General features: G+C 48.6%; 3 protein-coding genes and 1 long non-coding RNA gene across 4 annotated transcripts in view; 2 read left to right on the top strand and 2 right to left on the bottom strand.

Annotated features, from left to right (window-relative positions):
* The first annotated feature begins 1,231 nt into the window (after window positions 1–1,231).
* LOC144145121 (T-box transcription factor TBX1-like) lies at window positions 1,232–74,680 on the top strand. The gene is made up of 8 exons (XM_077676624.1): window positions 1,232–1,713; window positions 18,061–18,376; window positions 40,106–40,222; window positions 40,843–40,999; window positions 43,408–43,560; window positions 49,853–49,920; window positions 53,221–53,363; window positions 72,614–74,680. The coding sequence occupies exons 1-8, from the start codon at window positions 1,494–1,496 to the stop codon at window positions 72,988–72,990; spliced, it is 1,551 nt and encodes a 516-aa protein (XP_077532750.1). The 5' UTR covers window positions 1,232–1,493; the 3' UTR covers window positions 72,991–74,680.
* Window positions 74,681–84,026: 9,346 nt separating this feature from the next.
* Window positions 84,027–86,873, bottom strand: LOC144146233 (phospholipid-transporting ATPase ABCA3-like). The gene is made up of 3 exons (XM_077678198.1): window positions 86,869–86,873; window positions 85,367–85,589; window positions 84,027–84,473 (listed from the first exon to the last, which is right to left on the bottom strand). Exons 1-3 carry the CDS (start codon window positions 86,871–86,873, stop codon window positions 84,186–84,188), a joined length of 516 nt encoding a protein of 171 aa, XP_077534324.1. The 3' UTR covers window positions 84,027–84,185.
* Window positions 86,874–88,666: 1,793 nt separating this feature from the next.
* Window positions 88,667–89,389, top strand: LOC144146234 (uncharacterized). Its single transcript, XR_013317676.1, has 2 exons — window positions 88,667–88,914; window positions 89,236–89,389. It is a non-coding gene; the product is annotated as an uncharacterized LOC144146234 (long non-coding RNA).
* A 7,136-nt stretch (window positions 89,390–96,525) lies between these two features.
* The window catches only part of LOC144146235 (phospholipid-transporting ATPase ABCA3-like), a 51,895-nt gene continuing 4,241 nt past the window's right edge, over window positions 96,526–144,179 (bottom strand). The window contains exons 3-19 of the mRNA XM_077678199.1: window positions 140,490–140,596; window positions 137,146–137,271; window positions 133,716–133,962; window positions 130,396–130,760; window positions 128,581–128,712; window positions 127,141–127,587; window positions 122,357–122,606; window positions 121,659–121,908; window positions 119,829–119,902; window positions 113,662–113,883; window positions 111,574–111,915; window positions 109,993–110,118; window positions 104,945–105,232; window positions 103,479–103,741; window positions 98,832–99,077; window positions 96,917–97,104; window positions 96,526–96,852 (exon numbers count right to left, since the gene is read on the bottom strand). Of these exons, the coding sequence (XP_077534325.1) occupies window positions 96,672–96,852; window positions 96,917–97,104; window positions 98,832–99,077; window positions 103,479–103,741; window positions 104,945–105,232; window positions 109,993–110,118; window positions 111,574–111,915; window positions 113,662–113,883; window positions 119,829–119,902; window positions 121,659–121,908; window positions 122,357–122,606; window positions 127,141–127,587; window positions 128,581–128,712; window positions 130,396–130,760; window positions 133,716–133,962; window positions 137,146–137,271; window positions 140,490–140,596 (3,854 nt within the window). The 3' untranslated portion in view covers window positions 96,526–96,671. The remainder of the gene's footprint in view (window positions 96,853–96,916; window positions 97,105–98,831; window positions 99,078–103,478; window positions 103,742–104,944; window positions 105,233–109,992; window positions 110,119–111,573; window positions 111,916–113,661; window positions 113,884–119,828; window positions 119,903–121,658; window positions 121,909–122,356; window positions 122,607–127,140; window positions 127,588–128,580; window positions 128,713–130,395; window positions 130,761–133,715; window positions 133,963–137,145; window positions 137,272–140,489; window positions 140,597–144,179) is intronic.

Raw genomic sequence — 144,179 nt, forward strand, 5'->3', positions numbered from 1 at the left:
GTGGTTCGTGGCCCATTTGATGACCTTTGTGGTAGTGGTGCCCGGAACATTAGGCGCTGTAAAATGGATAGGAAGGTCAGTAATGTGACCCTGCATGGTTAAAAATTGACAAGCGGATTTTTTGTTTTCTTTAATGTTGCTGTTGTAGGTATCATCATCATCCTACTTAGGTCACCGCAGGACGAATGCCTTTCCCATTGACCTCCAAGTGCTCCTCTCCTGCTCTTCTCGAGGTCACCTGTAGTTTCCCCCGAATTTCTTTATTTCATTCCTCCATCCGGTTGATGGCCTCTCCCTTCTTATAGACCCATCTCTTGGTATCCACTCTGTTACCCTTCTCGTCCACAGTTTGTCGGTTCGTCTGACTACATGGCCAGCCCAAGTCCATTTCTTTTTCTTTACTTGAAATATGATATCATCTACTATAGCTTGTTCTCTGATCCAGGAAGCTCGTTTCCTGTTCCTAAACGTTGCTCCTGTCATTATTCGTTCCATGGCCCGTCAAGCCGATGTAAGTTTGTTTCTAGTTGCTTAGTGAGGTACCAAATTTTAGCTCCGTATGTCATAACAAGCAGCATGCACTGGTTGTAAATTTTTCTCTTAGGTGACAGAGGTACCTTACTTTTCATTATTCCAGAGGGCTTGCCGAGTGATCCCCAACAGATAGCTATTCTGCGCCGGATTTCTCTCTTGTGGTTTGTGTTAATCATATGTCGAAGGTAGTTTTACTTCAAGCGTTTCTTTTCTTAACCTGAAGAGGACGTTTTTGGTGTGCTTATTTTTTAGATTTATTCATATTTATTTTTGGTCCCACGGCCGTGCTTTCTGATTGCAGTTCCTCAAGCTTTGCCTGCATGAGTTCTGCACTCTCAGCAAGACTATGTCGTGTGCAGAACTCAAATAGCTCGAGTATACCCCGTTTATCCTTAATCATGTGTTCGCCTGCCGGTAAAAAGTTCGCAACTTGACTTTCGAGCATAATTTAAAATCCAAGAGAGGCAGACATATTAGCAACACACTAGCTTTAAGTCGCCACACGTCGTATATGAGCGCGTTACTGCGGCGGCACTCCGCTTACTGGCCGTCATAGAATCATCACGACAGCATCCCTGCCTCCTTTGCTGTTACCAGAAGTTGAAACAAGGATCAATGCAGAACGAGGCCCAAGAAGAGCACTCACTCTCGGCACCACGCACCAGTTCGAGCCTCGAGCTGGCATGTCTCCAACGCGCGAAGCCCCTCCCCCGCGGCTACTTCTAGCCCGCCCGAAGGCACGGCGTTGAAAGGGGGTGCACTGTAGAGCCGAGGGTGCTTCGCGCCACGGAAGGGTGGCTCCGGGCGCCCGGGTGGAGCGGGGCGGACCGCTCGGGGGCGCCACCCGCGTCGGGGAGCACCAGTGCCCGAGCCCGCGGTCGGTTCCCCTCTGCGGTGGGCGTGCCGCGAGGGCGCGGCCGCGGGGCCCTGTCGACACCTCGGCGAGCAGGCGCCAGACAATGGAACTTGTCGACACGGGACGGTCATCGCACACGTTCAGCATCGCGGCGCTCATGGCGAACGAGCCGCCCGTCGAGGCCTACCTGCAGCCGGGATCGCACCGCAGCGTCCACGCCGGAGGAACTGCCGCGTACCAGGCGGCCGGAGACTGCTGCCTGGCGACCGACTGGGCAAGCACGCCCAGCTATGTCGCCAGCACGCCGGTGAAAGACATGGAAGGTGAGAGGTCCCCCCGTCCCCGGCTGATTGCCCCCCTTTTTTTGTCGCTCTGTGCGAGCGTGCGTGTGTGTCTGTGTGTGCCAGCCCGCTAGTTAGTACGAGATGTTGCGCGGTGCTTCTTGTCGTCGCCGTTGCTTGCGATGAAAGTCGCGCGGGTCTCGAGTCGCCCGGCTCGAGGGCGGTTTAGCAGCGGACCACGAAGGACGTGTCTCTCCGCGCTGATTTGGCGCATGTAACTGCATCCGATTGCTCAAGTTCTTGCGACACGATTCTGAACGCACCTTTTGTTTTTGGCATGATGTGTGTCGTAGCATTTTGTGGGTTTATCATAGAAGTTTCACTCAATCGAATAATCCAAACAGTACTGAGGAAAATCTGTGGAACGTGCGATATTCGAATTTATTTTTAAGGTTTTATGCCGCACGCGCAAGAGCCGAACGGGTGGTGCAGTTATCGGCTTGTTTGTCATAGCGCACAAGCCTCGTCTTTTGCTTAAGCATGAACAATGGCATTCAAACCAAAGAAAAAAAAATGATGTTATAAGGGCGGTAACTCGAGCGTTGAATCCACACGTGTATAAAAGAAACAAGATTGTGGAAACGTTGGTTCAAGTGCACGAAATTTATACGAGGTAAATAAACCCGAGTTTCGCCGCCTGTACTCTACGATTTTTTTTTTTTTTTTTGTAATCTCTGGAATAACCCACCACCCAAAACGACTGCCTTTTCAGCGCTGCGAAAGGCCTTAAATAGACCGACCGAGTCTGCTTTTTGGTGTATATTTCGACAGTTAAAGGTGTGTCTTGTCGAAAGCCGCAAAGTTTCCGGGAACACGTGAAATGCAAAAAAAAAAAAAGCCAAATTCTTTTCATTTTCCAGCAGCAATTTATCCGCCAGAGTAAAAGCGAAACTTTGGATCATCCGCAGCAACTTGAAGTCGTCTGCATAGCCTTAATTCAATGATGCATTGCACCGTAGTTTGAGGATTAACGCCCCAGAGGGCTCCAGAATGCCGCTAAGACACGCACAGATTTCACAGCAGGAATTAATGTGCGCGACCAGATGGGGCCATCAGTTGTGTTCTCCATCTCCATCTGTTCTCCAAAAGCCTGCGTCAGGGTTGTGCTACGCGCCGTGATGATTTCTGGCTAAGGATGTTAAGCTGTAGCCTTGTTATGCCTGTGCTGCACGGTAACTTTCAATTGACAATTGGACTTTCGCCCACAACAGAGTCCTATGTATTTCCGATGGGGCACTCGATAGACCGTTGGTTCAACGGCCTTCGAAACAGCCATGTAGCCCAGGCATAAGTCTGCTGAGTAGTCTATTGAAAAGCGAAGCCTTGAAGCCTTTATAGCAACCTCCTTAAGACAGAATGTAAGTATACAAAGTTGATGTCAAGTTTGATTACAAGAATTATTGATACGGCCAACAACATGAAATGAATGATGTTTGAAGAAGCAACCTTTACTCGAATCGGCACACTGTATTTCAGGGCGGGATAGTGTGTCATAACTTTGCAACCGATAGGCAGCCCCCAGAGTTGCATTGGGAAAATAATATTGGACAGATTTTCATGGGTTGGTTTTCTTAGCTATTTTTTAAAACCGTAGCACGTATGCTCTATAATACACCAGAATGACGCAAGTATATCTATATTACGGCATCATCGTCGTCAGCTTTGTCAAAGAATGCCGAAAGCTCGGCGATGATTGTCTACGTACATCGCAATGCATCATGCTTATGATTCGCCGGTTTGCGCTTGATGAAGAGGCCGGATGACTCCGCCTCCTTAGCAGTGATAACGGTACTAAGGGTTATAATAGGTGGGGAGATCGAAAGGGTATACCTATAGCGTCACGATCTGGACAAGGGTCCCAATAGGGCGTACGCAGATAGGAATGTATTTAGCGTGTGTTTGCGCATGTAGCCCTCCGCGCATAACCTATCATCACGTTCTATACGTCTCTTACCACCTGCTTCTAACAGGGCATTAGCCCCGACTTTTTCAAAGACATATCTGCTGCGCTATCTGAAAGCAATGCTTGACAACATCATTTCTTTACATTGTTAGGATTTCAACTTTTAAGTTTTGTTACGGATTTTGAACCCGTTTGTTCGCAGCACACGCACAGAGGAAAGGGGAAAGGGCAAGGAGCTCTATTAGCACGCTCGAAGAAGAATCGCTGAGTCATTCTCTCTCGTGAGAGAGAATGACTCAGCGATGTCCCAACCCGACAGCTGTGCTCACGTTATTGTGTCTCGGTCCTGTGGTGGCCACCACATTTGGTGAAATGAGGGAGAAAATAAATTGCACTAATGATTATTTTGCAGCGCAAGCTTAGAGGCAGAAAAATGAGGGCCGTTATATTCACAAACATGTTATACACTCCCACGCGTCTAACAAACCACAGAGACGCACTCGCTCGCCCGGCACATGAGTCAGCAATGCTGCTTATGGCCCAGCGATGGCCAAGACGGCATGGACAGTTACGATACTTCATTTGCTCTAACGATTTGCTCTACCAGCTACACGTAGCCTAAATACCTATGTGTTGCCTTTTCTGTATCTAGCTTTTTTGCATAGCTGGTGTGTTGTGCAAAAAGCCGGCGTTAAAAGATGTGCTACACGAGGAAACATAAACGTGCATGAGGTGCAGGGAAGTCACATTTTCGCTTTGGCAGCAGGGGTTGGTAAAATGAGAAATAACTGGGGAGAGAGAGATTTGGGGACGGCTTTGCGGACTTCTAAAATGTCATCGCGGAACCCCTGAGGTCCGCAGCCTTAGAGTGTAGCGTGTATGTGGTCTAAGATATGATCGACCAAATAGCACGAAGCACCTGCATCGTAAATGCTAAGGCTACATCCGGAAATAATTTTCAAGGGCAGGGAAAGGCCCGCAGTGGTTTAGGCACAAAATTCCATTCGAGATACCTAACCCGTTTTAAAATTCTTATGCGTGCGTTGACATGTTCAGCCCGAATGTTAAAGATAAAACTTGTGAGTTGTAAGTGTCAGAACTCATCCAATGGTTTCTAAAGCGGAGATTAGGAACCACGGTAGAACTCGTTAGGTTTTGGATGTACACGTACGTTTACAAGCGTTCGTCTCGGTTGGTACAATTTGCTTCACCTCAAAACATCGCTTTACTTTTGATCAACGCGCAAAAGTAGGCTGTTGCCAAATGGGTCTATAGGATCGTTTAGATGCAGTAAAACAAAATTGCACCAGGAGAGAGAGAGAGAGAGAGAGAGAGAGAGAGAGAGAGAGAGAGAGAGAGAGAGAGAGAGAGAGAGAGAGAGAGAGAGTCAAGTGAGTAGAGAGAGAGAGAGAGACAGAGAGTCAAGTGAGCAGAGAGAGAGAGAGAGAGAGTCAAGTGAGCAGAGAGCCTTCGCTCTGGATGCCAGGAGCTGCTGGACGTCCAGACGGTCGCTGGTCACCAGGTTCTCCCACAGCTCAGGTGTGGGAAGAGGGGATCGGAGAGGTGGAACTTTGGGATTGCACCCAGACTGTATTATAATATGAGCTAGAGTTCCGGGTTGTGAACAAAACTGGCATACAGCAGAGTATTGAGTTGGAAACATATGAGGCAGGCGAACTGGGTGAGGAAAGGTATTGGTTTGTAGTCTGCGGAGCAGCGATTCTTCTTCCTTGGATAGCGCAGGGTGAGGGGGAGGGAAGTGTCTGACGGAGGTCGTTTCCGTCGCAGCTTGGCTACATCACTTATTTAATTACTTGCGGAAGTAAGGTTGTTACATAGTGCGAAGTTGTAACAAGCAACTTCGAACAAGTTACGTCGTTACGTTTGCACTACACTCTAATCCTGGTAACCCATAATGTAACTTCTAAACGGAAGTAACCTATAAAATAAAGGTTACAATTTATCCATTTTTATGTTTTCTTTATCCCAGTCCATTCTAAGGGTTACAAGCGTGAAGTTAAAAGCGGTTTATAGGTTACATTATTGATTTATAGGTTACATCAACAAAATCTCACATGTAACCTTTACGTTGTAACCTATAAAACGCCCTGTAACGTATAAGAGATGCTCGTCGCGCCTTCTCTCCAGGCGGCCGTTCATTTCTCCGTTGCATGACGGGATATAGAGAAATGGCGGCGCCCGCAGGCTCGGTGGCCGCGTTTTCGCGCCACTCGAGCCTTTTTACCGCTGTGATACGCCTACGATGAAGCGAGGATTGCTGTTACAAGACTTATTTGTCGGCGTGAGTCGCGGAGGCTGCGGCGAGCCCATTTGTGACTGGCAGCGCTACACGGCTCGTTCTTCTACAACCAGCATCAAGTTCGCATGTTGGACCAATGCCCCGGCGCAAGTGAAAGCGAACTCGGTGAGTATATTCCCGTAACGGTTTCCGTGTTTTCATTGGATGTATCTTTTCGCTGAGGGCTTTTCAATTTGAAATTGCAGCATTCGAGAGGTATTTTCGTTACCAGACTGGTTACTTCGCTGGACGTTTTCTGTTGTCCGCGACGGCAGTTGAATGAAATCACGGGCTTGCGTTCGTTGCGTCAGACTATAGCGGACAATCCGGAAAGCCCGTACATTATAACAGAAAACGGCGCTCGTGACCTACTTTCTGCTCTGTTTGCGCGCCTTCGTCCTATGTTGAGCGTTTTGTTTACGTTGTTGGTTGCATCGGGCGCACTTGACGAGTTATTGGCTCATGTAATTGTCAGGTTGCTCTGTTTGAATTATTGATTTTTTTCCCATTAAAGTCTTATATTATCGCGCTATTGTCTGGGTATTATCATTTTGTTTCAGCCGTCGGGAAATGTTTATTTTTCTCGCTGCATATATTCGGAATGGTGTCTAGTTTATTGGTCTTGTAGTAATATATCCGGATAAACACAACGTGTGCGCTGCAGAAAAGTAGTCCACTAAATGCTGCCCGAAATTTCTAAACTCCCTTTTGTCCAGCACAAGCCTCTTTTTTTGTGAAAGTTTGCCCTACGGCACAATAAAAATTTTCATATGTACAACACTTTATTTTTGTATTTCTTTTCCTTGAGTGGGTAAATTGGTGTTAGTCATTTTGAGACAGCGGGCCATATTCACCATGTTAAGTGGATTTATTATTCTCATTCGCGCAAATCAGTCGTTTATTTATTCGCGTGGTATTTCAGGGCAAATGGTTGTCTCGCGCGATCGTAGTGTAGTGCAGTAAAGCGACTTTACAGAATGGTGGTATGTATGAGCCAGCATGCAGGCTGCTTGATTGTTGTTGTTTTTTGATGACGTAGAAATTGTGACGAATTACACAGAGACAGGTGCAGGTGTAAAAATGGGTGCTGCACCCTCATCGGTTCCTGGCTTTTCGAAAAGTGTGGTTGCATCTGGCTACCTATGCTATGACTTATCAGCACTACGGCTTTTCTGGCAAGCAGTGTTCCTTGAGCTGACAACCAGGACTGCCCTGCGTATGACACAAGTTGAAATGAAGTCTGATTTCAGTGGAAACAACGGTATGAAAATAGAATAACTAAACACATTCATTCAAATAATCTTTGTAAAGATGGCACACAAGCCTGCACAGACAAAAGTATGATTCACTTGTAAAAATGCGAGGCCTTTCTTCAAGTATTATGATGTTATATTTCGTATCTTATTTTGCCTCATGTTTAGTGACTCTTTCTATCAGTTCTTTAATACATGAACTTTAATACATGAACAAGAAGCAATCTTTTTCGAAAATAGCTCTGTAAGAAATCTCCAGTTGTTAGTGAGTGCTTGTGCTGTGTTCTTTTCTTCGTCTTGCCAAGTTTGAGGTGTTCTTTCAATATGAATGTATACCAACTGCCCAGCTCTAAAGCCTATTATTTAACCCAAATAACCCTTCGAATCATTACAGGTACAGACCTCCTGGGAATGCCACTTGAAGATCGGTGGCCGGCGTGTGGCCGGCAATTTTTTCAAAGGACGAACAAAAGGCATCCGACGCAAAATTTTAGACGGCGCAATGGACAGCATGGTCGCACATGTCTTCCACTAACGCGATGTTTGTTTACCACGCGGGAAAGGCGCCTTCGCGGCGTCGCCACAGCGGCGCCGGCGAAAGCGCGCCTGGCGCGCAACATGACACCTTCCAGGTGTGTGACCTTGGATGGCGGTAGATGTAACTTATATAAAGGTATACATGCTGAAAGCTGCAAAGTAACCCATATGTGAGTAACCCTTACATGTATACGTATATAAAGGTTACGAAGATATAGGTTACATTTGTACCTTATAAATTATAGGTTACAAAAATTCGAAAATGTATACCTCTATTAAGGGTTACCCAGCTTAGAGTGTAGTGAGAAAAAAAAAATCACCACCCCATCCTGTAACAATTGCAACTTCGTACAAGTTACGTCGTTACGTTCGCACTAGTGAAAAAAAATAACATCTCTTCCTAAAAAAAGTTAAGAGAAGTACGAAAGCTCAAAGTGCGTCCAACCTAATATACGTCCTATCAATCTTCAGGCCTTCAAAGACCGTAATTTCAAACGGAGGAGAAACCCATGCGACTTTTTTCCCGCACTAAGTAAACGCATCTATACGAACGGTGTAAATGTATACCGATACGTCGTTTATAAGATAAAGGTATAGTATTGTACTGCTTCTTCATGATCAATGCGTCTATTGTCTTATCTAGAACCGTCCCTTTTTCGCGATTTTCAAGTAACTGTTTTGACACAACGAACGCCCCGTTTCCTGCACGAGCCATGTGTCCAGAGATCTTATCAGAGCTTCTCGGTCGACCAACCGGTCTATAGGGAAATGCATTAGTTTTTTGACAGGGCACCATCGGTCCCAATAAGAAAGCTTTCGCTTCAAAAATTGCGTATGACGAGCTATACGGATAAACGACCCACGGACAGTTTGTTGGAGGCATGGAGGAAAAAAAAGCTTAGGAGAGGCCCCCAGCTATCCCCGCGCATTGGCAAAAGTGTGGAGGAAGTCACGTGTTTTCGGCGGCCATTGGAAGTCGCGTTAGCAACGGCGTCCTAGCAACAGCCCGCCCGCCGTTCGCCAGTCATGGAGGAAAGGCAGCGCCTGCCTTGTCGTCCGATTGCGAAGATTGCTGCTTCGCTTTGCTGCGCTGTGGTCTTGCGGAACTCGAAAAGGATGCTGCGAGTTGCGACAGCTGCGCCGATGTGAATATGTCATTTAATTTCTACTTGCAAGTGCACCTTGTACCGCGTCAAGATTTTGCTCCGGCCGCGATCACGACGCGCCTATTGAAGTGCAGATATCGTGAACGCGCCGTCCCGTCGTACGCGCGGACACCCGTCAGGTAGATTTTCGGGAAGTGATACACGGTGTGCAGTACGTAGGCGACTTGCAACCGAACGATTCGCAACTCAATTTTTTGGTTATCGCCGCTGCAATATATAGTTTGCTAGGCCGGCAATGCGCGGCAGTGCTTTTGCAACTGTTACAAGGTAGATTCCCAGTTGATATAATTCCATCGTCCTATTACCTTAGTAGGTGTCCGTCTGTTGACTGGAAGAGTGCTGGATCTGGAATCTGGATCTTTTTGTGGTCTCGCTCTGGATTTCGCTTTTCAACGCTTCATACTGCGAGGTTAGTGTATGAACGTTTTCAATTGATATCACCTTGAATTTATTGACACTGAGACAAGTTGAAACTTGGCGAAAAAAAGTTTATTGACGCCACCCACCCTCTCATTTTTTTTTTTTACTCAATAAAACGTTTTGCCTCCTCCTCCTCCTCCTCCTTCGCAAAAAAATTCTATCGAAGGCACGCGAACAACGGTAAAAACATTCCACAATTTTTTAGCGTGAAATCTGCATGAAGTACTGCTTACCTATATATATAGAACGGCCGTTTAATTGACTAGTCATCTCTGGGATTGCCAGGGAAACTGCAACGCAAACTTGGGCACTTTCCAGTCCGGTAGCCGCACGGCGTTCGCCCACTGTTTGCGGCGTTCTCCATCGCTTGGGAACCTATAAACGGCGGCGATTGCAAACAAAGGATGAATTCACACCAATGCACAGCAATACTTGTCAGCGGAATGATGCACTAACCGGTGGAAAGTGACGCCCAATTCCTTGGGTACCGATCGCGACTTGCAGCCTGGCACCGAGCATTGCGGCATTGTTAGAGCGAGCCGCTTCGCAAACCTGCTGCGGCCACACTGAAGACGTGTAACAGTGTAACCGCGCGTTTAGGTTCACGGTCACGCGCTGCAAAACGGCCTTCTACCTGCCTATCAGCTGATTTCCGCCGGCTCGGCGCTGGCAGATGCAGACGACAAGAGAGGCGATACAGGACGGAGGAGGCGGAGAAGGTGCACCGAGAGAGAGAGGCAAAAAGAGTCCGCCAATGGCATGGAGGGCCAATGGTCCGCCATTCGACTTACAGAAATGGCGTTTCCGGCTGCGCTGGGTGTGACGTCAGGGCCTCTCCTAAGCTTTTCTTTCCTCCATGGTTGGAGGAAAATGGACCTTTTTCCAGTAGCGTAGCCCTCTTGCGGCGGACGCCGAAATCACACTTGGGGGATTATACAAGAACACGCCGCCTTTCTTTCCGCCTGCCCTGCACAGCTGAGGCAGCCGTCTCAGGCGCCACGCATGGTTTTGGTGGCATAAAAAAGTTTTCCATCGCAGCCGTAGCGCCTACCTACCGCTTTTAGGGCTCAGAAAACAGAGCAGCACTTAGATGGCTCGGCGTTCTCCCACTGGCTAATCCAATATGGCGTCGTTTTGTTTACGTTTTGCCCCCCAAGAATGGCGGATCGGTCGCTTGTAGCGAGAGTAGCGCATGCGCAGAGCGCTACTGGAAAAAGGTCCATTAGGAACTTGGGCACGCGCACTTATCATGTTCACAATTTCAGTGCATTGTTTTAGTTTTGTGATTATTTGCTGAAAAGTTCTTGACAGCTCCGCGACGTTTTTCTGGACATGTAGTTGAGGCTGAAGGGGAAATTTTGTTTTGTCATGTCAGGAGTTTGCGCCATCTGGTCCTAGAGAGATGAAGGCCATCAGGAAGGGAAGAAAATATAGCTGCTAATTCAAATAATTTCTTCAAAGTTACCCTGGAAAATTAGTACCGGAGTTAAAATCTTGCTTTCTCAAAACATCGCTTGTAGAAAATGGTTTTGTTAGGTTATTGAGAAGAGAATTCAATGCTCAATGTCTAAAAAATTTTCGACGACAAAAAACCACCTGAAACAGGGACACCCAACCCGCTTCAGCCCGTGTCGTGGGAGCCCGACGCTTGTTGCTTTCTTTGCGTTGAGAAATTTTTACGTATATTCACCGCTGCTGTTCTTGACAGCAAAAACAAGCAAAAAAATTTGTGGCGCGGAGGTCACGGCAACGGTTGGGATGCGTTAGCACAAAAAACCCTGTTCAAATTAAGTACTTGGGGCAGGCGCGGCACGATTCTCACTTGCTTGCGATTTTCTGAATTAATATAAAAAAAAATAGCTGATAGCTGATAAATAATGTTACTGTTTATCAGTGCAGACAAACATCCAGACAAAACCTATCGCATCTTTACACTTGTTTCTTTACAGTTTTGATAGAGGTCGGTTGCTTTGCATTAGGTATGGAAGGCTTTCAGCAGTACCCACCCCATCATTGATTTTTGGGCACACTTGAAAGGTAGAATGCATTTTTCCGAACTGATGTCGGAACTGCATGCTCAACGAATAATCCGCACTCGACCACGAGGTCTCGATGTTATCAACGTACAGTCCTTGTCGAAATTTTCTAGGACAAGTCGAAAGTGCGCCGGCTGCACAAAATTCAATGTACAAGCTTACGTCCCGAGCAAGGCTGAAACATTTTATGACGGAAATTTAGAGAAAACACTTTTCTTTCTTACTGTCAAAATATTTTTGCCACATTTAAAGTTAAAGCTTATTCTTTTAATTCTTTGTGGTTGAGAAGGCTTAGCATTGGCCTGGAAAATTTCGACAAAGGGCGTACAAGTGCTAGGTTTATTACGCAAATTGTACTGCCGTAACAAAGGTTCGGCGTTGGAAGAATAATTCCTCATGGTTTGAAAATTGTGATTAAAATTTTAAACAAAAATTAGGAGCCATTATACTCTGTGGATGTGGATTACCAGCGAAGCTGTATGAAATACGCATCACAGGCATGGTTAGAGAACGTACGCGTATTTATTTCACCCATCATTTTGTAATGGTAGTGACTATGTCTTTGTGATTACTTGATAAAACTTGGAAGGAGTAGAGTTTTATCTCAGCCGGCACTCATGGGGCTGTCCGTATCTCTCCCATTGAAGTCCATGCATTGACAGCAGAGGGGAATTCTACAACATTTGCAACTTTTTTGTGGACTGCCTAAGTATGAAAAGTCAATGAAACTTGCAGTAATGATGTAGTCGTCTTATGGCTACTAATTTTAATGTAACCTTGTGAGGAAATTTAAAACAGGAGTTACAGAAATTTTCTTCTACAAACATACTCCTCCCGTAGATGGTCATCTATTGACAGCAGGCGGGTATTCTACAGCATTTACAATTTAACTGTGATCTAATTATGACAGATAAATGAAACAATGATAGAGTCGTCCTAGCGGTAAATTTTAACATGGTTTTTATGGCGGAAAGTGTTTATAAAAAGACAGCTACAGCCGTGTTCTTCTGAGCATTAGCGATAAAGTTGGCTTTGCCGCACGACGTATTTTTTGATGCAGAGCTGTATACCTTCACTCTAAAACGGCAGACAAACTGGTCTTTGCTAGACAGAAGTGATTGCTGGACCGGTTGGACCAGCTGCCAACAAAGGAGAACTCGGAAAAGGTCTCGTACCAACTCACGGCGCATATCACGGCGCATATTGTTTGAAGCGTGGCGCATCATTAAAAGCCGGTGAAAAGTGTGTAAGCACGGTATCTATTAGTTTGTGAAAAAAAGAAATAGGATTATCTGGATGCTAACTTGCCACGTGCGTAATAACAAAATGCACCACTTGACCTTGTCATTTTTCTTTGTGCTTTGAGCATGTTCACGCATGCGCCCGTCCTGTGTATCTTTTGATGTGTGTAGTAAAAATTTCAGTTGGATGTCTAGCGCTAGTCCTGTGTAGTCTCTACTTTTGTCCCGTCTTTACCGCTCTACGTAACCATGTTTCACAGTTCGAACCAACTAGCCCACATTTACGCGTTGACATGTGGGAGAGGGAGTGTATTGGGACAATAATCGATAAGACATTGCTACATAGTTTTGCTGCATGCCCGCGCAAAGGACTGGCCAGAAATGAATAGCATTTTTTTATCGGCCGGCCGCGTAACTGTGAAATTTTGAACCTTTGCTGCCCTGTTACATGGGAGTCCTATCAGTGGCGGACTCTTCCTCAGAGAGCCGTTTCCTCCACCAGCGACCAAGCCAGACAGCAAGCTAGATAACTTGCTGGCTCGCCTGTCTTGCGTTTGCTGAGTGGAAAATTCACTAAGCTCGGCAGCATTCCAATTTGTTGTACTAACAAAAGAAAATACATGACAGCCATGCAGTGACGCGTAAAAATGACGGCGCTACAGTCGAAAAAGAGAGAATAAAAAGCAATGCATGGATGTTCACGTTCCCTAGCAAAGTAAATAGTGACCGGCAGGATACAGCTTACAAGGAGTTATAGCTTACAGTATTGCGTTGGGATAAAGCGGCTCGCCTTGTGATTGGTTTGGTGATACACTATCTTCTTTTGATGGCTCAGGTTGGCGACCACACCAAAATCATTTCCGGCTTCGCCAGATTATTACACATGTTTATATATCCTCTGTTAGTGACAGGGCGCTTACGCTCTGCGATCTTAAAGAAATCCTTTTTTCAAAGTTCTTGCGTCATTTCTCTGAAGTTATACTATTTTCTATAAGCTTCTATGTTTGACTAGGACAAAAACAGCAAGACTTTTAAAAAACAACAACAGTAGGATAAAGAACAGCAGAAGAAAATGTGAGCGATCAAATGACCGTTTTGTGTGTTTCTCACATCGCAAAACAGGTCGCATATCGGAGTCCATGGTTATAAGCATGGACCATTCCGAAATGAGAACGTATATCTAGGCAGGAGTTTCCTATACAAAATTATGAAAATGAAACACATCTCGTTTGCAAAGTATGTCAGCGCGAGAAATACAGGAACATATAATCAAAGAAATTATGAGCATATGAAGAAAAAAAAATAAATCGGATAAAACTGCAGTGACCAGAAAAACTCGGAAACTTTCCGAGTTTTTTGAAGATCGGCGAAAGATCTGTCCTCAGATGTCAACGACGAAGTGAACGGAAGAAGAAGTGAACGAAATGAAACTGAGAGAAGGGAAGCAATGATTTCATTTCGTCTCACCCGTCTCTACGAAGTAACTCTGGTTATTTTTAATGTTTTACTTCCATATTTACCATTTTAGTACTTAACTAAATAGCCGCCGCTTACAAGCCCTGAAAAATCCCCCCCCCCCCTTCCCAATCTGAGAGTACGAAGGACTTCATTAAGATGACGAATAATATATGAGCAACCTTCTTGCGAAGCGTTTTGCGAATTCTTGACAAAGCAATGAAGAGCTTGCTTGGTTGGTGAGCGGCTTCAGACGTTCCCAAGAAAATTATCCTAGGGAAGAATTCGAAAAGAGCTGCTAATGGTGCCAAGAGGACTCACCTGCTCTCCATGTATACTTCTAAAGTTCTTAAAGCCCTGTTGCATATTTTGAATGCCTTTTCCACCAAAAGTGCAGTCGCGCCGTGCTTGAAAGTCAATTTAAATAAAGTTTTCATTAGAACGCCGCATCAAATTGAGTTTCAATTCAATATGAGCCAAATGAAAACTTATCACCCCAATATTGCTCAAATTCACGGCATGATTCGGCTCATCAAGTGTGGCCATAAACTTCCCCTAGCTGACATGTGAAATGTATCACTTAAAAGCTTTCACAACGTTGCAATTAGGTCCGGTAACAAACTTTCGCTTCTTTCTCAAATTCGCGGTAGATGTATCTGGCTCATTTCGAAAAAAAAATCGATTGCCCTCCCCGGAAATCATTCGGGCAGCTTTGAGTCCGGAAGCATGCGGGGGAACAGTGTGCGAAGTAATGATTGTGCGGCAGATGTTTACCCTCCCTCTTTCTTTCTTTCTCCCTTTCCCCTCTCTCTCTTTCTGTATTTTTAGAGAGGGATGATCAAACCTTGCCTTATTGCCCCATCTTTTCTTTGGCTACGTTTCCCCAACCGGCGGTATACCCAGTCATGGGCACGTTACCGAAAAAAAAGTAACAGTGTTACAGTTACCTAGCCCCAAAAAAATAACTCCGAAGTTTCCAAAAGTAACTAGTTACAGTTACAGTTACTATAAAAGAGTAACGTCGTTACTTTTCCGTTACTGTAAGAAACTAATTATTAGATAACAAGACTTAGCTTATTTAATAGAAACGTACGAAGGCATGGGGGCTCAGGCAGCGGTTGCACTGCTCTGTGTCGACAGAAATGGCTGCCAAACGTTCAGAAAAAGTACGAACGCGGAGGCCGAACTGGTACTATACCAAGCTTGAGGACAAAACAGACGAAACAATGTCAACTAAATTTATTTTCACCTACATTGTTGTTGCTTGACCGCCTTGCATAGTAAGAGGAAAGGGGGATGGAGGTGGTGGATCGCCGGAAGGCCCTTTGGAGGAAAAGGCTAACGGATGCGGGAGTACATACAGGTGTTTTTGAAAGATACTAAAAAAAAAGCGCTGCGTTAGCTTTTTATTTCGTGCTTGTCTTCGGAGACGGAGACCAATTTGAGCTATTGCCGAAGCGACGTTTGTCCGAAGGCCCTCGGAGTCGTTCTCCCACCCCAAATCCCAGCCACCCCCACCCCCGAGTGTGCCAAGGTTATTTCAAAAGGTAATAGAAACTGAGCTGTACACTTTACTGTTTTTTTTTCTCCTGCACCCCCCCCCCCCCCCCCCCTCCTACAAAGGCGATTTTTGTCGCCTCGACCGGGAAACACTGTTCTCCCAATCCCAGCCTTTTACAGCAACCACGTCCCCGATCCCACAGCCCGCTCCCTTCGTTTGCTTTGAGGCGTAGGCCGAACGAAGCTCGCCCAAGTATTCTTTGCGCCCAACATTCAGAAACAGACGTAGCTACAGTATTCGTTTCTGCTCCAGCTCTGCAAACGAAGTCGCGAGGCTTTCCAAGAATATTTCCTCGTGCTGCGGCAGTGTGGTCAGGCGTCTGCCGGCCAATATGCTGGGTGGTGTGTTGGGGCCGTCGTATGTGTGAAGGGGCGCGGAATTCATTGCTTCCTCGACCTCGTTCGGGCACTGTTGACAGTTCGACGAAGCCTCTAGACCAGGGGTTCCAAGCACGTGGTCCCAAACACGGCCAGGGGTCTGAAAAGCGCACAATGGTCGCAAGCAACTGCGACTTGTGAATCGAACACTCACTCTACAGTGCGTACAGGGCTGGACGAGCGCGGGGACGCCGAGAGACTCCCCGCGGCGTTTTATGACCCTGCAAACGGGGCTGCACGTCGCTAATGAGAAAGCGATGCCCTGACCGGAGTTTTTCAGGCTTCCGCGAAAGTGCACTACGTACATTGTGCGGTGTTGGTGGATGCTTTTCTTTTTTTTTCTGTTCGCCTTTGTGCCTAAAGCAATGTTCAGACTACCGACGTGACAGCCATATCGTGCGCTATAGACGTAAACAAACGGCGTTTCACGCAGTTCGGATGGCTGAGACGTCAAATGAGGTCATTATTTAAAGATCTTCCGACAGTTGCGACAACAGTCTGAACTCGGCCTAACACTTTTACTGCGCTCCAAAATGGTGCAGCCACGCATCGTACTGGTTCTGGTGTCTGGTTCTGGTGTCAACATGCGTCCACGTGCGCTTAGGCACGTGTCGCAGCGTTAATTATGGCCTGGGTGAGAGATACATCGACCTGCTCAGGGCCCTTAGCTGACCGCATGGGACACCACGCGCACGTGCACGCCCAAACATTTCTAGTCCAGCTGTTTTTCACCCATGCGAACGGAGTGAGCTGGCATACATGAAGTAAGCGAAGGCTCTGCAGAAGAAAGTTCGAAAAAGTGGAAAGCGCGAACTGTACATCGGCCGTTAACGTGTTACTGTTGGATAATTTTTTATAAAAATGAAGTAACTGTAACGGTTTTTCTTGTTACAGTTACTCCATAAAAAAGTAGCAGTGTTACAGTTACAAGTTAATGAAAAAAGTAACTAGTTACAGGTAACGAGTTACTAGTAACTAGTTACCGCCTAAGACTGTATACCCCTCGAGGAGCCGTGATATCATCCCTGCTTTTTAATTGGGCCCGTTACTGTCCTGATTATGGCGCCCTCACCACCTACTCACACTCCATGCAGGAATTTTCTAAATACCCCCTTCCTCCCCTTACCCCTTGCGAGCTACGTTAGGGGGCGTAGGGCAGCTCCGACCCAGAGGTTCGGTCCTTCCTGATCGGGTGGACTCCAAACGTCGGCGTCAGGCTTACACCGCGGCCACCTACCATCCTAACCGAACTCAGCTTAAACAATTTTTAAAGCGAAGCTTTCTATGCCTCACTGATGGCGTTCGATGTCGCTACATAACGCACTACAGGAAAGTCAACTTTACAAAACGTGTTTCACGAAACGATGACGATTATGATGATGATGATGATGATGATGATGATGATGATTATAAACGAAGGCACATCAAGCGCCACAAGAAAAAAAAATTCCCCCGCATTTCCCCGAGGGGGAGAATGTGAAAGTGCGAATGCACGGTTGTCGGCCCGTTTGCGGCGCTTGCGCTCGGCCCCCGCAGCCCACCGCCTCGCCGCCTTCTCTTCCATCTCTTCCATCGGGTTTGTAGTATCACGTGTACACCACGCAGTTATCAAGCCGCTATAACGCCGCTGAGTCGCCAACGCACGCCGCTGACGACGTAGTTTGAATGCGTTAAAGATATAAGGCGCGTCACTAACGCTGATATCACGTCGCGTCCGTGGCTTGGTCGGTAGAGCGTCGCGCTGCGGCCGCAAAGTCCGCGGATCGAAACCTGGCGCCGGATGCTGTTTCTTTATAGAGGAGCACTGCGGACGCCGACGCCGCCGCCGACGCCGGCGGTGGATGGCTTGGGGTCGCTTATAAAGTGCATTCGCACTTAAAAAACGCTTCCCGTGGCCGGAATCTAACCTGGGTCCCTTGTGTTATGAAGCCGGCGTCTGTCTGAACGCGCCATTTTCACATTGTTGCGGCACTTCGGCTCATGTTGCATGGGAGAGAGCTTCGCGCTTTAGCAATCGTTCTCGTAAGAAAGGGGCTTTGGTTGTTTTTTTCTCCCCCTCTCTCTCCCACGGGGGTGCTCAGCGTGCCTGCTGACGACCATCAAAGACCGACCGAGCTTGGCCGAAGCGTACCGAAGCTCGACCGAGTTCGCGGACAGCGGATGCAAGGAGGGCCGCGTCGGCTCGCCGTGCCTGGAAGGCGCCTCGTCGGGCGGCGGCCAGTGCTGCTCCGACTCGCAGGACGGCTCCTCGCCGCTACGGTCGCCCGGCTCAACCGACGAGGAGCACAAGCCGCTGCACCCGAAGCTGGCCGGCGTCAGCGCCTCGCTCGAGATGAAGGCCCTTTGGGACGAGTTCAACGCTCTTGGCACCGAGATGATCGTCACCAAGGCCGGAAGGTGAGCACCAAGAACAACTGGGGGGTGCTGGGTTAATCGGTGACCGCTAGAAAGCGCAAAGGCTCATGGGTACGTCGTCTGCTACCGCCACTTCCGGTTCGAGATTTCTCCTTACCTCTCGCACGCCGGCGGCTTTCACACGCGTGTGTGCGTGTTGCTTATTTGTCACAGAGTGCGTATCTTTCAGAGAAGCCCCTACTGGATTAATCGTTGGTGTTCATTGAATGCGCGATGCATGAGCGTTTTTTTTTTCGCTGGAAACACATAAACAACACGCACACACGCGCGTGAAAGCCGCCGTCGTACGGGAGGCCATGGAAAGCTCTTGAACCGGAACTGGCGGGGCTCCGCGGGAGCAGAAAATGTACACATGAGGCTTCGAGCATTTTACCGGTCACCTATTGTGGCTCTCAGAACTTGGAGTGCTGTAATGGCGGCTACCAGTTGGACTTGTTTACAGCGCAGGACAACAAGGACGAAAACACCAGCGCTGACTTACAACCGAAGCCAGCGCTCGCGTTGTTTCGTTCCACCTTCCCGTCCTTGCTGTTCTGCAAACATCTGTCATGCAACGGCGGTGTTTTTTGATTGTCTGGTGGTGTTGAGGATATTTGCAACGCTCGGAGAAACAGATATGCGCACATATAGGTGGATAGCTAGATATATTGAAAAACATGAAGTGGAGATATTGAATTTAAATACAGATCGGTTGAACTCCTCCGTACTGCACCACAGCGCACTGCTGTGGCTTTATGGTTGGCTTAAAAAAAAACACGTTTAGCTCTTTATTTTTTATAACACGTCTAGCTTTATAACGTGAGCTTTATAATTCGTCTTCTCTGCATTACGTCAGCCCATTTTAGGCTAATGAAAAAATCCCGGGCCATCTCCACTAATGTGAAACCTGGGAAGGGGCAAAGCATGCAGTGAACGAATGTATTCAAAGATGGTCAGTCTCTCGTTGCCACATGGCGGGCGCTGATTGGGCGCCAGAGAAACTCTGGCTGGAGGACCAATATGCGCACTTGATGAGGCGGGGGCGTCTTCTCTTGCGCTGAACCGGGTTTAAGCAATTAAATGAGCGACAGACTGGCCGGCCGTCAGATGTCTTCGTGTCACACGCCACAGCATGCTAGGAAGAATGCTTTACAGGAGAAAACATGGCGTTTGAACGGAATTTAACAAATTTCTGTTATAAATGCAAATAGCTCTTGATTATTCCTGTATTTTAAATTAGTTTAAATCGTGTTAGTTTATTTTGAACCGGTTTTATGCATTATACACTTGTTTTTGACCATCGTTTGGCAACAGATCAAAAGAGGGTTATCACGGCTGCTACCGTTTGTAGCTATAAACTTTAAAAAAGAAACTAACAAAAAATATGCACCCCTCCGTCTAACGATGGCGATGGTTGAACGCGGAGCTTTCTCGTGGCGGATTCTATGATAGGCCAATCCCACACTGCCAGTATGTGCTATTCTGGGGCGGTATTCCCGAGTTTTGTCCCTTTTGCGTCCCTTTCAAAAGTGTCCCTTTTGGCGAGCCCTGATTGGCTAAAAGCAAACAAACGGAAGTGACGTAACGCAAGCGCGGCAAACCTACTGCCAACGCCCACTGCTTAACCGGAAGTACGTCACGATGAAAGGGACTCGAAAGGGACGTTTTCAAAAGGGACAGTTACGAGAATACCGCCCCTGGAAGTACGCGTCGCTTTTCAAGAATGCCCGCAGCAACTCTCGCGTGTGTACTCCGTAGGCCTAACGCTTGGCTTTCGGCTGCACGGCGCGAATCGGTACCTGCTGCTTGGCGTTCGCTTCGACCATGTCGAAATGGAGCAGTCGGATAGACGCCGGCACCTTAATGAGAGGAAACCAGGTTCGATTTCGGCCACGGGATGCGTTTTCTTCTTTCGCTTCACCCACGATCATTCATCATCATCGTCAGAGAAGGTTGGCTTTCCTGCAGGGCGTATTGGCGCACAACGACATCAGTGGGGACGCTATAGCTTCGCTTTAATAATCCTTGCGTACAGAAGCAACGCATTACGAACGGGGTACAGCTAGTGACCCCCACCCCCGTTCACCACCATCTAGGGTAAGCCACAAGAAGTCAAGCCGCAGGCCAGGTGGATGAGAATTGATTGATTGATTGTCGTTATTCAATAAAGAGGCTCTTAGCCCAAAGGTGGGAATGGGCTATAGGAAGGTGCTGGTCGGGTGGCACGTCCTCGAGCTTTCAGTCATGGATGCCATCTTGGGAGGTCTGGGTCACCTCAAACTGCTCCTCACTTGCAAATTACAGATCTCTCTCTCTCTCTCTCTCTCTCTCTCTCTCTCTCTCTCTCTCTCTCTCTCTCTCTCTCTCTCTCTCTCTCTCTCTCTCTCTCTCTCTCTCTCTCTCTCTCTCTCTCCAAAGAGATCGTTTGCTAGCGCATAGCGGCTAATTTTCCCGCGCAAAGTTATTTGCTGCGGACAAATCGAAGGTGAACATTTAATGGCGATCGAGAAATAACACGTTTCCACGCGCTCCAAAGAACGCATGGGATGCAGCGTTTTAGCTTCCTTTGTATTTTCTCGTGAAACTATATTAGGGCTTTTAAACTGCGAGAATGGATATCATTTTCGCCTTTCCCGCACCAATGGGCTCGCCTTCTTTTAAAGCGGATATTTCTATGCCTCACTAGGCCCGTCCATTATTACTCCCAAAACGCACTCCAAAAAAGCCAACTCACACAATGGGTTTCCACAAAGGCACATCAATCGCCTGCCGCAAGGAAAAAAAAAGGAACGCTTCACGCGTGGTAGGAATCGAACCTGGGTCCCTCGCGTTCTGATGCCGACGTCTGCCCGATTGCGCCATTCGGACATAGTCGAAGTGTTTGGATCTTCACTGTGACTCGGGTAACAGGTTGCGTGGGAGAAAGCTTCCCGTTTTCACGATCTTTCCCATAAGAATGTGACTTAGATTTTATTCTACAACGACCACGTGACCCCCTACATGGCTGCGTCAAAGCCGGCTGCAGATTAGAACAACAAAACAACAGCTCGTTAACCCGCAATTCTCGTGGTAAAACCCCTCGTTGCACTTCTCATCGCTCTGTTTTATCACGCGTTGCTATCCTTATTGAATTCGTCACCTGTCGCTAATTCTCATATCTGTGAAAGTCTAACGCCTACTAGTGCTCCTACTCTCATCACATTTCTCGTCGAACTCGTGGTCACACTCGTCATCATTTTATACAACCACTTTCCTATCATACGTCTCGTAAGTTTTCTTTGTGGCATCTCTCGTCGTACTCCTCGTCACAACCATCGTCGAAATCCTTGTCACTCACACTCTTCGTAAAGTTCAATCGTCACATCATAACCAGCTTCACTGACAAATAATCTGACACCCACTGCGGTGGCTCAGTGGCTAAGGCGTTGTGTTGCTGATTCCAAGGACGCGGGTTCGATTCCCGGCCGCGGCGGCCGCTTTGCTGATGGAGGCGAAAAACGAAAACGCCAGCGTGTTCGAGATTTCGAGGCCCGTTAATGATCCCCAGGTCGTCAAAATTAATCTGGAGCCCTCCACTACGGCGCGCCTCATCGCCTGTGTTGCGTCGGCGCGTTAAACACCACACTCACTCAATCAATCAATCAATCAATCAATCAATCAATCAATCAATCAATCAATCAATCAATCAATCAATCAATCAATCAATCAATCAATCAATCAATCAATCAATCAATCATGAATAAATAAATAAATATATAAATCAATAAATCATCAATCAATCAATCAATAATCTGACACGCCTGCTCAAACGTATGGTTATTTCTTACAGCTCTGTCTCACTTGCACGCGCTCCTTATTGTCATTGTTATGACAGCACGAAGAACACTTATCGTCAGTGTCATGACAGCACGGGGAAAGCACGGTGAGACGCCACACTAGTGGCTAAGGCCTAAACTAAGGTGTAGGGAACAGAGTTGTGGGCTATATCCTCAATGGAGGTGCTGTCAGAGTTAAGGTTCGCTGCGACGTAACACTTCGCTGCTGACTTGACCACGTGGCGAACCTCCGGAGGCAGTAAGCTCGCACACTCTAAACGTACTGTGAAATGAAAGTTCACTCAGTATTCATTGTCCATTGCATGCTTTGCTCAGAAAGGCAGACAGTCAGTGACGGGTACAAATGAACGTACTCAAACCACCTTCCTCACCCCGCCCTTCTTTTCTTCCTTTCGCTTTTCACTTTGTGCGGAAAAAATTGCATAAACTTCCAAATGGGAATCGCACTCACTACTATACACAAATGCAATGCTTGGAGAAGATATGCGGTTGCGAGGCGCCGGAGCCACGTAGTTCGGGAAGGTCGCGAAGATGTGGGGAAGAAGGATGACGACGACGACGACGACGACGACGACGACGATGATGATGATGATGATGGTGGTGGTGGTGGTGGTGGTGGTGGTGGTGGTGGTGGTGGTGGTGGTGGTGCCCTCAAAGGTTTAGGCGCGTACTCACACAAGGGGGGATTGGGCAGGGCTAAATTGGTTGTTCAAATTCTTGAGGACCTCAAAATACTAATTTATTTCCGGAAAGAGTCCGTAAAAGGGAAATGCGATGACCAAGGCGATCTTGTGCGGATTTATGCCGCAGTCTTCTTCCTTTTTTTCAAGGGGGGGGGGGGGGGGTGGGGGGGGATTGGCTTCACGGACCCCAGGCATGGTTTCGTGAAACGCCCGCGGACCCCCATTTTGAAAACCACTGTTTCAAAGCACTGTACTCGCAGTCCTTTTAAAATCGGCTTCACTACTGCACACTAATGAATTGCCGGAATTAAATTTGTTCACGGGGCACTATCAGCCGTCTTGTATGAATATATGAAGGCCCTAGCAGTTCGTATTAATAACATCTTCGTATGCGGCGGATGCCTCACACATGACGCGTTACAGCTGGTCAGACGGGCTCGCTCGTTGAGACCACCGTACAAAGGTTTGCGCCTTTCAAAACAAAAGACTGCCCGAAGGGAGCATCACGCGACGGGCAAACGTGCGCGCGCTCCCGTGCGTGCGTGCCGCGCTTGGGAAACTCGGCTGTTGCAGCCAGGGAGTCAATGTCACAAGCCTCGGGCAACAGCGTATACGCAGCGTGCTCGTCATGCGCTGACAGCAGCCGTAAACCATGGGCCCTGTTTTTAGCGAGGAATTTGTCAGCACTCCAGTTGTGAAAGGTATTTGCGGAACTCACAGCGTGCGCTCTGCAGCTCTCCTTCCTCCGGCTCCGTTCTCTTGTGACGCATTTCCACCGGCACGCTCGGAAGGACGGACGGACGCTCGCAGTGCAGGCAGTGACACCTTATAGCGGGTGCCCGGAGGCCTTTCGTACCCGAGCTAAATTAGTGTGGGCAGTAAGCGCTTTCGTTTGAAATCCCGATATTCGTGCGTGGTGCATGAAAGAGCACCGAATGATTCTTGAACAAATCCAAAGTTGTAAAATTTCAGCAAAGGCATTAAGAGCCGAATGCTCGCGTGCCTGGTTGTTTGAATAAATTCATCGTTGTTCACAATCCAATCCACCGTCCACAGCAGACGGCACGAAAAAGCCTTGCGGAGCGCCGTGAGGACACGTGACTGCACGTGAGGAGACGGAAAGCGCCGATTTAGGGGTAGTAGTGGCGTGAAGGGAACGGGACTGCGTTTATATAATACTAAATGAAATTAAATGATCAGAAATGCCCCCATGCCCTCCGCACAGATGATTACCCATAGAAACTGTAACGCGTGTTCGGTGTTAGCCCGTGTGTTCATTCACGTCCATCGAGCGGCCGTGGTTCATTAAAGCCTGCTCATGTGCCCGGGCTGCCGCATCGGCACGGCGTAGACAAGCTCGTTCCAGTTACCGCTCGCGGTGTCGCTCATCGTAAGCTGCCCCTCCTCTGGAGTGCATATGACGCGTGGGCTGCCCTTTTCGAAGTAACGTACGGCCGGTTTCTACGTCGACGCTACTCTGCACCCGCACCGCTCCCGCCTCTGCCTGCCGTTATCGCTTCAGCTGTATATATATATATATAAAAGAAAAGTTCGAACAAGGTAGCGACCACGATTGTTGCCAACGCTTCGGCACAGAGACTTGCCTTCGTCAGGGCAAACCATCGCCTGCTGGACTGCCAATTTTGAAGTAAGGTACGGCGTAGCAACCGGCCGTACGTTACTTCGAGCCGGACATTCATCATCATCATCAGCCTATCTACGCCCACTGCAGGGCAAAGGCCTCTCTCATTATTCTCCAATTACCTCGGTCCTGTGCCAACTGTGACCAATTTATCCCCGCAAACTTCTTGATCTCATCTACCCATCTAACTTTCTGCCGCCCCCTGCAACGCTTGCCTTCTCTAGGGATCCACTCTGTTACCCTTAATGACCAGCGGTTATCTTGCCTCCGCATTACACGCCCTGCCCACGTCCATTTCTTCTTAATTTCTACTAATATGTCTTTAACACCAGTTTGCTCCCTGACCCACTCCGCTCTCTTCTTGTCCCTTAATGTTACACCTATCATTTTCCGCTCCATTGCCCGCTGAGTCGTTCTCAATTTAAGTTGAACCCTCTTAGTGAGCCTCCAAGTTTCTGCCCCGTAGGTGAGTACCGGTAAGATGCAGCTGTCATACACTTTCTTCTTCAGCGACAATGGTAGGCTGCTATTCATTATCTGAGAATGTCTGCCATATGCACCCCACCCCATTCTGATCCCTCTAATTATCTCTGCCTCATGGTTGGGATCTGGGGTCACAACTTGGCCTAAGTAGATATATTCGCTTACCACTTCCACTGCCTCGCCACCTATCTCAAACCGCTGTGCTGTCCCGAGGTTATTTATCATTACTTTAGTTTTCTGCATATTAATTTTCAGGCCCACGGATCTACTCTGTTCGCCCAGTGCGGAAAGCATGCTTTGCAATTCGTCCCCCGAGTTACTTAGCAAGGCAATGTCATCAGCAAATCTGAGGTTGCTGAGGTATTCTCCATTAACCCTTACTCCCACCTGTTCCCAATCCAACGTTCTGAATACTTCTTGTAAACATGCTGTGAATAACATTGGAGAGATTGTGTCTCCTTCTCTGACACCCTTCCTTTAGGTATTTTCTGCTCTCCCTATGGAGGATGATGGTAGCTGTAGACCCATTGTAGATATCCTCTAGTATTCTTACATAATGCTCATCTACCCCCTGGTTCCGTAATGCCTGAATGACTGCTAGGGTTTCGACCGAGTCAAATGCTTTCTCATAATCTATGAAGGCTATATATAGGGGTTCAGTATACTCAGCGCACTTCTCTATCACCTGATTGATTGTGTGAATATGGTCGATTGTTGAATATGGTCCATATGGCCGGACATTACTTCGGGCTAATTTGTGTAAAGTCAACTTTACACAAAGTAGCCCAAGAATGACTATCGTCTTTATAACACAAGTTAAGGACCGCGCTGCTAAAGGCCACGAAGAACCACGTGGGAAGCGGAGAGTTTCAGCTGTGGCTGTGACGAGTGCGGTGTTCCGCGGATTATCAAGCACGGGCCCCGCTGACCTGGCACACCGGCTTAACAGCCCCCATTACTCGCAGCGCGAAACTACGAGCAGCACTCAGGGGGATCCAATTGGACAATAATGCTCTCGTACTCACAACTTATTAAAAGTACTTCGGCGTCCCCGAATTTTTTGTTCATTTGGAAATCTTAAAATAAATGCCGTAACTCCAAAGTTTGAATTGTGGTATAAATATTCAAGCCGCTCTGCTATACAGCAAGCCCCTTTAAAGTCGGTTTTACAACTACACACCAATGGATTGCCGAGGCGCACTTTATCAGGGGGCAATACAATGAGTCTGATATCAAAGTATGAAGGCCTATGAGGGCATTTTAACAGCGAAGCTGTTTAGCAAATCGTTATTTTTTTGTGTGCGCACTTCAAAATACAAAGAAGATGCGGGGCATACCCACTAAGGGCACTTTGCAAAGGTTAGCCAAAGAAAAAAAAAAGAAAAAAAAAATAATCCAGCGGTCATTGTAACAGTGGCAACACTTGCTCGGAACGAGAAAGACACGTCATAGCGTATACGCCCTTGCAAGATGGTTTCCAATGATAATCACGTCCAAAAAAATGAAGGAAGCTCATACTTTTAGCAATAATGACGGAGTCGTTACGGCAGCGAACAAGAAGCAAATCGGCTGCAGTCGCGGTCGTATGGTCGTGAAGGTTGCCTACAGCTTCACTACCTTTAAGCCTTACCCGCTAGTGTGAGCTTCCTTCATTTTTTTAATAGCTTTCGTGCGCTGAGATAATGGGACACATCAAGCGTTACAAGCGGACCTACAGGTTTCCACGTTGAGTCCACGTAACAGCCCTTCTGCCAGATGTCTCGGTCCGCACAACGCGCTCAGTTCTCACCATAGCTGCGCTCGTGCGCATGAGTCTAATACCCTTCCTTGTTGATCGCCGCAACGCACAACCATGAACCAGCCCACATATATATCACAATTAGGGTTCGGACGCACTGAGATGTGTCTATGTCTATGTCGAGACCGTAACCAACAAGCCCAGCAACGAGCTCTCCTGGAATGTGTCTATGTGCCGCGCGCCCACAAAGGGGTCTTCTAGACGCTTCTCTCGTTCCCGAAGATCCGCCGACAAATTTATTGGGTCACAGGGTACAGGCGTGCGCGTACGGTGATTGTACGTAGAAGGTGCACGTATATACAGTTTGTGGCATGGAAGGCCCGAATGCGCGTACATAGTACGAGTGACCATTGCGCACCATATAAACACGTCCAGGGAAGATATAGAGTAGGATCGCGGCAGGCAAGTCGGTCCAGAGAAGTACGCGGGATCGTAGCCGAGAGCTTCCAGCATCTTTCTCCTCCGAAGGGCTGCAGCCCCGAGCGCTTTTCTTCGGTACACCGAGATGCTCCGAGCCCCGTACAAAGGAGGGGTAGGCCCGGCTGAGAAAAACCAGGACAGAGCCATAAATTAAAGAGGTCTTCCCCCTAGTAGTAACGTCGTTTCGCTGCCTCGGCACGGCTGGTTCGGTCCCCGCTGCCGCGCCTTCTCCGGTCCCCTTCCCGAGAGCGCGCGCGCAGTCCGTGCGAGACCCGCACAAGCACACCGCGTGCACGCGCCCCATGTGCATTCCTCCGAGTCCAGCCGCCACGGCACGGCAGTACCGTGCGGAACGCGGTGTCGAGACGTTCAGAGAGCGGCTGAACAAATTCGTTCAAAAGGGTCAGCCTTCCACAGTGGCGGACGGTTTCAAACTTACCGTAGCGGGCTTGAATCTTACCCCATATAACACCCGCTGAAACACTCGTTGAAACACTTTCGCAGATAAATCAACATTAGAAATTAGACTGAAGTGAAATACAAAGTTAGTAATTCATAAGGACAGCGGCAAATGTCAATTGGATGTAAGATGGGGGTGCTTGATAGGAAATTCGTGGTACGAACTATTTGTGAAGCAGATGCTTTGGAAGTGCGCGTGCACGTACGTCCGCTCCAGTTCTGTGCACCGGACACTCCCCCGTGAAGGTTACGGCTGCCTGGGCGGCATGGCTTGGCGGGAGGGCTGGCGGCGATGGCTGGCTGCAGAAGCGTCGGCCACTTAGTATACAGTTTACACACGCTCCGGATCCCGTCCGAGGGCCTGGTGCCCGTGTTTACCGCGGTTTCGTTCAGCCACCTCGGTCCACGCATACTTCCCGTCCTGGGCAACGTTCGAAGGGGAAACGAAGAGGAAGGAAACGGCCACGCAGCAGCCGTGAAGTGTCTGTTTGGTATAGCCGCCGTACTGTTGACCTTTTGAAGTGGAACACACAAAATAATCCGGGCTCGGAAATTTTCATTTAGGCAAGGATTAAAAATCAAAGCCCTTTTCTTAAAACGCCAAGATTTCTTTCAGGCAACCGAGAGAAAGTCGAAGTCCAAAACCCGAACTGCTTCGACCATTTCAGAGTGGCGCTAATAAATAGATGTCGGCCTCATAACACGACGGACCCAGGTTCGATTCCCACCACGGAAGCGTTCATTTTTCCTTGAGGCGTTTGATGTGCCTTTGTGAAATCCTATTATAACTATCATCATCATCATCATCAGCATTCTGGAAACCCATTTTGTAAAGTTGGCTTTCCTGCAGTGAGTTTTGCTCGGACGTCGACGCCATCAGCGAGGCACAGAAAGTTTCGCCTAAAAAAAAAAAGAAAACAAGTGAACACACGCTGAATTTTCACTTTCAAACACTTCGGGAGAATCCTGTTGTTCAGCCTCACTCCAATGCGCTTGACTGACAAATCCACACAGCAACGAATGAACAATTTAACGAAAGAGGACTCGGGATACCCCTTAACTCAAATGCTGTGGCATTAAGGAATGCAAGCATGACGCTCTGCATTGCTCAGTGCCACGGCGGAGATACACGTTTGACTCGAATGGTATGCACATTTGCCAAATTGGCTTTGCTGGCCGCGTGGATCGGTTGGTCGAGGGCATTGTGACGATCCTGCACTACGTGACTGCCTTCGACTGAATGTTGCCAGAACAGTAAACAGCAATGGGACAGCCTATAGGGTAGTGCACTTGATTCACAAGCTTTTGGTAGTTTTGTAGAAGCACTTCCATTTTCCCTGCAACAGGACCTTTACACACAATTAAGTGTAGCGCAAACACAAACTTGTGTCTCAGGTAGGCCTCTCGCATCGTTCCTTCCATTTCCTTTCCTACACCTCCGTGGTCCATCAACAACAACAATAAAGGAAAACGCGAGTTTTAGATCGGTTGCCACGGAGAAGCCAAAAAGTTTCAATTATTATCTCATCAGCACAAGCGAGAACCGGTAAAAGGTGACCGCATACTCCCACGTCCAGCTTGTAAATGCGCTGACATGCGCCAACATTTCTTTTGTGTTATTAACTCGCGCACGAGCGCTATGCAAGGCATCGCAATCACGTAGGTTTAGCTTGCTTGCATGCACCGGACGAAGGCTTTTTCGCGAAGTGGGGCACCAAATATTTTTAACCTAATACTTTCCAATAATAATAATTTCCAATAATATTTTGGACTTTCGAATAATGAGCCCGCAGGCTATTGCCACCCGGAGCAGGCGCCCTGTCAGGCATCAAGCCTCTAGCCTCTGCCCCGGTTTCTGTAAATGAATAAATTAGGGAAACTTTATTAACACAAGGATGGCGACTCGGCCAAAGTGGGGGCGGGTGGGGAGGGTGGTGCCAAAAAATTCGGGACAAGTTTACATTCGCAAATGGACGCCAGGGGCAAGAGCGAGGTCCCACAAGGAGGCAAACACGTACTTGGCTGTGGCTGCGTATGGATAAAGTCAGAGCTTCAAACACGTGACGCTGCTGGGTTTGCAAGAGATGCGCTCTGCGTGCAGTCCTGGACACTTCCAAAGTAGATGATCAATGTTGGGTGTGTCTCCTAGAGAGCACGTCACGCACGTGGTGTCATGGCCGGCGGGGGTGAATTGCTTGCGGTAGTGCCTGTGAGAATGGGTGGCCGCCCTTTCTTGGGTATGTAAGCGCGCCACTTGGAAAGAATGCCGTCTGTAAACGCCGCCCTAGCACGAGCCTCGTGGATCAGAACCCGAAGGCCACGCGGCAGTCCTGTAGGTAACGGGTAGTCATTGGTAGGGATGTGGCTGCGGAGTCAAACTCTGTAAAACATCGCCGGTAGGTGGCGCGGGCTTCAAAGGGGAGCAAGTTGGGGTCGTAATGAGGAAAAACTGGGTGGGAGCGGGTGAAAATAACATCGCTCGCACGGGCGCGTGCGGCCTCTTTGAAGGAGTTAGCGCAGTGCCCTGGCACCCAGTCTACCCGAATTCCTGTTGTACGATGTAGCCTTCGGGCAAGCATCTTGATGGAACGATAGATATAATTCTGATAAGGCACCCGGCTTAGTGTGAGGAATGCCTTTTGGCTCACTGTGAAGATGGTTGCATGAGGCTGGTTGGTAGGGGAGTAAGAAATTTTAAGTTGTCGGACAGCCAGTAATATCGCTTCGAGTTGGGGTGGGTATACAGACGGAGGCGCTGTTGAGTATTGTTGTTGAAAGGTGGCATGAAATGTCGAGTGAATGACCTCTAATCTGGCAGTATTTGTGGTTGAGTTCCATGTGACATCGCTGTAAATAGCGCTATGCGGAAACCGCTCGCTCCTTTGAGCCGTGTGTCCGTGTTCGTTAGTAGGGCCGGTTGACTGGTAGTGACTGACAGTGGGTGAACGACGACAGAGTCGTCCCATGGCGGAAGCGGCGAAAGAATGGGATGTTGTGGTGCAGTGGTATGTGGAGGTAGCGCAAGTAAAATCGTGGCCTTCCTGAAGGGTTCGAATAATTTCTGTAAGAGGTGGGACTTGGGCGTATTTGCGTAGCTTCTCCAGGTTGGCGTGTTTGGGAAGGCTAGTGATGACTCGAAGGCTCTCACGATGCAACACCTCCAGCTTCTGCAACTGAGCCTGAGAGAAGTCGAAGCATTCTGCCCAATATGTCACTTTGCTCGTGAGGACAGCCTGGGTCAAAAGTTTGAGTGTCTCTGTTGTAGCCCCTCCTACTCCGTTGCTTATGCGTTTGATTATGTGAAGCTATTTATTCCATGTTTCCTTGATTTGGTCAAGCCACACGCTGCATCCGCCACCCTCAGGGACAAGGGATGCCAAGAATTTTAACCCCCCTCTGGGGGGACGGCTTAATTAAGATGTGATCGTGCAAACTACAAAGTGTAGGCGTTCTTCTGTTGCTGTATGCCGCCAAACACCACATTTTGTCAGGCGAAGGCTCAATCCCAATAAATAAATAAATAAATAAATAAATAAATAAATAAATAAATAAATAAATAAATAAATAAATAAATAAATAAATAAATAAATAAATAAATAAATAAATAAATAAATAAATAAATAAATAAATAAATAAATAAATAAATAAATAAATAAATAAATAAATAAATAAATAAGGCTCAGTGGCTAAGGCGGTGTGTTGCTGAGCCCAAGGTCACGGGTTTGATCCCGTCCGCGGTGGCTGCTTTTTGATAGAGGCGAAAAGCGGGAACGCCCGTGTGTCGAGATTTCGGCGCACGTTAAAGATCTCCAGGTAGTAAAAAATTAATCCGGAGCGTTCCACTCTGGCGCGCCACACAGCCTAAGTGTAGCTTCGGCGCGTTAAACCTCACAATCATAAGAGAGAGAAATATTTAATGAATACTGAAGAGGTTAGCCCCACTAGCGCCGGGACTTGCTACTTCAGATGGGGGTGAATACAGTAAGTCGAAAAAAGGAAGGGAGGAACAATCATGTAAAAGCTACTAAATAAGAGGGTAGATGAAGTTACGTTAAATAAAACTGGAGCCAGAAAAAAAAAAAAAGAGGCCCTGACAGGCGACAAAGATCTGAGGATCCTAGGGGTAGAAAATCTCGGACAATTCTGAACTATTTAGAAAAACTGGAGCCCACTGTAGTTCCAAGTTCACATCTTATGGAAGGAGAAACTTGAGACACATGTAGCCGATGAAGAACAATAAAGCCAGCGTATCGGAAAACAAGCTGGAGTGTCGGCACTCAAGTGCAGCAACGACGCTGTTCATCCTCGTCTGAGCGTGGCGGACGTGTTTGTTGTGGTGCCGTGAGGGCGAGAAATACACATGACTACCCCCTCCTCCCTCCCTCATGGTGTCTGGGCGCGTGAAACCTGATACACGCATGCGCATTGCACGTAACAGAAGAGCGTAACGCCAGCCTCTTCCCAAACACAATTTGTTTTCGCAGGGTCGTTCGCTCGGGCATACACCGCTGCACCCTCATAACTTTCATTCGAACCAACGCTGCCTTCCCCTCGTCTTCGAACCTCCTAGATCGGAAAGCTCTCTCCGTGGGAAGCATCTCCTTTTTTTATGTATATATACTCGCGCAGTCTACGCCGCGCTGTAAACATTCCCGGCCAGCGTAAAACTCGCGCAGCTAAATCCGCGTGCCGTCACTGGAAAACGAAAACAGAGGACGGGAAGGGGGGGGGGGATGTCAGAAGTGGAGAAAGGCAGGGGAGGGTGTAGCGGTCACAGGGGCTCGCCGGAGCGCCATGTCGCTCATGTAAGTTATAACACGGCATGGGAGCCAAGGCCGACATCTTCTTCGAAGCGTGGCAGCCGAGAAGTCCGCGACTCAGTGGCGCTTCAACGACGCGACTGCACCAGCTCGGTGCTGTAACCTAATCGCCGTATTTGCTTCGGCTCGTACGCGGGCGCCGTACTAGCGTCGCAAGGGAGGCGCGTACAGCATGCACGAAGAAACAAGGATGGAAAAACTTGTTTATCGTAACTCATTATTTTGTAGCCCATGCGTGCGCGGCTCCTTGGTTGCGCTGTTCGACGGTCGCCGGAATAACAAACCGAAGCTGACAAGTGTTTGACTTCCTTCCTTCCTTCCTTCCTTCCTTTCTTTCTTCTTCAATGCTTCCCCTTGTACCGCAGCTTGGGGAAACTGGCTTGACTGGGCTCGTTTTTGCTTCTGCTGGTACCGGAAGATACGAGTTGTTTGAATAAAAACAGCGTACACTCTGATAACGATGAGTGTTGTTTTATAATTGCGGCATAACGGTTTTGTGGAAGTTTTGTTTCCGTAGGAGGGCAACAATTGGAACCTGATTTATATTTAACGAAGAAATGTAGTATACGTCTGAAATGAGCTGATACACAAGCTATGCCACCTAAGGGCATTTATGAACAAATAGACCCGGGCCGAAGTGTCCTTGTTCGAACGGAACCACGACAAATGGTTCAGAACAAATGGCCCGGAAAAAATAGTCTCCGAACAAATGGTTCCTATCACAAAGTAGAAAAAGATGATCCCGGAACAAATGTCCAAAGCGATCTTCCGTAAAGCCTTTGAAATTGATTCTTTTTACTACGAAATAAGGCTTGCTGGAGTGCATGCAGGTGTGTCGGCTCCGGCAAAAAATAAAATGTTCTCACGGAAAACAATTTTGACGACGACAAACGTCCTAAGGACAGCGACAGAAAATCCCGCAGCGTTCATAGCTCTAATGTGAACGAAGTAATTCTTGAAATTTCGTAAAACTCAGCACAGCTTAAAATTTTCGTGGCTCTCATCCGTGCAATATATTTTTTTTCCAGAATGTGCGTATTAGAACACGAGCTACTCAGCTTTCACGGGAAAGTTGGCGTTGCCGCATAACGTATTTCTGCCTACAAATAACGGAACGGGTTGAGGAAATCAATACCGACGAAGGTGCCACAAACATTTTGGATATAAAATGACACTACACATGACACGCGAGAAATCTAAAAAATTGAAACTGTTTCCTGATGCCACAGGAAAATATTTGAAAGGAGTCTAGCCCTCCTTAACTCGCCCTAGGTGGGTGGGTTGGAAATGACGTAAAACACTTGTGCAGCCCATAGCAGGAAGAATAAGAAAGCCTGTCATTACTCTTTTCCCTGAAAGTAAGGCCACCCCACGGAGAAATGAACCCGAAAGCGACGATAACGTTTTGCCAGAAAAAGAAGCCATCGACGCGTCGCTCGAGTTTCCCACGCTCCGTGGAGGGCAGGATTCGGTCTTTTATGCCACCCAACCCTATCTTCTTGTAGTGCTCACCGTGCCCTCAACATTTACGCGCGTCTAGCCGATGACACTGCTCAGGACGTCCCCGATAAAATACTTGACGCAGAGTGTGTATAGCCCACCCCGACGGATGCAGCGTGTGTGGCCGTCAGTGAAAGATCCCAGGCTCCTCTTTCGATACACGGCTTAAAGTATGTAGTGGTGTGTTGTTTTCGAAAAAAAAAACAATAAATAACGTGTACACACGACGGTGGAAGATGTTCAGACTGATTTCCTTTGTTTTATTAACCTCAACGTGTCTTGTATCGTGAAAGTGCACCGACACAAAGATAACTTTTCTATCAAATCATCGACCGACCGCATTCTCCTCCCCTCTCATACTGTTAACGCGACGACACAACCTGACTCACCAACGATCATCTAATTGATCCTTTATGTTGCTTCCGCTTTCCAAACAAATACTGGTATAAACCTTCAAATTGCTGAGACCACGTTTGAAAGGCTCAGGCTCTTCCGTTTATTGTAAAAAAGAAATGCCAAAGCAAAAAGCAAGAAAAATGATCAGCATTCTACGCACATTAAGATAAAAGCTCACTGTTGTTTCCATTTGGTTTTGTTTCATGTGACAGCAGACCCAGATAGTACGCAAGATTGCCCTCCCCTCCCCTTCCCAACACACACACGCACACATCTCTTCCTTCTTTGTCGGGAGGCATACGCCGCGTACACGGTTGCTCAGCGCGGAGTAGCGGGCCCACGCGTCTCCCCGGCCGGTTTCCAAAGTTAACTTCTCTGTCCTGCTTGCGCACAAGCGGAACAGACAGCGCGAGCGATCTATCAAGCGCAGGCGTGAGACACGCGGGCTTCCCGCCGCGCTAAGATCAACGCACGGGGCAGTTTTGTCTCATTAGCAGCTTTGGGAGGAACTCCTCGCGCTCCTATACGTTGTTCGGCCTGCAAGAACTCCCTTGTGCAGGCTTCTCCGGGGATACGTATACTGGCGCGAATGATCCACACCGCACCCGGAACTCCTTATCTTTCTCTACAGGGTTCCGAGCTAGTATATCACGCATGTACCCGCCCAAATTTTTAATAACATCGCGGGAGCGACGATCTGAATGTCAGCGCCTTATCACGGTGTCCTGTGGCGAAATAGGTGAGAGTACGGGCACGCGCCGAAAATTCCTCCCGTCTGAGCATCGTCTGCTACGCTGTTGCCTTGAGAGCGATATGGTATCTGCATGACTTTGTTTACAGGAAACCGGAGTGGTTTGAAGCAGGGGATCCTCGATTTACCAGTACTGGACGGTCCGCGGGCAGTCCGAGGACTGCCTTCAGACCGGAAGTCCCATAAGAATACATGGAAAAATCGAGCGCCGGATCGCGTCTCGGGCAGTCCGCGGACGATCCGGGACTGATAATCGAGGAGGCCTGCAAATGCGTATCCACCCGCAATGCGCGTTGGATTTTAACACGAAAGTGTTTTATTCCCGGATGCACGAAGATTTCGCTGACGTCATTACCGTCACGAAAGTGACGCCTGTACAACAAAGCAAGCTGCCTGTAAAGAGTGCACCTCTGCACACAGCGTCTTTTTGCGGGGAAGCAACCTTTAGTACTAAAGAATACGTTATACTTAGGGTTGTTCGTCTTCGGGTTTTATATATTAATACGAAAGTGTTTTATGCCGGGATACCCTAAGGTTTACTGACGTCATATCCATCACGGAAATGACGCTAGTACACCTTTGACGAAGCGACCCGCCAGCAAGACGTCGCTCGCTGAGCACACCCACAAGACAGCCGCCGACCCGCAAACCGTGCTCAGCTGCAGATTTCGCCGCACATTTCACTTTCGTGTTTTACTAATTTCTATGACAGAGGAATCAACCACAGTTTTTTCTTTTGTTTGACTTTCCCGGCCAGTGCGTCAGTAATGTTTTCGCTGCTTAGTTACCTTTGGCGGCTAGCGAAACGGCCTTCGCAAAGAAAAGCACGGAGTGGGCTGCCCTAAGGAGAACAGCGTAGCAGACGACACTCGCACAGGACACAGTTCTCCGCACGTGCGCGTATACTCTCGCCTATTTCGCCGCTGGGAACCGTGATATGACGCTAACAGTCCGATGGGTCGTCACTCCCGTGATATTGCTAAAAATTTGAGAGGGTGTATACAAGCGACACGCGATCGGCTATAATCAGATGTGGCAAGGCTCTCGCGCGGCTACCTGTGATTGCGGATGCCGTAGATGTCTTTCGGTGGAAAGCGTAACGTGCATAATTACTGTACGATTCTGAATACCCATGGACAACCCGTATCGCCCCTTAACATTAAAACCGAAACGAAGAAGCGGAGTCTAGGGCTGGTTCAGGGTTAACCAGAAAGCTTTGAGGAGAGCCCAACTCCGTGCCGCAAATATACAATGCAACTAGGCAAAACTCATGGATACGATATCCCATCGTTCATTAGACGAAATTAGTGTAGCATATGATTTTCATTCGTAAAGTCTAAACGCCCGTCCTTTACACACTTCAGAGCTATTAGGTTGCATTGAAATTGACCTAGGGTATTCAGAGCGGACAATACTGGTATTTCAGGGTATGCCGCATATTAAGCCTCAATTTTGTAATCGGGGAACCCCGAAAACTTGCGTAATCACTCGAGGATTTCCGCTGTAAGCTGACCCCGGGTATTGAATCTACTTCTGAATCGCATGGTTATCATGATATACTTGTCACTCATCATGATACGAATTTATTAGGAATCGGAGTCCCTTATATTACCTGCCGTTTAATGACTTCAGGCTCATAGCTACACAGCGAACCAAGCAAACGACCACTTGGCGCTGCCTTCAACAGCTCGCCGCAGCTCTCGCGAATCGAGGCCCGCGGTTGCTGAAAAGGCGCGCCGCGCTGTATAGCCCTAGCAACTTTCTCACTCGGTCGAAGCATCCGCCATCGCAAGATGAGAAAGGGTGCTTCCAGATGCGCGAATAAGACGGTAACAGTGGCTCGCCGCATGCGATCCTAGGTTGGGCCTCGCTCTATGGTGCGCGATAAATGTTCAAGTCCGGAAAGGGCGCCCGCAGCGACCGCGCGCGCGTGGGATGGCGGCTGCGGGTGCTCGGTCCATGTGGTAACCATCGCGGGAGCGTCTGCTTCCCCCGCGGGCCCGGCAATCATTCACCCGGGAGTGGGGCCCAGCGACGTCTCGGGGCTTCCGCGCGGCCCACCCCGCACGAGATCCGTAATCCCGCCAAGGGTCGCCCATCATTCTCCAACGTTACACCATCCGCATAGCTGCGCGCGACATTTAAAGTAGGGCCGTGCGCCAGACCGTGCGTAAACGCCTCTCACCCAAATTAGGCTTGGACCTGCAGGTGGAGGACAGGGATGGGAGCTTACGGGTACTTGCGTGAAAATAAAATTTCGCGGATCCCTTTACACGTTTCGAAAATGTTTGAAATGCCTGGAGGATTGTGTGCAATTAGCCTTCTTTTGGACGCACGCCAATAGGTAAAGAAGTTGAGCCTGAGGCGATAGGGTTTATAAGAGTCGCATTAAGAATGCTTCCTGTAGGTCGGGTTCTGTCCCAATCAATAAAGCGCCCCCCCCCCCCCCCCCCCCTCTTTCTTTCCACCTCAATTCCGTCTTCTGATCACTGTTGCTGCACGGTCCACTAGCCAGGCCAGAGCTTGTAATTGCGTGCTAGCGGCAGCTTGGTGAAATGTGCCGCCCCAATTACCCCACGCAATTGCCCAACCAGATGTACAGCAATTTAAACTTCAAAACTGAGGATGATCCTCTGATGAACGCCTGACACACCTCGAGTTTCATGTCTTAACATTTGCATCCATATTTCTATTTGTCTCATCTGTTAAGCGCCATAAACTTGATGAGGCTGCTGATCTATGGTGCAGGCTTTGATTCAGTTATTGCTAGTGCCATCGATGTCATTGATTTTGCTAGTGCTGATTTGGTTTGAATGCTTATTGATTTTGCTAGCTATTGCAAGCACTATCGATGGTATACCACGATGGAACTCTGGATAGACGACTAGTTTTAAGTCGTTAATATAGAATTATCATCCTTTCACCATTACAAATTGTATACATATGATTATGGGAAATCAGATTGACTAAAAGTTACCAATACTCATTTTGATAGGCTGCTAACTACGTTAATAAATCTTCCATGAAGTTTCGCGAAATGGAAACGCCTGTAGTTTCACCTGTAGTCGTTGTAATAACGTAAATGGGTATAATGGGTCGAACGAATATTGAAAAACGAAGAAATAAGAAAAATATCAAAAAAATTACGGAGAATGTCAAAATGTATACCGCATGCCATTTCCACAATAATGCAGATTTTGTAAAATTTTGACCTGTAGTCGTTATAATAGCCTAAATGGACATAATTGGTAGAACGAAATTTGAAAAACTAAAAAAGTAAGGAAAATATAATAATATTACTGAAAATGGCGAACCGTGTAACACCCTTCATTTCCACAATATTGAAGATTTCGCTAAGGTTTCACCTGCAATCGCTACAATAGCGTAATAGGAGATAATTGGTCGGAAAGGATTCAGACAAACGAAAAAAATTGGATGGAGAAAACTCACACTCAAGACAGGTGGCATAAAAATGCTACGCATTAGTAGATAATTCACTGAATATCTGCAGATTTTTTTTCCAATTACCCTCCATAAAGTTTTGTTTATACGTAATGGGAAATGAATTATGTTCAATTTCATTTCTTTTTACTCTCTTGCCAATATACGGAGTCACGGCGAGCACAGCAAGACAGGCTGCAGCCTATATGCGCCGGAGTAGGCTACCCTGACGTTCTGAGATGTCAACTATAGTTAGCTATTGCAAAACCACGGGTAATTTTATTGATTGTCGAATAGCGTATCAGCACCGACAGTAATACCGATAGTGACCTCCGCGATGGCTCAGTGGCTAAGGCATTGCGCTGCTGAGCCCAAGGTCGCGGGTTCGATTCCCGGCCGCGGCGGTCGCTTTTCTGATGGAGGCGAAAAGCGAAAACGCACGTGTATTCGAGGTTTCGGAGCGAGTTAAACATCCTCAGGTGGTCAAAATTAATTCTGAGCGCTCCACTACGGTGCGCCTGATCGCCTGTGTAGCGTCGGTGCGTTAAGCCACAGAAACAATCAGTAATACCAATAGTCAGCTATCGGTGGTGTTATTACACTATAAACAGAAATGAACGCCTCTTTATTGGTAGTTTTGCGTATAGGGTCTCTCGAAAGAGTATTTGGATGCGAGACTTCCTTCTAATTTCTAACATGTGCAATACATTTATGCGAGCAATACAAACTAAGCTGTGTAATGTATTGTTTATGACCAAAGTTGTCGCAGCTGCACCGGCGCTCTGGCCTCGTCAAGCTGTCTCTGCAGCTTTTTTCCAGAGTGACCTTCAATATTGTCGACGCTGCAGCAATGTTGAAAAATAGACCTTGGTTTGACTTGATATGATAAACTGGTTATGTTTAACCACGCTCACTAACGTGATCGCGTCCACATCGTAAGGTCTTTAAGACGCGCTATATTCCCACAGCTGGGACTATCGGCTGATGATGATGATGATGACGATTATGGAGTGGCGGTAGTGGTGGTGATGATGATGATGAATATAGTCCAACTGTTATGCTGTTTCAATTATTACATTCTGTTTGCTACAGCTGTAGGCTGCGCGAGGGTAGTCTGCGTGGTCTTTCAGATAAAATTAACGAAGCACAATATCCCTAGAGAACGTAATTCTTTACGTTGAATAATATTTTGATAATGTAGTAATACTAGGATAGCTTATCCCCAGTGTCTGTGAATGACGTGCGTGTAGACAGCGTGGAGAGGCCTGGAGCAATGTTGGCTCGGTACCCGGCCGCGGCGGCCGCTTATCTGATGGAGGCAAAAAGCGAAAACGCACGTGTGTTGGAGATGTCGGCGCACGTTAAAGATCCCCAGGTGGTCGAACTTGTATCGAAAGACCTACGCTACGGCGCGCCTCATGGCCTGCGTAGCGTCGGCGCTTTAAACCTCACGATCAGTCAATCAACGAGACCTCGAGCCCCAGTTCCTTCCTCCAAACGCAGGCGCATGTTCCCCACGTTTCAAGTGAAGCTGTACGGGCTGGACCCGCAGGCGGACTTCATGCTCATGATGGACTTCGTGCCGGTCGACAACAAGCGCTACCGATACGCCTTTCACAGGTACGCGGCGCTCTCCTCCTACGAGGTCCCACAAGCGCTGTGCCTCCTGCGTCAGGGTTGGCGATATGAGAAACATCGCACGCCCGATAACAACTCCAAGCCTATTTTAAATTCTTACCTCGTGCTCTCGAACAAAGAAATCTGAACATAACAACATGACCTATAGCTGTTTATGTCTGTTTAGTGTTGAAAGCGATAGATTAGTGTTGCCCGCCATATTTCTTGAATGCCTTGCGAAAACAAATTTATCGAACTTACCTGTAAATCTGCAGGTTCATAAGTACATTCGAAGCTTTTCTTTGTCATTTTTTCCAAATTAGAAATTATAGCCATTAATTATCTCCAACATTTTTCTCGCCTTCGCGACTGCAGCCTTTATTTTATATGCATTGTTTTTCTTAGTTATCTTCATAGTTGTTTTTTTCTGGTTATATTTATTTGAACTGAAGCGTGTAGATCAATATAGGCCAAGCATGGGAACACAACTGTTTGCACTCCATACAAAAAAAAAGTAATGGACCCTCGGCAGTACAGTGCGAAGAATGAGCAGTTTCACTTGCAAGTACTGAAACTCCCGCAGCGCAAAGATGCGCGTTCCTGAGAAGAGCCTCTCTCCGCAGTTCCAGCTGGATGGTGGCCGGCAAGGCCGACCCCAACATGCCTCCGCGAATCCACGTCCACCCGGAGTCGCCGTGCAAAGGAGCCCAGTGGACCAAGCAGGTGGTCTCCTTCGACAAGCTCAAGCTCACCAACAACCAGCTGGACGACAACGGGCACGTAAGTGTACACGCGCTGGGCAAAGCTCGAGTCACGGGCAGCATCGCCAGGATTTAGAGGCATCTTTCTAACGTTATCCTAGCCGAGCAGGCAAACGTAACTTGTTCGCGCCGTTTCCCGCGAGTAATTTTATCTAATATACAACACACCGCGACCGTTAAAGCTGCATTATGGCAGAAACAGTGCCAACGTAGAGGGTGTATTTCTTCTTTACAAGTTGCAAACATCACCGAATGTTCACAGGGGTGCACGATAACGACTCCCTCAGGAGTACTCAAGGCTTACGTCGGCACATTCAGCCTCTTGTTCAACTGAGTGTGGAGAGCTTGCTCGCGCAAAATAACTCCGTCTTTGCCGAGCCTAAAAGATGAAGTCACGCGCGTCCGAAGCTGTTCCACATTCAACTCAGCACAATGGCCAAGGAATAGACGTCTCCTCTGACGGTGAAGCCGTCGCGAGAATTGACGCCGCAATTTTTACTTTTTAAAGCGAAAGCTTTATTAGTGGGACCGATGGCGTCCTGTGTGAAAATTAATTAATTTCCACATAGACAGCTTGGCCGAACAAAAAGCTCTGATAAGATCTCTGGACGCACGGCAGGTGCGTAGAACCGGGCTTGCATTAGTCAGAACGCTTACTTGAAAATCGCGAAAAAGGAAGAACGGTTCTAGATAATACAATACACGTATCGATCATGGAGAAGGAGTACAAAACTACACCTTTATTCCATAAACTACGTATCGGTATACGTGTAGATCGTTCGTAGATGCGCTTACTTAGTGCGCGAAGAATCGTCGCATGGGTTGGTTCTTCGTTTCCGTAATTGGTGCTTTGAAAGTTTGACGACCGATTGGAAGCACTTTCAGCGAAGGTCGGACGCACATTTTAGCTAAGGTTTTGACGTACTACTTTCGCCGCAGTTTTGATCTGAGAAAGCTTTCGCGTTCTTCTCAGCTTTCTTGAGGAAGGGGTGGTGAAGGATTTACGTCCATTATCTAGCGATTTTCTTCTCTGACATCACGGGTGTCGTCATAAGCCCCCTCGCTCATAGCGGACAGATTTTGAACCGCTCACCTTGCGGTGTCTTTTACGTTCCCTTTAAAACTGAGGTCGCGTGAAGCCAAGGCATGCTAAAGTAATTTGCTGTAATTTGCTCGAGACACGCTGCAAGCAGCGATGAAAGCAGTGCGCATTGACTGTCAAGTGCAAGCTGTTTTGAAGTAGTCGTATACTGATCCTTGACTTCCAAGTGTCACGCTGCTGTCTTGTGTACGTGGTATGCTGAGCGCGGGGAAAACGACGCTCAGTGTATTATGCTCTGCAGTCTCGCCCGCTTGACGGCAAAGCGTTGCGGTGAAGTATCATTGTTATCTACTTTTGTAGCGTAAGCTACACTGGCCGAGGTTGAGCAGTTTCGCGTGGGCCGTGAAAGCCCGTACCGCGCAAGAGCGAAGAGCATGAGATTGGCTTGGCTTGGATTGGATTGGATTGGATTGGATTGGATTGGATTGGATTGGATTAGATTAGATTGGATTGGATTGGAAACCCAATCTAATTGTAGTACGGGTGTGTAGAGAATTGGGTCTCCACATTCGCCAGTCTGCGCATTCCAGAGGAGTGACGTCATAGCCACGGAAGACGCGCTGGCGCCGGCGTGTGCCCAGCTGTCAGCTTCGTTGCGCAGTAGCCAAGTCTGTCACTGCGACGGAGCAGCCTGATAGCCGTTTCGCGTGGCTCCTGGAGAGCCGTGCTGCTCAAGCGCGAGGAGCAGTGACTGGACTGGACTGGACTAAACTGGATTGGATTGGATTGGAAATCGTTTTAGCAGCAGTAAGCATGATAATCAGCTAATCCTAGACAACCAGGAAACCTAAGAATAACCAGCTGAACCTTAACTCACGCTACGTATATCCTGGCATAGCCGAGCTAAGCCACTAGGAATTTTTTTTATTAGAAGGGCAGGAAGAGTTGGATGGCTTGACTCTGCACCTTGTGTTAAAAAAAAAATCCGGCTTCACAAATCGAAACCTGTTTTGTGCTGAGCTTTTTCAGACTGCTCCGACTTCTCCTTAACGGCTGTAAATACGCAGTTCTTTTAAAAACCCATCTGCCGTTGTGATTATTTACCGAAGGCACACGACCTATCGTTATTAATACCACGCGACCCTTATCTTTGAAAGCACTGAACAGGCTTGCGCGAAAGATAACAGGTACGGTGATCAGGCTGTTTCTCCACCTTACCAACTGATCGCATTATCAACGTGTTGTCAGGCTGATTAAGCGAAAAGGGAGAAAGGTCGCCTGGTATCAATGCGCGTCGCCGCGTGTTATGGTATTGTTCGCTTTCGTTGTGGAGTGTTAGTGACGTGTTCTCCCGCGTCTTTCTCCTATACCCGTTGGCCGTGCAGATCATCCTGAACTCGATGCACCGGTACCAGCCCCGTTGCCACGTGGTGTACGTCAACCGCAAGGGCGAGGACGTCTCCAAGACGGAAAACTTCCGCACCTTCGTCTTTCCCGAGACCAGGTTCACCGCCGTCACCGCCTACCAGAACCACAGGGTGAGCTGCTGGGTGCATAAGCACCCGGATGCGTGGTTAATCGGTGAGCAACGCACCTAGAATATCGTGCGCAGTGCGGCAGTGGGGATTCCCGGCGTCCAACAGGTCCACGTTGCTCGTATACGCATTCACACTAGGGATGTGACACGAATAAGGGAAGGAGCCGAGCATTACTCGTCTAACAATGGCTGAACGCGCAGTCAATTTAGTTTAATACTGAACAAGTGCAGTCTTTCCACTTGCTATTCCCATCACTATTTACCCGAATTTCGACTAGAATTGTCGTGGGGTTGTACCTATAGAAGACACTGTTGCAATAAAAATATCTGTAAGAAACAGCGGTAATAAAAAAAAGGGGATAAAATGAAAAAAAAAAAGAATTTCTGGCTATCATTCAGATTTATGCGGCGCGGTCTGGTCTCCCCTAACGGTGCGCTTCCGGTTGTGTTGCAGGCGCAAGGTTGTGTTGATGAACTGCATTAATCGAACGCCGTTTCTTCGCAGCAATCACCTGCCATTCCATTTCATCGACTGCCTCAACCGCAGTAACCAGTTCTTGCGAAAACTTTGAGAGCTTTATCTCGCAAATATTGGTCTGATCTTCAGGCGTGTCAACTGACTTGCCGACAGTACTTTTACCCTTACATGAAGCACCCACGATCTTACAAACCATGTAAATATTACGGCACAAATTCTTTTATCTTTCTCAGTTAAATCATGCAGTTTTTTATAGGTACACTGAATAAACTCAAAATTCTTGGGTTATGTCACCTTGCAATCGTAAGACAACCGGAAGAGGCATGCCCAAATATAGCAAAAGCGGCGGGAGAGTCGATTTTTTTTTTCAAGAAAAAGTTTCGCCCAGCTCTCTGCGTGCTGACCTGTTCAGCCAAATAAACCATTTGGTCTATTCAGCTTAGAAATACTTGCAGATTTGATCGCTGTTTCAGAAGCGTTCACTTATGTTTTTCTGTTTATTTTTTTTTGTGCGGGGACATTTTTGTTTAGAACATCCAAAGTGTTCATTTTCATTATTCTTTTTTCACTACATGATATAAACATTTTTATATTTATTTTTGTGTGACCCCCTTCTTTCATCACTTCATTTACTGTCCATTATTTAATTCTTCTTTGTATGTGATCTTGGCCTTTTCACATTTATTTTTTATGTACTAACTATTCATTATGCGCCATTATTGTTCTTTTTATTGTGATTTTGTCGTTATAGTTTTGTTGGTACTGAATTCAAGCAATATACAATGAAGGTTGGACGAGAATCGGCCTACATTTCTCTGGAGAAAAAAATGGTAGACCACTGACGAAGGATAAGCTCGAGACGATGTTGCACTACTCAAGAACGTCATTACGAAGGCCTGGGATGCTTAAATTCAACTTCTACATGAGAGCAAGTGACATAAGGCTGTTCAGGACGTCCTGGGGGCCGTTCCCCGCCGTTTAATGCATTAAATTATGATATCAAAGTAGCTTAACTCCACCGGTTCGTGTAAATCAACGAATTAGTTTTTTTTCTGAAAAAGCAAAGCGCAGTGTTACAATTGAGGAAGCTCCGGGAAAGTTCTTCGAGGTCGCTTTTCACTGATTTTCGCCAGTGCCGGCTTCTCGGGATTTTTAAGTAGGGGTTGTTCTTGCGTCCACTTTTTCGATAAAACGACAATCGATGAATGGGCGTTCGACAAAATGTCAGGGAGACACAAAGGAGAAACGCGAACACCCGCGTGCAGACATGCTGGGGGAGAAGGCGTGCGTGCGACGAGTTGGCGAGCGGCAGGAGGCCCTCGGAGTAGCAAGAGGAAAGTCGGGGCGCCCTTCGTCGGCCCGCGGCCCACGCAGGACCAGCCGGGCGACAGACGAGACAGAAAGCTGTCGGCCGAGACAAATGACCGCTCTCTAGCTCATCTCGCGGTCCCGCTTGCACCAGCACCCGACGAAGAGGAAGGAGCGCTGCGTCTTGAAGGGGAGAGGGGAAGGAGCGGTAGTGGCAAGAAGGCACTTCTTGTTTCTTTGCGTAGCGCGAGCCGTGACCAGCGCTGCTGTCACTGCGTAACCCACAAAAATGCGAGTGAGAAAAGGAAACAAAGGTGCTCTCGCGTCAAAAAAAAAAAAAAAAAAAGAACGAGAAGAGGAGTGAGTGGTTTATTGATGCAATCTGCAAGAACTATGAATGAACTGAAACTGAACTGAAAACTGCAGTGACGCTTTATGGAGGTGCCTCTGTAGGCTATGAGTAACCACTGAGAGTCTCGGCCAAAGGCTAAACTGACAAAAGCTCACCCAAAACGTCACAAGGGACCCGGGCAAAAGCTGACTAGGAATTTCCAGCGCAAGCCAGTTACATCTCACACTGCTTGCCAGATCGCGTTTTTTACAGTATTACGTGGACATATTTATTCAACCAATTTTCGTCCTGTGTGGTCAATAAAAAAGTATTTACGTTTAGTTTAGACAAAGTGATTCCATGATGGGTGTCAAATGAACCCCCCCCCCCCCTCTCCTCTACAAAAGAAAAAGTTGTGGCATTGGTGTTTTGCTTAATACACCGAACCAAAAAGCTGTCCAAGTTATGACTTATGAACGCCATCAACTCTCTTTCAGTCTTTGTTAACCGCATTTAATTCATTCTTGACAGTGTATACAATGTATTCGTACGACGCCTGCAGGGATCGTGCGAACAAATTAGCTTCAATTGTGAGGTGTCGAATATTTATGACTGTGGAATGTGTGCAATGTATTGAGGGAAGGGGGGGCGGGTGGTAAGCACATGCTTCTGCGATAAGACTGCGGAACCAAAAAGGTTTAAAATAATGCCTCTTTATTAACTATGCACAACTTCAGGCTTCCGAAACTTCAGGCTTCCATATTTTCTATAGCGGCAAGTTTAGCCCACTACATGTTACTGCGTTTCTAAATTACCGGCACGTTTGCCTTCGCCTACGCAATTGTTTACCATTTTAAATTCTGCGCCATGAGAAGCTAATATAGACGCTAATGTTACAACTAATAAGTGTAATGCGTTTATTGCACCGACATTATTATGTGATATTGAATTATAATGTTGATCACATGATGGTATTGTGAGCACAATGACACAAACAAATGATCATCATTTGTTTGGTAATTTAATCGTGTAACTATTATTGGCAAGAAAAAAAAAAAACCTCGGTAACTCTCTGTGAGGTCCGACCGATTGAATTCAAATTCATGGAAGCGTAGTTAAAATTTCCTCGGTGAGCTTTTGTATAAGTGATAAAGAACAGCAGTGATCTCACACAACGTAGGGATGTAAAAACCGGTGATAAAATGCTCGGGGTGACGTGAAATTTCTCAGGGAAACTGAGAAATATCTGGAGAGGTGGGAGTGACACCAGGCGTGTAATGTGTTTGCATTGTATTACCCGAATAAATATGCGATATGAGATTGATAATTCAAAAATTACAAATATCCACGCCTACACCACTTATTTTTGCTGAGCACGTCGAGCGCGGAATTATCGGCAGACTGAAGTAGACTCAACCCGCTTGTTTTCTTGGGGAATCCGTTCAGCCTAACATGCGAACGGCGCGGCCAACAGCGCAACGCCGCCCAGCACAGTTCCACCACGTTACTTGAAACCAGCACGGCTAACGCGAGCCCTGCCCTAAGTTTCCTGTGCTGGCCAGGAATGCCATCACTCTGCCGCCGAAGAGAGGTGTCAAAACAGATTGTGACGCCAGCAGGCAAGCAGGCAAAGAAGGGATCGGTCTCTCGGGCCGCGCCCTGGACAGCCTTCTCTCGGTGGAAGGAGCCGGGCAGCGGAACCCGACACGACCGGTAACCGAGAGCGCGCTGCCGGCCAACAGCCCACGCGGCGTGTTCCCTCGACTGGGGAAAATAATGGCTCCGTAAACGAGGCTTCCCAAAAAGTGGTGGCATTCCTTGCCTCTTCCTCGTCGTGGCCTCCAAAGACAAACAAACCCCGGCTCTCTCTCTCTCTTTCGGAAGACAGTGCGCGTTGCGGAGCGGAGCAGCCTCGGTGACTTCTTGGCGTCACCACCACCAGCACTCCGGGCGCGCGAGTCGCATTTATGACCTCCCGCGGCGCCGTAATTCAGGGTTGACGGGGCGATACTCGAGCTGTCGCGACTCACCCGTCCGACGACCGCGCAGGGCGAGTAATTTGTAAGGGCCGCTAAGCAGGCACGGTGGTGGCCAAGTCGCGGGCTTTCTCTTTTTCTCTCGAACCGCACGTTGCTTGCCAGGGGTCTCAAAACAGAAGGATGTCGCCGAAGGTAAGAGGGATATGGAAAAGAAAGCTGGTGCGGCGCGGCGGAGACACGCGAAGAAGGGGAGACAAAAGCAGAGAGAGAAAAAAAGTAAATTTAAAAGACAGCCGATGCTTCTGGGACTAAAGCATCCAGGGGCGCGGTAAATCACGGTCCCTCACAAAAACCTTTTCTATTCACTCTCTCTCTCTCTCTCGGCGAGGGCAAACCTGGCCAGCTAGAGGCCGGTGACGTGCGCTCGCATTCTCGCGAGCACTTGCGAGAGCGCACTGGCACTAGAAGTAGCAAGCACCACCGCTTCCCGCCACAAAATCAAAAGAGAGAGGGGGGAGTGACGTCGAGCACCAGACCACTCACAAACATACCACGTGAGTAGTAACCTTGGGTGGCCAGGCTTCTTCTCGCACGAGAGTTTATTATTTCTCGGCGCGAAAGTTTTCACTTTGTCGCCTTCGAGTGGAAAGACGTGCGCGTGGCTCGAATCTGCCAACGCCTCGATTGTGTCGGCGGTGGCGGCTCTGAGTAACAACCACGGTGTCTGGCGGCGTGCTCCCGGGTCGCAGACTTGGCGGCGGGGAAACAAAAACAACGGTAAAGAGAGAGAGAGAGAGAGAGAGAGCACGGGGACGGCACACGACAAGGTTGTCGATTTGTGTATTTTTGGGGAATTAGGGCTACACGAACGCTGACACATCAGTAGTTTCGCCCTCGCAACCGCTCATCGCCTGTGCTCTAGCCCTGGACTTAGGCGACTTGCATCACTTTTATTCCCTTTAAAGGGCCCCTGCAACACTTTTTTCAACTTTTTCTTTTTTTTTTTTAATCTTCAATGTTTGGAGAACGTAGTCACCCAACACACTAAATACTTTATTAGGCGGTCGCAAAGTACCTCAGCCAAAAATTACCTCCCTATGCCCATCAGATAACTTGGAAACTCGCTTAAAAGATTTTTCTCTCTTTCCCGGTCTTGATGTTCTTCGACGGCTCGAATTACGTCACTGAGGCCATGTAGCGGCTGTTGGCCGGTTCCTCTTCAGTTGCAGCAATTAATGCTTTTCGATGGCAACTTAAAAAAAGCCACAAAAACAAAGCAGAAATGGAAGGCGTATCTGGTGCGACGAGCAAATCACGCAGTGCCGCTCCATGCTGGCGATAACTGTAGCTTTCGCAGTTGTTCCAGACGCGAAGGAAAGAGTGAAAATGCTTATCAAAAGTGTTACATGGTCCCTTCAAGTAAGGGAAAGAGCAAGTGGGGGAAACGAAGGAGGCGCCGTGCAAAGATGAGAAAAGCGCAAGAAGAAAGAACGAGACACTAGACCAGAGGTGAATTCAAGAGTGAAGGGGGCAGCCGCCCTTCTTGAGGTGAACCGCCTTTGCAAACTGACAACACCGACGTCCAAAAGACTGACGTGCAGCAGTGGAAACTAGATTAAACTGGGAGCCGGATCGCAATTTTGTTTCTTATTAAAAACACAAACGAATGATGACGGGAAAACTTGCGTAGCCCCTCCACTGCTTCGCGTTTTCCCTGTGGTATCGAAAAGGTAAAAAAGTGAAAAAGGAAGATAAAAATTAGGGGCCATTCCGCTCTGTGAAGGTAGACGTGTAGTTCCACGGCAGCTGCTGCTTTACCACAATGCCATCCCTGGGACGATGTCAGCGATATTGGCAATAACCTCACAAGTATTTGTAGCTTAAGGCGAATTTCACCATTTCCGCCGATGACGCGGCGGCTATTCTCAATGCGCGATTCTATACGCCCATAGGCATAAATTTTTCCTTTATATGGTGGTTTTAACAGGGGATGGTGGGGAGGGGTGGAATGAGGGTTTAATGTCTCGAAGCTGCACGTGGGCTATGAGGTGTGCAGTTGTTGAAGGCTCCGGAGTAATTTAGACCACCTGTGATGATTAGCAACCTGTGCTTAGAGCTGTGCTGTTGTTTTGTTCCTTGTCATTCTCGAAATTTATACGCGGTCTATCCACATTATTTCCCTCCTCGTCCCTATCAGATAACCCAGTTGAAGATCGCCAGCAACCCGTTTGCCAAAGGTTTCCGAGACTGCGATGCGGATGATTGGTGAGTGGGCCGTTCCTCCTGCGGTTGCTTGTATGCTGTATACGTATACTTTTCCCGTCTTCACCTCCTGTCGCGCCGTGGTGGCTCAGTGGCAAAGGCGTTGCGCTGCTGAGCACGAGGTCTCGAGATCGATTCCCGGCCACGGCGGCCGCTTTTCTGATGGAAGCGAAAAGAGAAAAAACGCTCGTGTGTACGAGATTTCGGCGCACGTTAAAGATCCCCACAGACAAACAAACAGAAAGACAATGAACTTTATTGGTAAAGATCCCCAGGTGGTAAAAATGAATCCGGAGCCCTCCACTACGGCGCGCCTCATCGCCTGCGTTGTGTCAGCGCGTTAAACACTACAAGCAATCAATCAATCGGTCAATCAATGCTTTACCTCCGCACTACGATTAATAATCTCTCTGTTTCTGTCGCTGTCCGACATTGCTTGCACATGACACCGCAAATGATCTTCATTCTGTCTGATAGATCGCTTTCTTTCACAAAACATTTTATATCGCTGACGCACAACAGCATGTTAAGAAGCAACAGCAAAGCTCCGAAATTAGAAACGCACTTAAGGCATACATTTTTCGAACTTCACGTGCGAGCTAAAGGTGCGTGTTCAATTTTTTGTGTAGGATAAATGTAATGGTTTTGCACGCTAAAGCTACGCATGGAATATGACGCGCTGAAGTGGGGACTAAGGATTAGCCTAATGCGAGGATCTTCAATGGGCGCCGAAATCTTGGCACAGGGGCATTTCACTTTTCGCTCCCCTATAGAGCAACGACCACCGCGACCGGTATTAAAGCCGGGTCGTTGTACGTAGTACCCGAATGCGTTAGCCTCTGAGCAACAAAGGGAGGCAAGGGATGTTAAGCGCGGAAACATTGCGGTCAAACAGTTGAAACTGAATTTTACTAAACCCGGCTCTGGGAAACTCGACGTCGCGAAGGAAACTGACCATCCGGCCCGATTTTGAGAAGCTTTTCGGAGAAAATCAGGTGAAAAATAGAAAAAAAAACGTAATGGGACGTAGATTCATGCTACTGAGAAATAGAGCCCTCAGGTGGAAAACGCAAACCGCTAACTATCGAAGAATAGGTAGGGGCCAAATGACGTCTCAAATGCTACATGGCAAAAAGCGTTAAGAAAGCAATCATCCCCACGGGACGCTTCAAGACACGGCCCTTGCGCACGAGCCTTATACGCGAAGCAAATAAGCTCACTTCTCCTCAATAGAAATTAGTATTTTAATTATAGTGGGTAGGTCTTAGCGATTTTTTCCCACACCCCGCGCACTATCTTTGGATTACGTGAGGGGACAGCTGTGGCAATTTTCCTCGGCAAAACAAATACGGCCCCGTCCGGGCGACGGCATCTTTGAAGCCGAAGTGCGTTTCCACTCAGACGGGACTTTTATGCTTCCGAGTGTTATGCGACGTGGGCTCCTAAAAAGGGTCGTTAAACTGCGCTATCAAGACCCTGACGCGGCGGCTTGCGCACGATCACTGCCGCGACCCCTGCGACGTTCGGCGACATCACAGGCCTGTATACCATATATGTGGGACACCATGTATGGGACGCAGCGGGGGCGCATTTCCTTTCTGGGTCGTCGTTCGAAGCGGGAGGGCGGCAGCTGATCTGAAACCCGTTTACGGCGACCCTTCACGCTACGGCCATGTAAAGTGATATTGGCTGGAAGATCGGAGGCATAGCGCCTCATGCTCGTAAAATATGCTCTCCGGCCCCAAAAATGCTTCCGGTTAAGAAAAGAAAGGTACAGATGGTTTGGCACGGCAAACCGTGGAATAGCGTACGAAAGCACCACACATTACTGCTTATAAAGCGTCATCAAATACACAATCCTGCATGCATGTGCTTTGCTATGGGCATGTGACACTTTGTTGATTGATTGCGGGTTTAACGCGCCGACGCAACGCAGGCGATGAGGCGCGCCGTAGTGGAGGGCTGCGGATTAACTTTGACCACCTGGGGATCTTTGACCTGCGCCGAAATATCGTACATACGGGCGTTCTCGCTTTACGCCTCCATCAGAAAAGCCGCCGCCGCGGTCTGGAATCGAACCCGCGTCCTCGAGCTCAGCAGCACAACGCCTTAGCCACTGAGCCAGCTGAGCGGGTATGTGACACTTTGTTGGGCTTCGAGTGCGCTCACACACGACTCAAACTACGGGCTCGGATTTCTTGTGGTTGAACCTCCTCTTGCTTTCGGTCAGATTGATTGATTGATTGATTGATTGATTGATTGATTGATTGATTGATTGATTGATTGATTGATTGATTGATTGATTGATTGATTGATTGATTGATTGATTGATTGATTGACCAGTCGCCTGTGCGTGCGTGTGTGCGTGTGCGTGTGCGTGACATAACTTGGTATGGGCCAGTCCTGAACCTTTCTCGATATTATGTGGCAAGGGCCTGTATTTTTGCCCTTAGTGGTTCCGGTCGAGGTGACGTGTATACGAAACGAAAGTACTGTACAAAGCTGGGCTAGTTGAAAACGGTTCATCTTTTGAGCAAAGCACACACACACACAGGGGTAGAGAGAGAGAGAGAGAGAGAGAGAGAGAGAGAGAGAGAGAGAGAGAGAGAGAGAGAGAGAGAGAGCACATTCACGGTCATTTTATTTTCTTTTGCTTGTCTACTTCTGCGTAGTCGGAAAGATTAAGGAAAGCCTGTTGCATTTTTACCTCCTCCCGGGCTTTATCACGACATAAAACGCACGTATAAAACACCAGAAATTCCTTCTTACCGGCTAGAAAAACGTTTGCCAAGTGATTATGGTTCTTGATACAGAGCTACTTTATTGATAAGCGATGGTCTTTATTATTATTTTTATTAGTGCGGTAGAAGTCTCGCGCACGCAAGCATGCACAAGAATCGAAATATTGGTTTCGTACTGCTGAAGCAAAAAACAAGAACTCCCGCCTGAACGATACTTCGGCGCACATTCAAGATCCACGCGTAGCGCAGCTTAACATACAGCCCTTCACCGCAGCTTGCCTCAGGTCCCGGTGGTTAATTTATTGCGTGCAAGCCTCATTTGAACTTCACAAAACAAAGTACAATGTTAGTTGAGGTCCAATATGGTTGCGTTCGTTCAGGCTGTGGCGAAGGCTGGCCGCCGTACCAACAGACGTGAGAGAAAAATCAAGTTCCGGTTGCATTTCACTATTCAAGTTCGCGTTCTGCCTATCTGCTTATACCGTCCAGCTATATGTAGATGGCAGTTCCAGTTTGCGATAACGCCTTCTGTTACACCTGTTGCTGCTTTTCCGGCGCGCAGGAGCGTGCCGCCTGGCGTCGCCGAGATGCTGGGCCACCACCACATGGCGACGGCCAAGATGCCCAAGGTGCACCCGAGGCCGTCCCCCATTCAGCAGCTGCTGCACGGCGTCGGCCACACGGGAGCGTACAAGACTGAGAAGGGTAAGGGAGGAGAGCATGCGGAAAGTGGTGGGCGAGAGAGAGGGAATACCGGTGTCTATAAACGAGGATGAAAAGGGGACAAATGGCAGACGAAGAGAGTGCTGGCAATATGGCCGCTCTCGGAAGTCGTCTGCAAAAAAGAATGGACCTTTCCCACGAGAGAGAAATGTTGATTTGTCGGAGAGGTTAGCTCCAACCAAAAGAAGTAGCTTGCTACTTCAAACGTTGTAGTTACAAAAAAAGATGTAGTGCCTGCCTTAATACATCACAAGGTAACACAAATCACATTAGAACTTCAACCTTTGAAAGATGCCGCGTGCGCTAAGTGATAAATATCAAATCTTTATACAAAATCCAAAAAAAAATTGTCTTGAAGTATATACGCAAATATTCATTTATATGCAGTCCAAGGCACAACTCTCATTCGTGTTGTTACACACGTGCAGGAGAGCGCATGCGCTTGCACTCGTGGCCATTATTTTTGCTGGCTCACTCTGACCGGGGTCTCCGCTTACGACGGGGAAGGTAGGTACGCCGGGTCCAACTCCAAACAAATTATTGTTGGGGTGTAAGGGCTGCTGCAAAAGCCCTAAGTCACCGCACTTACAATCACCGGCATTAGGAAAAGCATCGAACGTCGCCAACAGCGCACCCAAGGTCATGTTCGTGCATGACGTTAAAAAGTGACGCGTGATGTACATTCCCAAGCAAGCTTCCTAATTAAGCTATCACCATAGGCGCACCCAGTAATGAGCAATATACGACAAAGGCGTCACCAGCAACCGCGCTAGTAGTAGCTCCTAATTGTGCTTTTCGCATTCACCCCTAGGTTCGTTAAGCATTCTTCCCCGTGCAAACTTCGTCCACCAGCGATACCATGCGTAACACGTCATCTTTATCCAATTCTTTAAGCAAAAAAAGTTTGTGCGCGCGGACATTTTTTTTGCTTGAAGCGAAGCATAGATGACGCCCTGGGATAAAATAACACAAGATACACATGTATAAGGAGCCTCCAGACCTCCCTTCGTCGGCGTTTTTCAGTCACTATACCCTCAACAAGCGGGAAGGTTTGCTGTTTTGCGCTTTTTGATATTCAACAAATTAAAAGCACCTCACACTGTATTTCGGTTTCGCAGGTCAGGCGTGTAGATCGGAATAAAGCCAGGTCATACGAGCCCACACTCGGTAGAGGCATTCATAGCATCCATTAGGAAAGGCAGTTATATATCCACACACACACACACGCACACGCACACACGCACACGCGCACGCACACGCACACACACGCACACAAATGCACGCACGCACGCACACACACACGCACACACGTACAGAGAGAGAGAGAGAGAGAGAGAGAGAGAGAGAGAGAGAGAGAGAGAGAGAGAGGGAGGGAGAGAGAGAGAGAGAGAGAGTTTTGCAGAAACTCCGAAGTTGGGAATTGGCGAATAATGAGAAAGCATTGCTTCCAGCCGCTTCGCTATGCAGTTGAGCCCACTTATAGCGAACTCAACCATCGTGCTGAATTCGTTCGTAATATCCGAAGTTCATTATAGGAGTAATTAGCGTTTTCTGCGCGTGAAAACCCAGCACACATACGGCGGGCGCACTGACGCGGCCACGGACACCGCCTGGACGGCGCCCGGCGATATCAGAGCGCTGACTGCAGCCGTGAAGCGATGTTGACCACTCACCCGTCAAAATGAAACTCTCGGCCCAAAAAGAAGTTAGACAAGCGGAAAAGTAGCTCATGTTATATGCATAAATGTCCTATGAATTGCAATTGGGGCCGTTGCGGCTCCTGGTAGACCGGGGGTCGACATTGATCTTGGAGCTCAGGACCTTCTTCTCTGTGTCTTTAGAATTGTAGAAATTGTCGACCTGGAGAGATCGTACTCCTTAACCAGGTCGCAGTTTCTTGCTCCCTGCATAAGATCATTCACCTTGTCCGAACAGAACAACTGATGACATCTCAGGGGCACTTGACGCGTTTCAGCTACATGGCTCGCCTTTCAGGTTGCTTCCCGTTTTTTCCCCACTTTTCTACTGGCCGACCTGGAGAGGAAAGCGCGAGCGAGCATGAACGGGGCTTCCGAAATTCATGCATAGCTAATTTTATGGCCCTACAAATTCCTGCCGCCTATTTGTCCGTTCGCACACAAGCTGGAGGGGAGAAACGCATGTGTCTCACAGGTATTGGCACAGTGACAACACCAACTTTCTCGTCTCCCGTCGTCTCCCGTATTTTCTCCGCTATCTCGCTTCACTCCTCTTCCGTCGTGTGCTGCCTCCGTCCACCTGCAGACGAAGTTTGGAGGGGGGCAATACGAAACCACGACAATGACGTCCTTGTTCATTTACATTTTTTTAGTTTTGGATTTATTTTGCTGGCTGCAATAAGTTTGTTAGAAAAAAGGTGATCGCCGCGCAGTTCACTTGATGCTTCGCGTTGGCGGAAAGGCGATCAAGTGGCGACTGCAAACGCTAGCGTTTGGGCGATGGTCGATCGTTCGCTGTACCCGAGTTGCACCCGCGCGCCAGTTTGTTGTATCTGAAAGAAAATGACAATGTCTAAATGCGTGCTGGGACGGTCAGTAAGCATTTATTTGTTGTAACCAAGTGTTCGTTATAACTGCGGCCGTTATAAGTGGGCTTGAAGTCGGCTTCACTAATATACACCGGTCTTTTTGAGGTCGTCTTCACTAATATACACAAATGCATTGCCAGAAAGACGTCTTCAAGGGCAATATGAGCAGATTTATTGAATATTCAGCTTTTAGGGCTTTCTGTTGAATACCTCCGTATGACCCCATGTATCCCTGTGGTCTAGTTCGCTGTACCTGTGGTGCAGTGTACAGCGAGTCCTCTTAAAGGAGGGCAGGAAGGAACGGTACTGGAAAAGCAGGGAAGTTAACCTGGGAACTGTCTGGTTGGCTATACCCTACACATGGGGATGGGAAATACGGGAATTGAAAGGGAGAGCCAGCCTCACTACTTGACACAAAATTACTGCTGAGAAGACTTATTTCCGGGGGCGATATAAGCAGCCCTATCAAGACATAAAGGCCCTGGAAGCCCTACAAATAATAAATACTCACGGAAGAACCAATGTACACCTATGAAGAGCTATACACTGACTGACTAATATAGTTTAAATGCCAGCTTCAGTACAACACAGATACATTCCTCGAAGGCATTTTCTGGGGTAAATGTGAGCATATATACCAAAATGCTAAGGCTCCACGAAGAGAAATGAACATTTATTTGAGTTGGAGAAACTTTAATCGCATATGGCGTCATGTATACAAAGTGCGTCGTCTCACGTGCTAAAGATGGACTAACGGACACACTGATGTCGCGGTGAGAGTAGCGTAGGAATACTTACGCATCAAATAAACTCATCCTAATTTAGAGCAGCTTATGATTCAAATGCAATGCGATTACAGCTAGGCATCAAACGGAAAGTGTATCTTACCTGCTCTAGACAGATATAGAGAGACGTAAACTTTATTTTTCCCCACCCATGTGACCACTCACGCTCCCAGCACTTCAGTTTGACGGGGTAGACGAGGGCTGGGCACGACAGCAGTAATTGAGCGGGCGGCAGAGAGCGGCCCACATGGTCCGCCTGTGGGTTCTCAAGTAGAAGTGTGGTTTCAGTTCGGAAATAGATTGGTAGCTTGTTCGAGGCTAGAGAAGGCAAGTAAGCGTTTAGCTGCACCTTTTTAGCTGTTTAGCTGTCTATGGAGCGTACACCAGTAGACCGGGAGGCCAGAAACAAAATAACAACTCGCAATAATGCTATCTTTTGAGACATAATTTTTAGGAAAGCAAGTAATTACACATAATTTCCTTTGGTAGCGGCCAATTGGTGTTACAAGCGATATGACGACAACGGCATGTGCGCCAGTGGGTTATTTGGTGAATGTCTGTCTTAGATTCCTCGTCTGGCTGACGCACAAGCTAGCACAGCTTTTGAATCCGCGTGCAACCCAGACGAGCCAAGCTTGGTAATGGCTAAGAGCGCGAGTTCCAAGCCCAGTTCTCGATGACGCGCCGCCGAGCCGGCGGTTTGCGTGAAAGAGCCCCCGCCGCCGCCGCCGGCAATGCACGTCTCGTGCGCTCACACGAGCGTCCCTAACGAGCTGCAGCCTAGCGCCAGTGCCGTGGCTGATAAATCGAGTCCTCTGGATGCTGTCTCCCGAGTGCGCCCAGAGCCGTCCCTCTCGCTCTCTCCCTGTCCCCGCAAAGTGCTACCGCGCAGCCTATGATGAATAAGCCGCAGCGCTGCGAAAGCCACACTGACGCATAGGTCGGCGTACTCACTCGTGAGTACACTCATTTGTACTCATTTGTACTCAAACTCACGAGTGAGTACGATGATGAGTGATCACACACCCAGAAAAAAACAGTGAGTACGATGACGAGTGAGTACAGGGGTAAGTCCACTACTCGTGAGTACAGTACTCATGAGTATACTACTCATGAGTGTGAGTACTCATGAGTACAGTATTCATGAGTATGAGTACTCACGAGTTTGAGTACTAATGAGTATGAGTACTCATGAGTACACAGTACTCATGAGTACACAGTACTCATGAATACACAGTACTCATGAGTATACAGTACTCATGAGTACACAGCACTCATGAGTACAATACTCATGAATACTGTGTACTCATGAGTACTGTGTATTCATGAGTATATGCCCTCCTGAGTACAGTAGTGCAAACAAGTTTTATCACGAGCTCGAGTCTGGACGCGCGTGTACGAGTCGCAAACATTTAGCGGTGCCGCTGTGCACCTTAACTGTCAAGCATGGTAAAATTACACAACGAAAACTGCACCTCCCTCTTTTCCCGGTCCCTGTTTGGCGCTGTAAGCGTTTTTCGGCGGTCGCTCGCAAACGGGTCACGGTGAAGAGGGAAAAAGGAGGGGGTGTGGGCCCGGTGGGAAACGCGGCCGCGGTTGCTCTTCTCTGATGGGTCTTCTTGACTGCCGCAGTTATTTTTGTTGACGCGGCCTCTGAACGCGTGGCGGCTTCATTGCGCTTGCTCCCTTCCAATTGTTTTAGGGGAGAGGCGGCGGAGGCTGCTAACAACGCACGAACTAGGCGTACTGAAGTCCCTCTTTGTCGGTCTTCAGAAGTTTCCGTAGACGCATGTCACGCTGTGTAGTCGTTTCGTGAGCCGAACCACTCATTTCAACAGTCGCAGTTAATTTACGTAACTCGCGTCAAACCAACTGCGTGGTTTGTAACGTTCGCTGTGCGTATTCAAGCGACAGTTTGGCTGATGTACGTGCGTCCATATGGTTTTATTAGGTTCCCGTTTTGAAACATTTTGCTCAGGTTCGCTAGTAATATGGTCTCGTGTAGTGCCATTTACAAGTGAGCATATAGCCCCACCGTGCACTACGGCGTGCAGGCGCGGCGGTGGAATTTGCCCCAGCAATGGAAATAAAATATCCGAGTACACCTAAGCACGTTCGTGAGTTGTGAATCGGACATCATAATATCCAGTTCAACGCGTACGGCGCCTTGTTTAGCCTCGCATATTTTGTCGAAGAGCTCTGTCATCTTGCTGCTGGAGGAGCGTTTTGCTTTCGAATGGCTTTACTTTCGAGTGGAAACCCGATTCGCCGCTTCTCGTTTATGCCACCGTGTAATGAGGGCGCTGACGATGATGGTGAATTTCGGTGGTTGTTATTCCCCTACCTTCACTACTGTTTACAGGCCGGGCGACCACCCCTCGCTAGCAACTATACCACGGAGTTTAAGCTCGCACTGTGAGTGGCCTCGTGAAGGAATTGTTTTTAATTGATGAACGCCAACGCCAGACGCCGGGATTGTCGCTTAAGCTCCTATCTTGGAACGTCTCGTAAAACCTGTGGATTGCACATAACGACGTCACCGCACTTTTTGATCGATCGCTGTCAGCTTCATCCGCGTTGCTCGAGATAAGAGCTGCAGATTTCCACTCTGCAACCAACCCACCAACACGGCTATACAGTGACGTCAGTGCAAGCTATCACGCCTCCGAAAAACGCGTCTACAAACTTTGTTCTCTAGTACACAAAGCACGGCAGAGCAGTTCTACGCTGCTGTAATGGCTGCCAAGTACCGGCAGCAACTGGGTGCACTGCGGCCCTCGACTGCGACCGATACCCTCTCCACCCCCCCCCCCCCCCCCCCCGAACACACACACACGCACTGTTGGGACTGGGCCATTCTAGCTCAGTCACCACTGTTCGATTCACTTCAGTTTATTAAGTGCAATGCACTTCTTAAGCGACCCTGAACCTGCGTCCACCGGCGATGTCCGCGCACGTGGAGATGGGCGCGCGCAGCCTGGCCGCTGACATGGCACATACCCACGTGGGGGATTGGCCAAGAATCGGGCGTGAGAAGGGCTAATGCACCTGCTTAAAGGAGTACTGACACGAAATTTCAAAGCTGAGATCCGCTCTAGCAATCAAGTACAACGACAACACAAATAGGTGTCTGTGAATAAATGCATCTTTCTTTCTTTGTAGTTGTGTGTGTGTGTGTGATCTCTCTTTCGCGAACATTACCGAACCGCGCAAATTCAACTCGTGCATTCGCACTTTCACATTCTTCCCCTCGGGGAAATGCGGGGAATTTTTTCCTTCAAAGACCCCACAGGGGGTGTTACATAAGGGGCGCGTTGTACAACATAGATACAAAAGCCACAGGTTAACAATACAGATGCATAGATGTTGCGACGTTGCCCTGCTCAGTCCGCCATCGACGCGGCGCAGAGGAGAGCGATGAAGTTGTCGAGCCGACGGTGATTTTAAGCTGCATTCATATACAATATATACAAAGGTAGCAAGAGCGTTACATGGCTCGCACAAAGGCACTTCTCAACTCAGTGCCTCCGATGAAATGCCGCCGCACAGCCGTTGCTTCAGGGCTGGTTTTATACCCCCGGGGTTCCGCCGCAGCCGCGTGCAGTTCGAATCTTTCCAATCAGGACTGTCACTGGCCGCAGTTTGAATCCGGCGAATGCAGGCGAAGTGACTGCGTCAGCCGAACCACGAATGGGAAAGGGGAGGCGACTCAGCGGCGCCGTCTCCAGAGTCTACTCGTCGCTGCGTGTCTTTTGCGGGCCGGTCGTCCCAAGCATGATTTGGTGCGGCCGTCTCGATGGGAAAAGGAGAGTAGACTCGGCGGCGCCGTGTGCCGCCAGTTGCGGCACGTCTGCCGCGGGCTGGCTGACCGAGGCGCGAATCGGGCCCACCGTCGGCGCGTCGCCAGGTGCAGCAAATTTGTGTCGGGCGCTCTGGTTAACCGCACACCCACGCATAGAAAAATTAGTAAGATCAGACCCGTGCGGGTTTTGGCCTAGCTGTTAACGGAAATAGACACAACGACGCGTAGTGCCCGTCCTGTACCTTTTTCGCGGCGGGACCTCCCTCTTTGGCTTTTCGCGCGCTGGCCGGTTTTCGTCTTTCTGTTTATCTCTTACTTTGCGGACTGGCGGCGGTTGCGAGGGGTACGGTTGCGCAATGTTCGCAGAATTCGGAACAGCGGCGGTAGCGTCTCTTTCCAGATGGTTTTAAAGACGATAGCCTTTCTTTGGCCACTTGAGCGCGACAATGTTGGCCTGTCAGTCTGTCTGTCTGTGTCCGTCATAAAGATAATTCATTATTGCAACTTAATATCACGCCCCGCTGTACACATGGGAGCTACTGGGGTCGCCATTAAGTAGCTTCACGTACATTATGCGCCCTCTCTACAACTGGCCAACTGCCCCGCCATTCAGCCGCGATCCAAAACGCGAGTGCGTACGTCCCGTTTCACTCTCTCCCGTGTACGTGCCTTCGCGCAGTGGGAAGCCTTACGACAATGCACCGTGTAAGACGTTTTCTTCTCGGGCTCCTCTGTCCTGATGTATATGTAATCTTAGTATTTCTAATTAGTTAAACATTTTATTTTTTTCTGTTTAGCCTTTCATTCGAGCCACGACGTAGCTAAGATGTTGCAGTCGACAGGATCATGATTTAAGGCCACGGGAGGAGGAACGGACGAACAACCTGGACGAACCGCACCACGAGTACGAGAGTGCAGCACGCAGACATGGGGCACCGATGCACTCCACGCTAGCGGTGGTCGACACAGTGCTGACTTCAACGGAACGCTACGTCCTATGCTCTACGAAGAAACATCAGTTCGTGAGCGCACTACGATTACGAGGGCTACCCTGCTCTGGCCGTAAGGACGACATCATCTTGCGTCTTCTAGAGGACAACGAAGAACGTCACCATCTCTCCAAACGAACGAATGTGCCAACGCTACTTCAGGCTGCCTCCGACAACAAACGGCAGATGACCCTGCAAGCGGCGCTGTTTGAGAGCAGAAGGCTGCGTGATGAACGAGAAAGTTTTCTGAGACAACTGGCGAGAGTCGGCCGCACGTTTTCCCCGGTACCTGGACTGCACGAGATCCGAGCACAGGCAGAATGCACGACGGCACGCACATGAACGAGACGACGCATGCAAAATTGTGATTGCGTGCTCACCGGACCTTTGCCAGGTAATCGCCACGATTACGGAGACGCATCGAAGGTCAGTGCATTTCTGGCGAGATCACGAACACACGTTGCTCTGCTACATCGCCCACGAGCAACATCGCCCACGCGCAGGTCATTCCAGCAACGAGCAACGAGACGCGCAACGTACGCAGCGCGCACGAGCCAGAAGGCACCACGTTCCTGGCACCCGCTCTTCCGCTACAGACGTACACGAACGGAACGCTGAGAGCACGGAACGCAACGGAGCCGGTACGTACATTTTCCGCACGTGCTGTCCCGGCGCAGGTCCACGCAACCAACGACATCGCATCCGGATTGGTGGATATGGCCACGACAAGCGTGCAAGACGCACGGCGGCCGAAATGCACCGTACGTGGCGAAAGACCGCACACCAATTATAGGGGAGTTTTCGAGACGCACAGCGCACGAAACGCACCAGAGGTGACGAACGACATCCAACTTGAACCAGTGGAGCTGACCACGGCGAACGAAATGCACAACGCACGGAACGCCACCAAGCCAGCACACACGGAGGAAACTGCTGTTCGCGACATCCTCCGCTCCCACTGCAGGTGCTATCCGGACTTGGCCAGCGAATGTTACAACCGCAGAAATCATCTGGCCACAAGCAACAAAAGACCCAGCGCACGCGGTTCAACCCTACCGGAAAGTACGAGCTCTCCGACACCCGCTGCTCCCGCCCGAGTCCAGCGGACGAACGACATGACACTCGTTCAAGTAGGTCCGTCAACGAGCAACGACACGGCCAGCGCATGCGGCATGTCCGAGCCAGAATTAACAAGATCACCGGCAGCCGCGCTCCGATCGAGACTCGCACGACAAACACCATTTCGTGCAAGAGGACGCAACCGCGAGCAAGCGGACTCGCGATAAACGGAGCCTGCTTGTATGGGAGAGATAGCGATTATAGCATTCTCGAAACAACGGGCAAAAGACGAGGTCTTGAGCGACGACACGGACACGGCAAGAACGGCAACGAATGAACCCGATCCAGACGAAGCATCGAATGCCCTGACGATAAAGTCACGCTTGCGACGCCGAGGAATGTGGGACCGAACGGACGGCACGAACTACGCCCGCTTCCCCACCCCAACGGTTTCACTTCCGAAACAACCACGGCGACTGTGAGCACGGAGCCGCAACGACTTTGACCGATCAGCCATGCCACCCTACGAAAACGCCCCGCTACCACACACTAAACGAAAAGCCAAACGGCTCCCGCACCATACGCAACGCACGCGTCAATTCAAGCGACGTCCTCAACGCGCCGAACTATGCGATCCCTACACAGCGCAGCTCGCCACCGGACAAACCAGACGTCTACGCCCCCACATGCATCAAGCACGCGAGAGAGAGACAAAACTTTTTATTGAACTAAGGTGGGGCGAGCTACACGAACACAATCGCCGACGGAAGCGGCGCAACCAACGCAACGCCGTAAACACTGTCAAGTTCAGGTCTGACGAAGTGAATCCCACGGCACACACACAATAAAATCAAGCAGGTGTGAAATTCACCGAAACTCAACGAGACGAACACCCTCTTAATCTACGCGAACGCTTCATTGTGCCTGGGGGCAGGCGCATTTCGGATTCAGAGCACGATTAGGATACGTATCAGCGCGCCCGGAAACGAAAACGGGCGAAAAAAGCTGCCTGCCACCCGAAGACACGCAGAAAAACGCAGTTTACGGCCACGGCCGCACCGACAAGCCCCGAGCTCCCCTGAGCCCCTACCCGGCCTGAGAACAAGACAAGACGCCAGGCGCAACGCGAGTGCTTACGTTCCGTTTCGCTTTCTCACATGTACAGTGTACTTGCCTTCGGACAGTAAGTCGCTCAACGACAGTGCACCGCGTCAGACGTTTTCTTCCTCTGTCCTGATTTATATGTAACCTGTGTTTTTCTAATCTATTAAACAATTTATTTTTTCTACTTAGTCTTTCATTCGAGCTACGACCTATAGTTCATATCACAAGCTAGCTGCAGCACTGTGGAGGCTACATTGTTGTCCCCCGCAGGGCGCCTAACTCACCGCGAAGGAAGCGACAAAAGGCGCCGGGGCCGTGCGGTGCCACTTGCCGAGAGGGGAGAAGGGAGTGTCCTTTCAGGACCCCCTTCACGTAAGGTCCCTAAAATTACTCCTTCACGGCGGATTAGGCGCCCTCAGTGGGCGCACTATTGATAACAATGTAGCCTCCACAGTGCTGCAGCTAGCTTGTGATATAAACTATAGCTAACAGTGCAGATAAGTTGATTATTCGTGAGTAATACAAATTGAGTACTCATGAGTACTGATTGAGTACTCATGAGTGCAGAATGAGTAGTACTCGTGAGTGCAGAATGAGTAGTACTCATGAGTAGTACTCATGAGCAGTAGTATTCATGAGTACAGAGTGAGTACTCATGAGTACAGATTCAGTACTCATGAGTACAGATTGAGTACGAATACTCGTGAGGACAAATGAGTTTGAGTACAAGTGAGTACGATTACAAATGAGTATTTGATGAGTGAGTACGAGTGATTTTGTGAACAGACGAACTTTTTGAGTCTGAGTTTGATTGAGTACAGCGTAAATAAAAAAAATGTGATTGAGTTTGAGTGAGTTCTTTCTGTTTTGCCGACCTATGCACTGACGCCGATTTCGCGGGGCGTCAACTGCTGCCGCTTTGTACTACACTGGGGCACCGACGCGTTTGCGGCTGCACGTGTGCTCCTGGAGGGGCGGTATTCTGGTTTCACAAGTGTGGATGCGTGTCAGCAGCTCGCAGCCCAGGTAGGCGTGCTTCAGCTAATGAGTGACGGGTCTGCGCATGTAGCCGGGTCTGTATTGCCTATGAATATACGTGGTGTAAAACAAATCGTGCGCGAAGCAGAACTCCTGGTTGGCTGTTATTGATATACGGTGCAGTTGGAAGCATATTTTAGGTTCAGCGGTGTACGCGAACGACATTCGATAGCGCTACTCTTAAGCGCTCGTTCGTGCATGTAGCGGCGTCGGTGTAACCGAGCGAACGATCTATGAGGTTGCATGTTGAACCGCAGCCCAAACGACAAGACACAGGACGATAGCAAGAGGACGCACGAAGCCCTGACTTACAACTGGATTTCATTTTCTCCAATGGCACCAAATATAAACGAAATTGAAGAAAACAAAACGTAAAAGAACACATTAAAAACTGGCATGAAGAAACACAAAGCCAACCACCTAACTGTTCTGTCCATCGGCACGTGTCCAGTTAAGACAGTCTATCTCCTTCTTCGTGAGTGCAGTTGACCCTATGCTGACGCAATTCATCCAGGCGTTCAATCTCAGCGGCCTCTATATAATTTCTCGAGTTAGCGTGTTCACGTTTCTGTCGATAACGCGGCACTCTTCAAACAGCAGGTCGCCCAAGCTTTCACGTTGCTAAGATCCATTAAGGACAGAGGAAGGTGAAAGAGCGGACGCAAAGCAACGGAGAATGAATACAGGTGAAGACAAAGAGAGAGAGCGGTGAGGGAAGCGGAGGAGGGTACAGGGAAAGCATCATGAAGAAAGGGACGGAGAAGCGTACAATTGTTGGAACCTTACTTATTCCTTATGGGGAACAAGACACGAGCAAAAAATATACAAACGCACTCTCAAAAACGTTTACTGGAACATAAGTGGAACAATAACTGGAACCGCCGACAGCGCTTCCCCCCATTTATTCGGTTCCAGATAATAACCACAAACCTAATAAAAACAAATGGACAGTTCCAGATAAGATCCACTTATATCTCTCGTTCCAGTTATTCTTCGTTTCGATACTGATAAAAATATGTGGATCACCCTGTTTACCTGGAACTTGGGTGGAACCAGATTAAGAGTGTATGGTTGCGGGGCTGGAATGGTAATAGTGGGAGGCTGGGAGGTATTCGCCGTTATGGTAGCGCGGAGTGGAAGGCGACCCAGCGTGCTGCAACGGAATTGTAGGTGGTACGCTGGCACGTAAGCACCGTAAGCTCACCCCCCCCCCCCCCCCTTACCTTGGCGGTAGGGCGGAAGGGGGGTGGGTGCTGTCGTTCAGTAGGGTGTTTCTTAAAGCGAAGCTTTTTAGCCATCACTGATGGCAGTTGATGTCGCGCCAGAACACACTGCGGGAAAGCCAACTTTATGCCGTAGTTTTCACAAAACGATGATGGTGATGAGGGGAGGCACAGGAAGCGCCTCAGGAGAAAAAAAAAAAAGTTTCCCGACGTGGGAATCGAACCTGGGTCCTTCGCGTTATGAAAGTGACGTCTATCCGCTTGCGTCATTCCGGCACTTTTTTTTCTTTATTTCCTGCATTTTTCAGGTTTACACACTATTATCGGTTTAAAACCCACCGGCCAGACTTTGGCTGGGGAAAACTGCTAAAAACGCCAAAACTTGCAAGGTTCCCAAAATCATGCAGCCACTCGGTTTCTATACATTGCATCTCGTACACTTTGTGGAGTAACTTAACGTTCTCTGCAAAATACTGAGACACATTCTTCGCATCCACGTCGGAGTGCCTTACAGCCATTCGACTTCGCCATATTGCGTACAGGCCTTAACAGCGCGTCATTCCGGCACGGCCGAAGCAGTTCCGCGATGTAACCATTTTTCTCTTAAGAAAGCGGCTTTGATTTTTCTTCTGCTTTCTGTCTTCTGCTATGTTGTCACCCGCTTCCGCTGACAATTAAGCTATTTCGCATAAAATTATTCTTTTTGTTCCTATTATTTTTATAGGTGTTTTAGAGTATAACTTCACTCTGCCTATAACTTGTTAATTGTAATAAAAGATCTTGTCATCCCCTATTTCATTATGAAATGGTTGAAACAGAGCAGACGATGAGTCACTGACACGGTACTTTTTGTTTTCTCCGTGCTTCTTTTATGCCGTGGTTCGGCTTCACATCAGTGCGTACTCGCCGCAGTGGTCTCAGTGGCTATGGCGTTGTGCTGCTGAGTACGAGGCCGCGGGTTCGATTCCCGGCCGCGGCAGCCGCTTTTCTGATGGGGGCGGAAGACGAAAACACCCGTTTGTACGAGGTTTCGTCACACGTGAAAGATCCCAGGTGGTCAAAATTAATCCGGAGCCCTCCACTACGGCGCACCTCATCGCCTGCGTTGCGTCGGCGCGTTAAACCCTACATCAATCAAATCAATCAATCAATCAATGCGTCCCTATACCACACTGGTCGTGCGCCCCTTACTTAACCGTCGGCGGTGGCAGACGGACTGGCTGGACACAGGGCGCTATTTTGGCGAACAAAGACCCAGAAGAGAGATGAAGCGAGCAAATCTCTTTCGGTCGTAAAAACGAATCTTTTCGCTTCGCTGCTTGACGCGTCTATTCTCGCGTGAAGTGGATCGACCCCCACCCCTCCTCCTCCTCCTCCTCCTCCTCCTCGCCCACTCTTCCATCCCGAACCCTTTACGGTGCCTCCGAAAGCGCGCAGCAGCAGCAACCGCAGAAGAAGCAGTCGCGACTCGGAATGCTAACATTGGCACAGCGGCTGACTCCCCACGTAGCTCCTTCGCTTGGCTTCTCTTTCTTCGTGTGTTCTTTTTTCCTCCTCCACCACGCGTCTTCCCCGCCGTGATGAATGTGTTCTGTTTTTGTAGGCCCGCTGGAGAAAGGGGAAGGGGGCAGCATGCGCCGGAAGTGTGTACAGTTAATATCCGAGGCGAAAAAAAAAAATCCGAAAAGGTTAAGATGAGGAGAATACGAGAAGGTGGCATGAAGATGATGCAGCGACGCCGAGAGTGGCATGGACCGGTCATTACTTTAGAACCAGTTTCGAAGCCGTTACGTCGAGACCGTTATGGCCGTAATTTACGCCGCCATGCTTACTGCTTAAGAACGAAAGCGGCGCTACGAGGAAAGGGAGACCCACTAGCGGGCGCCCAAATGACGCCAGTGACAACAAGTGTGGTTGATCTTCATCTTCCCTCTCTTCCCTCTCTTCCCTCTCTCTCTCTCTCTCTCTCTCTCTCTCTCTCTCTCTCTCTCTCTCTCTCTCTCTCTCTCTCTCTCTCTCTCTCTCTCTCTCTCTCTCTCTCTCTCTCTCTCTCCCCCTCTCTCTCTCTCTCTCTCTCCCTCTCTCTCTCTCTCTCTCTCTCTCTCTCACACACACACACACACACACACACACACATATATATACATTTCAGGGAGTCCTCTCCCTGAAACGTCAGTGAATTTTTATTTTTATTTTTAATGTCCTTCGCGTGTGTCTCTGTCTCTACTAACCTCATATATATTGTTACTGAATCAAGCAGAAGGGAGAAGGGGACGCTGCACATAGCTCCAGGGGATCCACGCCGACGACGATGAAGCAGTGTGTTCCACGGGCTCAGATCGGGCTGTCATGGCCGCTTGTACATAGTTCATCCACGTAAATACATCGCTGCTGCATCGTCCAAAAAGCGAAGCTGGAGGATTTCTTTCTTAGTAAGCACTGAAGAAGGACATGCCACCACGCATTGCATTGGGTTTGAATTTTTCGTTTAAATGTTCCGTCGTCGCTTTTCACTGTTTTAGTAGCAGTCATCGCCATATCCATATATATCGTTGTCTACCTCATGCATGACTAGCGGGCCCGTATCATTTTGTCCGCAGGCTTTCGCATCTATCCCAAAGTTAACGCGTTATTACGCGCTAGAACCCTCGGCAACCGGCTTTGCGAACTCTGCGGCTGTTAGCGGCGTATATGCGTTTCCTAGTCAGTACAGCGAGCCATCACCTGAGCTTGCTTATGGGGGTTATATCACAGCATAAACGTACCTAAAGCACATAAAACCACCCGAACTGAAATAAATAACAGCCAAAGCGGACCTGCAATGGTTGGAAACCACGGTGTAGAAAAATATGCAACAGGAATAGCCGAAACCGACCTAAAAGGGGAAAACCCGCAAAAACGTACAAGACGCAGTAGCTGACACTGACCAAAAGGCAACAAAAATACCCGAAATCCCATTTATAATGCATAAAGATGTCATAAATAGATTATATACGTGATAACAAATGTTAATACTCAGATATGACAAGCCCTTGAAAATGAAAAAAAAAAAAAGCGGTAAGGGGATTTGAAACCCGGGTTAGGATGCTTGCTCCGCTGGATCAGAACTTTATTAAACGTGCTCATGCACAGAAACCCTTCCCGTTCCACCGAGGTTTAACGGGTAAATTAAATACATCGAAATTGGGTGTTTGGATATAAAATTTAAAAAAAATGCAAAAAGGTAATTACACAAGATAATTAAACAGAAATTACTCACTACAGAACACAAATACAAAAGGTCTGATAGTTATTATCGCGTTATTTGCCGCTGACTGTTTCTGCGTGTGTTTTAAATCGTGACAAAATATTTGAGGGGTCAGTATTGTTGAATATTAGCGTTAATTATGATTGTCATTACTTCAGAAATTTTTAATGTTTCTGTAATGTTTCATTAGGTCTGGTCTCCTTCTTGCGAGATAATTTCTATGGATATTAAGGAGTTGTTCTCTGTGCGTATTTGTTATGGGGCAGTCCTGTAAATATAGTGGTCGAAACTGTCTGCTGGTAGGTTACATTTACATATGCTATTATTTGTGATGGCAAACCTGTGAAAATAAAACGGAAATCTACCGTGTCCAGTGGTAAACTGTGACGTGTAATAGTTGGTGGGAAAGTGGGTCGGAATTTTGGAGTTTTGTGAACATTGTTTATTAAACATTGGAATGTGTAGCTTTCATTTCCTTCTGGAACGGAACTACTACACCACGAGACCAAGCGGTTCTGCGCGATTGAATTGAGGGCCACATGCACGTGGACATAGCTTCAAACATGCCCCTAGATGGCGTCATGCGTCGCTTTGCTGTGCTGACTAGGAAACGCCTATACGCAGCCGGCGTAAGCACCGGTCTCCACTTGCTTGTCTTCGGAGGTTGCGGCCCTGAGGTGTGCGCCGATACCTGCTTCTGCCTCTTCTCGTCACAGTATAACACATTCTTAATACAGGGCCCCACTGGCGATAAATTTAAGTCTGAATGAGGGCGGAAGCGATTACTTCGATGCCCACGTACCTCGCCTAGCACTTCAACCGAAACGGCGAAGTTGTGGCAGTGTCACCAAACTCGATTTCGGTCCGAAGCGAGGTGACAGCGCGGGAGGTCATTTGTTCACGCCTGCACCCACATCAACGCCCTGTCGGCATCCCGGCGATGATCACCGCGGCGGGAAAATTCAAGCGGGGGAGGCATACGGAAGCGCCTAGAGTTATGGTTCGGGCTCGTTCGAACGCATGAGAAACGGTCGTTCACGTCACAGCGGGGGCCCAAGCCAGCCGTATGCGGTGGTGCGGCGTTTTCGGAGAGATCGAGCCCGTCCCTGCCGTTTAGAGCGTGTACTTAGCCGCATTCCGGCGCCGACGCGGCGCGCTGGCGCGCATCCGTCTCTGTCGAGCCGCGGTTCGGGCCGCGCCTGTTTCCGCCTTGTTGAGGCCCCGGCACGCCTGCTAGCGCCGCGCTAGTCGCTTCACTTCGCACTCGCACGGCCGGTGTCGCCAAGACCCGCGCTCGCTGCGCGGTGTTCGATGCCGCCGCTGTGTACACGCATGTCAAAGGATGATGTGGGAGACAGAATCAGTCTCCGAAGGAATAACCTCACAAAATACTTAACCCCCCCGTTACTGCCAACCGAGGGAGCAATGTTGAAGGTTTCGACGCAGACGACAGTATTAGCGGCGAGAAATTGAGCGTAAACAGATGTGCACATCTAAATCTAAACGTGCAAAGTCTGACGTTTCGCTTTCTTCCACGGAGAAAGAAAAAGAGGAGAAATTGTCCATTGTGCATGCGTGGCACGCTTGGCCCGCGATCCGCTTATACTGGAGCGGACCGTCGAAAACGGTCAGCTAAAACTCTCTAATGTCGACCACGGCCAAGCGCGCCACGCATGCGCAATGGCGCTCCCGCTGGCTATCGGAGCGGAGCGGACCGCGAAGAACGGTCAGTTAAAACTCGCTAGTGTCCCATTGAAAAACAACGCCGACTGCGAAGATTCGTAGATGCGACGGCGAAGAAAAGGGCAGCGGCTCCTGATGAACGAAATGATGGTGGTCACAACTGTTTCCGGCGCTCCGCAGTGAAATGCCGCTGGGAGCGGCCGCGCAGCCTCTCCCGCGACAACTGCACTAATTTAACCGAGGCCAAACACTTGTGACGTCATCACGCCGCCATAGGAAGTGCCGTTTCCCCTTATGCTTTGTTCTTGCTCCGCGCGTACACTTCAGAACAGATAATCGCGGGGCCAGCTTTTACACGGCGCTAACGCTATCAAAGTATACTAGCAGATCAACGTACCGCAGCAGAATTTTGCCGCTTCGTTCGGCGATAGCTTGTGCGATTCGATGTTGTGGATGTAGGCAGACTGTACAGTCATGGCCGAATGAAATGCAAACACGAAAATATGAACCAGAACACGCAAAATCTGATTAACTGATTGAGTTGATTTGTTGTGGCGTTTAGGTCGCCGACGCTCCACAGGCGATGAGGCGCGCCTAGTGGAGGGCTCCGGGTTAATTTTGACCAGCTGGGGAACTAACTTGCACCGAAATCTCGTACGCACGGGCGTTTTTGCTTTTCGCCTCCATTGATATTTTAGGACAGTGGTAACCAACCCTGAATGTGCCGGGGACCACCTCTTTGCTCTTGCAAAAGTAGGGGGGGACCCCACGATGAGATGTATTGATCCGAGTCATAATGCCTAGTAATTTGCTCTTGCCGCTACAGCTAGCCACACCTATTAGAAGCTCACTTTTATACTGATGCACGTCAAACGATTTTCTCTTGCAGCTAACAGTCGCCCAAACACTTATATAATGCCTTCTTTGTGTCTGGCTTTCTTGCATAGCTGTTGTGCTGAGCAAGAAGCCAACTTTAAGTAATCTGCTACGTGGAGGAATGTAATGAAAAAAATGTGATTGATGCCTTTTTCATAGGAACCGGTAAAACACGAAAGTAAAACCTAACAGGAGAATTTATTCTGCATTAATATGAACTTGCACATCGCTATTTATATTACGCAGGTATGGCACCGTTCGACGCATCACCGTTAGACACTGGATTGCATGCGCCGGAACATTGCGTAAATCTGACTGAAACTACAGCCCATTGAAAACCGTGCGAACGAAACTGGGCGGAAACCGAAACCGAAAGCAGTATGTGGCGGAGGGTGCCTCTATTCACCCGCGCCCCGCGTCCACGAAGACGCTGGAATCGAGGGGGCAACTGTCGGCGCTCATAAGTGTCATGATGAACGACTTCGATTCACTTGTCCTAGGCGGCAGCATCTCCTAGACGGCATCTCAATCAATAAAGTAGTGGGAAAGATATAAAGTGCGTTCGTAGACGTACTTGCGCTTGAATTCGCAGCGCATTGGGCAGAGTGCTGTGTACCTCCCGTTGCGGCGAGACAGTTCGTGGCTCGAATTCGGGCACAGCCGCGTAAATGGAACTTTTTCTGGCGACGTCATTTCCGTGACGGACATGACGCCGCTCAGATCTTGGTGTACCCGGGCAAAAAACAGGTGTTAAAATATACCCGTGAAAAGCCCTGGCGGGCACGCGATTTGAGATCGACTGTTTTAGTACAACAAAATTGTCCAAACGTTCTCTTGAAATTTCTCCTTCCTTGGCGCAGAGGACGACGTGGAGCAGCTTAGCAACAGCGCGCTGTTCTCGCGGGTGCTGGGTGCAGCGGGCCCCGTGTCGGCGGCCGGTCCGCCGGGCTGCCCTGTGGGCCAGCCGTACCCGACGGAGCTGTGCGGATACGCGCCCGCCTACGACAACTACGTGTACCAGATGAAGATGGAGTCCCGCACGTCGCCCTACAACCGACCTTCCCCTCCGGTGCCAACCTCGGCGGCCGCGGCGGCCGCTGCTGCCGCAGCCGCGGCTGCCGTCTCTTCTTACCCCGGCTACCACCACGCGGCGCCACCGGGAAGCGCTCAGGCCTACAGCGCCCTCTACCCGCCCAGGACGAAGCAGCCGACGGGGTACGACTACTCGACGCGGTGATGAGCGGCGGGCACGGGTACCGGAGGGGAAAGAAGTGATGTCTGCTGGAAACAAACGCCTTTTCACCAAAAAGAACAGGTTTCACCTACAAAAAATTGAAAGAATCTTACGTGGCCTTTGCAACCTCGACATTAAAATGACGGGGAGAGGAGTGTAAACTTATGCCCATGGGAGCCGGGAACAACCGCCGAATTCAAGTGTTTATTAAGCACCTCTCTGCCCCTACTCGGTCAGTTTTTAAATGCAAAACAAGAACGTGTAAGAAAAAGCGAAGATGTGTATTGGGATAGACACGCGAAATTTATATTAGCTTACTGTGATTAAGTATAATGAGCATAAAATAACCACTAGAGAAAAAAAATCGTTCGTAAACTTCACGGAACATTCAAGATGCGACAATGAAAGTTGCAAATTACTCCTTTATTCCCATTGTGGTTGCGTTTCCGGCCGACAACGGACGTGTGGAATTTTGCAATGGGGCTTAGCGTTCAAACTCACAGTACACGCAAGAAAGGGAACCTCTCGCCTGCCCTGCTAGCTTCTCCCACTATTCACTGAATTTGTTCTATACACATATTTCACGGGAAATAGTGTGCATTTTGAAGCACCCGAATAATGCTTCAAGGTCCGCGTGCTTCAGCACCCGAACCTTGGCTTAGAAAAAACCTTGGCTTAGAAGCCTGGCTTAGAAAAGCTGAGGTGACAGTCACCGATGAACCGAGTTTTTTTTTTTTTTTTAATCAGACGTGCTGCAGGGGTGAACCTCTTTCAGCCAGCCGGACCTAACACTTTATGGTGGGAATAACACCACCTTCATCTATTTAAAGCAGCCAAAGCTTTTAAGGTGATGCATTTTCTTGGCATATGTAAATTTTAACGTAGCGTTGCACTGCGCGCTCAGCAATGGTCGCTTTCGCGCTTACGTATGTGTGAAGGCAGTGACGTCAGAAGCTGCGCGACTTCAGAGTTCTGTTTTCTCCACAGGCATTTTTATTTGCATGTTTACGAAATAGATACTCGAAAGATTTGCCTAGAAATGCCGAACTTATGTATTATCTGACGTTAACTTTACCAAGCACGTGCCCATTGTAATTTATTTTGATATGTCTGTTACGAGTGAAGTACGAGAGAAGGTCCGTCGACGTAGAGTGACGCGCCGGACCCAGCGCTGTGAAGGGAGTAAACGAATGTATAAAGACGCAGTGGAAAGAGGAATTGGGCTGCTCAGCTCTGAATGCACTTGGGGCACTAATCACTTCCTTGGGCAGCTCCAATCGTTTTGTGATAAGGGCGGTAGTGCAATGAACTTACGAATGTTTAACACGCTGTTGGCACCGCTGTGCCCTATTTGTCCATATTTCCACCATGTATATTGTATATCGCGCATTTATAGACCGCGTAGTGCCTATGCTCGGCTTTCAGCGAAGAACGATGTGCGCAATATAGCGTGTCAAATTCAACGAAGAACGAGTATTCATACAAAGTGCAAATATACGTGCCTTGAAACCTTTTTTCTACTCGTTACTTCTCTGTACGCGGGAGAAATTTGTGCGCCAGCGCATTGTACCAAATATTTTCAATACGATGCTATTTATGCCAATATGCGCTGTGCGCCGTCGATGGTGTGAATCTCCGGCGTTCGTATGATTGTGATTGTACAGGCTTAATAAACAAGCAAGAATAAAGTGTATGTTGCACATTTAGTGCCGACTGTCTTTTTTAAGACGACCTGGTTGTAACAGCAGCGCAAGCACTGCCGCTCCACTACTTGTTTTCGCCGAAGGTCTGCCTTTATCTCTCGCGAGCACTGCTTCGTGGCACTTGTGTACTAACTAGACCGTTTTTAGACCTTGTAACTGCTGTTTACTTCTACCGCTTTTTTCTTACGGATCTGTCACCCGTTTTATTGAGGATGGTGCGAGTTTTTCCGTTTTGCTCCCGCACCCGTTTCCAAGTGCGGCAGGCTTAACCACAACGCGACCTCGCAATGCAGCAAAGCCAGCTCCTTGAATGTCTTCCTGCGATAAGTGGCACGGACGCCCGATTACTGTACTTATTCGAATATAAGGCGAGCTAATATATATATATATATATATATATATATATATATATATATATATATATATATATATATATATATATATATATATATATATATATATATATATATATATATATATATATATATATATATATATATATATATATATATATATATCTATCAAAGTTGCAGTCCTTATTGCCAGTGCTGTGTTTGGCGTTTTTAACAGTGTTTAATAGTGCCGAATGAGGTATGATTGCCTTTTTTTTACTCAGGAATAAATAATTGAAAATTCAAGTCGAGAAAAAATGCGCCGTTTTTCCCGCTTCCGGAAAAAACGGCGCATTTTTTCTCGACTTGAATTTTCAATTATTTATTCCTGCATAAAAAAAAGGCAATCATACCTCATTCGGCACTATAAAACACTGTTAAAAACGCCGAACAGCACTGGCAATAAGGACTGCAACTTTGATATATGTGTCCGTATACGGAGCACACATCAAAGTTGCGGTTGTCCAGTCTCTGAACTTCCCTAAATATAAGCCCGCTGCTGAAGTCAAGAGTAAATCCGCCGCCGGGATAGCGCAGTTGGTAGTGCACCGCATGAGTTATGCGGAGGTCGTGGGTTCGATATGTGTATATATATATATATATATATATATATATATATATATATATATATATATATATATATATATATATATATATATATATATATATATATATATATATATATATATATATATATATATATGTAACGTGGCGGCAGATGACACGAAACATGTAGCGATGAAGCGATGTATTTACATAATGGTGAAGAACTATTTACATCCAGCCATAACCGAGCCCGGCCTGGCTGCGCCGCGCACACAGTTCTTCTTCGTCGTCATCCTTGGTGGTGGGCCATCACTAAACAGGGATTGTCCCGTCCCGTGAAATCACCTCCCCGGTCGATGATAACTGTCCCGGTCGACGCCGAGGTAAATTGGCGATTGAAGGCGGATGAGTGTTGGGGTGAAAGATGCAGTGACGAATCCCTTGCCGCTCATGTCGTGTACCCCTTAGGTCGCCAGGATGGCTTCCCCTTTTCGCCGGGGGTATTGTAGCAAGTATGTATGTAGCGCAAATGTACGAGCAATTGTGACCATCATAAGTCATAACGGGCAATTCCCCGTATGTGGGTACGCGTCGGATGACGACGAAGAAGAGGACGCTCTCGTTGAAGCTCAGCCTCGCGATGAGCTGGTCGTCTCGGCTCGCCCCTGCTGCGCTGACGCCTCGTTCACGAATAAACGGGCCTATCCTTCTACAGGAACGTCGAGTATCTCCTTTACAATATATATATATATATAGGGAGTAGTAGAACTTTGAAGATGGTAGAGAACACAAGAGAAGAAAAACTTCGAACAAGGTAAAAGCACGATTGTGGCCTACGTTTCAGCAAAGAGAACTTGCTTTCCTCAGGGCAATGTCTCGCCTGGCAGGCACTGTTTATATTGGGGTAGGACCCCAGGTGAAAGGAGAGGGAAAGATGAAAGGGAAATTGAGCAAGCTGATTTGTTTGGGAGTGTGTCGGGGGAGAGATTGAGGGGCCAAGAAGGTTGTCTAGTTTAAGCCGTGAAGTAGGTCACACGGAAGTCAGCTGGTGGTTGATATTCGTGGAATTTTTGGAGAGAGGATGAGAGGGTGTTTATTGACCCTCCGCGGGGTTTAGGGAAAGGATCTCAGAACCGCCGGAAGCAGACCAGGCGGTGAGGGTGGGGTCCTTATCAGAAACTATCTGCAAGCCTCAGGTCAAAAGAAAAGATAGAGACGGGGGGAAAGCTAACCAGGTCAAGGAAAAAAGAAAACAAAGGGAGAACAAAATCAGGTAGGGAAACCACATAAACCCACACACAAAAGAAAAAGCAATGACCCGGCAACTGAAATGGCACGTGTCACCCACGGCAACATTCCTGGAACAAGCCTGTCCTGAAACTCAAAAACGAAAAGATAAAGTTAGAGTGACGCACGGGGCACAAGACCACGCGAAGTAAAAAAAAAAGAAGAAGAGAGAGAGAAATAAAATAAATAAAATTGAATTCCAAAAGCAAAGGTTGGAGGGATGAGTGCGAGTATTAAGCTAGACGCTAAGGAATTATATATATAAAAAAAAAAGAAATTAGGTGACCAGGTACAGAGCAGAGTGAACGGTCATAGTCTTTGGATGAGGTATATGCACGAAAATGCCTAATGCTGTATACCCGGTGAATATCGCAAGGATTCCAAGTTGCCCTTAGACGCATTAATTCCAGCAGGTTCCATGGAGTTGAATTTGTGAATTAAGTAGGATTCTCGGTATTTCCTGTCCCTATGAGACTTAAAATTTGACTGAAGTATATATAACTTAAGGTCATCAAAATTGTGGCCTGGTTGGTTGAAATGCTGCGCTACAGCTATGGAGGATTTGCCAAGAGTATCTGCCCGGTGACCATTAAGCCGTAGGCTCATAGGTTGACTCGTTTCACCTATATACTGTTTGTGGCACATTGAGCATTCCAACATATACACAATGTTGGATGAAGTGCACGTAAAACTTGAATTAATCTTGTGGACATAATTACTGGCTGTGCTGTTTACAACGCAGTCTGTTTGCAGGTGCCTACAAGTCTTGCATCTGGGGCGGGAGCAGCTGGCTATGACTGGTTGCTTTGAAAGCCCTGTTTTAGCATGCACTAAAATATCTTTTAGATTCCTGTTTCTCCGGTAGGTAACCCTTGGTGCTTCCGGGAAAGTCTTTTTAAGTCGGTCGTTACTGGCTAAAATGGGGTAGTACTTCCGCAGTATATTGTTTACGTTTGGGAGGGCGTTTGAAAATTTAGTTATTAGGGCAGGTGGCCTGGCGCTTTCGTTTTGCCGCTGTTTGTTGAGAACGTCATCCCTTTTGAGATTAAACACACGTTGGTACGCCTGATCGAGCGAGCTTTTGGGGTGGTTCCTGTTCATAAGGGTGGCCTTGAGTTCGTCTAGGTGCTCTACGTAGTCACTGTCATCACTGCATACTCTTCTAAGCCTGGTGGCTTGTCCTACAAAGATCCCTTGTTTGCAGTGTCTCGGGTGATGGCTTTTATAATCTAGGTACTGCTGCCTGTCTGTTGGCTTTCTAAAAAGCGTGGTTTTAAGTTTACCGTTGTCTAGAATGACGGTAGTATCTAGGAAGTTCACTTCTTTTTCAGAATACTGGCAGGAGAATTTAATAGTCGGATGCGAAGAATTGAGATGGGATATAAACGTTTCTAGAGTCGCGCAACCGTGTTCCCAAATCATGAAGATGTCGTCTATGTAGCGGAGGTAAACCTGAGGTTTATGCGGAAAAGAGCTTAATAGGGTAGCTTCAAGTTGCCCCATGAAAATGTTGGCATAGGTCGGTGCGAATGAAGTACCCATGCTAGTTCCAAAAACTTGCAAAAAGTAAGAAGAGTCAAATTCAAAATAATTGAGAGTTAGAACTAGTTTTAACAAAGTTATGTACACTTCTGGTGCATGTTGGTGCGGGTTCACTGATAGAGATTTTTAAATCGCTTCAATTCCTTCGGCGAACGGAATGTTTGTATACAATGCAGCAACGTCAAGAGTAACAAGCAGGGTTCCACTGGGTAGGCGACCGCCCATATTTATCTCTTCTATTATGCGGAGGAAGTGGGGGGTGTCCTGAACGAATGAAGGAAGAAGAGCCGGAATGTCGGATAGGTGATGATTCAGAATGTTGCCGTGGGTGACACGTGCCATTTCAGTTGCCGGGTCATTGCTTTTTCTTTTGTGTGTGGGTTTATGTGGTTTCCCTACCTGATTTTGTTCTCCCTTTGTTTTCTTTTTTCCTTGACCTGGTTAGCTTTCCCCCCGTCTCTATCTTTTCTTTTGACCTGAGGCTTGCAGATAGTTTCTGATAAGGACCCCACCCTCACCGCCTGGTCTGCTTCCGGCGGTTCTGAGATCCTTTCCCTAAACCCCGCGGAGGGTCAATAAACACCCTCTCATCCTCTCTCCAAAAATTCCACGAATATCAACCACCAGCTGACTTCCGTGTGACCTACTTCACGGCTTAAACTAGACAACCTTCTTGGCCCCTCAATCTCTCCCCCGACGGGTCTAGGAGAACTCGTCAAAAGTGAACTCGTCGCAGCCAACTCGTCATAGGTGAACTCGTCACATAGGGCAAGTCGTCATAGGCCATCTCGCACTAGGGAAACTCGTAACCTAGGGCAACTGGACACTCGGCCAACTCGTCACAATTTGCGTTTTTCGTCTATCGTGTTCAAATGAAAGAGTACAGAAGCTTGTATATTTCTCATTTTATGCGTAAACATTCTTACACTCCTCCTTCTATTCACCACCCTTAATGTTTCCTTTGCCGCCTTCGAGGAACGCGCCAGCCAGACAGCGTATCTTTTTTTTTTCTGTGTGCAGCTAATGATGTGAGTCTTTTATATTAGATTTAGTTTGCCCGTTCTGTTTTTTCTAATACGTTTTTTTATTGTGGTAATTAAGTGACGGCGCTGTATTCGGATTTGCGATTTCGTTCTGTGTTCTCGCTTTTTAGTATTTTGATCTTTTGTTTTCATTCCTGTTGACAAATGATGACTGTCAAGCTGGGTAACTTTCGTTTTGTTAGTCTTCATATCACCTATATATGGGAGCGAAAGTCAAGGCTGAACGTAAAAGTTGAACCCCCCCCCCCCCCCCCCCCCACACACACACACACACACGCTCACACAAAAAAAGTGTGATGAATATTTTTTAGAAGGAGAAGAAAAGCAAAAGCAGAAACCGGAAGTTGTGCTGAAACCGAAAAGCCAATTTCAAGCACCACCTGCAAACAAACAAGAGGGCAATATTTTACCCTATTTATAGATATATACATAAGCATTCAAAAAGCTTCAAAAGATAACGCAAAAAGAAAAAAAGAAAACAAAGAAAAGAAAACGCAAAAGAAAGAAAAAGTCGACCCCCCCCCCCTTCCACAGAAAAAGTGACGAATATTTTTTGGAAGAAGAGAAAAAAATAAACCTGAAAAGAAAGCCCTTACCCAGTAAAAAAGTGTGCATTTTTTTTTTTTGGCTACAAGAAGGGAAATCAGAAGGGGACAGATTAACATGTGTTAAAATAGAAAAACCATTTCAGCCACCACCCGCCAACTAACAAAACCAGCGGACCCCCCCGAACTCTGAAGAGGTCAACCTGGGAGTAATTATAAGATTAGAAGCCACTAACTTCCCCTCCCCATTTCCTCGACATCGGCCAAAAATGAAACCACGAGACGACTTTTCCTAGCACGAGAAGGTCAGTGCTACCACTTTACCTATTACGGGATCACCTAGAACGAGATGCCCTCTTTGACTAGTTTCCCTATGACCAGTTTTCCTAGGACGAGTTGGCTGCGACAAGTGGGCCGGTTCCCTCCCCCGACACACTCCCAAACAAATCAGCTTGCTCAATTTCCCTTCCATCTTTCCCTCTCCTTTCACCTGGGGTCCTACCCCTATATAAACAGTGCCTGCCAGGCGAGAGATTGCCCTGAGGAAAGCAAGTTCTCTTTGCTGAAACGTAGGCCACAATCGTGCTTTATATATATACATATATATATATATATATATATATATATATATATATATATGACCCTGCATAAGTGGGCACTAGTTCCAGTGGACTAGGTTTTAATGAGGCCGTCGGTGACTCAACAGAATCAGCCACCCGTGACGATGATTACGTACAGATGATGATGATAATGGGCATGCACAGATGAGGGATTGGTCCTACCGAACGACGGCGATTGGCCACAGCATGTAAGTGTCCCAGAGCGCAATAATAGTCCAGTAATGTTGACTGCGCTTACACACGCTCACAATATCCCCCCCCCCTCGGCTGGAAGCGGCCTCCTGGTCGCAGAGAGTCACGATGTACGCTGGTTGCAACGTTTGATGCGAGAGACGTGCACTATTTCAGTTCCTCGCCGTCGGCGGTCAGTAGGCGCAGCTGCCGGAGACACGAGATAGTTTACAGGGGATGTCTGCTCTACTACGATGTACGGACCAATTGTATCTATGCAAAAACTTCTCGCATAGACCGGGGGAGCGTAGTGGCGTCCACAGTAATACTTCGTCCCCAGGACGGAAGTGAACGGAGCGGTGAGTAGAATCGTACTGGCTTTTGCGTTCTTGCTGTGTGACTTCAAAGACGGGCCAGGTGACGACAGTGGTTAAGTCGAGAGACGAACACGTCAGAAAACGGGGCGGCAAGGGCGTCCGCGGGGACAGAAAAGAAAGCCGTGTCAATGATGAAAGAGGGGGAGCGTCCAAAAAGCAGGAAGAAAGGTGAGTAAGTGCTGCGCTAGATAGCCGAATTGCAGGCGAATGTAACAAAAGGAAGAATTCGATCCCAGGTTGTGTGGTCCGGCTTAATATACATGGATAGCATGTCGGAGAGAGTACGATGAAATCGTTCGGCGATGCCGTTGGTTTGAGGATGGTAGCTAGTGGTAGTTTTATGCACAGTATTTGCTGCTTGAAGCACTTCAGCCAGAATTTGAGATAGGAATGCCTTGCCTCGGTCGCTCAAAAGCACGCGAGGTGCACCGTGGCGCAAGATGATGTTTTAAGAACGAAATCTGCAATTTCTTGAGCGCATCCAGATTGCAGAGGTGATGTTTCCGCGTATACCTGGTCAAATGGTCGACCGCCGTTGCAATCCAGCGGTAGCCAGTGGGTGTGCGTGGCAGTGGTCCATACAGATCAATGCCCACCGTATCAAAAGGAGAAGGCGGACAAGGAACTGGTTGTAACGGACCAGCTGGGGAAGACTTACTGCGTTTCCTGTGTTGGCATTTGGCACACGATGAAATGAATTTTGCCACACTTGTGGACATCCCAGGCCAGAAAAAACGACTACGGATGCGGTCGTACGTTTTCTCAAAACCAAGGTGTCCAGCGGTCGCGTCATCGTGGAATGCCTCTAAAATGACTAGCCTGAGCATCCGAGGAAAAACAGTGACTCATCGACTGCCTGCAGGGTGATGGCTGTAACGGCAGAGAACACCACTAACGAGCTGAAAGTTCTTGAGCTGCCGGCGTAAGCGGCTGTTGGGTGGTCGTGGTCGTGCGGTGCCTTCAAGTCTTTCTATGATTCGGCGACAATAATTATCGCCACGTTGCAAGGCCGGTAAGTTGAGTGTGTCTTTAACGATGGCGCAAGGAATGGGTGCGATGGGTAGGACAGGTTGCGTCGACGCGGAGGCAGGGGCTGGCGATTTGGACAACGGGCAACGTGAAAGGGCGTCGGCATCCAAATGCTTCTTGCCGGACTTGGTAAGTAGCCGTAAAGCTGTACGGCTGCAGACGAAGAACCCAACGGCCAAGGCGTCCGGGAAGGTTCTTGAGTGTCGACAGCCAGCACAACGCATGGCGATCGGTAACGACAGTGAAATGCCTGCCGTATACGTAAGGGCGAAACTTTTGAATTGCCCAAACAACGGCGAGGCACTCCTTTTCCGTTATGCTGTAGTCTTGTTCTGGCGCCGTAAGCGAACGACTGGCATATGCAAGCACCCATATGCATATATATATATATATATATATATCGCACCAGACCGGTATTCTGGAGGTCGTGGGTTCGGATCCCACCTGTCGGGCATTTTTTCTCAGCTTTCTTTCTTTCCAAATTCTTTATCTGTTTTCTTGGCTGGCAATTTGTTTGACTCTCCAAACTGCACTTTTGTATTATAATCGTTACCGCATTATAATCGAATATATACGGTACATCGGGGGTTTACGGTAAAGCTACGGCGGTAGGTGTGGCAAACAGAAAACCTGAGTAATGGCAGCAAGAAGCCGGTGTTGATGGTAGCCGAACTGTGCTTCTACTAGGCTCACTAACGTTACGCCGCTTTCCCCCTGCATACACAATTTTTGCACTATCTGGTGTTGGTTCGTATGCTATCAGTAATGATTGGGGCTTTGCGTTACTTTTTCTTAAGTTGGGGGGCCGCTGTTCGGAGATTTTGTTCCGCGATACACAAAATGAGTTTTTCACTACTACCTGCAATACGGATTTATGCAGCAAGAAATCCCCGACGAAAACACCGCCGGCGGGGATTTGCTAGCCGCATAGCCAGTTGAATTTCACAAAGGTAAACACCGAGACATTTTTTTTTCTTTTTGTGCATTGCCGCACATTGCTCTTTTCCGCAATTAAGTAAAATTCCCTGCACCACTTAACTACGCAGGCGACGGTGGCACAAACACAAAATAACCTGAGCAAGAAGTGCGGCGGTGTTTAAGCAAATGGTAGGACACTTCTTACAGCCACAGTTCCCAAGTAAATACAAAATCGCAGTTCAAAGTGTCCACTCGAACGCCCAGAAATGTGCTTGTCAAAATAGTCAACACTTGCAGGAAAGCAAACACCATAGCTTGGACAAATGGTCAAGCTAGCACGCAGAAGAGCGCTTTTATTATTGTGAAAACACTCTGAAGTACGTGTGCGTTACGAGTAAAGCAGCCACTAAGTTCTGTGAACTCACCTGTAGAAAGTTTAACTATTCTAAGACTAATGTTGGCCCCTATACGCAAACACAACAAACGCTGAAACCTAAGTACATTATGTCTTGTTTAACTAAAATCATGGCATTAAAAATGGTTCCGGAAGTCAAAAGTAAAACTGTTTCATATGTCTACGGTATATTGAAACGCCTGCAAATATATGTATAACTGCAGATTTCTTAGTGACCAGCTGGTTAGCTGCGCATGAATGAATTGGCCAGTGCTATAGGGATTTGATGGACTGGCTTTATGCATGGTTACGAGGTACTGGGAGGGGGGGAGAGGGGGGGGGGCGTGTTCATTGCGAGGGCTCTAAAGGTTTTTTCATTTTCATTTTTTTTTTCATTTTTATTACCCTAAAGGCCCTTGCGGGTATTACAGAGGGGGGGGGGGGGACAAGAGATTTGCACAATGCACCCAAGCAGCAGAAAGTACATTCACTAAAAGTGTTAAAAAAGTACACAGAAGAATACAATAAACAGGTAATACCACATAGAAAAACAAGCGGAGGTATTGCAACTCTCATTAACAGAACAAATGTCAAAATAAATACACAGTGGAGGCCCGATCAAAAGTAGGACCTAGGCAACAAACGGGATGAGGTTGACCGGGTTCTCGCGGTCACGGTGGGGGTACTCCAAAGCGGGGCTGAACATTTCGACAGGGTCGCTGTTCGAGTATATGCGCATCTCAGCGCCGCTGAAGTCGACGACCTTGCGCTCGTGCGAGAAGCCGAGGAAGGCGTCGGCGAGGGACGCCTCGGACACCACGTAGTCCTCGATGGCTAGTTCGTTCTTCAGCTTCTCCATGCGCACGAACACGTCACTCCACGGGATGTCGGCGTCCGTAACGGTGTACTGCAGGATGTCCTACTCGGGGTCCGAAAAGAGAGATAGCAGTATCGGTGCGTGAGTGCGACAGCATGTGCGCTATTTGTCAAGATGCATCGATTACAACTAGCTTGGCTCGGAGTTGAGCATTCAAAAGCCTGTCCGGTGTCTTTAATGCGAAGGTAATTTGTTGCCAGGATGGCTACACTCATCAATCTTTCCCGCTCACTTTTTTTCATCCTCCTTTATGCGACAGTCCGTATTTGCTCAAATGATCTTAGATTTTTTTAACCAATTTAGCCTGATATCCGCCCTCCAGTTGCAATAGGGTAGCCGCGAATTAGCCATGTTAATACTTTTCAAAACCCTTGATTTTTCAGCGTTACGTTGCTAACGCGCGCTTTCACAATCCCAGCCAATCCACATCCAAATCCACCGCAGTCAACAAGGTACGGCCAATTGCTCGCACATCCTATGGGACTGTTCCACCAACCAAGACGGCGCAAGCTTCACAGAATACCCCGCAGATCTCCAAATCGCCATTGCATCAACCAGCAAGTCGGATCAAGAGTGGGCCATCCAGCAGGTTCTCAATGCACTCGAAAGGAACAGGCTCAGCAGAGGGGTCCCTGTCGAGTAGGGCTGCCCCAAGAGAATGCAACGCACGGCCACGTTGAGGTAGGCCCGTAAACCGGGCCTTACCTACTGCAGGACTCATTCAATAAAGTCCTTTCCAATCCAATCCAATGCGCCCTAAGGCCCTTGGGCCCTCTCTCGTTATGTTCGCGGTTGGGTTGGATTCGAGCAAACACGGTTGTCCGCAGCTCCGTCTAAGAGCGGTGTCGGCCTCTTCCGCCAGAATTGCGGCATCCGAAAGAGTTGTAACCATTCTTACTTTTCCGCTCGTGAACGACACTTGGATCTGCACGTACCTGGCGTATGTCCGAGATGAGCGAGGTGGGGAAGTGCCTCTTCATGGCGCGGTTGACCGTCTTGAAGAAGTCCCCCTGCGTGACCTGGTCCGGAGTGAGGCGCACGGTGGCCAGGAAGCGCTGGTTGCAGCTCTCCTTCAACTTGCTCGTTTCGCCGATCACCTGGAACTCGCCGCTCTCCAGCACGGCCACCCGGTCGCAGAACGTGTCGCCCTCCCACAAGCTGCGACCAGTGGCCACCAGATCGACACGCACTTATTCCCCGTGTTGTAAGGGCTCTGCTCTTGGTAGAAGGACGCTCTCAGCTGCTTCGCGCACCAACGGCAAGGAAAGAGTTCCCGGATGCCATCTCCCGCAAATTTACGACGTCACATGTCAGCAGTGCAACGGAATGAGTAAGCATGGTTACAGTGAATTAGAACAGTACGTTGTTTGGTAGAAACTCATTCAGGCATAGCATTCCCCCTGGCTAGAGGAAACAGCTGCAAACAGCTGGTGACTACCACTTCCTGTCGACAGATGGCATTTAATCAGGTTGTTCATATCTGCTTCCAAGCGAAGGGGGCTAACCAGCGGTCACTTTTAGATGCAACGCATCTCATGCTCACCCCTCTGTCCTTCCTGCGTCTGTGCGGCGTTGTCCGCACAGCTGCGCCTCTCCTCCTCTCCTCTCTCCGATAGCGAACACTCTCTCCCAAACAGCTGCGGGTTGGCGCAGCGCGCTCTCACTCCGTTGCTAGGCGCCGGTGGGCGGCGCTGCGCATGTGCAGTACTCTCTCTCTCCGCGCTCTCCTCTCCTTCGGGCGATGTGAATATAAAGCGGCATGCCGCGCTCCGGCGGTCTCAGTCGACGGTCGTCCGCCCACCACCCCTTCGCGTGAGAATCCCTGCTATAAGCGTAATCAATACGATGGAAAACGCCAATGGAACCCCCCCCCCCCCCCCATGAGATGCGTTGCATCACACCAGGGTTCCCGCGAAAGGAGGTGGGCGTAATTTTTGATACAAATAACATATGGCGGGTTTCACAACTCCGTATTTAGAGCGACTCTGCCCTCATATATTGGGAGGTAGAACAGACTTAGCTCCATCAACGGTCGCAGTCCTAAGCTACACCTATAGGATCAAAGAGGAACATGAAAGGCCAGGCCCTAACCCCTAAAATACGAAGTCATGAACCTGTGATGCGTTGCTTAAAGGACCGACAGCGGTTTATGCGCCGATAATGTTATCTTTAGAATTAGCTTGAATGATAAGATCGCGGCGTTGTTGGGCACACGCAAGGACATGGGACCTTCAAAACACCCACTTTTAACAGCAAAGCTGCTTAAGCTTGAACTTGGTCTGATGGCGTCCACACACAAAAAAAGAAAGATACCAAGAAAAAAACTTCCCCCGCTCGAGGGGCCCGCACTACTGCCAGCCACTGAGGCCCACTGGACGACTGCCGCGCCGTTCCGGGCGCCTCGCTCCGGTGCGACGCGCAAGAACACCGAGCGCACCTCATTGCTCACGCTCAGGTTACTAGCTGCGCTGGCTCGCGGCTTTCTGAGCTGAGAGAGCCACCCACTTTTTGGCTCAATAATTTCAACGTTTTTGTAGCGTGAGCTACACTGGCCGAGGTTGAGCAGTTTTGCGTGGCTCCTAGAGAGCCGTGCTGCGCATGCGCGAGGAAGAGTGAGGTCACACGGCGAACAGAACATTGCTCGCTGCCCGGCGTCTCTCACACACCCCACGCGCCCAGCGTCCTCGCCGACCTCCCTTCCGCACGTGGCGGCCCGGTCCACTTGATCATGCGAGGAGTGGCCGGGTGTGCAAACTATGGCTCGTGCGTCACAGCAACAGCGGCGTGCGCCTGTGGAACCAGCTTATATCTGGGGCGATTGGTGACGCTGTGCCGGAGCCGCTTGATAAATATACGTGTCACATAATGCGTATACCATGTGTGTGTCATTGAAGCAGCAGTAAGCATGATAATCAAGCTAGTCCTATAGACAACCAGGAAAGCTAAGAATTACCAGCTGAACCTTATCACACGCTACGTATATCCTGGCCAGCCGAGCTAAGCCACTGCTAATGTTTTTTCCTCCTCCTCCTCCCCACGTGAGAGTGTGCCTCGCGAGGAACGCCCGGCGCCGTCCACGCTTGCGCGTGGGCTTCCGCCACATGAGCAGCTCCCGCCTTCGTCAGCGTCGTGTATACCGACCATTGTGCCACGGGTCCGCCGCAGTGAGGACGATGAATTACTCCCTAGCAAAACAGGCAATTCCAGGTGTTCCACAGGGGAGCATCCTCGGCCCTTTTCTTTTTATTTGGTATTTAAATTAAATAGTAAACATTGATGAGTCTGTTAAATATATCATATATGCCGACGACACGAGTTTGTTATTCCCTGGTAAATCCGGAATTAACCTAAGCGAGCATGCTAACAAAACCCTGTCCGACAACACCGACAGAACAAAGGAAATTCTATTTTGCCCTCGACAAAAAAAAAAAAAAATTCACACTGCTTCCCATCCATATAGAAAATACTGAAATCGAAATAGTAGCGCATTTCAAAGCTTTAGGTGTATACTTCTTAGAGCATGCGTCCTGGGATAAACATATTAGTTACCTAAACGGGAAATTATCAGTTGAGACTGGCTGTATGCGGAAACAGTGCTTTTATTTTCGAATATCTGTTGATATCATTTTGTACAATGGTCTCTTTTCATCTCTATTGAATTATGGCGTATTAGTGTGGGGCACTACCACTCTTCGAAACATAGAAAACTACTACTTATGCAGAAACAAGTAATCCGAATTGGGCAATGGGCAATGTGGCAGCCGTCGACAATGTGGCAGCACGTCGACAGCAATGCTGAACAAGCACGTATTCTTTCTTGTACAGATTTTGACTGTCGCCTTTGGTGAGCATGCGCTTGCCTTGGAAAATGCTTCCCTCCGCTTGGATTCGCCAGCTGCCGCAGTTCGAGAAGAAAAGGACGCATTCACCGTTTCGACAATCTGCGACTTGATCGAGCCGATGCTGTATGAACGCGTGGAAGCTACCGACTACAGCGTCTCCTTCAGAGTGACGTCACGACTTTACAGCTACTTATACATACCGGCCAACGTCCCTCTGGCACAGGTCGGCGACTCTGGCTAGTTTCGGTTTCCGAAATTGTGGCGATCCTAGCGGCACGGTGCTGAGGCGTGGCCCTTCCCTTTCCCTCAGCGTTTCTTTCTTTCCACACCCTGCATGCTTCCGCGCCTCCTCACGCATGCGGAACAGCTCACCGGCGCCAATATTTTTTTTTTCTTTCTCTCGGCGCCCGCGGCGGGCCAGTTCGGTGCGTGCGTAAGCGAGCCGGCGTGCGAAGGGTTGCGCGGGTTGCCTAAGCGCCTCCACGGGCTGAAAGTTTCGCTGCATTATAAAATATATTCGAATGTATTCTAAATATGGGGCCGCGGAGGAAGGAGCGTCACCAGTCCTGCGCAGCTCTGTGGTGCAGCAACACAGGGCGAAACAGTTCGGCCAAGTTTCTTGTCTTCTCCAAAGATGACAGGTAAGCAAATTAACTTTGTACAAGTTAGTATTTTCCAAAAAAGCCGACCGATCGCACTCTTCTGTTTTCAAAATACTTCGCGCATGTAACAGGAAGTTAATGAGACATGTCAGTCGTCTTGGAGTGGAAACAAATGTGTAAATATATCCCAGCCTTGCAGGTACAAAAAGTTTTAATAGAAGTAAACGCGCGTTCGGCGCGCATAATTTTGCTCGTAAGGTGAATTTAAGGCGGCATTGCCGTTTTATGATTGCCTTAGTAACTGCTTGAACGTCGATTCAGGATTCTTATCAATGTATTTTTCATTGTTGTTTCGTGCAGTGGGTTTGAGTCTTGGTTGGGGCCCCAAGTCGAGGAAGGTTTGAGACTACCATGGACGTTTCCTCTGGTGAATCTCCCCAACCCCTCCAAAGTCATCACGCTGAACCTGCTCACAAAGAAGGCAAGCCTAACTGTACGTTCTTCTTGTCATTGACTTCGTACATATTACCACGGCGATTGTTGGCGTTGTGGCGGTGTGCCCTGACCAATTCTTCCTGAGCCATCTTGCTCCAAAAACGGATATCTGCGGCAAAACTGCTGCCAAGCGTTGCTTCAGTGCTCCGAAAAATCTGGAGTAATACCGCGGTGTTCGATGCCACTCGATTTGCACAGGGATCAGTGGAAGGCCAAGCCGAAATACATGCGTTGTCTGCAGCCCCCATTGCAAGCGTTTTGCTCATTAAAAAACAAACAAAAAAAAACAAAGTAGCATTGCCGGGTTTGCTCTTCAATCTAACGTGCGCGCCCGCACCTTGTCATCTTATCGCGAGTGGCCTTGCTGTTCCATAGTTCTAAGTTAGAATCGTCATGCCGTATTGGACAGGATGACATAAGAGGCGAGGCCCAGACACGAGCTAGAGAGTAGCTTGTGACAACCTAGCCGATGCAAGTAATGAGCGCACGGTACATTCGGCTTACATTACAGGAACGCTTTTTTTTCAGCGCGTCTTCTCTCTCTCTCTCTCCCCCCCCCCCCCCCCCGCCCCCCCACCCCGCCTTCCGGTAATGAGACTGTGACGGTGCGTTCGAGTTGTGTTGCGATTGTGTTCTGTGCTATACGACGTGGTTGCGCATTATTTTTGTACGCAGATATAATCCAGCAATGAGTGGTCAATAGTGCGGTGATTGTGTTGCAACAGTTTTTTCTCGCTGCATTTTGTTGGTGTGAACATGATTTCTCGGCAGTGTATGCAGGTTAATGGCCGGTTTAACGCTTTCTTTCAGAGCTTGCGTTAACTGGCCAAAAAGGCAGGCCTTGAAGCATACCTGTGCGTGCTTTCCTTTAATTTATATTTATGTGGAGCAATCACTCTGTTCGCAAATGTGGTGTGTTTACGAGAGTGTAAATGCTTCTGACGCGATCTTACTGCGGTACATTTTGTCCGCATAAGCGCCAGGTGTGTGTCACAGCCCGGCGTCGCGAAACCAGCCTATGCAAGGAGCTGATTGTAATTCCACTGCCCTGAAATTTACTAACAGTACCACCGCAAGCAGTGTTCGTTCAGATGCTCATGCTACGGCTATACACTACGATGTAAATCGGTTTCGTGTGCTTTCATAATCTAGCGGAGCACTCATACCTGACAGCCCGCCAGTTACGCTTCATATCTCGGATATTGATCACTACCCCGAACAAGACAATGTGGCATACATTTCACGGACATTCTACGCAATAAGTACGATAGCTAATGCAAAATTACATCCGGGAGTCAGCACAAATAATTTACGGCTGGGTCATCTTGTCGCGAGGTGAGCTTTCCCAAACAGTCATCGGTTACATATATCCCCCGCTCATATCCAAGGCCGTGACTAAACGCTTCTTCGAAACATCATCAAATGACACAGGGAGCCTGCAGAATTTAGCACAAAAGTGAAATCAGGGAGCCTTATCAGATACCACACTCTTCCAACGACACCTTTAATCGCTTGTAAACTTCCGTACTGTATACTTCAAAAAATGTGTCCGCCGAGTGATCAGCTGTTCGAAAAACAAAATAAAAGTCGAAAAACAAAATAAAGGTGAACGCTCAGCTTGTGTGTGATTACTAAAACGGTCATTCCTTGATTTCGCTCCGCATTTGTACATAACGACAGTTAAGCGCCTCCTTCCTCCTCCTCCCTGTCTTGGAAAACATCAGTGCATTTCGCATCTAGTTGGTTCAGTGAGTTCAACCTTGCTTAAAGTAAGACGAACGTCTCTAGGATTTCGGAAGCTGTACTGGGTTTTTTTCATTCCCGCGCGAGCTATTACATTGCTTCCGGACTTGGCAGACCATTTATTTTTCCGTGGTTTCATTAACTCTCCTTGGTCCATGCTATCAGGCGGGAGTGGGACCATATTTAACGACCTACAGATTTGGAATATACTTAACATTATCTCGTGGCTTCTATTTCTATAAGAACACAAGCTATTGTCAGGTATTAGGTAATCACCTCCCCGAATGATATTTTTCTACGACGTATACACTAAAAAGAAGGCCTAATTCGTTGTCCGCGCTGCAAAACAAAACCAATCTCTCAATGTGCCAATATTAGGACTAAACGAGGCGTCAATAGCATTCACTTGCGGCTGAGATATTCGGAGGTGACAGTGGTGATATGCCGCTGCCGTCGCCGACGGCCGTAAGGGCGGCGAAGAAGCGCGCAGTACCGCGTCCCCGGTTAGCTCTTGTTCGCGTTCGAGCACTCTAATTTTTTTTTTGAAGTGCCCTAAACGTACTATTTGCTTACAGACATCACCATAACAAGATGTTCAGGGCGAAGAAAGGCAAATAAAAACTCCCACCTCCCCTCGCGGGAACCCCTGTGTAGATGCGACGCATAGGCGGAGCGGCGAAGGGACCGCGTTTTATAGCGCGCATAACGTTGAGGGGACTGCGTAAGCCGGTCCCAGTCGATGACGACGTTGGCGTACTTGTAAAGCGGCGTGGACTCTAGGTGTTTGAGCCAAGCGTGGATGTTGCTTCGCCGGAGAACGGCACACCGGTTATATGCGCTGCGCGCCCGAAGGAGAGGAAACCGCGGAAGAGAGAGTACTGCACATGCGCCGGCCCCAGCGCGTCTGCCGCGTCTATGACGCAACGTGCCGCGGCTATGACGCAACACAATCCAACACAATCCACTTTAATCCAATGCAATCCAATCCAATCCAAGCCAATCCAATCGAATCCAATCCAATGCCCCTCGCGAGAGAGCGTTCGCTATCGGAGAGGAGAGGGGGTGAGCGGCGGAGAGCGCAGCTGGCGCGGCGAGGAGAATGGGGAGGGGTGGACGACGACGACGACGACGCCGGAGGGGCAAGGCGAGTGAATCAGATGCTCTGCATCTAAAAGAAGCGAAAGAGAACCAAAACATTGCATGAGCCGCTATCATCTGCGCAGCGGACATCCCGTAAGCGCCGCGGAGAAGCGGTGGCAGGCGGCGCAGCGATCACGAAGCTCGAGGCGTATAACGTCCGTTTAAGCACACTGGTAAAGGAGGCACCAGCTAAGTTTTGGAGGACAATCACACCGAAGACCTCAAGTACTAATACATTTAACGTAGGCAATGATTTTACATCCGATGCTGCTAAGATTTCTGATGCCTTCAACACCCACTTTGAATCCGTATTTTCAAAATATGATAATAGTATGCCCTTATTTGACAATTTCCAGACATTGCTTCCGATTGAAGATTTGAAAATAACAGAAAGTGGAATATTTACCCTCTTGCTTAATTTAGATGTGAAAAAATCGGATGGACCGGATAATATACCTAATGCATTCCTTGAACGATACGCTGAGTGGTCATCTAAATTTTTGTTAATTATTTACAGTACATCCCTTTCGACAGATACCTTGCGTGATGACTGGAGAATTTCCAAGATCAAACCACTGTTTAAAAATGGCGATAAGCAGCTTATTTCTAACTATCGGCCTATAGCTTTAACATGTAGGTGTTGTAAAATCTTCGAACATCTTATCCATAAGCATATTACGCTCTTCTTAGAAAATTACTCAATATTAACACCAATGCAACATGGATTCCGGCGTGGTTTTTCTACTGTAACTCAACTGGTTGAAATGACACATGACTTCGCCGCAGCTATTAATGAAAGAAAACAGATAGACGTAGTTTTTTTTTAGATTTTGCCAAAGCATTCGACAAGATTTCCCATTCTAAATTGCTCATTAAACTGAACACTTTATTGAAAAACCGGCAACTGTGCAACTGGATTAAATCGCATCTAACATCCCGGCAGCAATACGTTGTTTTTAAAGACACTCCCTCAAACATGTTACCTGTTGGCTCAGGGGTTCTCCAGGGCTCTATGCTCGGCCCGTTGTTATTTTTGCTCTTCATTAATGATATTGTTGATAATTGCAGTGTTAAAATACGATTATACGCTGGTGATTGTGCGCTGTATTCCCTTATTCACACAGTCGAAGACCAAGTAAAGCTTAACACAGAAATTGAGAAACTCATGAAGTGGTGTAGTTCTTGGCAAATGTGTGTCAACTATCAGAAAAGTGTGGCTATGTCGATAACAAATAAGAAGTATCCCCTTGTTTATAATTACACAGCTGATGGAAATATCCTAAATCGAGTAACCGAGTACAAGTATCTAGGCTTGCATATATGTATTGATTGATTGTACGGTTTAACGCGCCGACGCAACGCAGGCGATGAGGCGCGCCGTAGTGGAGGGCTCCGGATTAATTTTGACCACCTGGGGATCTTTATCGTGCGCCGAAATCTCGTACACACGGGCGTTTTTGCTTTTCGCCTCCATCAGAAAAGCGGCCGCCGCGGCCGGGAATCGAACCCGCGACCTCGTGCTCAGCAGCGCAACGCCTTAGCCACTGAGTCACCGCGGCGGGTCTTGCATATATGTAGCAACCTCCACTGGGATCGACATATCAACTACATAGCTAATAATGGAATGATGAAATTACATTTTTTGAGACGTTCTCTTCGATATTCGTCATGCGACACTAAACTTCTGCAATACAAATCTCTTATCCAACCCATTCTTGACTATGGAAACATTATCTGGGATCCATACACCAATGTAAATATCCATAAACTAGAGAGAATCCAAAACAAGGCTGTCCGATTTATTTTTAATAAATACGGCCCAACGTCAGTCTCTGAATTAGTTGCCAAAGCGGGACTGAAACGAACTGCAGAAAGGAATAGAATTGCCCGTTTGTTGTTCTTTTTTAAGATAGTTAATGGTCGAATGAATAGCACCAAAGGTGAATATTTAAACTTCGCTTCCGGTTACTCTACCAGACAACGTCACAAACACACTGTCGTTCCTTTCCAGCCCAAAAATAATGTCTTCAAGTATTCCTTTCGTCCGCGTACTGCCAAAGAATGGAATGAGCTTGACAGTAAAATTATTGAAACAACCAGTATTGAGGAATTTGAAAAATTGATATCTGACTAGCTATGGTTGCTTTTTTTTTTTTTGCATGTGAAACCTTTTCTATGTTGTTTGAAGTGCATTGTTCTGTGTTCTGACTTCAGTATTGTACTGTTCATATTGTTGTTGTACCATGTGCACGCACTCTGCTATGGCCCCACGTAGGAGCTAGCAGTATTGGTAAATAAATAAATAAATAAATAAATAAATAAATAAATAAATAAATAAATAAATAAATAAATAAATAAATAAATAAAGTACCTCCGCTATCCCATACAAGTAGACTGTTTCACGACCTAACAATTCATCATCATCATCATCATCATAATCACCACCACCACCAGCCTATCTACGCCCACTCCAGGGCAAAGGCCTCTCCCATCATTCTCCAATTACCCCGGTCCTGTGCCAACTGTGACCAATTTGTCCCTGCAAACTTCTTGATCTCATCCGCCCATCTAACTTTCTGCCGCCCCCTGCTACGGTCGCCTCACAATTATCAATGTAAAATTACTATACCCATTTAAGTTATCTCGGAACTTTAAATCTGAAATAACCAGAAACGGTGGCACAATGGCCGAACTTGCGAAACTACCGAAAAACGTCATTTCCCACCCAACCCGCAGTCTCGAGCAATGGCAAGTTGACACGTGCCGCACAAATTATGGAAAGCAAATGCTGAAATTTTGCCTCCCTTCAATGCTCAATTGATTTTATTGCGAACATGGAACTGATATTTTTACACTCGCTTTTAAAGAGCTGCGTAACGTGTTTTTGTAGTGCTCATAAACTTCCTGTATATTTTTTTTTTCATTGTATTCTGTTTCTCCATTGTTATCCATGACATTCATAAGTTGTTGCATTACCGGATTAACTATTATTCTTAGCGTCACACATTATGGAATGCTTTACTAACCTCCTGGTACACACAAAAATCCTTTCCCTGATCTAGCCACTATAGTACGGTCTCTGTTCTTTGTTATCGTTTCTTTTTTTGTTTTAGAAAGGTGTCGCTCTGCTTCTGTACGCGAAAAACATGTACTTGCTTTGTTCAACACGAACATGCCCTCCTGTTAATCTCCACCGTGTGCCATCTAGGGGGCACGGACCTTTGTCAAGTCTTTGCATGGCTTTTTGTCCGTGCATCCAAACATCCTTGAGGTTGAAGTTAACTGAATTGAATTGAGTTCAATTGAAATTTGTAAAGCCACCCCTTCACAAGCCACATATGGAGACGTTTACCCGACCAGCCGACGAAGAAGTTAAAGTGTATACCGAAGCGAGGACGCACCGCGAGGACGCACCGCAAGAGGATTCGCCCTACGCGGCTGTGCCGTCGGAAGACTCCAACGAAAGGGATCACGACGATTGCTACTGAATAAAACACTGTACATACTTTAATCGTCTTTGCTTTACAGTGCCGTCCTAAACGACTTTGCACTGCTGGGGTCCGGCTGCTCCCTCTCTTCTGGAATCCGCCGCCAGTGTGGGGAGAAGCTGGGTCGACTGCCAGCTCTGCCGTGTCTCCTGCAGCCTTGCACCACTAATGCAAGCTGCGCCAGTTTTATTTTTTTTGCGCCGTGTTTTTGAAACAGGGGGGGGCTTGCGGTCATCGATGGCATTCATAAGTGCGGCCACGTGAGAGTGAATACGGCAATCAAACCATACTTATCATATATATTAAGATAACTATCATATATAGCCAGAGAACGACGGGACTCCGTGTTATTAAAAAAGACGTACCAAACAGTTTTGCCCGACGTCTGCTAGTGCTGATTTGCTCACACTTTATAAACAAATTAAGAAGCCAACTGAATATTGTTTAGTACTAACCCAACTCATTTTAAGCGGCGACAAGCCAGTCTACGCGAATGCATTACTGGTGGGAATTTCGGTATCGCAGTTTGCCAACCAGGACGTAAGAAGCGGAAACCTTAATCATCAAAAAAATATAAAAATTCTATACGGAAGTTGGAAGTCGCAATATCATTCGAATCAACTTTTTCCTCACCATATCTAACAAACCGCATGCAGCTTCGTTCGTCTGAACGTAGGGTTCAGAAATCTGCTACATGACCGATTATATAATATTTTCGTATACGGAAGCATACGCCCGTTCATGCGCGTTTAGTAATTATAGCCAACGCCACGGAAGGGCGACATTTCAAATAGACAACTTCTAGTACTGTTCCATCGCAAAAGCTCTGAAGAGCTACGCCAAAGCATCCAGTGTTCGCCGTGAGAAAATCTGCCGCGTTCTTTCCGCGTGACATTGACACCTTGCGAGATCGCACGTGAGCCCGGCTTCTCAGTACCAGTGCGAGGCAAACACGATGCTCGATTCGCTGCTGTTGTGCATCTTCTCGATGCAGCGGAGGAGGCGGCCTCGCGACAGCGGGTCAACCTCTCGCGTGCACTCGTTGAGGATGACCAGCTTCGGGTTGCCGACCAGGGCCAGTCCGACGGACAGCTTGCGCTTGTCGCAACTCCTGTAAGGCAAAAGAAGCGATCAGTGAGCGGCGGGCTCTCGGGCAGCGATGTGTGGGGGCAGACCTGAGCCCGTCAATGCGTTGGTTGGCGAGCTTGCGGAGCCCTACTTTGCCCACGACGAAGGAGACCTCGGTGTCGATGTCGGCGGCGGCGATGCCTCGTAGGCGCGCCATGAGCTCCAGCATCTCGCGGCTGGTCAGCCTCGGAATCACGGGGTTCTCCCTAGGGCAGTAGCCGATCTGCCGCTGGTACTGCGTCGTCACAGCAGCGAAAGGGGAAAGGGGGAGCGGTAATGCTGTGGAGTCAGCGGCTCATTTGTCGTTTTGCGCAGCAAGCGTGGTGAACACACGTGCACGGATTCGCACCAAAGGAATCCGCAACAAAGGAACTTTTAATCCTGCCAGTAAGCCATCTGTCGGGAGGTAGCAAAGGCAGAACGCTGCTTGGTGTCATGCTTAAAGAGACAGACAACCAATCTTCGTGGAGTATCTGCTCTTTATCCCAAATAAGAGGGCACTTTTAACTGAAATAGTTTCTCTGACAGGGCTCTGGGACCTTTGAAAGCGGAATGTTTAGATCTATCAACTTTAATATGCTGCCAAAAAGGATTGCTGGCGTCCATAACATTGAGCCGCCCAGGAAAATACTGTTAGTAGTACGGGAGATGAAAAGCGTTTAAAAACGTGTCCCCAGCTAAAGCAATAATGAAATGCAACATGTACCATTTGTATGTGGTTTTTAAATCACGCATTGAAGCCGACGGAGCTATCACCTTTAGTCATAGACATGGAGCTACGTTTCCGACTTCAGAAAGCGTAGTGCCAAATTAAAATTATTTCCGCCAATTTATTTAGAAATTTCTTGGGGTTATCCCACAATATAAAACACTGACTTTAAAACGAGCTAGAGGACATGCAGTCGCGCTTATTACGGAGTACATATCTAGCTACTGGGGCAGACATGTTGGCTGAAGCCAGGAAGGTAAGAGCATGTATTATAGAAGGTGAACATCACTTCAACAACACAAGCATGGTGGCAGAGGGATGGTAATAGAGCAAGGACAGGATGTCGGTGGAGTAATGAAGCGAAAAAACCCGAGCATAAGTTTATTTAGGCAATGCCTGGCAGCTGGTGGAAGTCGCTTGGAAGAGTTTTTCTCCTGTAGTGGAGAGCCGATGGCTGATAAATTTTGGCAACCTGTATAGTGATGGGAGGATTGCACAGGCACAGTAAAATCTAGCTAAGTAAAGTCTTAAGAAAAAAAGCTCGTGGAGCTATCGCAAGAGTTTGGTGGAAAGGTTTTCCCTGAAGATTAGTGCTCGTAAACATGAACGTTGGCAGGCTGCTTGAGTAGTTGCATTTATGAGCACCGTAGTTAATGTGGCTTAACAATACATTTCCCCACGGAAACACGAAACAGAAAAAAAAATCGCTGCAAAGCCTTTGCAACGAAACTTTTCTCTTTTCTTCCCACAAGACATGATCAGTTGGAAGTTTATTGGAGAGGTCTTCATCACGAAGTGCACTAAAACAAGCGGATGATGATGATGTTAATGATGATGATGACGGCGACGACGGCGGCGGCGACGGTGGCGATCTCTTGCACAGAAGTGTTTCCTGCGTTCCCCCTAAAAGCAATGTTGAATTGCGCAAAGTGGTACGACACCAAATAGGGACCCGAAGTGGACGCCGTTCGGTTTTGAGCGTGTATGGGCGTATGTGTGGGTGTTTGCGAGCGGTCACCGTCACTAATTACCACTTAGTAAGAAAGAAGTTTGTTTCTCTATTTTTTATGCAGCTACTTTTGACCTGGCCTATTTTAGTTCCGCTGATAAGTCCCCGTTCCTCCTTGCTTCTATTGGATCCGCCAGCCGACACGACACTGATCGAAATGCTTAGTGCGACGGGCCCATCAAACGGAGTCTCGAATCTACGGGCTCGGAAACGCAGACGGGCGGTCTAAGCATGAGCGGCTCACCTCGACCTTTTGGGTGGCGGCAGACGTCCCGTAAAGGAGGAGCGACCCTTCCAGGAGAACGTTCTCGCCGGCCAGCGCCATGAGTAGGTTGGCGCGGCCCGAGTTGGCCACGCCGATGACGCCGAACACCTCGCCCTTGTCCACGTGGAACGACAGGGGCCCGATTACGCATGACTTCGTGTCCAGGCGCAGCTCGCACGCTAGCAGGCCGGGAACGCGCTGACTAGCGCTGTCGCCATTCTCCTCCTGCGAGCGGGATGCCGGGAAAACTTTGCCACCTCTTTCTTAAGAAAGTTGATAGAATCGCAACGCCTTCTCACATCAAAACTGCGTCAAAAGTGCGTCCAATCAATTGTCAAACCTTGAATGACCGAAATCGCAAGCGAAGAGCGAACCCATGCGACGATTTTTTGCGCACCAAGTAAACGCATCTACGAATGATCTAAACGTATACCGATACGTGGTTTATGCAATAAAAGTTACTATTGTACTCCTCCCTTACCCGCCGCGGTGGCTCAGTGGCTAAGGCGTTGCGCTGCTCAGCACGAGGTCACGGGCAACGTTACTAGATCTATTCGAGTTGTAAAACTCCGCCTGAAAGCGGTGCGTGAACGTGACCCCTGTTCGTTTACGCCCGCGTGGTGGCGCTGCTGCCACGGCGGGCGCTTCGTATTGCAGCACTCCGCAGTAACCGCGAAGCAAATGGGTTCTTTTCGAGTTGATTATGTCATAATTTCTGGTTTTAAGCTGGTGGGGCAGGTTCAAAACGTATATATTTGCGTGCTTGACGTATGTAAATGTCTGTACTGACGCTGTGGTCTGGGCACGCAGTGCTATACGTTGCAGTGCCACGCAGTGCTCGGTGCCGACGAGCCCGTCTGACTGTCCCTGTTCGTTCTGCGCACTAAGTACATAATGGATAGGGCAGTGCATACAATGTTTAGCAGTAGCATGTAAAGCCCCAAGTATGCTAGGCAATCTCGCGAGAGTTTTTTAGGGTCCTCTGAACTAAAATACCGGCATCGATAACTGACGTTAGATATCCGCGAGAACTACCTGAAAATTTGAAACGCCAACCTGAGCCGAAGTTTTATTATTAAATTTTGGGGACTTGACACTTCATCCGGCATAAATGTATGTCTGCAAGGTGCTGGTTCGCAATGCAGCATTCCGGCTTAAAACGCGAACGGATGTTTTCGAAACGGTCGAGTCGGAATTTCAGGATTTCAGCTCGTGTGGCATGTTCGGGCTTAGATTTGGGTGCCTGGTGCGCGCAAATTTCAGTACGAAAGTAAATTCTGCGTGCTGGGCCCACAACGCCAGCGAAGGCGAGGGAGGCGGCAAGCATGACAAAAACAACGCGCTTGATAGTTAATTTCCTTTTGAACTGTTTTTGCACGCTAGCATTTTTTTTTTATGACGTGAGAGCGGCTGTGTTGGGAACGTTCTCTGTCAGGTAACTTTCATATTAAATTAGTATATAACCTCATCTGCATTCGTGCTCCTACGTGGAACAGGTTCTAGGACATCTGCGATGCTCGTATTTCATTTTCTAACCAAATCCTTCCTAACTACGCAAAGAAGCATTTTTTCGATTTGTGTACAATTAGTGCCGGTGGCATTTGACGGCGGTCTTCATATGCACGATAGCAAAGCCTCTAAACTTCTAGAGGAATGTTCCCACATGTTAGATGAAAAGAACAGAGAAGAGGGCACGAGCTACGATTGTAGGTACTATTTTATACGTTTCACATGCACGGTCAAAGCAGGCTAGTTTCATGCAGCCGCTGTCATCTCTGGAAATGCTTCCCCATAACAATAATGGGTGCATGTGAATATGTGGTTTGCATAGTAAACGTACAAATGTTCTATCAGTGCACAACGTGATGGAAGACGTACCAAAATAAATATCCGGAAAGAGCTGTGCCATTCGTGAAGGCGTAATGGGTCCTTGGGTAGATTCCTCTTTTCGTTCGAAAATCACGCTAAACTCTGGCCACTGCTTCAACAAGTAGCAAAACAACGCGGCATGTTAACTCACGAAGCACACGGGTTCGATTCCCAGCCGCTGCGGCCGCTTTTCTGATGGAGGCGAAAAGCGAAAACGCCCTTGTGTTCGAGATTTCGGCGCACGTTAAAGATCAACAGGTGGTCAAAATTAATTCGGAGCCCTCCACTACGGCGCCTCATCGCCTGCGTTGCGTTGGCGCGTTAAACCCTGTGGTTTGGGATTGATCGATGAATCAATCAATCACGAACTGCAGACGGGCATTTGGGGAGCGCAGTGCGAATGCAAACAAAAATGCCACCCACGCACAAACTCACTCCAACATGCGGTTTCACGCGACGGCTGCGTTCCGAAGCCAGCGGACCGGGCCGACCGTGTCGCGCGCGCCGCCACCCGGCGTCAATGGAAAGGCGTCAAGCGCCGCGGCGGAGTTTTATAACTGAAAAGATCTAGGAACGTTGGTCACGGGTTCGATTCCGGAGCGTCGGCTGCTTTTCTGATGGAGGCGACAAGCAAAAACGCCCGTGTGTACGACATTTCGGCGCACGTTGAAGATCCCCAGGTGGTCAAAATTAATCGGGAGCCCTCAACTACGGCGCACCTCATCGCCTGCGTTGCGTCGGCGCGTTAAACCCTACAATCAATCAATCAATCAATCAATCAATCAATCAATCAATCAATCAATCAATCAATCAATCAATCAATCAATCAATCAATCAATCAATCAATCAATCAATCAATCAATCAATCAATCAATCAATCAATCAATCAACTCCTTCTTCGTGATCGATGTGTGTACTGTCTTGTCTTGAACCGTTCCTTCTTCGCGATTTTCACGTAACCGTTGTGACACAATGGAATCCCGGTTTAACGCACGCGCAGTGTGTCCAGATATCTTATCAGAACTTTTCGGTCGACTAACCGGTCTATGGGTAAATGCATCAGTTTTCTGACAAGACGCAATCAGTGCAACTACAGAAAGCTTTCGCTTTAATAACGGGGCAATTAGAGGGACGTTGAGGTAGAATCGGAGGGAAGACGAGACAGCCAGCACACAGAATTTCGTTGACCGGATCCGTAGTTCATTGCAACTGGCAGAGATTTGATCGTGCCCTGAATGCGCCGCATCTGTGGGCTCACCGCTGCTGTATTCGGGAGAAGCAAGAAGCGAGTGAAAACTCTGGAACGCTTCACAACGCCGTAGTGAACTTGGTCGTCGTAGCAAATAAATGCGGTATAACTTGTTTCAAGAAACGCTAAGTTCGTCTTGCATCTAAAGCATACCCTTTGAGACCCATAATGTGAAAAATTTCGGTTTCTTGCTGCGTTCTGAATCGGCTAATCTCCGCGATGAGATCACAAACATGCGATGGTTTGCAGCTTTGACAGGCAGCTTCCTGCTCCTATACATACGCTTGTGACGAGATGGAAGATAGCGGTGGTGTGCACATCGAAGATGGCTTTGACGACGATGAAGTTAACGGCCTAGCGTGGACAATCGCCCTGTGTGGTTATGGGCCGGAAGAAGAGGAAGAAGAAATCGTGGCGGAGGACGCAGCACAGTGGGATTCCGAGGAGCAATGATTCGGAGGGCTATCCGCAAGGTGCGGTAGCCGTCGTCTGCCGAGGCCGTCGTTAAGGACGCCCGGAGACCGAACCAGGCTGCAGTGTCAGCCGTGCCTTGCGTCGACGACCGCGCATTCAATCGCCGGCGTCGGCTGTCCGCAGTGGTGCATTCCGGGACAGATACCAAGAGGGTGAAACAAGCCCGGGTTTTCAACGTCACCCCATCGAGTGCGCCCGACAACGTGAGACGTTTTACCTATCCAGGGTGTGTCTTCAAACAGAACTGGGAACTGCTATCTCTTCTAAGCCTTATAGAGCTTTGTGTCTTGAGGATGAGCTTTATTGTCGCATTCAGCTTGCAGATGTAACGTCCGTCTTGTTAGTCGTCTACATAAATGTGCGTCTCCGTCTATATCGTCATAGTTTCTCAAGCACCTGTGTCGTTTTTGCAACGGTAATCCCGAGTCCTAGCCACGAATAACATCACAACGCTATATATAGGATAAACGCTTTCTCTTTCTTTAGCCCCTGAAAGCACTGCGAAAGCTTATGCCAGCACGGAGCGGTACTGCGTGATTTGTTCGTGGAAACAGATATGCTTTGCGTTTATGCTTTGCTTTTGTGGCTTTCTTTTTAAAGTGGCTATCGAGCGGCGTTCATTGCTGCAACCGAAGGAAAGCCGGCCAATAGCCGTTACTCCATTTCAATGACGTAATTCCGACGGTCGAATAACGCCGAGACCGGGAAAGAGACAACAATCTTTTGGACAACTTTCGAAGTTATCTGTTGGGCATGGAGATGTAATTTTTGGATGAGGTACTTTGCGACCCCCTAATCTAAGTACTGGATGTGTTGGTTGGCTACGTTCTGCAAGCATTTAAGATTTCGGAAGTAGGGGAAAAAAGCGTCGCAGGTTCTCTTTAAACAGTGTACACGAAGAACCACGGCAGAGTTGCAAATTACAGTGCTAAATTGCGAATTACTTATATAACACCAAGTGGGTATAGTTCCTCAGGAATGAGATAATCAACATCAGCGGTAGACCCTGATAGGACTTGTACACTTGTTCGCACCTGTGCGACTAGCTTTTTCACAAGCTGCGCCTCCGCGGTGACCGACGGGTGCTGCTCCGTCAGTTTCGCCAGCGCGTCCGTCGTTCTCTTCTTCAGGTGCTCCGTGGTGGCCGCGCGGGGAGACCGCATCTCCGCGCTCACCACGATGGCCAAGTAGAGAATGCCCGTGAGGAACATCATGAGCAGGTCCCACCCGGCGGACAGCACGCTCCATGCAGGGCCCGGAGACTCCATGCGCGAGCACTCCGAGTTTGTACAGTCGGCTGCGTGGTAGGGGTAGAGGCAGGAAACTATACTGAGCATGCGCATTGAAGTGCACCGCAGCTGGTTGATGCGCCCATACGCGTGCCCAGTTGGCCGCGGTAATGGCGACTAAGTTGAGTAGGGCCAAGGGAACTGTTCAACATTACAGTTAAATGTATACGCAAGAAAAACGAGCAGAGAACACTTCTGAAAATATCTATGACGGACGGCGCCCGACGGCGGCCGCGGTGTCGAGATATATTGCTATGGGTAATTTCGCAATCGATTACATGATTTAAGTAATTGAATTACAATCGATCGGTGGATTAATTAATTAATTAATTAATTAATTAATTAATTAATTAATTAATTAATTAATTAATTATTTAATTAATTAATTAATTAATTAATTAATTAATTAATTATTGATTGATTGATTGATTGATTGATTGTAGGATTTAACGCACCGACGCAACGCAGGAGAAGAGGCACGCCGTAGTGGAGGGCTCCGGATTAATTTTGACCACCTGGGGATCTTTATCGTGCGCCGAAATCCCGTACCCACGGGCGGTTTTGCTTTCCGCCTCCATCAGCAAACCGGCCGCCGCGGCCGGAAGTCAAACCCGTGACCTCGTGGTCAGCAGCACAATGCCTTACCAACTGAGCTATTGAATTACAAGGGTCGTTACTTTTCAAAGGAAGTAATTGATTCGTTACGAAATTACACCAAATTCAACCGATTACAAGTAATACATGCAACGCGTTACATACAATTCTCGGGAGTTCGGGCACCTCTGGTTGTTCACTGTTTGACTGTACGCCCTACTTTTCTGCGTCTTCATTCGCTTGGCCCAAGGATGCTTCAATACAATTGAAGCTCATGGAAACAAACTGGTGTAGTAGCCACAGAAGTGTCGTCCGCTAGGCTAGTTGGTAAGGATCAATAGTATGTGAACTATTGAGCGGGCCAATTTAGCTTTTTACAGAGAAGCTGCTTCAGTGTGAATCGGGGTGACCGCAAATGCCTCGTATTATGTTTCCACGAAATGGACAAAACTTCGATCAAATGATGGTAATCTTCGCCCGATCCTTAATTGCTCAGAAATCAATGTACACTATTCTCGCTAGATCCTAAGAAAGCAGGTATTGATGGGAGCGCAGACGTCCACGGAGACTCAGACAGTACCGAGTCCCTTCGCGGGAGAGACGAGTAGTGTACGTGCCATGGCAACAGTGCATGACGTGCTTGGCGAAAGGGCGCTGCTTCTCGGGAAAGCTGTCGACCGGCAGCGAGCAGAGGAGGCCGACGAGCCTTCGGTGCAGCCGGCAGCAGGTGGCGCGCTCGAAGATGGACGCCTGCAGCTCGCCCGCACCGTGGCCCACGGCGTACTGGGGCAGCAGCCGAAGCACCACCATCAGATACTGGGCCATCTCCGAGGTCCAGCTGGATGGGCGGAAGTTGGACACCGTGGTCGGGCCTACGATGTGCAGGTAGCTGTCCGCCACGGTGCCTGGGCAATCGACATGCACGCGTGTATGCGCTCTCGGCAGCTGGACTTGGTTCACGGTAGTGAAGTGGCAGCATTCTAAGTGGAGCTTACTAGTCCGGGTAGAAGCTCAGGAAACGCCTGGTAGCGCCCCCGTGACCTTCAAACTCAGCCAAGGTCAACCGAGTGTCCCGTGCGGTTTCGCGACTCCGAAGAAAGCGCATCCGACTGCGCTTCGGTCGCCCGGCTGAACCAATTCGCGGCGACGACGAATGCGTTTTCGTTTGTCGGAGCAGAGAAGTACTTCGAACAGCCCTTCGTGAAGCACGAATTCGGAACAGCATGCCATTGCATCTTCGGTTCACGTCGGTTCCAACCTATGCGTGGTATTTTTCATTTTTCATTTAAAACGTTACGCTAGGGGATTTCCTACAACCTGGTTAAGATATAGGAAAACAAACTGCCTCTTTGCAGGGACAGAATGCAAGAATTTAGAGACGAATGTAGGGTCATTAAGAATAACCAGTAGTAGGCGGTGAGTCGTGAAACTAAGTAGCGAAAGGTCCTGAGCAGATTTGCACGACAACATTGCTAGGGCAGAGAACAATCCTGACAAGACTTGCCTACTAGGCCAGACTGCAGCAGTTCCTATAGAGAATAACCATACGTGGCTGGTTTGCTGCTGCGAAACTTCACATGAGCTTTTCTTGGTCTTCATTTTTCTTTCTTTCGTCCCGGTTCTCTTGGCGCCGATTGAACTTAGACTCCACCTTTTCATTGTGAGCAGGCTTCACTGCGGCACAAGGCAGCAATATGAAAAGGCCAATTTTAAAAGGGCAAACGCCCTGAATAGTAGGCCTAACTGCCCTACACCAAGCCCGTTTTAAATCGGGTCATCAGATTTTTCAAAGTATGTAGCCATAGGATGCCGGCGCATCAGAAGTCTAGCTAATTCTACCCCACACGAGAGGTGATATCAAAGAGCTTAAAAAACGACACCGGTAAGCCTACCCGCGATATTGTTCGAGTTTTTACACAAGCTAATAGTAAAGCATCTAAGCAATACGGTAGATTTCCATAAACTGATAAAATAGCCTGGATTCACAAAGGTTTATGCGATAAAAGTTCCCATTGATGCCTTCAACGAAGTAATCGGGAAATCTGCGGAACATAACGAAGCACTGCAAATAGGCTTTGCACACAGTGAAAAACCATTTGATTTAGCGGGAAAGCGCACAAGTGAATAAATACCGGTGAACCAAGGCGTTTAATATATCTGTGGGCTCTTGAGGGGGGGGGGGGGGGGGGGTCACGCGCGAGTATACGGGCTCATACAGCATAAGGGTCCAAGGCAAACCAATCATACCCTCACGACGTGTCCGTTTGATATGGACACCAGCGCAATCGTCTCTCACGGGAAACGAGATGGCACACGGAGCGGCCGGAGGATTCAGCTACCAGGCCGACTTCGAAGACAACGTGGCGTCACCTACGGGGGGAGGGACAAGCTGGCGACATATCAAGAAATTACCCAGCACTATAGATTGGGCCGACGCACACGCCGCTCATCGAACACGTGTCACAGTAAACAAGAAAAACCCACACCAGTCGTACGCATTGCAAGACACGAGCAATGGGAGGCCGCCGGCTGCTTTGCTCCCAACCCGAGGTCCAAACAGGAGTCGTCCAGCTGGCGGAAGAAGCCACCGGGGCCCAAGCGTTCCTGACCGCTGTCTGAAGGGACAAGGACACTGCCACTACCAAGCAAGTGACTCCGTCTTAACAGAGACGACAATAAAGTTTTCATCATCATCATCATCATCATCATTATCATCAAGGGGCCATGAAGACAAATCACAACTTTATTTAGTCTGAAAGAACTAGCTTTTGGTAGCTGATATAAGCTCCATCCTAGCCACGAAACATGTTTAACAAAAAAAAACGCAAGAAACATTGAAAAGATTTCAAATGTCGCGCTGCAGTGACGTATTGCGGGCCGGTGTGACGTCATATGGGCTAGCATTAAGAACATTGTTATTTTTGTTGTAACTGGACGATCGCATTTAAGTGATACGATCAGACGAAACTTGAAGCCCCACTACAATCGCCCAGTCATGTCTCTTGGCGGTGCACCAGGTCGGCGGCCACGGATCGCACAAACAAGATTCCGTGACGTCATAGAAAAGTAGCCGGATAATGAGTGGGGATTCGCCACTGCTTCGCATGTTTTCTTTAATTTTTCGTTTATTTGTTTGAAGTTTTCGATGAAGGACAACGCAGTTTTTTTAGGAAGTAAACTTGTGTTTTGTCTTGATGGCCCCTTCAATAAAAAGAGTGAGATGTCCCTATTTTGGCGGGTGTCATAACGGGACACTATGTGATTCGGATAACCGACAACACCGACCACCCGAGCAAGGGAATGGCTCCCGAGTGGCGTATTGAGAAGTGATGTGCCATATTAAGCTCGGTAGAGGTCTGGAGTAGGGAGATTTGGGTCAGAGAACGCATTCGAATGATGCAGGATTTACAAATCTGATGGGCATATGCAGACTACCGCTGCAGCTGAGACTGTGATGGTTGCGATGGCGAGGATGTTTCGGTTGCTCCCTCATTATACGTTGTAAAGGTCTAACCACACGGGCGCGTGACAACGACGTCCACGCGTGTCGCCGCAGCGTGACATGAGCGGGCGTAGAAGCGCGTACAAAGGCGTGCGGAAATTCACAGTACGCGCCTGTTGCGCCTAAGTCAGTACAAACCAGACACCCGCGCACTGCGCCTGCACGACCGTGCGCCGAAGTTGGTAGCGAGAACGGCGCACAGTGATTTCCCCACGCATATCTTCCCGTACTGAAAATGGGCTGTCATCCAAAAAAAATTTAAAGGGCCCATCTCCCCGCGAGGGGGACTCGAGTAAATGCGTCGCATAGGGGGTGGGTGTATTGCGTTAACATTTAGTGTTTGGGGAGTTGGTGGTAGTGAATGCGTTGTATCAGCAGCTTCTTGACGTAGTTTGAATGAGTCAAGGATATAAGGCGCGTTCGTAACCTTTCATTCTGTGTCGGTTTTGTGGCGCAGTGGGAAGAGCACCATGTACCTCGCGTTCCGCCCACAGGTAGTGAATGCGTTGTATCAGCAGCTTCTTGACGTAGTTTGAATGAGTCAAGGATATAAGGCGCGTTCGTAGCCTTCCATTCTGTGTCGGCTTTGTGGCGCAGTGGCTAGAGCACCATGTACCTTGCGTTCCGCCCGCAGGGTCGTGGGATCGAAACCAGGCGCCGGTATTATTTTTTTATATAGTGTAGGGGGAGGGGTGCAGACCTGTTGTTGAGAGCGAGGAGGGTAGCGTGATGCGGGAGAAGAGGAGTGGGGGAGAGGGCGCACCTGGAACGGCTGTTGCGGTCGCCGAGGCACGCCAACGCCGGGTGACATCGTGAGTTAAAGAAATGCTCTGCATTTAAAAGAAAGAACTTTTAGATGCGACGCTCAGAGCATCTCTTGTCGGCGGCCCTGTCCTTCCTGCGTGCGTCCGTTGTTGTCCGTCCTTCCTGCGTGCGTCCGTTGTTGTTCGCAGCCTTTCCACTCTCCCCCTCTCCTCTCCGATAGCGAACACTCCCTCGCGAGGGGCATTGGATTGGATTCGATTGGATTAACTTGGCTTGGCTTGGCTTGGATTGGATTGGATTTGGATTGGATTTGATTAAAGTGGATTGTGCTGGATTGTGTGGCGTCATAGCCGCGGCAGACGCACAGGCGCCGGCGCGTCCCCAGGTGAGAGCGAACACGCTCTCTCAAATCTGCGGGTGTGCGGCCCAGCGGCTCTCAATCCGCCGGTAGGCGGCGCTGCGCGCGGTGTTGCACATGTGCAGTACTCTCTCTCTAGTTCACTCTACTCTCTCTCTCCGCGGTCTCCTCTCCTTCGGGCGCGCTGCGCACATAACCGGTGTGCCGCTCTCTGGCGGCCTTTCGGTCGACGGTTGCTCTCCGCTTGCGCTTGAACCCCCCGCAGCGTCGCATCACATCAGGGTTCCCGCGAGGGAAGGTGGCCGCAATTTTTGTGGTATATATTGCTCTTCGTTCGTATGCAGTCTTCATGATGGTCAGAAGCGGTAAAGGCAAGCTTTAGTTGAGCGGGTCCAATATGGTTAGGCCTACGCCTTAAAGCGGTGATCTCTCCGTACAACTCCTGGCCGTCCAGAGGGAATAGGAAAGGGCGGAGGGCCTCGGCCTTCCTGTCCCTACGTGGGAGCGGCTCGCAACTACAACCCACACGTAGTTCCTCAGGACAAAAAATAAAAGTTCTATATCTGTCTGTCTGTTACCGCAGCTGCCACGTGCCACGTGGCAGCTGCGGTTGCTCGCCCTCGCCGGCGTAGTGCGCGGCAAGGCGCAATTCTACTCCCACTCACGTGGCTAGAACGCGCCCATGTCTTGTACCTGAACGAGCGATTCTGTATGGAAGTACAAGCTAGGTAAAGTACAAGCTAGAGCACTGCACGAGCCCGGGCCGGCCCGAAAGCGGGCCGGGCCACCCGAAGTCGATTATCGGCGGGCCCGGGCCGGGGCCGGGCTCGGGCTCGACGCCATGGGCTCGGGCCGGGCTCGGGCTTGAATTCATAGGCCCGGCCGTTAACAGTGCCGAAGTGAAGTGTAGAAAAGAGCATAAAAATGAATATTATGAGTTTACTTTTACGCGCTTCTTGATGTTAGTTGTACACATTGTCTTAAATTAAAAACGTGTTTTGCTGGGTGAACGAGTGTAGGAAATGCAAGCGGCCACTAACCGAAGAAAAAAGAGCTGAGCACAAGCATCACGTAGCCAGTCATCTTCCGGTTCACCATGAGGCTGGCCATGTAGGTGAGGGGCGTGAACGACCAGCAGAACATGAACATCACCGAGAAAAGAGGACCTGCAAGGAAGCAATTAAGGTACACAATGAAATACAGATCTCCACGCTGGTTTTACGCGTGTCTCAGCACCGCAAAGAAGTCGAACAGCAATTTTCGCTGGGAAGTGATCCGAGGTAGGGGACCCTCTACCGTGCACCCTTCTAGGCCGGATGTAAACAAAGCAAAACAAGCTAGCGAGTACTCAAGGCAACCAGTTGGCGGACAGGGAAGTGTGCGGCGTTACATTGACGAAGGCATCCCCGTAACGAAGTACACCGACTCCGTCATGTAGTGGTAGAGTGGTGGACGAGCGGTGAGCAGAATTGCCTTGGTGTTGGCGACAAAGGGCCGAGAGTCAACTTAACTGGTTTACTGCATGGCGAGAGATGAACAGCGACGATACAGGAACAACACCGCTAGTTTACAGCATAGCTCGAGCAGAGAAGTGCTCCTAACGGAAGCCGGATGCGGTCTGGACTCGGTCACTGAAAACGCTTAATTTTTAAACAGAAGCGTCAACGGCTCCACCGCCTCCCTAGTGCTTTGCACGCGGCCCGAAATACAGACACACAAGGACCCTCTCTCACGGTCACGTGATAGCCGGTACACGTTTAATCCGAGAAAGGGAAAAAGATTTCCGCAGGCGGCGTCCGCACGCAGCTTTAAGTCCCAACACGACCCCGGGAGAACCAGTTTGTTCCGGATTTTGCAACTGCCACGAGCGTGAATCGTCCCCAGCAAGGGTCCGCGCGGCGGACACGCTCCTGCGTGTCGTAGTATACTTGAGGATGGCGGCTTACCGCAGCACAGGAAACTTTACCGCACTATATGTATACAGCGAACATGCAGCAGCGCACAAGGTAGCAGCGCACTGAATCGTAACAGCGAGTGAGGTAATGGGAACATCCACTTCATTTTCCTATAGTTCGTTTCGCAAGCTACGTGCAGCAATGCCGAAGATACGCGGCATAGGGAGGCAGTTCCACCTGAATTGCTGTGGACGTAGAAATCTTTCCAAAACTCAAACCTCTACGGTCTCTTGTTAAGCCCGCCTCGGTAGTGATCACAGTGAGTAGGCCGCCCTTGTCAGGCGGCTTTGTTGAGAACTGCGCAGCATTCACCATGAGCTCGTGAAACGAATGAATGAACGAACGAATGAAGAACATTTATTAGTATAGGTATAACTGAAGGCCGCATGGGTAAAAGGTCGATGGGAAGGAAGAAGTCATCAGTAAGGACCTAACATGGATGAAGCGTGGATAAAACGCCATAATAGTCTCTCCTTTTACACCCCCTCCCCCTAGCGAGTTGGGAACGGGATGCTAACCAAACGTTTCAGCAAGAACGAAGAAAAATCGGTATTTGCTGACTAACGGCCAAGGCAGCGGGTAGTACCGCGACACCTTCTTTCAAAACGCGGGCGTGCGGATTGAAGGACGCACGGATGGATGGACGAAGGGTGCATGTGGTCGTACCAAAGTAGGCGAAGCTGCGGCAAACGGTGTCGCTCTCAGCAGGAATGAAGGGCAGTAGCAACACGCCAACGACGAGAAGTTCGTGCGCCATGTCGATGCAGAAGGTGATGGTCCAGTAGCGCGCGGCGCTCAGGCCCGTCATGAGCTGCAGCTGCTTGGCGGAGGACGTGCGCTCCTCCAAGGGAAGGAGGAGGCGCAGCGCCACCGTCAGCGACAGCACCACGGGCACACAGGCGCCCATGACCATGCGGACCTTGAGGACCACGCCATGCAGCACCTGGCTTATGCGGTCGAAGTCCAGCGCCAGGAACCTGTCCCGCCCTTCCGACTGGGAAACCGCGTCTGCGGCGCCAGAAGCACGCTTTGCTGGTTCCAGCCCCTATCTCCCACCCTCTTTTAAGTGAAAAGCTTCTAGATCTTATGGTCTGCCACCGAATAAAACTGAGTTACACACAAGTGCAAACGTTTTGTTTAACCATTGGGCAATTTGCGGAAATTAAGAGAATAAAAGGAGGGATGTGGCTCGTGCTGAACACTTCAAACCTATAGTTGTCATTGTCACGACCGAAAGGGTAGATAGAGCATGCACACAGTGTTTCGTGAAAGTTTGGTATCGCATGAGGTTTTGCAGCCTGCCGACTAGCTATGCCGAGTGGAGGATTGGATTCATCCCTTCGCTTGCAGTAAATAGCGCGCGCACGCAGCCCAGCCAGCGCGCCATCGATGGCGGGACTGGGGACCAAGCGCAGGCGAAGCAGCCGTCTCAACCTCGTGGTAGCGAACCGGCGAGGCTCCGAGCGAACGAAGCGACAAAAACGAAAGGCGCAGCTTGCGCTCCTGTGGCTGAAGGTCCCTTGCGATGCGATGAATGACCTTATAAGACGAAGCGTGGTAGTGCTTTCTCTCTAATAAGAATTAAAAAGTCGAGCAAATAAAGGACGTAACACATACTATTGAATTGTAAGTAAGAAAGCGTACAATCTCGAAACATTTTTGAAATTTCGACTTCACAACGTAAGATTGTGTAGTGGTCTCCAGAGCAGAGCTAGCGGTCCAAGTCTTGCCCGTGGATGCCTTCCAACCTATAATTCTGTTATCGTGTTCGGTCCCTCCACCGGCACGCCGACAAAGAGAGGGCAGTGCAAACGTAGACATTGCCGACGCAGGTCGCACAGCGGCAAACATTTCAGAAACCTTTATTGTGCACCTGAGAGCTCACTTCTTGAAATAGATGCCCGTTCATAACTAATTTAGGAACTTAGAATGCCTTTCCAAGCGATGAGACGTGTAAGATTTTGCATAAAATCAAGCGATTTTGCATCAAGGTAGTGTCTATTATCACGGCAACCGTGAGAATTACCGTCAGATCTATTTCTCACGGCAGTCGCCTCTCATTGGCTAAGCACGCTACCCGGAGATTCTATGGGAGAAAGATTCCCTAAAAAGCTCAGTTCGCAGCTGCTTCTGTAGCGCTGTGGTATAGTACTAGCATTTAAGAGAGAAGGCTCAGGTTCGAGTCCAACATTGCGACGTTCTTCTTCTCAGCTTTCGGGATTTTTCAGTCATAGGAATTTTGTTAATGCTTTTTTACTCTAGTTTAACTTCTAGAATGGGTTGGATTACGTTTAACATAGAGTGTGTTCTGTATCGTTCGGCTGGGTTAGACTGGGTTTGTTGCAGTTGGGCTGAATTGGGTAGGTTTATGATGCGTTCGGTTAGGTTACGTTAGGTCCGGTGAGGTTAAGTTAGGTTACCTTGGGACGTAATATTATACAGCAAATTTTATGCCAGCAAGCTTTTATGGAAACTGCCATGAGAATTTCCCAGAGGTAATTCTCCCGGTTTCCGTGAGATTAGACGCAGCCTTGCATCAAATATGGCACCTGAGTTTTCGCACACGCAGATCCGAAAATGCACAGAACCGTAGCCATTAACAGCTTCGCTATAGATTTTTTTTTTCTTCTGAATATGATCTGAGCGCTATGGGGTGGTCGATCCCTTCGAGCGCTGCATTTGTTTCTGCATTCCTGCAGGGGTACATTGGGCGTCCTTTTGTTTTTGCTTCATAAGGAATGAAGATGAACGTACAGTTAACGTCGATGTCACGGCCTAACCGGTTGATGCGATCCAAGTTGTTGAAGGGGAGGTCAGAAGACAGGAAAGCAACCAAGACGGCCACCGCGCCCAACTGCACGAGCATGATTACGGTCTGGTACGCCAGCCACCGGCGCCAGCTGGCCAGCTTCTTGCGCAGCAGCCCGTCCACCTGGCACAGCAGCAGCCTTGAGGAGGATCTCGAATGAGGCCGCTCTGCGTGGTGCATGTGCACGCGCACACAATCGTATACATATTCAGGCGAAAGCCCCAGGTGCCTCATCAAACTCCAAAAGTGACCGTAGTCATAGTCGTAGCCAACGCAAATGGTATCGAAATGGCTGCTGCAGTAAAAGGGAACAAAATAACAAAATCGCTTCAATCCACGCTGTGAAGGTGGTTGTAAAGAAAAGCTATTAACGACACCAACAACAGTTGCATATGCGACGCCACTTGAATTCACACACGGGGCTCTACAAAGAGTGAAACTGGAGATTCTGGCAGCCGTTGCTTGGGATTCGAGGGGGCGGCGTCCCGAACGGAGTAGCGTCGGACACGGCCTGGCTCGAGCGGCGGATGCCGCCGCTCTAGCCCAGCCGTGCGTCGGCAGGGAGAAAACGGAGACGAACGTCTTTCCAAGGGTGAGGAGGAGGGCGGTTACTTCGCTGCCTCCCCGTCACTCTTATTTCATGCCTCCAAACCGTTGGCTGGTAAAGGTAGAAAGATACGCTTTAAAAATTAGATCCAGTTTCTCCTAGTGTGAATTTTGCTGAAGGGGCAGAGCGGTGGATCTCTTGTATCAGCTCGAATGCAACGGGCGCTCGCCCGAGGACGGAAGTGCCGTCGCCGCGCAAATTCTACGGTTCGCGCGCAGGAATGTGCAGCTAAACATAATTTGCGGGAGGCTCCCTCCCGTCTCCCTTTCCTAGCAGGAGACAGGGGAACCTGCCCCGGCGAGACCATTGACAACCGCCGCGCGGCGGTTCCCAGACCCACCACTAGAGGCCGCCGGTGGGTTTGGGAGCCTGCTCCGCCTACATTTGCGCTACGCACGACCTTCGGCAGACGGACGAAAAGGCTCGACCTCCCACAACGTCTGGCATCCACCAAGGGTCTGTTCTCGCCACCTCCTCTTTCATACCCACATCAATGACCTTCCATTGCATATTTAAAGTCAAATTCGTCTGTACGTGATGACTGCGTCATATACCGGCCCGTCACCGACATCCGATCAGCTATCCCTGCAACAAGACCTTCTTTATATTCAAGGATGGTGCGATGTGTGGCTGATGACACTCAATCCTTCCAAATGTAAAGTTACATCGTTCACCCTCCGGCATAATCCTTTAACCTTTCCGTACAGCATTTCGAATGTTTCAACAAACCTACTGCCTTCGTTCAAATACCTCGGCGTTATTCTGTCGCATGACCTTTCGTGGAAGGCCCACGTAACCAACATTATCGCCTCAGCCAATAGAACGCTCGGTTTTCTCAAACGTCAGCTGCGCCATGCTCCACCACATGTAAAGCAACTCGCATACAAATCCCTTGTTCTTTCCAAACTTGAATGCGCATACGCCATCTGGCACCAACACCAAATATATCTCATAAACGCACTTGAACTTTGTTCAAAACCGTGTTACCAGGTTCATCCATTCGGCATACTCCTACGGTACAGGCATTTCATCTTTAACATCACAATTGGGACTGGAGCCTCTTTCTTTCCGTTGTCGCATCGCCACCCATTCTCTTTTAGGTGCGGAGCACCTTAGGACCGCACAATGTCCGTCAGCGTCCGTGCGCAAATCATTTAAAATCACAAAAAATCCCACAGGCACCGGCAGGATTCGAACCTGTGTCTGGTAGACCAGACAGAGTTAGTGTCAGTCGTCTTACCCATTCGGCTACGAGCGCGCGTTAATAACCGAGAGACAAACGGCTTACTCACTCGCCTGTAGCGTTGCGGAGTAGCTTAGGACCTCCCAATGTCCGTCCGCGTCCATCCGTGCGCACAACACCATCAAGCGAAAATCAAACGAAATTCCATTTGAGCCGTGAGTTGCAGTTTCATTTAGGGAATAATCAAGATGCAACTCACGGCTCAAATCGAATGATAGTCGGGGCACAAATCGGATGTCACTCGGGGCGCAACTTGGACGTCATTTCGAGTCTCCGTACTCCGCACCCTCGCCATCATCCACGGAATGGAGATGCTGTCATTTTTCATAGATTCTTTTATTCTTCACTCACCTGCGCACCTTACATTACCCCACCGACATGCATATCTCGATTGATTGATTGTAGGGTTTAACGCGCCGACGCAACGCAGGCGATGATGCGCGCCGTAGTGGAGGGCTCCAGATTAATTTTGACCACCTGGGGATCTTTAACGTGCGCCGAAATATGGTACACACGGGCGTTTTTGCTTTTCGCCTCTACCAGAAAAGCGGCCGCCTCGGCCGGGAATCGAACCCGTGACCTCGTGCTTCGCAGCGCAACGCCTTAGCCACTGAGCCACCGCGGCGGGTCGACGGACGTATCTCATCGCACCGGTCATGCACTTCTTTCAAGTTTCAGGTCACCGCACCCTCACCACTACCTCCGCTGCCTCCTTTTCCCCTCCCGCGGCTAAAGACTGGAACGGCCTTCCCCACGATATCGCACCCATCACCAGCCCGTCTTCTTTCAGGGCCGAAGTAACGGCTCACCTGTCCTGTTATTTTTTTGTGGCTGCAAATTACTGTTTCCTACGCTCACACCACCCCTTATGTAATATCCCCATTTATGTGGGGGAGGAGGAATAACATTTATTTTTCTAAGGGAAAGGGGAGGGGGACAGGAGAGTGGGTGGTGGCCCCAGTCCAGGCCGCCTTCAGGCCCCCCAGCAGCCCTCGCCCGGAAGATCAGGTACTCCTGATCCTCGAGCTGGGGGCTGGTCAGCCTGTGCTCCCACTGCTCCAATGTAGGTGATGGAATTTGGTTGGGATGTTTGACGCACTCCCATATGAGGTGATAGGTGGTGTTTGGTGTATTGCATGTTGTGCAGTTGTAGAAAAAAAACAGTTGGTGAAATATGATGTAAAATTGCCATGTTGTAGTAAGACTGTGTTCGGATAAATGAAATGAAATGAAAGCGAAATAGAGGAGATTGCGTCTACAACTACGAGATGTAGCGAGAAACGTTCAACGTCTCATTCCTCCTGGGTGAACATAGCGCCCCCAGATCTTGACGCGGGCAGTGATCTGTATAGACCGGAACTTTATGCAAAATGCCTATTTTTCCATCGAGTCCGTATCAAGCCTATTTACATACATATTAGCATGAAGAAAGGGAAGGGGTGCATTTTGTTAAGCAACACTTTATTAGGCCTATAAGACCCTATTTTGACTGTATGGGCCTATATATGCGTTTTTGTGTTATTGCATGTATACCTGTTACGGTTTCTCGTTCAATGTTCTGCAAGGACTGCTCTCGCTTCAGAAGCCCGCTACAGGGTGTTTGTCGCAACCTGTTTGCTAGGAAAATCCGCGAGCCGTGCCAAACAAGCCGAGAAGCGCAAACCGTGCACGAGCCACCGCCACATCGACCTCGCCACATCGGCCGAGCCGCCAGAGGCCCGAACGCAGCGACACTGCAGCCAACCTCACCGACGACACCCCTGCCCACACGAGCTGCTTTGTTTCAAGTCCTTCTGACGCGCTGTGTCCGCGGACCAACAGCGAAAACGTTTGCTATGTGCCCTATCCATTGCTAAAGCAATAGAAAATAAAAAAACGAAGAAAACGAACGCGACACAGCCGCGCACATGCCACTCAAGGTCAAAGACACTTCCCAGGGAAAACCACGTGAAAAATCTGACGCACCAAAGTTTTCAGGTGACGCCACGAACACGTGCGCAGCCATCCGCCGATCACGGGAACGCCTCCGGACGGCAAGACGCAGCACGTGTATGACGAAGTAGGAACGAGAAACATAGCTTGTAGGAATTAGCTTCTCGGCACTTTTGAAGCACTATAGTCGTGACAGCCATCATTTTCCATGCCGGTTAACCTTCACGGGCATTCGGAAACCTATCATTAAGGGAATGAGTTTCAAAGAATGCTGCGTGCTGTCTAATATTGATAATCAGTATATAGTATAGTGCATAGTTGGTGAATGGTGTTATTACGACAGCTTCTCCATATTCACCTGCTTCTGCAGAACAGGATAGCTTAGTAATTTTTCGGAATTATTGCACTGCCCTGTACTATCGCTGGGATTCATCGATGCTGAGAAAAGCTGAGGAGGTCGTTCTGCTTTGTCAACGAGTACATACCTGCAATTTAGATTGCTACTTCGGTCTGCAGTTGTGCCTTCAAGCAGCAGTTACCGATGCTCATCTTCCCCCATGTGCACAACCTGTTGTTGCACTTTGAAAAACTCGGCTAAGGGCGGAAAACTACCACAAGTACACTCGCCGGTGGTACCAGCCGCATTGCAGGCAAAAAAGGCGTCGCAGCCAAAATGATTAACACCACGCTACACTTGAACGAGACTTGGCACAATCATTTGCTTATTTCACACTCGTAACATTTCCGCAGCTCACAGTTTGGGTGCTATTCTGACTAAGAATGCTGAGCTCATTTCGAAGGTCCAGGACAGATCCGCCGCCACCCCCAAAGGACCGGTTGCGAATAGAGCCATTCCTGCCGTTATTGGGAACGCTTAATCCGAGAAGTGAAACATTCAAACTACTTTAAAAGAAAGCAAATAGGGGTGAGCAACAAAATTATGCGTCATTTGTTTTGAGACTAATTCCTCAGATGTCGCTATCTGAACCACGGCGGCCGGAATACATAAACCGCAAACGGTGTGCTAAAACGTGGCCTACCGTTTCCAGCAGTAAATGGAAACTCCGGCTTCCGGTCACACGGTAAATGGTACCGCAAACACGGTAACGATATGATAAAACTGTCTAATGTCCTAGAAGTTTAAACACGTGTCCGATGGAAACGACCGATGTGTTCTGCCTGCATGCTCCACTAATTAAAGCAAAGCTTTCTGGCTCTACCAGCCAACGGTTCTTTCGTGGCGATGGGGACAACAAACTCGCAACGCGGTGGAGACGCCTGGGGGGGGGGAGGCAGGGGGGGGGGGGGCGGAGAGTCACTCACGGAGCACACTGTAAATGGCGTGGCGAATTTACCCAGCGTTTCCCTCGCGGAAGTGCCTGCTTCCGGGCGGCGGCGTCGGCGGAACGGCTTTGTCGTCCCCTTTAGCAACGGTTGTTTTGGGCCTGTTTTGGCGCAGCTTCGCGTCCATTGCGCGCTCCCTTCGCACGGCTTTATTAACTTGTTCGACAGCACCTCCTGGGCAACCTTTTGGGACAGCACCTCCTTGGTAATAAAGTGGTGGTACGGCAAACATACGTTAAGAATTGGTTTGCAGTGCGGAAAAAACAAAATGTTCAAGCCACATTATAGACATCTCGCCACTAGATAAACGCTACCTTTTACGTACTGCTTGCCGTGAATGGGACTCCGTTTTCTAAATTGGTGAATACCAATTTGCTTGCGTTTTAACAGTTATTACAAAAGGCGAAAGTTGCGACTGGTTCTGATAAATAGCGATTATAACAGTTTCCTCAGCTTTCTCGCAATTCTCAAACTTACTAAACTAGTTTAAATCGGTATAAATGGGAATCACTAAACTCACATGCCGAACTGTTTCGGTGTCTGTGTCGCGCGGTGGTGTAGCCCCAAGCTAGCACATCAGGATGGCTAGGTACGCTGTCTCACCCTTCGAAAGACGTTCCTCTCCGCTTTCTTCCTTGCTGAGTTCGGGACACCACCCCCGCGAATTTCAGGTAACCGCTGGAAGAATCTCTGGTTTCACTCTTTGTAGAGGTACGTGTGTGAATTCAAGTGACGTCGCGTGGGCAATTGTTGTGGGTATCGCTTAAAGCTTTGCTTTCCAACCACCTTCATAGCGTTGATTGGAGCCTTTTTTTTTTTTTCGTCAGCAATTCTTCAGAACATTGCAAATTCCTTGCCAGGTGACGCGTTGCTAGTGTGACGTAAAAGCCAGCGTCCTTGCTGGACGTTGCATCACCCGCATTTTACCTATTACTTTTGCCCGGTCATGGATGGATGGACATGGCAGAGAAAGCCGAAGCCCTTACTGTAAGTCTCTATGCCGGTTGTGGTCAGCACTGTTCCCGTGTCCAGGTCGAACGCAGTCGGGTCGGCGTCTAACCTGCACCAGGATGTAGAAGACGCGGGGTTACGAAATACCCCAGGCCAAATTACTTATCTATGCCCATCAGAAAACTTGGAAAACGGCTCTAAAGATCGCTCTTGAACGGTACTGGCGTTCTTCGAGCGCTCGAATTACCTCATTAGAGCGATGTTGCGGCCATTGGCCCGATTCCCTTCAGTTGCAGAAATGAACTCACACTTTGGTCCCTTTTTAAAAAGTCGCCACAAACGCAAAGCAGAAACAGCAGGCGATTCTGCTGCGACGATCAAATCACGCGGCGCCGCTTCTTTCTGGCGTATCTACAGCTGTCACTATGCTTCCAGACGCGAAGGAAGGACTAACAGCGTTCATTGGAAGTGTTGCAGAGTCCCTTTAAGGTACGGCAGAAAGCGACCTTGTGTCTGCGCCCGTGTCTGCGCGTGCATCTGCATGTGTGTTCTAGGCAAAGATATCGCGAAGGTTTAAACACGTTCCTGGTATCAACGCCAATTCGCCGTGTTCGGACGAATCGCTTACAGAAGCATACCCTGCCTCTCAACATGGGGCTGCCGGTATCATCATCATGGACTATGACGTTTCGGTGAGATGTGATCGCGAACTCGCGATCGCAATGGTGACTGCCAAACCACTTTCCGGAGATTTTTCTATGACGTCACAGAATCTGTTAGTGTGATTGGCTGCCGCCGACCTAAGCCGCCGCCAAGAAAACCTGACTGGGAAATTGAAGGGGGCCTCTAGTTCCGTTTGATCGTATGACTTGGAGGCTAACGTGCAGTTATTACATGGAAGCTGTGTTTTTAGTGCTGCCTCATATTACCCTACTCACTCCTATATGACGTCACTGTAGCGCTAAATTTACGTTTTCTTATATTCCCTGCGTTTGTTTTGTTAGAAAAGTCATTAGTGGCTGGCATACAGCTGATTGAACTACCGAAGCGTATACAGTTCTTTCAAACAGAGCGAAGTTGTGAGTTGTCTTCGTGGCCACTTTAAGAATTTCTTTGTGTTTGTGCAATTCAGCGAGAGAGAAGGAGAGAGTAAGAGACAGAGAAGGAGGGAGAGAGAGAAGGAGGGAGACAGACAGAGAGAGGAGAGAGACAGAGAGAACTGAGAGAGAGAGAGAGAGAGAGAGAGAGAGAGAGAGAGAGAGAGAGAGAGAGAGAGAGAGAGAGAGAGAGAGAGAGAGAGAGAGAGAGAGATCCAACATAGCGATGTCGGAGGCGGTAACCATCTTGTTCCGGCTGTGCCTTGTTGAACGATGCCATTGCGTAGGAATTAAGCCACACCTATTCCACACCATACTTGACCATAAAAAGCTTGTCTCTACCCTAATACATTATGGTGGCGAAGTTTAAAATTCGTGTGTCAACAGCGAGACTTGATTTTCGATGGCGGCCGTCCATCAATAAGAGAATTTCCAGCGGTCGGGACTCGACGGCACATGCGAGAGCCGACTAAATTGGCCGTTTTCTCGCGACGCCGCGTGCCGGAACGTGATTCTCCCCCTATAGGACACTGCCGTATGGATCAATGTATTCGCCCGCGTTATTCCAACAATACCTGGCACCCGTACGAGAAGAACGTCGCCAATGAGAATCATCCGACCAATCCGTGCATAGACACATCATTACCGACAAACCTCAGCTGCTCACAAGGGCAACGACTGTAACGAAGAAAAGACGCACTATTGCTTTCCGCTGCATAGAGTTGCATATTGATATCTTGTTATAGTATGACACTCCAGGCCGCCTACCTGAGCATGACGTCCTCGAGTGAAGCGTTGCTGACGCCTATATGCGTGATGCCCAAAGGCTGCTGCTTCTTTTCGAGTTGGCGCAACAGGTTGACGAGCGCCTGCGTGCCGGGAAAGCCCACAGTGTAGATGGCCGATCGCCTCCGCTCGATGAACGGCTCGACCGTCGGCAGTAGTTTTTGGATGAACGCCGTCAGTTCGGCCACGCTGTTATCCTCGTCCAGTGCGACGGAGAAGCGGTAGCCCGAGCCTGCGGAAGGCAATCGCGTGCTCTCCTTGGAAGATTAGGCCGCAATGACAGAAACGTAACGACTCCATTGATCATGGTTATGCCATCGTTTCTCTACACACAAAAAAGCGTCAATCGGCATTGAAACTTGACTCGAAGAGTGGCACAACCCTACAAGTGCTACAAGCGCTTGTATTATGCCAACAGTCGTTGCAGTTTCTGCCGTTACAATAACCCTCAAGAGGCAGTTGTAACATAACGATCAAACGTAGAGAATTGATGTGGTCTGAGAGACTGGGCACACCGTAGCTATATTTCGCATTCTCGAAGAATAATATAGGTAATGACAGGGTCACGTGGGATACCACTGTCGATTCATTGCGTGCGTTCCGCGGCTAATGTACGCCGCGTTGCTCACAGTTCGTGGGATGGTTTCCAAACCTCATGAAGTGTAAGATAAACGCCAAACAGCGTGGTTGGTCCCTTTCGCCGCCCATTGTATGCGCACCGTGCCGCTTGCGCAGGTAGAGGGAAGAGCCGCAGCAGACGACGCTGCCCTGCGAGATGACAGCGATTCGGTCACCCAGGAGCTCGGCCTCGTCGATGGAGTTGGTGACGAGCAGGATGCCGCACTTCTGCCGCGCCTTCAGGATCATCTCCCACACGCTGTGCTTCGCCTCCAGGTCCATGCCCACGGTGGGCTCATCGAGTAGCAGGTACTGGACGTTGCGTGCGCGCGGACAACAGGAAGGCAGCTCGTCAGACTTCGTCCAGAAGGACATTCGTAAATAGCGTTTCTACGAAGCCCGACAGGAGATGGCGAAAGATGATTAGCGCTGAAAGTTTGTTGTTTTGCATTCTTTGGGTGGTGGTGGTCCTTTATTTCACAAATTACACCTCTTCCTTTATGCGAGGCATAGTTTACCTGCCTCACCCTGATATCGCGATAGGTTCGTCTTTTTGGCCTCGTAATACGCCCACGCACACACGCACACTCAAGTAATTGCAAGCGATTCCAGATATCTTCCAAGTAATCTACGTTAATATAAAGTAATTCAGATTATTACCAATTGTGTCAAATAATTACCAGAAAAATCTGGTAAAATAACGAAATTTTGATTAATCCTAATTAATCTCTTACTAAACTTCAATATCAAGCAATACATATCTTCAGAAATTATACGTAATATCCTGGCAATATGAAGCAATTTAGGGTATTCCGGAATACTTCAAATAAATTTCAAATTATTCCAAGTAGCTTGAAATAGTTAATACTATTCAAGATAATTCCAGTTCTTATCACTCAATCGCATCGTGGACGAATTCTGTCATTTTTTTTCCTTCTTCGAAAGTCATGCCGTAAGTGGTTGACATTGATCTAAGAAATCCCCTGGTAACTTGAACAGCTGTTGTGTCCATTATATTAACGGGAGCTAAGCTTAAATTCTTTTTGCGCAAGTTTGAATTATTGTTATCTTGACTGAGGCAATTTCAATTCAATTCAATAATTTTCCCTTCACGCATTTTGAAAGCAAGCATTTGTGTCAAAAACTCGTGGGCCCTCATCAAGGCTCCTAGTAGTGGGCCCGAGCAATACGGTTGTACACAAATACCGACTCAGGTTATACGACATAAACCAAATGCGCAGGATTGACAATAATATGTGCGCACAACAAAAGGTGGAAACCAATTCAGTTCCCACAAAATCTACGTAGTATATGGCAATTACCAAAAAGACCTTGAAAGAATCAGGCTGAAATATTTACAGGTGATGATTTTTGTATTGTACTAAAGCTCAGGGTCATTTTTTACAATATGGTTTTTAATACAAGACGGAAATTAGTGGTCTGCTTTTCAGTGATGGGGAGGCTATTCCATATTTTCATTCCAATGTAGTTTTCTGTGCATTGACCATAAATTGTTGACAGGTGGAATGTTGAAGTTTCTGCTTGCTTGGTGTCTGGTTTCTTTTTAGGGAGATATAATTCATTTGTATTTCAAAGGTTATACAGTGCGGGCATTCTTACTATCCTTAATCCTTGACATTAGCATTAAGGAACAGAATAGAGTAATAGTATAACGCGCCGTCGTTATTCTCACTGCTCTCGCGCAGCACCGAACTGCCCTGCAGAGAGACTCTGCCCACAACGGGTTCGAGAGCGAGCCACGACTCTCGCCGCGAGTGTACGTTGTCAGTCACTTCACATGTAAGCGAGATATTTCATAGTACAGGGGTTTATTACGCGGGAAACCACGATCAAACGCTATACTGCACTACGCACCTAGCCCCCGGGGCATACAGCCGTCAGCGTGTGCCCTGCCCGTAGACGTCCAGCAGTTAGCGTCCGCCGGCCGCAATGCTCGCTGACGTAGGGGAAGGGGGCTCTCTCTGTGGCCGCTACACATTTCAAGCCACTGGACTCAACCGGGCGGCATCGGCGCTCGTCCGCTGACCTCAGACGGCGCAAGCCGTCACATCGCGGACGCGGGGGCAACCCACCAATGAGTGGAATATACCCGCCGAGACTCGTCGGACATCCTATATAAACGCACTGACGCAAGTCAAGGCATGCGCAAATCGACACGGTGGTTGCCGTGACCCACGGAAGTGGGAAACAACGGCCAATGCAAGAAACGGTCAAAAGTGGCCGAAGGGCATTTACGTACCGTGCGATCGCTGCGCTCCTGCGCGCATCCCCCATCGCCTCGTAGGGAGAGGAGGGAAGCGCGCAAGGATCGCCCTCGTCCCACCAAGGAGGAGGACGTCGCTAGCGCCTCCTCGCCCCGATTTGAGGGGCTTGGCCCCCACAACAGGCGGTTTTGTAGTCTCTGGCAACTAAGAACGACATAATACCTAGCTTTTTAAAGATTGAAGCAGAGTGCACCGTACGTTTGGAAAAGGTGATACTACTGACAGCTCTTTTTGTTATGATGGTGTCTAGGTGCGATGGATAAGTATACCCCCACTACTATATACAGTACGTTAAATGACAATAAAATATGCTAACATATAGCATTCTTAACGTTCGAAGCCGTGCTTATATGAAGCCATGCTAAAACAGGCTTTTCTGAGCCCTGAACAGATGTTATTTATAATGGGCTGTATAATGCATTCTCTTTTCCAATGTTACAAGATAACATGATCCTGACACAACTTCTGAAACTGTAGATGCGGATAATTTTAGGTTTCTTTTCGGAATGCGTTTCTTTCGGGATGAAAATATTGCTGTGAACCATGTATGGGTTTATTTATTTATTGTTTTACTGCCCGGCCGCGTCTGGCTCTGTTATCTGCAGTGTGTCCCAAGCGAAGCGCGTCTTCCATTCTTTATTTTTCCGCCGCATGGCTATCTCATTCAGATAAGGAGTCTGTTTCGCCCTAACGTCACTAGCCTAGAATAATCTTCTTTCATCTACGATGTTCTGGATGTAAATCAACGGTTCGAGAACCACGCGTGCCGGAAGATGAAACGCCTGCAGAGCAGAAGCCGCGGTATTCGATTCTCCGGCACTCGCCTATAGGCACGTCACTTTGTTGACTGTTTCTCCGCCGCCTCTGTGTTATCTGAGTTGTAAGGGGAGCACAAGTTCGCTCCAATAAACTTGTTTTAGCTTCGAGTCAACTGCGTCATCTTTGGCTGCGTGACAATATAATATATGTAGTTTGGGACACATTTAATCCTAGTCTATTATCACAAAACCTTTCTACTGCGTTACTCAGTGCCTTATTTGACATGTAACAAATAGTGAACTGAGAAGAGTTGAAGTGTGAAATAGGAACTGAAACTGATCATGCTCCATATATCCCCCTTCCCATTTCAGCCCCAACCACCCCCTCATTGGCTTTGGACTTCCTATGAAATAAAAGCTTCAACTAACTAACTGTAACAGATCACGCGCTGCAAGTGGCAAAGCGCGCCTCAAGTTGACTGATCTCCCTTCTAAGGCAGCGTTGACTTGTTACCACAGCCCATTGTATGCACACCTTCCACCCTTTGCTCGGTCGACCTCCACGAGTGTTTTCCGGTGATGGACAATGCTGGATTCCCAACGGCATTGATTCTACACCGTCCGTCCGTCCGTCTGTCTGTCTGTCTGTCTGTCTGTCTGTCTGTCTGTCTGTCTGTCTGTCTGTCTGTCTGTCTGTCTGTCTGTCTGTCTGTCTGTCTGTCTGTCTGTCTGTCTGTCTGTCTGTCTGTCTGTCTGTCTGTCTTTGCACGTGCGTGTGTCTGCGCGTGCGTGCGTGCGCGCGCTTATTGCAAAGCCATGGCAAGACGTATACATTGGGATGTCAGGGTGAGTTGGGTAAACACTGCTCCGCATTAAAGAAAGCTAATCGAGTTTTCAAAGAATGTGTACCCCCGCTACCTGAGGCACACAAAACAAGAAGTGTTCAGTCATAATCATGTTTCGCCATTTGCTGTCGTTTCTCCAGAATGTTTTGTTTTCTGGTTTAATTCTCTTGGGCTTCTGATGCACGAAAATTTTGGTCTGTGTCTGTCTTTCGTTTCACCCCCGACCGCGTAACAGATGAAACAAATTTTCAACAACAAGTAAATAGAGGCAGTACCGTTCCAAACCCCTAAAACCACTGCCGCATGTCATACATACTCGATTTATGCAGCGCCAAGGAAGACCGAGGCGTGTTTGATGCGAAGGGTCGGTACCCATGGGCGTCGGCAGGATTTTGTCTTGAGAGCTAGGGGCAAACCCGTTACATTGCGGGGGAAATGGAGAGGGCCGAGTGGAGGGGGCAAGTCCTGGTGTGACTTTCGGGGGGGGGGAGAGGCAGCTGCCACCTTCGCGCCCCCCTGCAGACGCCCATGTCAGTACCTAACCGACAGAAAAAACGGTCTTATAATTAGGAATACACGCTAAAATGTTTTCCACCTCAGTAAATAAAAAAATAAGACGCAAAGTTCTGAAAACAAGCACGGCCGGACTCGACTCCCTTCGGAAGGAAAGTCCAGTCCGGCCGTGAATCAAGATGGCTAGGTTGCGCGCCTCCCTACGAGATGGCGTGCGAGCAGTGCGAGCACGGGAAAATAAAGTCGATAAATTAGACATTGCATTAATCGTATTAGAAGAATGTGGGGTAGAGGAAGTTACGTGACAGGGGCGACAGAAGACACCGGTCTTTCGACGACATTTGCAGCCAGGTAAGCAAATACGCGGCCATTTCTTTTTCTTGGCATTCTTTGCGCGCCCTCGTTTTCCCCGAGAACAAAGCCCGCCGCGATGTGCAGATGTCACCTGCGGCGAGCCGATCATGGCGATGGCGAGTTGCAGGCAGCGCCGGTCGTTGTAGCCGAGGTCGCGGACGACCGTGCCGCGGTGGTCGTAGAAGCGGAACTCGAAGAGAGAGAGCTGCACTTCGTTGCGCGCCTTGCGGGCGTTCATGTCTTTGAGGCCCGCGAAGAAGACGAGGTTCTCCTCGACGCTGAGGTCCTCCAGCAGGGCGATGCGCTCGGGGCAGTAGCCCAGCAGCCGTCGGATGGCGGCCTGGTCGCAGCGCACGTCCAGGGAGCTGCCGCCCACGTACACGGTGCCGCCGCTGGGTCTGCTCAGGCCCATCGCGATCTTCAGGATCAACGACTTGCCGCTGCTGTTGGTGCCTAGCAGCACCGTCACGTGCTCCGCGTACGTCCGCAGGCTCACGGCGTTGAGGACTGTCTTGGAAGAGCACCCCGTCTGGATCACCTGTGCAGGCGCGGCCACTCGATGAGGGCCCTCTTGGGAATAAACCCGTGAAACCGAAAACCCCTATGGCGCTTTAAGGGCGCCAGGCGAGCCAACGCGGGAAAAAATTGGGAAGGCTCTACAGCCAGTTGCAGTGCCTGTGCTGGCTTCTACGACAGTCGGTTTAAAACTACGGGGGATGAGGTGGAAAACGAAGGGACGAGATACAAAGATGAGGTTGTATTTTGCCCGTGATTTTTGGGATGGGCAACTGAAGAAGGCAAACGAAATCATTCGCTGCTGTGGGCCATTACGGTTAACAGAGATCCGCAATACTGGGCGCACTCCGATGATGTCAGTTTTTCTGGACGCCCAGCGATGACCAGGTCAATACCTTACTTACTGGCTGCCTGCATGTCGCCTCATCTCAGTCCTTTAGCAGGAATGTAACAAGCTATATGCGACACTGTGTCTGACGGCCGCAGAACCTAACCATAATCCCTTTCTTTTAGGGGCTCGGGCTGCCGGCGTCTCCTGTCGTCGTCTCATGTCACGGTAAATCAAGTTGTCAAACGATGGTCAAAAAACAATGTATAATTGGCAAAAGCGGTTCAAAATAAGCTAACATGATTTAAACTAACTTAAAATACAGGAATTATCAGGATTTGATTGCATTATAATAGAAACTTGTTAAATTACGTCTCTAAGTTGGTTTCAAACGCCGGGTTTTCGTCTGTAAAGCATACTTCTTAGCATGCTGCGGCGTGCGACACGAAGACAACTTACGGCTAGTCTGTCCCTCCTTTAATTGCTTAAATCCTGCTCAACGCAAGAGAGGGCGCCACCAACTCAGCAAGCGCGTGATTGCTCCTCCCACCGGCGCTTCTCCGGCGCCCAATCAGCTCGCGCCATGTGGCAAAAGAAAGACTCAATCTTTGAATACACTTATACACTACATGCTTCGCCCCTCCCTAGGTTCCACGTTAGTGTGTCCATTGGCACGTGTGGGTGTACCTTGGTAACTTTGTGGACAACCAAGAAGGGTTGGATGCCGAGTGGGACGGCTTCCGTGCTTCCATCAGCAGGCTGACTCTCAAAGATCTTCGGGTTGGCTACGGGCAGACGGATCACGCTCCAGTACTTGGGCTGTGGTCTCATGGGAAGCAAACAAAATTCTCGGTTACGTACTGTCGGATTTACCGGAACCATTCGCACACATTTGGTCATTAATTGTTGTCCGCACGAACGAACTCCCACGCAGGGGACAGAAAAAGTAGTCTAACTGTTTTTCTTTTTTTTTTTTGCGCATGAATGCAGGAGCCTTAAAATATTAGGGAAACGAAGGAAACGGAGAGAAACAAGCCACCAGATCGGTGCAGAAACACATCTGCAGTAAAAGCTCGTTAATTCGAACTTACAGTTACTTCGAACTGACGCCCCGGTCCCGGCACAGCCCTGTATATTTCAAAGGAAGAAAACTCCCAGTAATTCGAACGCATCGGTATCCAAAACGGTTAATTCGAACTGGGATCCTCTAATTTCCATCGCTCCTCGCAGAAGATGTCGATTTAGGAGTCGGCCCGAAATGAAAGTAATCGACCGAGTATTTTTAATTTTGATTGCCTTGACCCTGTAATGTGAATAGACGTGTGTTCAAGCATAAAAAGCGTCATCATTTCGACATTAGATCAATTAATTTTCTTCGCTGTTCGAGCTCCGCGAACATTGTTTACGAAATCACTTGCCACGAACGTGTGGTAGCGCCTAGTTCGCGATAACGAGTCCAGACATGGCTTCTTTGTGTTTTGCCCGCGCAGTGTGGCACGATGTCCATTCGCTCTAGCGCCCACCAGCTAATTCGAACTCCGCTTATTTCGAACAATTTTGTGGTCCCCTTCGAGTTCGATTTAACGAGATTTTACTGTATACTAGTCTATATGTCTCTCTCTCTCTCTCTCTCTCTCTCTCTCTCTCTCTCTCTCTCTCTCTCTCTGACCTCCCACCACATCTTTGAGTAAAGACATCCGAATTTGCTTGTAATCACTGGTGAAGCTCGCATGCAGGCAACCGTGTGAGTGCGCCGTCACTCGTTACGTCAGGCTCCGCAGGATGACGGTACTTGTACGTGCTAAGCACATGACTGTGTTGCACGTTAACAAACGCTACCTAACCGAACGCAAAGTATTGCCTCGAGGCCAATGTGACGGCGATTAATAACATCGCCGTAGACACCACCGTTGAGAATCGTGTTAGAACGAAGGAGACGACGCACGCCGGTGTTAATGGCAGCATTTATTGAAATGTGCAAATCAAATACACTGCATACAGACTAATCGTAGGCCATAACGGTAACACTAGGAGCGAAGCATTAAACAACGCTAGAGATCGAGATGGTTCGACTCACCGATTGAATACCGGAGCAGCGTTGCGCCGCGCGTGCGAGCGTGGGTGCAGTCTCAGAGCTCGCCCGGAAGCGTCCGTTTGTGGCGCGTTCCCCATGTGCTGACCAGCGCGCCGAAACGTCCGCGCGCTACTGTATCCCCCAATACCAGAGACCGCCCTCTCGTCATGCGACAACCCACCAGACCTCCCCATTTGGTGGCGTTAGTAGGGAGGAAGAACTGGTTCTCAAGCAAGGCAGGGGGGAAAAGGGTCAATGCCTCCACCCTGGCGACAACTGACCCTCCGGTCGCTGGCGCCCTCCCGTATGGCTCTCGTCGCGTGAGCGAGGCGCATTGTGCAACGCCAGCCGCGATGGGAAGCTAGCCAGAAAGGGTTTCGCGTGCAAGTCGCGACCCCCACAGCATACAGCGTTTCCGAGCCACTCACATCGAGGAAGAAGAGCGGCCCCTCCGGCACCCTGTTGCTGCTGGGCCAGACGCGGTCGACGTACATGGCGGCCAGCAGGCAGCCGCACAGCGTGACGACCATGGCGTGCACCAGCTTGTACAGCGTGACGTTGTGCAGGGTGAAGCTGTCCAGGTTGGCCGTGTTGATCTCGTGCTGCGCCCTCTCGTCGTTGATGTGCATGATGGTGAGCGCGTAGGTGAGCGCCACGTCGGGGAAGAGGCAGCTCAGCAGGTGCAGCTCTTGCGTCAAGTCCACGTACTGCACCGACTGGCCCGCCAGCGCCACCACGGGCAGCAGCGTGGTCGTGAGCGACATAACCACCCCCGTCACAGCGGCCACGCCCGCTGCGAGGTATTTGCAGAAATTCAGATTATTTTCTACTAACGTGAGCGAGGATGCTTACGACGCTTGCCTTAATTGCGAGTTTTTCGCTTCTGAGTACGTCTTACTAGTGCAAAAGACGGACCACAATAGTAAGAAAATCACAGGACGAACGCTAGACATCAACTGAATTCATTACAAAATACGCGTACGCAGTATGCCAACGGCGACCGCGCCAAAAAAGAAAAGGGAGGCAGAAAATGGGCGCTTATTCTTCGACAGGATGGGAATAAAATTGCGCTACAAGGACGGGACAACAGAAGAAGAGACACCACACAGCCCAACTAGCCCGTCAGAATGCTTTCATCAACACGTGTGCGGGCTAATCTTTGCTCCATGAACCTCACTTCTTTAGTGGACAATGCCGCAGAAGGGGTGCTGTTACACTCGTCGCCTTCTTGATCAATACAATATGCCTCGTAGATTTCACGTTCGCGATGGCTACGTGACCTGTGCAAGACCTGTGTTTTTTTTTTTTTCGAATGCTGGAGTGCATTTGCACCTCCGACAATGGTCGGCCAAGTGACCCCCTCCTATTACAGCCAATACTGCTGAGCGATGCTCTCCAGGTCTGTTATTCAGGCATAGCCCCGTCTGGTCAATATAACGTTTACGGCAGGCCAGCGGGATTCGATAAACGACACCAGTACTGCATGGCACAAAGAGCGTGGCTTGCATCTTTTTTTGCAGTTTTTCGCAGCCATGTATGACTACGAGTAGCCAATTACTTTGGGTTGTTTTATTGTTTTGTAGTTTGCCGTCGTCTCTTTCTGCCAGCGATGTACATTTACACTGTTATGGCGACTAAATGAGTGAACTTCAATTCTTTGTCCTTGTTGTCTTTTGAAGTTCTCTTCGACCAATTATATTCCGCTTACACTACTATAAAGACCAAATGTCTTAACTTCGCCACTTATTCGTTTTTGTGGAAATGTAGGGCCTCACCAAATTTCTACATATCCACAATTTTCTTATTGGTGTTTTTGTGATTCCTTTCGAGGATTCTATTCTTTTGCCTTCGTTCTGCGCGGCAGGAGTTATAAGATGAATGAATGAATGAATGAATGAATGAATGAATGAATGAATGAATGAATGAATGAATGAATGAATGAATGAATGAATGAATGAATGAATGAATTCCTTTAGCTCATTTTTGTACTTTTTCAGTTTTGTACTTTTTGGTTTTTAAAATTCTTTTTTCAAATCAAATCAAATCCGATCATGTTTATTTGGCATCATACGCGGTAGATGGAAGGGCGGCGGGAAAAAAGCAGCTCCCAGGCAGCTTGACGAGTCCACAGCCCCTGATTTATTTTGTTCGGCGCAGCATCACAGTCGCACATCAGTAAAATTCATGTAAGTGGCATTATAAATGAACTGAACACACTGCAAGAAAAAAACCTTCCCCATTCCTCGGGAGAAGAAGAAGAAAAAAAACAAGAACAATAAAACATGTTTTAGTGAAAATACAAAACACGGCATAGCAGGAAATCATAGATAAAGGAAGGCGTCGAACTTATACACTATACATGAGCCGGAGGTCCCGGTAAGAACAAGAAAACAAATCAAAACCATCAACTTTGAAGTCGTACAAAAGATAGGGTAAAGTCTATGACAAACGTTGTTGACCAGTATTTAGACGAGGAGTATGTACTAACCAGTTTTCTGTTTATCTATAGTTGGGTAGTGTCAGTGGCGATCCCAAGGGAGGGCGAAGGGGGTGATCGCCCCCCCTCCCTTCCCCCCCCCCCCCTCCCAAAGAGGTCCTCAGCTTCTTATTTTTAGTTTTTTTAAGCATTCCACTTGCGCGAGGTTAAATCCCACTTGTGCGAGGCCGCAAACGTGTTGCGACCGTCAGAAATGCGGGCTCTAGCCAGCCGTTGCACCGCCTAAGGGGCGCCAAAAACCACTCTGTCGTTAAGTGATTTGTGCGTTCACACGGCATACGCGCACACGCCTGCATGGTTACCACCTCCTCCGCAGAATTGGCACAAAAAGGGGAGCGGTTCTTTATTATCCACCCCCCCCCCCCAAAAAAAAAAAAAAAAAAAAAAAAAAAACTCTGGGACCGCTACTGGGTAGTGTGGAAGTCTTCTTTTCAAAGTTGCAAGGCCTTGTAAAGCTGTCAGGTTGTGTTGTATCTCGGTTTTAACTTATCGCTCTGTCGGTATTTATATAAGTTTGAATACTAATTATTCTGGCATTGACCAAATATCTCCATTTACGCTATTATAATGATTAGCCGAGTTAAACTTCGTTGTGGAAAGCGGAAAAATCACTGCTTTAGGACACGAGGGGCTAAGTGCGCAGCTTTTCCCGTGCGTGTCAGGCAACCACCTTTTGCACATCTCGCTCGAAAGCCACAGAGTTGCCGTTATCTCTGACAATAAACATGCAACAAAAATGAACCATGTCGTCGAGAACCGTTCGATAATCCGTTTCCCGCGTTCTCTACTGCAGCGAGATGGCGTGAACGAGCGTTTACGGGTAGAGTTCCTGTATATCGCGTAGCGCAAGAGTTGCGCGTCTGACTGCCACATGCCGCGGGTTCCAGTTCGACAAAAAGCCCGCTTTCAGTTCTGCGCACAAGACCCCGTATTCAGTCAGTTCTGCTCAACTGTGCATCGGCGGTTGTGGAAGCGGCGGCAGCGGCGGCCGATGATCTGATAAGCGGCCGAATATCGTGCGCCAGTTTTCGACTGGCCACTCCTCGCCACTCCTCCGCGCCACTGCCGCTCGCGCGGTGGCCCAGCGGCAGCTCCTACGAGGGGGACGGGTGGCTTTCCCGCACGACCTAGAACTCAAGATGGCGGATGGAAGCGCAAATCTGCTCCCCAAGGGGAGCTATATACAGGAACTCAATTTACGGGGAGGGAATGGGTTGTGCGAGCTGACGAAGAAGTGAGATAAGCGCTTACGTCGTGTTGCGACGGTGGCTACGAGCATGCCGACCGCCACGGACGAGGCGAAGAAGAGCATGGCGAAGACCAGCTGGATGTCGACGGTGGTGTGGTCGAAGATGCCCCCCGAGTGCTTTCGTCCCCCGGGGCCAAAGCCGTAAAGCAGCAGCATGGGAATCAGCATGATGTGCATCTTTGTCAGCTCCACCAGAAAGCTGCCCATCCAGTAGACCACGTTGCTCATGCCATTCGCTTCCATTAGGTCCTGCAAAAACGACAGACAGACAAAGAACTTTCATTTTATAGTCCTAAGTAACTACTTTGGGGTTGTAGTTGCAGGCCGATCCCACGTAGGGACAGAAAGGCCGTGGCCCTCTGCCATTTCGTAGGTCCTCCGGAACACCCGGAGTTGGACAGAGGGGCCGCTGCTTTTCAGGGCTTCCTCCCAATCCTCTCTGCACTTAAATGCAGCGTCGCGTATTTGCAGGGCATTGTATATATATATGATGATGATGATTTCTATTGTTTCCACCTTTGTAGCGGGGTGATGGCATGTCATCTTACCTAAAAGGACTAATATACCTATGTTTTATACTCTTGGTTTAATACTAGCGCTGCTTAGGGCAGGCACAAAAAGCTTATTAGGCACAAAATACTTTTTTTTTGTTACAGGTGCACCTGTCCCAGGCAATATTCCCCTCTCTGCTTTTCGTCCACCAGCATTCTAATCTTCTTTTCGTCCCCTGGACAGCCTTGAAGTTAACTTCCTCTGTGCTACCCTTAAATCCTAGAGCGTCTGGAAGCCGAATATTTCCCTCATGTAGATTTGGATGGATACCCTCACATTCTAACACTATGTGCCGCATAGTTCCTGTTTCTTTTCCGCAGATCACCATACCCCATCATTTTGTGAACACTTCCCCTCAAAGCTCTTAGTTCGCAAGCAACCTGCTCTTGCCTCAAAAAGCAAATCACTGCCCTGGGAATTATAAAAATTTTCCTTTCTGATGTTCAATTTCTCAGCCCTGTACATCTCTAAGGACGTTTTAGCTTCCATTTGTTCTCTCTATTTATTCGTTTCAATCTGCCTTGCCTCTTTTTTTGGTTACCTTGGCTGTTTTGGATTCTCCACTGTTCTTTCCGTATTTGATCGTTAGTCTTCTAGTCTTCCTTAATCACTGCGTGTCCGCGCTTTTCAAGTATAGGTACCTAAAAACCTTAGCTGCCCACCTTCGTTGATCTATTGCTCTCAACCTCATCTCAAAACATATTTTACTCTGTGCTTCTCTAACTTCAAACGACGCCCAGCCCATATCTCCCTGTACTGCTTCGTTAGTTGTTTTTCCATGCGCGCCTAAGTGCTAAGGCCAAACGTCCTACCGTTCTCTGGTTCTCGGAAATCCTACCGTTCTCGAAAATCCTGCAGCGCCACCTTGCGGCCCCACTGTAACACACGGGATCGTAAGGTGCTGACCCGACAGACAGGTGGCGTGCGAGCAGGAGCGACAGGCAGGCGATGACGCCAAGCGCTAGGGGGTGCAATATGTCGTAGCGCGCGCACGCTTTTAATGGTGCGCAGCGCACTTCAGGGTCCTCCCCATCGCCGAGTACGATAACTATATTGCGTCTCACGCCTTTAGGCGAGGCGCAATTTTTCATTTGATGAGTATTACTCCGTGTGCACACCGAGGAGACTCGTCGTTCCGTCAACGTGGCTTCAAGCTCACACAAGGTCACGCCAGTAGCGCCTCGTGCGCTTGCGCAGTGAAAGCGTCTAATCATTCGTTCCTTCCTGTTCTAAACAGAGGTATGCGGAGAGAGAAAGGAGTAAGGGCGCGTACCATCAGAAAATAGTGTTTTAGCACTCCCTATGCTCCGTTCGTTCCGTTCGTACCATGTAGACAGGAACCTAACTGCGTCTTCGCACGCGGACACGGCGAGGAGTACCCCCCCCCCCCCCCTGCTCCCACACACACACACACACACACCGTAGCGAATGAGCGCGCATGGCGAGGGCCGGCCCGGGGGCTAATCAACCCTACCGAAACGAATGCGTAAGTTCCCAGACGGGTATGAACTGACCGAACGGAGCATACAGAGGGCTTCTAGTTTTAGCACTCCGTTTGCTCCGTCATACCAGAGTCCTTCAATGCTTTGAGGGACTCTGGTCATGCTGAGAATGCGCCATGCGAAGGCAAGGTAACCGTTGGTCACTAAAAGCAACAGAGTGGACTACTAGAAAAGGCAAGCGTGGCAGGAGGCGGCAGAAAGTTAGGTGGGCAGATGAAATCAAAAAGTTTGCGGGTATAAATTGGTCGTAGTTAGCACACGGTCTGGATAATTGGAGATCTATGGGAGAGGCCTGTGCCCAGCAGTGGGCGTAGACAGGCTGCTGTTGCTGCTGCTGCTGATGATGATAGGGATGAAGATGCTCCGTCCGTTCCGTTCTCGCCTTGACCGCGCGCGCAGGCGCAGTCGGGTCACGGTCAACATGGTACGAACGGAACGAACGGAGCATACGGAGTGCTAATAAACATTATTCTCGGTGTTCCCGCGCACGCAGGCGCTGTTGAGTCCTGGTACGAACGGTACCAACGGAACAGACGGAGCATACGGAGTGCTAAAAATTAGCAGTGCGTTAGCTCGGCTATGCCAGGATATATGTAGCGTGAGCTAAGGTTCAGCTGGTTATTCTTAGGTTTCCTGGTTGTCTAGGATTAGCTGATTATCTTGCTTACTGCTGCTGAAACAGTTTCCAATCCAATCCAATCCAATTCAATCCAGTGCAGTCCAGTCCAGCCCAATCCAGTCCGGTACAGTTCAGTCCAGTCAAAGCTCCTAGACCAATCTCAGCACGGCTCTCCAGGAGCCACGCGAAGCGGCTATGAAGCGGGTCCGGCGCAGCTTCAGACTTGGCTACTGCACAACGGGAGGCTTACAGCTGGGCACGCGCCGGCACCAGTGCGTCTGCCGCGGCTATGACGTCACTCCTCTGGAATACGCAGACCGGCGAACGGGCAGACCCAATTCTCTACACACCCGTAGTCCAATTGGATTGCATTTTCAATACAATTCAATCCAATCCAATTTATTGCAATCCAATCCAATCCGATCCAATCCGATGCTCCTCACGCTTGCGCAGCATGGCCTTTCAAGGTCCACGCGAAACTGCTCAAACTCGGCCAGTGTAGCTTACGCTACAAAACTTCTCTATTGATACAGAGTGGCACTGGACGCATGCAAATTGACTGAACCTTCGTACCGACTGCGCCGAGCAGCATCTGTGTTTAGTTCGTGCGCCTTCACTCCGTGCTCCCGGCGCGAAAACCGAGCTAGCGTTCGACAAGCTCGGTTTAAACGCGTTCACCCGCGTCAGAATTAGCGCTATCTGCAATAGCGGTGGGTTTTCAAAGTGAAAGGGCCACCGGGGAGGGGGCAGGAAGCGCACCTTGGCGCCACTGGTGAGCTCGAGCGAGATGCGGTAAGCGAAGCCGGGCATCGGAATGGTGAGCACGAGCACTAGGGGCAGCGAGGCGAGCACGTAGCCGGACGCACCGTCCTTGAACAGGTCCACCTGCAAATCGGAGGAGATGCACGTCAGTGTTCTTCGAACCGTAACGGAAATGAGGGACATCGCGTGAGATGTAACATCTTTCCGATTAACATCTTTTATTTTTCGAGAGTCTGAACAAGAGGTAACTATAATGTGAATAATTACTGTCCTACGCGTGCAAAGAGTATTCCTATATTGTGCACAAGTCCGATATGACAGAAGTATCAGTGTTTTATCTTCGTTTCATCTTTGACTCTCACATTATTTGCTGTTTATATATTCCTTACTTTCTCAGTTTTGCTTATTGACGTATGTGCATATGTGATGTGTATACATTCATGGAATATGTATAGGCATATAAATATATTTGTGAATGTGTCTATGTAAATGTATTTATGTGTTCAAACGTAATTTTAGATTGAATACTCAAGAAAATATGAATGAACAAAAATTTTTGTTGTTTTTATTTTAGCAAATATAGAACACGTGGAGATTTTTTTTTTCTTTTTTGTCGTGGAATGTGTTTGCTCTTGTTTCTGTGTGACATGCAAACCGATTGCATCCGTTGGCTGGTGTACCTGTTCCTCGGGCTTCGTCAAGCTGTAAAAGTGGCTACTACCCGAGGAGCCATCCACTTGTGGAAAATAAACTGATTTTATTTGATTCCATTTGTTCGAGCCTAACAGACATTAAACTCTGCGGTGTTGCGTTTCAGAGACGCTACAAGCGGCTGCCGCAATTTCACGTAGTGCTGAAGAGCCGCGTTGTGACCCAACAGCATTCGTGCGTTATTCAACTTCCGTGGTGACGTGGTGAATCTTTCTCGTAACGCACTCACTTGCAGGCGTTCGGTGCAGTGGGAAAGCATTTCCTTTGCCGTTTTTCTGAATACAGAGCTGCCATACTACCGCTCTCCCATTTTTCACAGTGCCACTGGCATACCGTCTGATCTCGCGAACTACCAAAATACCGCACCTCAGTACCGTATACCCACAAAAGGGAATTTCCAAGTCCTTGTAGAGCGGCTATCAACAAAAGTTTCTTTGTACATTGTAATGCCATAGATCAGTGGTTCTCAGCCGTGACTGCCCCGGGGACCCCTTTTGGGCTAGCTAAAGTGATGGGGGACCCCACGATGGAGCATATGTTGTTTGGTGTCAAAACGTCAAACAATTTATACTTGCAGCTTACGTAGCCTACACACTTATTCGATGCCCGCCTTTTATGGTTGACGCTAATGACGATGCGCATCATGTTAAACAATCTGGTCTTGAATCTAAAATTCTTCTCAACACCTATATATTGCCTCTTCTGTGTATGCTTTTTTCCTTCTCATAGCTGGCTTGTCGGGCAAAAAGCAGTTGTTAAAATAGCTACGCGGAGAAACTAAACGTACATGTAATGCGACAAAGCTACATTTTTTGTATTGCAAGAAAGTGCTGGCAAAATAAAGAAAAGAATGGCGGGAGTAAAAGCTTTGAGGTGGGCTTCGCGGACCCCTCAAATGCTCTCGCGGACCCCCAGGGGTCCGCGGACCCCCATTTGAGAATCACTGCCATAGATAATTCAAATAAGACTAACCCCCGCTGAAACGTTCCGTATATACGTAACTACGGGAATGCGAAGATCACAGAGAATAAACGCGCTGAGGCGCGAGTAAAGCAGATATTCTTTCACAAAACAGTAAAATAAGACGATTTCTCGCAATAAGAACGTTTCCACAGTTTTCGTGTTTCTATTTTAAATAAAGGGCGACATGCTCCGTATGTTTCCCATATACTCCGTATATAGAGAATTCATATGGACAATGATTTGCTTTTTCCAGAAGCTTTATAGAACTAAAAGCGGTGTAAACATTTTCGAATAGTGTTCACTAATAACCACGTGTTTCTAAAAAAATATTCCTCCTTTTGTGGCGGCCAACTCCGTATTCCCATAATCGTTAAAGATCGCAGGTGGTCAAAATTAATCCAGAGCCCTCCATTACGGCGTGCCTCATCCCCTGCGTAGCGTCTGCGCGTTAAACCTCAATAAATAAATAAATAAATAAATATATAAATCACGTATTCTCATATTGCTGTACATACGGAACGTTTCAGAAGGGAAGAAGCACCGAATATCAAGCAGGCGGCAGTAAAACCGCACCGTCTTTTTGTAGTCATCCCTCAGTTTTATTCGCTATTCTTTACACTATACACAACTAACCTTTGTTCATGTTTCAGCCAATTTAATCACGGAAAAGAGGTATGTGCAAACGGCCGCTTTCGGTTTTACCGATGATCTTTGCGGCTGTCGAGAAGGGGATGTTACGATTCCGCGCGTCGCAAGGATGTTCGCGCGTCCTGCAAAGTTTTGCGAAGTCCCCGGTGCGTACTAAAGCTGCCTAGGACAAGCCGCAACGTGCCGCAGAACGGCCGGCGCAAGGGCGCCTCGCTGTCGGCGTGATTCAAACTTCGGCGGCAGCAAACGCGACTTGCCGCGACTTTCCCGGTAGACATGGACGCCGGAGCCGAGATATCCTCTCCCCACTCTCTCAGACTCAGCGTGCGCCGCTACTACCTACTCCTCACGAACTCTGGGTGCGTGTCCGTACTATGTTCGTGCCGTGTGCAAAAAGCAGGAGGAGAACTTGTTTACCCGTTAGCGCTTCGGGTATAAATACGGTGCCTCAAGCGCAGAAGTGTATTCGTTTTGGAGCAGTGAATAGATGCTGACACTCTGCTCGAGTCCGGTACTGTAACCTCGCCCGTAAGGGCATTGTTCATGTCTTGCTTCGGCTCATCTCTCGCCATGTAGTAAACCAGTTAAGCTCGCCTTCGGCTTCTTGTCGTCATCTCCAAGGCAGCAACATTTTGCTGGCCGCTTACCCCCGCGCTACCACACGCATGAAGGAGGCGACGGAGCCCGGTGCTGAGACGCTTTCCCGAATGCAACAACGGGTTGCCAGCGATGCGGTGGCAACTTCGCAAGAGGGGAAAGCACCCGTTTTCCATGACCCGGTTTTCTCGGACACAATTCGAATTCTCCTATGCGCGGTACATCCGCGTCACTGCATTCCGGCCCCGGCAGAAAGATTGAGCGCTAGAACGGCGCGTTTCCCCATTCGTTTTTCCCTCTCCGCAAACCGGTCCGGCAGTGGTCGGGAAGACTAATCGTCTGCACGACCGGTTTTGTAGAGGAAAAAAACAAGTTTCAAAACGCATCTTTCTCCACACGTGTGTTTCGCCGTTTAGTCGCACCTTTTGCTGCTCCATGGTGGTCGTGTTCGCTGTTTGCAGCGTCGGGCCGTCGAATTTCCGCATCAAGTCGGGCGGCAATAAAGGCTCCGGAGCTGACGTCCAGTAAACTGCGCGAGAGAGAAAAGTTAGGTTAGCCGACCTTCCGCCTGTGGATATATGCGCGAAGAATTCGTTACTCCGCCAGCCGCATCATGATCTCGCAGTGCGTGCGAAAGGGCCCCCTAGAGTGCCGCCTATCCTGATCGTGTACAAATGGGGGTGAAGTCACTGTAGGGTCATCATTAAAACATTCACCAACTCGCCCAACTCACAAACATTTTGAAGGTCGCTGCAGCACCGCTTTATGTGACAATTGTCGATGCAAGATTCAATGTATTTGTTGAACCATTGTAGAAGAAAGATTGCATCTGGGCTACTTGTTAAAGAAATCTCGAGGCGTTGCAACGCTTCCTAGTCGAAGGGGAAAGAAGGAGATGCAAGGGCGCACACATTTTGAGGCATGCGCCTAAAAGTTGTATACGCTTATTTAACTCATCAACCTCGACGTCTTTTCATTCATTCATTCATTCATTCATTCATCAGCCTTATTAAGTGCACTGCAGAACGAAGGCTTCTCCCTATTCAGAGGTGGCAGCCGAACACTACACATTATGACGAATACAATCAAAGCGCCGGAAAATTGAGGAAGGTGCCCGGGAGGCACGTAGTCTAATCCGCACAGAAAATGCTAATCAACGCACAGTGCACGCGTTCGACGTTATGCCCGATTTTTCGCAGCATCCCTCCTCGCCCCATACATACGGGCCCGTTGAGTTTGCTCTTGTCGAATGTAGCTTCATTGACCTTTAGCTGACCCTTCTTCCAACCGATTAATCACACTTACAAAAGTACTTCAATAGTTATTGTTTATACGAATAAATAATAATCTGACTAAATATTACTCGTATTGTTGTTCTTGAAGCGTTTCTGAATGAACTGTTCGCGGCAAAAAAGGAAAGGAAACTTTTTTTCTTCGGAATGAGCGAAAAAGGTGAAGTGACAATCTGGCAACACTGCAACTGTGAAAGGGAAAAGACTCCCTGCCTGCAAGATTGCCAGGTTTGGCGATTTGCCGCTAAAGTGGTGATTTTTAGAGGCTCGTGGTGACTTGGCTAAACGACTTGGCTAATTTAAGGCTCTTCTGAGCGCTGATGGTTATTTGTATATTTCCGGTTCTTCTGACACCTTACATTCAAGTAAAACGGCCTTATTTGGTCGTTCAGTGCTTTTCAGTCCTCAAGACGAAACTAGAAGCCAGACGGAACAAGAAAATTGAAACGATACGGGAAAGTGGATAATACTACCAAGGGAGTTAGTGTCACCAAAAACACAGCAACGTACAGTGCTGCTTACCGGCACAGTACGAAACACGTTGTGTCGGTTTTTGACACGAAAGTGTTTTATGCCCGGGTACACGAAGATCTCCGTGACGTGAGATCCGCCACAGACGTGACGTCCCCATAAAAAGTGAAATTGACGCGGCGGCGCCGGTTTCGAGCCCACAACTCTCTGGCCACTGCGCTATGAATGGAGACGTGAACAGCTGCACGAACGCGCCTTATGTCTTTCGCTATGACGCAATTATATGGTGCTCCCGTCTAGGAGAGGCGAAGCGAAGTAGCGCATCATGACGCCAATATGCGCCCACAGTTGGCGCTTCGATGCAAGCGCCTTCGTGTACGGGGGACACGCGTGAATTGAGGCACTTCGTCTGGCGGGGTCAGGCTCACGAACTCGTCGCACATGAAAGAGGTTCCTTTAACATTCAACTGCTTCTGCAAAGGCCCCCTGCAGTCTAGTGTTTTGCCGATTCCTATAAAAGAGGGATCAAACACAATTTTTTTTTAATATCCACCATGTACCTTAAGAATCGCGTGGGAGACTTCAAGCAACGCCGTCAGTTTGAAGAGCGATGTTTAGGCAGTTCACGGGTGCTTTGGCGATACCATGCGAAGGGGGGGAAGCGTGTTTGACGCCCCCCCCCCCCCCCCCCCTTCTCCCCCAGCGAGAATGTAAGGAGGGAGTGAAAGGGTGAAAAACAGTGTGCAGAGAACGCAAGTACTATGGTCATTCATGCTCCTGAATACTTTACATATTGTTACGAATCGGCCAGCGCCGCCGTACTTTCCCGCATCACTCCTCGGCTGTGCGGCGAAGCCACTGCGTGCGCCTTTCCGCCGTCAGGCGCCACCATGTCGGTGACAAGTTTCGGCAAGCCGAGGCAGACGCTTCGCTTTCGGCGCATTTCAAAACTTCGGCGGCTGCCGGCGAGGCTCGTCTCAACGCTCTTCAAGGACACAGAGGCCCCGCGAACTCAGCGGAGTCCTCCTCTCTCCCCTCTCTCGGACTCAACGTGCGCCGAGGCTACCGACGACTTACGAACTCTGGAAAGAGCGTTGTGTGTGTCTGTGACGTTCGTGGCGTGTTTTGGCTTGTTGGCGTTTTGACCGTTACCGCTTTTGGGTATAAATAGACCCCCGCAAGCGTTGTAAACCATTCCTGTTTGAGCAGCGAATCCATGCTGTCGCTCTGCTCGAGTCCTGTATTGTAACCTCGCCCGTCGGAGCATTGTTTTTTTTTTTTTTGGCTTCGGCTCACCTCTCACTATGAAGTAAACAGTTACGTTAGCCTACTGCTTCTGGACTTCTTCACGGCTGCAACAGCGGCTGGCCGCTCGCATCATACACGCTACCACTCGTATGTCGGAGGCCACGGAGCTCGGATCGGGTGCCCCCACTCGGTCACAACAATATATACTCGGAAACAAGTTAAGAACGGCAATAGCTGATGTACGGTATCACCACGCCTAAGCGACGGACCCGGATGTCAACGGACGCACGCATTTTGAAAGGACAATGCAATGAATGCATGATATCGTCTGCCTTTTCTCACGTAGGTTTTTTGTTGTCGCTGCAGTAGTTTATAAGCATATTAAGTCCAAAAAATCACAGATACGGATCATGCCATGTTCAAAATATCCCCAGAAACGCACTACTTACGCTGCGCGAAGTAACATCCGGCTGTGGTGATGAGGCACAGCGGCAACTTCCGTTTCTGTTCTTAAGTTGTACCCGAGTATACTAACATATTTCAGCTTTCTTAGGATACAACGGAGAACCACTATTATTTTTCGGATCAGTAGCAAATTATATTTCTTATCCAGTGTCGCTACATCGCGAACTTTCCGCTTTTTTTTTTTCTACGCAGGCCATCGAAGTGGGGTTGCCACGTTTATCCGCAAAAAAAGAAAAACCGGTACCTCAAGAAGGGGGGGGGGGGGTATTTAGAAGGTTAAATTTGTGTTGAAAAAAAGACGCTATGCTATCTCGACATGCAATTCAATTTATTGTAGCGTTTTCCTAGAGAAATCAACAACAGCGTTTGTACTGAAAGAAACTGAGCTATTGGTTAATGTTCTGAATGTGCTGGACTGAAATGTGACTGCACATACTTCCTACATTAAAAGCTTTTCTTTGCATCTGAATCCAACAAACGAACGTTAAAAGAGTATGCAATTCATATGACATAATGCATTTGATATTCATATGTACCTACACGCACAATAATATGCAATACTCAATACTATGCCACCTGGCCGCGGCGGCGGCGGCATTTCGTTGTGTTGTTCGTATACTCTTGGTCCCCCTCCAT

The sequence above is a fragment of the Haemaphysalis longicornis genome, unplaced genomic scaffold (assembly GCF_048455015.1).
Source record: "Haemaphysalis longicornis isolate Haplotype H1 unplaced genomic scaffold, Haemaphysalis longicornis Haplotype H1 scaffold_7, whole genome shotgun sequence".
Lineage (NCBI taxonomy): Eukaryota > Metazoa > Arthropoda > Arachnida > Ixodida > Ixodidae > Haemaphysalis > Haemaphysalis longicornis.

Coding starts and splice junctions, on each gene's coding strand:
- LOC144145121 (XM_077676624.1), top strand. CDS start 1,494: ATGGAACTTGTCGACACGGGACGGTCATCGCACACGTTCAGCATCGCG. Junction 18,377..40,105: donor ATCGTCACCAAGGCCGGAAG/GTGAGCACCAAG, acceptor CTCCAAACGCAG/GCGCATGTTCCCCACGTTTC. Junction 43,561..49,852: donor CCGCCTACCAGAACCACAGG/GTGAGCTGCTGG, acceptor CGTCCCTATCAG/ATAACCCAGTTGAAGATCGC.
- LOC144146233 (XM_077678198.1), bottom strand. Junction 84,474..85,366: donor TCATCTCGGACATACGCCAG/GTACGTGCAGAT, acceptor GACCCCGAGTAG/GACATCCTGCAGTACACCGT.